The following is a 144,179-nucleotide window of genomic DNA, read 5'->3' on the forward strand; positions in this document are numbered from 1 at the left end:
CATTAGCACTGTAAAGGGTTATGCAAACCATGCTGCCTACAATAGGCCCTTCTAAGACTTGGATGGCTCAGGGACAGGAATGGTTACTTCAAGTGCCGGGTTTTAGATGTTTCAGAAAGGACAGGGAGGGAGGCAAAAGAGGTGGGGGCATGGCACTGTTGATCAGAGATAGTGTCACGGCTGCAGAAATGGAGGGATTGTCTACGGAGTCTCTGTGGGTGGAGGTTAGGAACAGGAAGGGGTCAATAACTTTTCTGCGTGTTTTTTATAGGCTGCCTAATAGTAACAGGGATATCGAGGAGCAGATAGGGAAACATATCCTGTAAAGGTGTAATAATAGCAGAGTTGTCGTGATGGGAGATTTTAATTTCCCAAATATTGATTGGCATCTCCCTAGAGTGAGGGGTTTAAATGGGGTGGAGTTTGTTAGGTGTGTTCAGGAAGGTTTCTTGACACAGTATGTAGACAAGCCGACAAGAGGAGAGGCGGTACTTGATTTGGTTTTGGGAAATGAACCTGGTCAGGTGTCAGATCTCTCAGTGGGAGAGCATTTTGGAGATAGTGATCACAATTCTATCTCCTTTACAATAGCATTGGAGAGAGATAGGAACAGACAAGTTAGAAAAGCGTTTAATTGGAGTAAGGGGAATTATGAGGCTATCAGGCAGGAAATCGGAGGCTTAAATTGGAAACAGATGTTCTCAGGGAAAAGTAAGGAAGAAATGTGGCAAATATTCAGGGGATATTTGTGTAGAGCTCTGTACAGGTACGTTCTGATGAGACAGGGAAGTTATGATAGGGTACAGGAACCGTGATGTACAAAGGCTGTAATAAATCTAGTCAAGAAGTAAAGAAAAGCTTACAAAAGGTTCAGAGAGCTAGGTAATGTTAGTTATCTAGAAGATTATAAGGCTACCAGGAAGGAGCTTAAGAAGGAAATTAGGAGAGCCAGAAGGGGCCATGAGAAGGCCTGGCAGGCAGAATTAAGGAAAACCCAAGGCATTCTACAAGTATGTGAAGAGCAAGAGGATAAGACGTGAAAGAATAGCACCTATCAAATGTGACAGTGGGCAAGTGTGTATGGAATTGGAGGAAATAGCAGAGGTACTTAATGAATAGTTTACTTCGGTATTCACTATGGAAAAGGATCTCGGTGATTGTAGTGATGTCTTGCAGCAGACTGAAAAGATTGAGCATGTAGATAATAAGAAAGAGGATGTGCTGGAGCTTTTGGAAAGCATCAAGTTGTGTAAGTCACGCGGATCGGACGAAATGTACCCCAGGCTACTGTGGGAGGCGAGGGAGTAGATTGCTGAGCCTCTGGCAATGATCTTTGCATCATCAATGGGGATGGGAGAGGCTCTCAAAGATTGGAGGGTTGCGGATGTTGTTCCTTTATTCAAGAAAGGGAGTAGAGATAGACCAGGAAATTATAGACCTGTGAGTCTTACCTCAGTGGTTGGTAAGATGATGGAGAAGATCCTGAGAGGCAGGATTTATGAACATTTGGAGAGGCATAATATGATTTACAAGGATGTTGCCTGGATTGGGGAGCATGCCTTATGAGAATAGGTTGAGTGAACTCAGCCATTTCTCCTTGGAGCGAAGGAGGATGAGAGGTGACCTGATAGAGGTGTACAAGATTATGAGAGGCATTGATTGTGTGGATAGTCAGAGGCTTTTTCCCAGGGCTGAAATGGTTGCCACAAGAGGACACAGGTTTAAGGGGCTGGGGAGTAGGTACAAAGCAGATATCAGGGGTAAGTTTTTTACTCAGAGAATGGTGAGTGTGTGGAATGGGCTGCCAGCAACGGTGGTGGAGGTGGATACAATAGGGTCTATTAAGAGACTTTCAGATAGGTACATGGAGCTTAGTAAAATAGAGAGCTATAGGTAAGCCTAGTAATTTCTAAGGTAGGGACGTGTTCGGCATGACTTTGTGGACCAAAGGGCCTGTATTGTGCTGTAGGTTTTCTATGTCGATGTTTCTATGTCCCATTGAGACTGCTCTGGTCAAATTGTGACCAACATTACTCAGAGTTTTTACACTCTCCATATTCAGATCTTACTGCTCATCAGTACACCTGAGACATGACACCATCACTACCTCAGTCTAGAAACCCTGACACATGGCCCTAACTGCTAACTCAGTATGGAAACCCTGAGACATGACACAATCACTACCCCAACATAGGAACCCTGACACACGGCCCTAATCACTACCTCAGGATAGAAAAGAAGACACAATCCCCATCACTACCACAGGAAACCCTCCAGTGACAGGGAAGGCACTCTGTCTCTGTACCGACAACACCGAAGTCAGGACTGAACCCAGCTCCCTGGCGCTGTAAGACAATGACTCTACTCACTACACCACAGCGCCATCTGTGACACTATGTGTTGCAAAGATGGCTGAAAAGTTTGAAGGTGAGAGAATAATAAGGATTCAAAATGGATGCTCTATGCTGAAATTTAGTTTCTAGTTGATAACAATCAATATGCCAAATTTGTGGGACGTCATCCCATATCGACAACAGCTTACAATATACACTCAGCGGCCTCTTCATCAGGAACAGGATACCTTAATAGGTACATTCATGGTCCTCTGCGGCTGTAGCCCGTCCACTTCAAGGTCGACATGTTGTGCACTTACAGACGCTCTTCTGCACACTGTTTAAACATGTGGTTATTGGAGTTACTGTCACCTTCCTGTCAGCTTGAACCAGTCTGGCCATTCTCCTCTGACCTCTCCCATTAACAAGTCATTTCTGCCCACAGAACTGCCACTCACTGGATTGTTTTTTTGTTTTTTGCACCATTTTCTGTAAATTCTATAGACTGGTGTGCGTGAAAACCCCAAGAGGTCGGCAATTTCTGAGATACTCAAACCACTCCGTCTGGCACCAACAATCATTCCACGGTCAAAGTCACTTGGAACACATTTCTTCCCCGGGCTGATGTTCGGTCTGCACAACTACAGAACCTTTTGACCTTGTCTGTGTGCTTTTACTCATTGAGTTGTTGCCACATGATTGGCTGATTAGATATCTGCTTTAATGAATAAGGTACTGGTGTACCTAATAAAGTGGCCACTGAGTGCATGGGAACTTGGGACTCTGAATGTTAGATTCTGTTTACTAGACAAGTGATCATGGAATGTTCTGTTGGAAACAAGATCAGGAAAATTCCCATTCCTCAAAATCGACCATTCACCATCTCTGTGCGCAATCAAATTTCCAAAACTGAAAATGGATTTAAAATAACAGCTTTATTAAATCTTTAATTCACCCTGATTAAGATGCATTCAATTATACCAGTTCTCACTATACAAAAACAATTTGAAAAGACTTCTTAAAAAAAACCCAGTTGAAAAAATAGATTTTTGCAGATTAGTGCAATTTAATGACAAGAAACATTCGCTGAAAAAAATGCCCATTTTGATTTTTAGTCACCATTTAAAGAACATAGTAGGACAGACAATAAAAAGCAAAATTCATCCTCTCAATACAAATGGAGAGTGTGTAGAGAGTCATTTCATATCTCTAAAAGTGTACAGTGTTGTCAAAAACAGTTAAGAGTATTATCTTGATGGGCTGGCATTTTGTTCTCCGCTTTGGCACTTTTGACACTGTCCCCCTTCACCTCATCAAGACGCCCCTCCTTCAACCTGTGTGCTCTCCACCTCCACAGCAGCCGCCAGGGCTGTCTGAGGCTGTATTGTCACCTCCCCTCAATGTATGGGCATCATCTAACTCTATCAGCACGGTAGCAGAGTGGTTACCATGATGTTTTACTGCGCCAGAAACCCTGGCTACAATTCCTGCCACGAAGGAGTTTTATGTTCCCTCCGTGACAAGGTGCACTGGTTTCCTCTCACAGTCCAATGACGTTCGCTTTAAATTGGTGACATGGGTGTAATCGGGTCGGAAGGGCCTGTTATTGTACTGTAACAGAGCAGCCCTTTGACAGGGCAGTTCAGAGTCGACCCCATTGTTATGGGTATGGAATCCTAGGAGGTTGTTCACTCAAGACAACTTGAGTAATCCAAGCCAGTTTTAAAATCAATCCAGTGGTTTTGAATGTATTTTTTCCTTTATATCAAATTTACGTATCGAACCCAATTTACATTTCCCCACAAGTCCTTATCATTTAATTTAATTTTTACTTCGAGATACAGCACAGTAACAGGCCTTTTGGCCCTTGTGGCGCCCAGTTACACCCCTGTGACCCATTAACATACTAACCTGTGCAGCTTTGGACTGTGGGAGAAACCGGAGCGCCCGGAGGAAACCCACGCGTTCGCGGGAAGAACGTACAAACTCCTTACAGGCAGTGGCGGGAACTGAACCCGGGTCACTGGCGCTGTAAAGCAATGTGCCAGCTTCTACGCTACTGTGCCGCCCCACATCAAGTTAATCACAAAAGGCTCTGAAGTTCACATTTTCATGATGACATCTGAAAAATCACAGGAAACAGCAACTTTGCAATCAAAATGTACCAGGTGTACCAGATTAAGGACCAGGTGAATCAATATCATTCAGAACCCAAATTTACAGCTTCCCACTGCATCAGTTAATATTCGTGAAAATGCTTCAACCTTTGGATAAAGGTGGGGTTCAAGCTCACGGTGGTGAGGTTACTGGTCCAGGTCGCTGAATTACAACTCCAGTAAATGAACAATCATGTTGAAGGCAAGATCAGGAACGGGTCAAACTGCAAAGAAGGCACATTGGTGTCTGAAACTAGCATTCATCACTTCAGGCAGAGCTATGTTTGGTCTCGAGTCAGACTGAAGCTTTGAATGGGTAAGAAAGCCATTAGAACCCGTGACTCCATAATCTTCATAAACACAAGAGATTCTGCAGTCTGTGAAAATCCTGTGTAACACAAAATGCTGGAGGAACTCAGCAGAGGAGGCAGCATCTCTGCAGAAGAATAAGCAGATGAGACCCTTCATCAGGATTGAAATGTTGACTGTGCCACCAGACCAGCTGAGTGACGTGCGCGTCACTTTCCTAGTGAATGAGGTGGTGCCTTAAAAAGGCATTAAGGACCCAGGTCATGCCCTCTTCTCATTGCTACCATCAGGGAGGAGGTACAGGAGCCTGAGGACACACACTCAATGTTTTGGGAACAGCTTCTTCCCCTCCGCCATTCGATTTCTGAATGGCCCATGAACACTACCTTAAAAACAGAATGAGCTTTATTATCTCAGACATACGTCATGAAATTTGTTGTTTTGCAGCAGCAGTACAGTGCAATCCATAAAATATACTATAGATTGTAATAAATATATATATTAAGAAATAAATTAGAGCAAAAAGAGTAAAAACAGCGAAACAGTAATCATGGGCTCAGTAACCTCTCTTCATGCAAAATTTTTATTAGTTACATATTCCCATTGTAATTTATAATATTTCTATATATTGCACTATATGGCTGCTGCTAAACAATGTTGGGCCAGTGTGGTGTCATTAAAGATAATTCTTTAAAATTCAGCCCTGGATCAGGTGGCTGTCGTCTTGCCTCAGAGTAAGAAAGCTGAGGTAAGCGATTTGAACAGGTGACCACAGGGCACAGTAGCGTAATGTTTTCCGGCACCAGCAGTCTGGTTTCAATTCCTGTCACTGCCTGTAAGGAGTTTGTATTTACCCCTCGTGACCACATGAGTTTCCCATGACGTACAGAGATGTACAGGTTAGGCGGCTAATTGGTCACATTTATGTTACAGGGTCAGCAGAGACCCGTTGGGCAGGAAGGGCCTGGTGCCACGTTATATCTCTAAATAAAAATAATTTTTTTTAAAATCAGCCTTGGATCATTTGGCTGCACTCTTGCCTCAAGAGTGAGAAAGCTGTAAGTTTAAATTGCAAGGCTGATCACTCATGATCAAATTAAACGGTAGCCTTGGGGGGGGGGGGGTCAGGAATGGACAGTGGGGTGGAGATACATCTCTGCTAAAGGAGGTGGGAAGTGCTCCTTCACTCTGCTAGCCTACAGGTCGACCTTGGGCAAGGTGTGGTACCTGCTCAGCCCCCCTCAGGGTCACGCGAAGCCATGGTCGTATAAGCAGCTGGTGAATATCACAAGTCCTGGTTATGCGACCACTGATGCCGGGGCGGGGTGGGGGAGGGGGAGGCAATCTCTGAAGTGAATTGAGAATAGCTAGCGTCACCCATCTTGTGAAGACACTGCTCAGAAGGAGACAATGGCAAAAAATCATGGTCATGGACAGAGAAAAGAACAACAGGGTGAAGGGGTCTGGGGGGGGGGTGAGTTTCCTTTCCCACAGGGAATGATCAGATTAAAAGACAGAGGGAAGATCATGATTGTCCACTTCATACAAGACGTCACATAATGATGTCTTTGGGGGGGGGGGAGAATAGCCTCCTGTATAATCTGTAGCCTTCTTTATTTGTCCTCACTTTCTCCTGTGGTTAAGCATGAGGTGGTCAGTACCACTCGTCAGCGCAGAGCAAATCTAAGGGACAGCTTTGTCCAGAATTTGAGCTTGCAACCTCCGGTGTGGAAAGCCGATCCTCCAGTGCCAGTTTCACTCTCTAAAGTCCTTGTGGAGAGAACAGAAGGACGCATTCAGCAGGGCCATCCATTCTCCCAAACAGATACATCATCAGTTCGGCCTGGAGCACAATCCCCAGAGTGAACAGTGTTTCCTGAATTACTCAAACTCATTTATCATTCCCACTTCCCTCTCATCTATCCTGCTCCACTTCACCGTGTTAAGAATCTAGGGCAAATCAAAACCCTTGTAATTGTTGAAGAACTTTATGATCACCTCAGTACATCCGCCTTCCATAGATCTCCTAAAAGTATGCTGGCATAACGCCCTACAGCGCGAGTGGCCCAGGTTCAATTCCCGCCGCTGCCTGTAAGGAGCTTTTGTACCTTCTCCCCGTAACTACGTGAGTTTCTTCCAGGTGCTCCAGTTTCCTCCCACATCCCAATGATTGGAGGGTTGGAGGGTTACTTGGTCATATGTGGGTTAATATGGGTTAGGGTTAATAAATGTGGACATCCTCGGTTGGCACCAGAAGCATGTCGACACTTGTCCTCAGACTGTGTTGGTCATTGACACAAATGACGCATTTCATTATATGCTTTAATGTTTCCACGTGCATGTGACAACTAAAGCTAATCTTTATCTTTTTTATTTTTCCAGGGGCATCAGCAAACGTCTGGTTAAGAATCCTTAATACAATGTGCAGCTTAGATCCCATTCCTACAGTTCCACTGACCTCAGTGAAACTCTGCTGTGGACAGTGCCAAGCCTGGCTGTGAAAGGAGGAGGGTTGGGCCTGGGGCTAGCAACGCACCCCATAAAAACCCAGAAACACCAACAGAAGCTCCAAAGACCTCACCCCTGGGAGAGGCAAAATCTTTGAAGCTGGATACATCAGGGAGCAAATTGAAAGGCCGACCAGGACAGAGGGCTCCAGCGAGCTGCTGTCGGCACGGGTGATGAGACCCCAGCAAAGATTGGCCGGCACAATTTTTCCAGTCCTGCACCCATTCAGGAAAATGAGAACGTTGACAGTTGTCCAGTTTTAGCGGAAGCCAACTTGAAGACTTGCCAAAACCTGACAAAATAACATGGTGACCCAAAGGTCTCTGCTAAAGGGAAAGGTTGCCAGCAGAAACCTCCTGTCAAGAAGTGGGAATCCAGGTACACAGCCAAGAAAGAGGTTCTTCGGCCCATTGAGTATGTGCTGACCATCAATCACCAATTTTCCCCTTTTCATACACCAAACCAAACTTACTTTCCTAGTTCTATTCCTCTCTAATTCTACCATGTCTGTAACTTTGTAACAAGTTTGTAAATTCTTCCCATGAACAGTTTAGGTTTCCTCTGGGTGCTGTGGCTTCTGCCCACAGTCTAACGACTTATGGGTTAGTAGGTTAACTGGTCATTATAAATTGTCCTGAGATTAGGCTAGTGTTAAATAGGCGGGTTACAGGGTGGTGCGGTTTGTTGGGCTGGAAGGGCCTATTCTGCATTGAATCAAATAAATAACTGAGCTTTAGTAGGTGGTGCCTCGTTTTAAGTTTCTCATTCTGGGTTTCGGATCATTCCAATGCCTCACAACTCCCATTCACTGGGAATTCTTCCTTTTGTATTCGTCCTGTTCCCACTCCTGTGTCCGCTGATTCCCCATTTGTAACCCCACCACCGTGGACAGCTGTGTCTCAGAACTGGAATTAGAACCGAGCCATTTATCCCATCAAGTCTGCTCTGCCATTCTATCACGGCGGATGATGTTGGCGCTGGAAGCATACCAAAAGTATGATGCATCCACACAATTCCACTGACCTTTTATCAGCAACTCTCTGCCTGACTCCTCGTCTGCACAAAGGATATGTTGACAAACATTCCAGAAACCCAGTGCATTCACGTGCTGGGTTCTACCTTTAAATACCATAAGACACCATGAAGCATTTTGGCCCACTGAGTCTGCTCCGCCATTCCATCATGGCTGATTTATTATCCCTCTCAACCCCATTCTCCTACCTTCTCCCAATAATCTTTGACACCTTTACTTATCAAGAACCTTTCAGACTCTGCTTTAAGTATACCCAATGACTTGGCCACAGCCACACATGGCAATGAATTCCACAGATTCACCACCCTCTCGCTAAAGGAATTTCTCCTCATCTCTATTCTAAAGGGAGGACTTTCTTTTCTGAGACTGTGCCCTCTGGTCCTAGACTCCCTCACTACTGGAGGCATCCTCTCCACGTCCACTCTATCCAGGCCTTTCAAAATTCTGTAGGCAAAAGTGTCATCCCACTACAGGGAAAATTTGAGATCCTCTTCACCCACAAGCCTGCAGATCTCAGGTCTATGAACTCCTCCAGCTCAGCAGCGTTTGCATCAGGGTCAATGTTAACACGCAAAGAGCCAGCCACCTGAGAACTACTGAAACCTTGTGCTTCAATGGTCACAATCAAGATATAGCTGCCAAAATTATAGTGAAATATCTTCATCAACAAACACAGAATGCTGGAGGGACTCAGATGGTTAGGCAGCATCAGTGGAGGAGGATAAATAATCAGCATTTTGGGCTGAGACTCTTCATCAGGAAAGGAAAGGGACAGAACTCTTTCTTATTCTGGCTTCTTCCCCCTTCCTTTCCAGTCCCGATAAAGGGTCTCAGTGGGTGCAGGTCTATCGAACTTCTTGGCTCTTTAGCTAAGATCAAGTTCAGTGTAGTAGCATACACTGGGCAGATCAGGTCAGCATGGACTAGATGGGCCATAGGGCCTATCTCTGCTCCGTGGTTCTCTATGATAATGGTATGGGGAGAGAGTGGATGAAGATGAAATACATCGCTAAACTATCCAATAATCTAAAATACGGCAAAAAGTTTATTTTTAAATACATGGAGATACAGGTGGCACCACTGGAGGGTCAATGTCATCAAACAAACATTGACAATGTTTCTCTCTGCGCAGATGCTACCTGACCTGACAAGAGTTTCTAACACCCGCACCAGACTACTCTTGTGATAAGGCTGCACAAACATTCCGTTCTCTTGAAGGTGGCGACATTCGAATATTTGAGAAAGGCTGTAGACTCATCCACGCCTGGCAACCAGAGAGGTTTGTGCAGTGGAGTGGACGTCCCAGCCGCAGAGAGCATCAGAACTGTGTTCACCAAGATCAAGTGAACAGTGCCGTGGTGGCACCTTCATGGGTATGCAAGCATGACCAAACCAAGAACGAACCCTCAACCCTCCCAGATCACCACCACTTCACCAATCAGAGGCAATTTCCACTAATTTCACAGCTTTAGAGTCAAGTTGGACAGACAGTTTTGGGACCCCAGAACCCTGGTCAACCGGAGAGAGCATCGGAATCAATGTACCAAACCAGCTCACCATCTGAGAGCCGGACGCTTGTAATGGGCCATTTCTCAGAGCTCTCCTCAGCTTTTTTCATTTTGCTAACTATCGAGTGTTTGCTCTTCCCTGTTATCAAGACGGCCACATTTTTAGATTGGTTTATCACGGGAAGAGAAAGGGTCATTCTCTGGTGGGGCTTCACTGGACTCTCAGCCAACAGAACCAATTTGTCCTTCTGGGCCAGCGCCTGGCTGTTGGGAAACAAAGAGGCAGTGTGTCCGTCTGCGCCAACCCCCAGCACGACAAAATCAAAGCTTGAGCCGTTGACCAACGTGATGACCTCATTGGCATAGAGGTCTGCCCCGTGGTCCTCTTCAACACACAGCCGGCGGTTCATGTGGACGGGCATTGGGTGGATGTTCATGTACGGGATCCTGAAATGGGCCAGGAGATGGTCGTGAAGGCTCCGGAAGTTGGACTTGGCGTCGTGAAGGGGGACACAGCGCTCGTCCACCATCCAGAAGTGGGTCTGTTTCCAGGGGAAAGTGCAGTGATGGGAAGCCAGCCTCTGGAACAAAGCGACAGGGCTTGAGCCACCCGAGACCGCAAGGTGGAACTTGCCGCTCCGACGCGCGGTGGCCTCGGCCGCCCGATGCAGATCTGCAGCCAGCCGGGCAACGAGTTCCTCGGTGCCCGCCGACACCAACCTGTTCCCTCGGTAGCTCGACTCGAGGAGCTTGTAGTCACTCGCAGTCTGGTGGTTGAGGCTTGAGGGGACAATCACCACAGGGTCCGGTGAAGTGAAGGACACCACCGTCCCAGCCACCGTGAAGTCCAGCTTGTTGCCATTCTGTAAGCCGCCCGGGTAAATGCGCGGGCTCTCCCGCGACAAGTCCTTTAGCAGAGGCGTCCAGAACTTCCAGGATGCCAGGAGATCCTCGGTATTGACAAACACGTCGCGCTTCGCCTGCAGGATCTGGGGGATCAGCACCGCGTACGCATCCTTTTGTGGAACTGGGGTGTAGACGTAATAGTCTGACAGAGGAAGGCCAAAGACATGTAGGTGCGAAAACTCGGTCACCTGCTTCCAGTTTGCTGAATTCATCACCGGCTTGAACAGGTTCCTGCTGACCAAAATAGCTGGAAAATTCAAGTCTCCGTGACCCACATAAAAGATGACCTGCTTCGGCTTGCACTGACTGAATTCAGCTTTCCGCGTTGATTCACTCTGCAGGCAGAAGGCCTTATTTTTGAATAAAATTCGAGTGTAGCCCACTCGCTCATCCAGAGCTTTTCCGGCAGACAAAATGAAAGGCACACCATCCCACTGAGGACTGTCCAGGAAAATCCCAATACCTGAAAGACAGAGAGAAAACCTGCATTATCCATCTTATTCTTAATCAAGGACAGACAACATCTTTTTCCCATGCTTGAAAAGTCTAATACCAGAGAGCATGCATTTCAAGGTTCAAAGTTATTTTTATTATCAAAGTACATGTATGTCACCATATACAAACCTGAAATTCATTCTCTCGAGGGCATACTCAATACATCTATAGAAAAATAGCCATAACAGAATCAATGAAAGACTGCCCAACTAGGGTGTTCAACCAAAAAGCATAATACAACAAACTGTGCAAATAAATACAAAAAGAAGAAATAATAACAATAAATATTATATTTCACTTTATATATACTTCAGTTTTCTGTGTTTACTTTCCTGTTGCTGATTGGTAGCTTGGGGTCTCAGGTGTGGGATGTGTTGGTCTTTGGGCGAGGGGATTTGAGGTCAAATGTTCTCGTTGTTTGTTTCTCTGTGGGTGATCTGTTGGTTTTTGTGTGTGGTAGAGGGGTTTGATGATGTTTTTCATTGCAAGGAAGGGGGTTGAGGGTTTGGGGTTTGATGTTCCAGCTTCAGTTTTTCATGTGGACGATGTGTTAGTTTATTTTGTGTGAGGGTGGGTTTGGGGTTTGCGAGATTTGCTTCTTTTTCCTTTTCAGGTGTGGAGGGAGGGGTTGATGTCCGTCCCCCCCCCCCAACGACTCCCATGGTTTTCCTGTATTTCATGGCTACCTGGAGAAGACCAATATTAGAGGTGCATTCTTTGACAACAAAATGAATGAATGAATGAAAATAAATATCAAGAACGTGAGATGAAGAGTCATTGAACGTCAGTCCATTAGTTGTGGGAACATTTCAATGACTGGTCAAGTGAAGTCATCCCCTTTGTTTCAAGGACCTAACGGTTGATGGGTGATAACTGTTCCTGATCCTGGTGGTGTGAGGGGAGATCATTTCAAAGCAGATGTGACAGTGAGTGGTGGGTGCTTGGAATGCACTGCCTGGGATGGTGATAGAGGCAGATACATTAGGGACTTTTAAGAGACATTCAGGCAGCAACATGAATGTGAAGAAAATGGAGGGATATGAACACTGTGTAGGCAGAAGAGATGAATTCAGTTGGCCATTTGATTTCTAATTTATTTGGTTCAGCACAACACTGTGGACTGAAGGGCCTGTTCCAATGCTGTACATAGAAATCGACAGCACATTACAGGCCCTTCGGCCCACAATGCTGTGCCGACCATGTAACCTTCTCTAGAACCTGCCTAGAATTTCCCTAGCACATAGCCCTCTATTTTTCAAAGCTCCATGTACCTATCTAAGATAGGTACAAAAACCTATCAAGATAGATAGGTTCTTGATTAGCCAGGGCATCAAAGGGTATGGGGTGAAAGCAGGGGAGTGGAGATGACTGGAAGAATTGGATCAGCCCATGACTGAATGGCGGAACAGACATGATATTTCTGCTCCTATATTTTATGGTCTTATGGTCTAAGAGGCTCTTAAAAAGACCCTATTGTATTCGCTTCCACCACCACCACCGGCAGGGCATTCCACGCACCCACCACTCTCTGCATGAAAAACTTATCCGACATCCCATCTGTAACTATTTCCAAGCACCTTAAAACTATGCCCTCTCATGTTAGCCATTTCAGCCCTGGGAAAAAGCCTCTGACTATCCACACGATCAATGCCCCTCATCATCTTGTACACCTCTATCAGGTCACCTCTCATCCTCCGTCATCCAAGGAGAAAAGGCCAAGTTCACTCAACCTATTCTCATAAGGTGCACCCTCCAATCCAGATTCTGCTCCAAATTCTGTTTTATTTAATCATCTTTCACACAATCAATGTAGATTTTATTTCCTTTGGGGCAAATCAGCATTACAATGTGCACTCAGTGGCAACATCATTAGCTACAACTGCTCATTAACACAAGTATCTAATCAGCCAATCACGTAGCCGCAACTCAATGCAAAAAAGCATGCAGACATGGTCAAGAGGTTCAGTTGTTGTTCAGACCAAACATCAGAATGGGGAAGAAATGTGATCCAAGTGACCTTAACCATACAATGATTGTTGGTACCAAACAAGGTGGTTTAAGTATCTCAGAAACTGCTGATCTCCTGGGATTTGCATGCACAACAGTCTCCACAGTTTACAGAGAATGGTGCAAAAAAAAACCAAATTAAAAAAACACCCAGTGAGTGGCAGTTCTCTGGACAAAAGTACCTAGTTAATGAGAAAGATCAGAGGAGAATGGCCAGTGGTTCAAGCTGACAAGAAGGCAACTGTAACTCAAATAACCACACGTGGTGGGCAGAAGAGCACATCAAATCTTGAAGCAGATGGGCTACAGCAGCAGACGACCATGAACATACCCCCTTTATTAAGTACAGGAGGTATCTGAGTATATTAGTACTGGTTTGAGCACAGCCAATAACAAGTAATAAACGAATATTCATATCAACAGAACACAAAATTGGCAGGGATTTCTGAATTCTACAGAAGCCAGTAAAGTGTTTCCTAGAAGCTAGGTTTCCAGGAACATTAAGATTTTGTGCAAAGTCTAATCCTCAATTCAGACTGAAATCTGTGAAAAGACTAAATAACTTTACACTGACATTGGGAATGTTAATTATAGACTCAAGAGATTCTGCAGATGCAGGAAAACTTAAGCCACACACACAAAATGCTGGAGGAACTCAGCAGCTCAGGCAGCATCTATTAAGGGGAATAAACAGTCGATGTTCTGGGCTGAGACCCTTAATGAGAATTACTGCTGCAATATATATTATTACGAGTGAGAGAAGAGCGAGGGGGGGGTGTGCCTAAGACTTTTTCACAATACTGTATTTATCAACATGGAGCGGAGAGCGAGTTTGTAAATCTGGTGGGAGTGAAGCAGCATGGAAGGGATGTGGGACAGGTGGCAGAGGAGTGCCAGTGGCAGGGGGTGGCATGGGTGCAGATGCACCCAGCCCTGAGACACCAGGCAGGGTCATTTGATTCCAAACAATTGGTTTATTGATCATTGCAGAATGTCTCTCTGATGCTTCCCGCTCCCTCCCCTCTCTCCTCCCCCTTTCCCGACCTTGATTTCCTCTCCCTGCCCACTTCCCACTCTCAGTCCACAGTAGAGACTCATATCAGAATCAGGCTTATCATCACTCACATATGTCATGATTTTTTTTTGTGGCAGCAGTACAGTGCAATATGTAAAATTACTACAGTACTGTGCAAAAGTCTTAGGCCCCCTAGATCCACGTGTGTGCCTAAGGCTTTTGCATAGTATTGAATATAGAATGCCCCAAGAATCTTACAGGAAATTTACCAAACAAAATTCTGACTGAGCTATGGAGGGCAGATGAACAATACTTGGCTAACAAGGTAGGTTTGAGGAAATATTTAAGAGGAAGAAACGGGGTCAAATTCCGTCATTCACGGTTCCAAGCCCAGCTGTGAAAGGAGGAGGGTTGGGCCCTGAGGCTAGCAAACCCTCTCATAAAAACCCAGATCTGCAGAAATGTCAACAGAAGCTCCGAGGACCTCTTCCCTGCGAGAGGAAGGATCTTCAGGAATGTGCTTCAGCTGGCCAGGCTGGTGAGCTGCTGCCAGAGGTGGCCTACTCCCCAGTAGTGGTATGCGCTTTAGAAGAAGAAGAATGGGGTCTGCTGTGGGAAAGAGTGACAGGAGCTGATGGGAATGTTCAAAGTAAATTTATTATCAAAGTACGTATATGTCACCATATATAACCCTCAGATTCATCGTCTTGTGGGCACACTCGATAAATCTATAGAATAACAGCATAACAGAATCAATAAACATCCCACCGACTTGGGCATTCAACCAATGTACAAAACATAACAAACTGTGTAAATATAAAAAGAACGAAATAATAAATAGATAGATAGATAGATAGATAAATAAATAAGCAAGCAAGAAATAAATATTGAGAACATGAGATGAAAAGTCCTTGAAGGTGAGTACATTGGTTGTAGGAAGTTGAGTGATGTTATCTCACTAGTTCAAGAGCCTGACAGTTGAGGTGTAATGTGGAGGTTACAGGAAATTTAATCACTGTGAGCGAGCATTGATTCAGACGGCCCAGTATCTGCCATCTATATCCTAAGGAAGTGGAAATTGGGAAAGCAGTAAGTAGTTGCCAACCTAACCTACATCATATGAAGTTATAAGGAAGGGTCTACTTTGTGCTGAGGGCTATGTGGTCAGTGAGGGTCCACTTAAGGCAAGAGTGTAAACCCACCGGCAAAGGTTGGAACGTTGCTCCTGTAGTTCACCGGCTTCTGCAACTCCTGCATGACTTCAGCATTGTAAGCCTGATACTGGCCAATCACAGTGCTCCTCTTGCTGAGCTTCTGCAAGCTGCCATACACCCTCATCTTGTTCCTGTGGATCTCCTCAGAGTCGCTGATGTTGGCTGGGGTCTCCATGGCGACGAAGGTCAGGATTTCCGTCAGGTGGTTCTGAATGACATCACACACGACGCCATACTGTTCGTAAAAGCTCGTGCGACCTGAGGGCAGAAATGTTTCACACGTTAATGACCCTGACTTTGACAGCTGTGGGTTTAAAAATAAAGTTTTTATTGCTTTGGAATGTGTTTCTGGACAGTGAAATATAAATTGACTCAGACGTTGTCTCAGGTTGAAATCAGAGGATCCTGTGACTGACATGTGGTTCTTGGTCTGTGTACTAACTTTTTAAATAGCGCTCATTCAACAGCGCTCATCCTATTAGTTGTCCTTTAAACAAAGCCACTGGAGAGGAGTACTGGTAGATGAGACACAACAGTCAAATTGAGACCCTTTAAGCAGAGGTCTGTTCGATCCAATATGACATAACATTTTATATGCCAACTACCAAAGCACAATGCTATATTTACAACGTATTTATGTACAAGGCCTTCTTTGAACCACACAGAACTCTCACCCCTGCCCCCACACCCACACATTGTCTGGTCCTTCAGCCAGCTGCTGTTTTCACAGCTCTTGGGTCCATTGTCCAGAGATGCATGTTAAATTTAATCTACAGGCTATATTCAGATTAGAGGTGAAAGTTAGTTGTTAAAGTTACTTGCTATATGTCCTCACCCAAAATGCACCCCATCACCATTGACCGGCACACTCTCATCCTACTGACCTGCAGGGCAGCTTGGTAACTTTATGGTTAGCGCAACGCTTTACAACACCAGCGATCGGAGTTCAATTTCTGCTATTGTCTGTAAGGAGTTACTGTGTTCAACCCAAGACAGTATAGGTTTCCTCTGGGTGCCCTGGTTTGCTCCCACATTCGAAAGATGTACGGGTTAGGGTTAGTAAAGTTGTGAGCAAAATACTTTTTCATGGCGCGCAGGCTGCCCCCACCCCCACCCCCGCACAACCCTTGGACTGTGATGTTCGTAGACACTTCGCTGGATGTTTCACCATACATGTGACAAATAAAGCTAATCTAATCTCAATGGGAAATATTTCCAATTCCCTTTTGAAATTTACCGTCAAATCTGTTATCTTTCCAAGCCAAATAACATTAGATGACACAATTGCACAGCAGATAGAGTCACTGCCTCATAGTCCCAGAGACCCGGGTTCGATGCTGACTGTGACCAGCAGGATTCACCCCACTGGGAGTTCCCACATCCCAAATACGTGCCGAATGATAGGCTAATAGGTCCCTAGTGCTAGCAAATTGTTAGAATCTGCTGTGGCGGGGGTGGGAATATGGGGCAAATATAGATTAGTGTGAGCGGATGCTTAATAGTCAGTACAGACTCGATGGGCTGAAGGGCTGCTTCCATTAGATCACAAATCACAGGAGCTGAATGAGTCCATTCAGCCCTTCAAATCAGCTCCGCCATTCGACCATGACTGATTTTTTTCCCTCTCAATCTCATTCTTATGCCTTCTCTCCCATTTCCTTTGATGTCCTTACTAATTAAGAACCTATCAACCTTTGCTTTCAATATACTCAGTGAATTGGCCTCCACAGCCGTCTGAGGCAATGAATTCCACAGAATCACCACCATCTGGCTAAAGAAATTCATCCTCATCTCTGTTCTAAATGGACATCCCCCTATTCTGAGGTTGTGCCCTTGATTCTGAACTGATGGAAACATTCTCCTCACATTCACTCTGTCCAGGGCTTTCAGTATACGGTTGGTTTCAATGAGATCACCCCTCATCCTTCTGGACTCCAATGAGCACAGGCCCGGAGACGTCAAGCACTCCTCATACACCTTGTTAGGTACAGGAGTGGAACCCAGTCTGGTCTTCCGCTGCTGAAGCCCATCCACTTCAAGGTCCAATGTGTTGTGAACTCAGAAACGCTCTTATGCACACCTCTGTTGTAACGTGTGTGGTTACTTGATTTACTGTCACCTTGAACCGGTCTAGACAATCTCCTCTGACGTCTGGTGCTGCGATTGGATTCATACTGGAGCATCCGCAATGCTGAGAAAGTCGTGAATAGCACGTTCAGTGAGTTGGCCACACCACAGGTAAAGGCTACACAGGCAGAAAGGGAAGGGGTGGCCACTAGACAGGGTAGCAGTAGGCAGGTAGTGCAGGAGTCCCCTGAGGTCATCTCCCTCCTAAACAGATATACTGTTATGGATACTGTTGGGGGAGATGTCTCATCAGGGGAAGGCAGCAGCAGCCGAGTTCATGGCACCATGGGTGGCTCTGCGGCACAGGAGGGAAGGAAAAGGAGTGAGAAAGCCATAGTGATAAGGGATTCAATTGTAAGGGGAATAGATAGGTGTTTCAGCAGCCGCAAACGAGACTCCAGGATGGTAGTATGTTGCCTCTCTGGTGCAAGGGTCAAGGATGGCTCTGAGCAGCTGCAGGACATTCTGGAATGGGAGGGTGAACAGCCAGTGGTTGTGGTGCACATAGGTACAAATGGTGCAAGGGGGAGGGATTCAAATTTCTGGGGCATTGGAACCAGTTCTGGGGGAGGTGGGACCAGTATAAACAGGACGATCTGCACCTGGTCTGGACTGGAACCGATGTCCTAGGGGCAGCGTTTGCTACTGCTGTTCAGGTGGCTTTAAACTAATGTGGCAGGGGGATGGGAACAAGTGCAGAGAGACAGAGGGGTGTAAAATGAGGGTAGAAGCAAAAAAATAGTAAGGTGAAAAGTAAAAGTGGCAGGCAGGCAAATCCAGGGCAAAAAGCAAAAAGGGCCACTTTTCAACATAATTGTATAAGGGCCAAGAGTATTGTAAAAACAAGCCTGAAGGCTTTGTGTGTCAATGCGAGGAGCATTCGTAACAAGGTGGATGAATTGAATGTGCAGATAGTTATTAATGAATATGATATAGTTGGGATCACAGAGACATGGCTCCAGGGTGACCAAGGATGGGAGCTCAACATCCAGGGATATTCAATATTCAGGAGGGATAGACAGGAAAGAAAAGGAGGTGGGGTAGCATTGCTGGTTAGAGAGGAGATTAACGCAATAGAAAGGAAGGACATTAGCCTGGAGGATGTGGAATCGATACGGGTAGAGCTGCATAACACAAAGGGACAGAAAACGCTGGTGGGAATTGTGTACAGGGCACCCAACAGTAGTAGTGAGGTTGGGAATGGCATTAAACAGGAAATTAGAAATGCATGCAATAAAGGAACAGTAGTTATAATGGGTGACTTCAATCTACATATAGATAGGGTGAACCAAATTGGTAAGGGTGCTGAGGAAGAGGATTTCTTGGAATGTATGCGGGATGGTTTTCTGAACCAACATGTCGAGGAACCAACTAGAGAGCAGGCCATTCTAGATTGGGTATTGAGCAATGAGGAAGGGTGAGTTAGCAATCTTGTCGTGCGAGGCCCCTTGGGTAAGAGTGACCATAATATGGTGGAATTCTTCATTAAGATGGAGAGTGACATAGTTAATTCAGAAACAAAAGTTCTGAATTTAAAGAAGGGAAACTTTGAAGGTACGAGACGTGAGTTAGCTAAGATAGACTGGCAAATGATACTTAAAGGGTTGATGGTGGATATGCGATGGCAAGCATTTAAAGATTGCATGGATGAACTACAATTGTTCATCCCAGTTTGGCAAAAGAATAAACCAGGGAAGGTAGTGCACCCATGGCTGACAAGGGAATTAGGGATTGTATCAAGTCCAAAGAAGAAACATATAAATTAGCAAAAGAAAAGCAGCACACCTGAGGACTGGGAGAAATTCAGAGACCAGCAGAGGAGGACAAAGGGCTTCATTAGGAAAGGGAAAAAAGATTATGAGAGAAAGCTGGCAGGGAACATAAAAACTGACTGTAAAAGCTTTTATAGATATGTGAAAAGAAAAAGATTGGTCAAGACAAATGTAGGTCCTTTACAGTCAGAAACAGGTGAATTGATCATAGGGAACAAAGACATGGCAGACCAATTGAACAACTACTTTGGTTCTGTCTTCACTAAGGAGGACATAAATAACCTTCGGGAAATAGTAAGGGACTGAGGGTCTAGTGAGATGGAGGAACTGAGGGAAATACATGTTAGTAGGGAAGTGGCATTAGGTAAATTGAAGGGATTAAAAGCAGATAAATCCTCAGGGCCAGATGGTCTGCATCCCAGAATGCTTAAGGAAGTAGCCCAAGAAATAGTGGATGCATTAGTGATAATTTTTCAAAACTTTAGATTCTGGATTAGTTCCTGAGGATTGGAGGGTGGCTAATGTAACCCCACTTTTTAAAAAAGGAGGGTGAGAGAAACCGGGGAATTATAGACCGGTTAGTCTGACATCGGTGGTGGGGAAAATGCTAGTCGGTTATCAAAGATGTGATAACAGCACATTTGAAAAGAGGTGAAATCATCGGACAAAGTCAGCATGGATTTGTGAAAAGAAAATCATGTCTGATGAATCTTATAGAATTTTTTGAAGATGTAACTAGTAGAGTGGGTAGGGGAGAGCCAGTGGATGTGGTATATTTAGATTTTCAAAAGGCTTTTGACAAGGTCCCACACAGAAGATTAGTGTACAAACTTAAAGCACATGGTATTGGGTGTATGGTATTGATGTGGATAGAGAATTGGTTGGCAGACAGGAAGCAAAGAGTGGGCGTAAACGGGACCTTTTCAGAATGGCAGGCAGTGACTAGTGGGGTACCACAAGGCTGGGACCCCAGTTGTTTACAATATATATTAATGATTTAGACGAGGGAATTAAATGCAGCATCTCCAAGTTTGCGGATGACATGAAGCTGGGCGGCAGTGTTAGCTGTGAGGAGGTTGCTAAGAGGATGCAGGGTGACTTGGATAGGTTAGGTGAGTGGGCAAATTCATGGCAGATGCAATTTAATGTGGATAAATGTGAGGTTATCCACTTTGGTTGCAAGAACAGGAAAACAGGGGACGTCGCGTGATGACATAGGATCGAGACGTTGGAAATCCAGCTCCCTCATAAAAAGTAATGAAATAGGGTTTAAATGAAGAAGAATTAACAAATACCTACTAGAAACTATCAGAATTATCTTTTGATATGGCTCCTAAACTGAAACAGAAGAAAGCTACTACTTCGAAGACTGCGCAAATTGGCGGGGAAAAAGGCCTAACCGTCTTGGCGAAGCCTCGGACTCAAGTTGGATCTCCTCCCGGCGAAGTGCATGGCACTTCTGATGATGCGGGACAGGAAGTTGCAGCAATGTCGACGGTCTCTAATAAGAAACGGCAAGAACAACGCATGCGCGAAAGTATGCATGAACAGATATTAACAAAACTACAAATCCCAACTACGGCTGGAAGTGAAATTGGAAGTGGATCGGAAGGTAGAAACAGACTCTTTGGGAAATTCAGAGGAAGAAGAAGAGGAAAAGGAAGAGATTAATGGAGACATAAAAGATATCCTGATATATATGACGAATGAATTAAAAGCTATAAGAACAGATCTAAGAAGGATGCAGAATAAACTCGATAATGTGGTGGAAAAACAAAAGAAGATGGATAACAAAGTTAAAGAGATGGAAGTAAAAGTGGAAGAAAACACTGAAAGAATAGAAAAGATAGAAGACAATAATCTTGGCTGGACAATAGAAAGAAAACGGATGTTGGAAAAAAGGATGCGCTTGAGAACTCTAGTAGACAAAATAATATTAAAATTGTTGGTCTTATGGAAGGTACAGAGGAAGAAAATCCAATAAAATTCTTTCAAGAATGGATTCCGAAAATTTTGGAAACGAAAGAAGGAAGTCAAGTAATTGAAATTGAAAGAGCACACAGAGCTTTAAGACCAAGACCTCAACAAGATCAAAATCCAAGATCAATTTTGATAAAATGCTTAAGGTACCAAGATAAAGAAATGATCTTGAAGGCAGCTACTAAAGGTGCTAAAAAGAGAAATGGGCCATTGATAATAGAAGGGAAAAAAGTTTTTTTTTGATCCAGACATAAGTTACGATCTTCTGAAGAAGCGGAAGGAATTTAATCCAGTGAAAAAATCTTTATGGGGAAAGGGCTATAAATTTTTATTGAGCTACCCAGCAAAATTGATAATTTTCCTGGATAATGAAGAAAGAAATTTTTTTGTTGATTACCGGAAAGTGGAGAAATTTGTACAAGAATTATCTGATGTCCATGAAGAGGAGTAAAGAATTATAGAAATGAAATGGACTAATGATGAAGACTGAAACAAGGTTGGACTTGATGGACATTTATAAGGAAGAAAAAATAGTCGAGGAGTATTAATTGGGAGTAGAGACATTAATTATTTTCTTTTTTTTCTTCATTAATATATTTTCTTTTTTTTTTGCGGGGGAGCTGGAGGAGCTCCTGATCGATGGCTGCGAGTTTCACATGTACAATCATGGCGATTGCCATGACCCGTAAAATGGGGGGGGGGGTAATGTTGTGTTCTTTTTATTCGCAACATTAGTGGGGGGGTATTTTGTTTTTTTTCTTATATATTAGTTATCTTTCTTCTATTTTCCTTCTTTTTTGCCTGGATGGTTGGGGAGAGACTCATAGCAACATGGAGAATTTTAAAGAGTTCCCAAGGTATTATGAATGATTAATTTACTTAATTTTTTAAGTTTTATTGTTAATGGAATTAATGGACCTGTGAAAAGAAAAAGAGTTTTAACATATATTAAGGAAATGAAAGGGGATATAGCTTTTTTACAAGAAACACATTTAACAGAAACAGAACATAAGAAATTAAAGAGAGATTGGGTTGGAAATGTCATTGCAGCTTCATTTAATTCAAAATCGAGAGGAGTTGCAATTTTGGTTAATAAATCTTTACCAATTAAAATACAAAATGTAATAATTGATTCTGGGGGGAGATACGTGATTATACATTGTCAATTTTTTTCAGAATTATGGACTTTTATGAACATTTATGCACCAAATGAAAATGATGCAAAATTCATACAGGAAGTTTTTTTTGAACCTGGCTGATGCACATGATAAAATATTAATAGGTGGAGATTTTAATTTTTGTTTGGATCTAGTTTTGGATAGGTCAACTAAAGTTGCTACAAAATCAAAAGTAACAAAACTAACTTTATCATTAATGAAAGATTTAAACCTGATTGATATATGGAGAAAAATTAATCCAAGAGAAAGAGATTATTCATTTTATTCAAATAGACATAAAACTTACTCAAGGATTGATTTTTTTTATTATCAGAAAATATTCAAGATAGAGTGAAAAGTGTGGAATATAAAGCAAGAATACTGTCAGATCATTCCCCCTTGATAATGACAATGATAATGATGGATAAGGAGGAATCGATCTATAGTTGGAGATTTAATTCAATTTTATTAAAACGTCAAGATTTTTGTGATTTTATGAAAAAAACGAATTCAATTTTTTTTGGATACAAATCTACATTCAGTTGAGGATAAAATTGTATTATGGGAAGCGATGAAAGCATATTTAAGGGGTCAGATTATAAGTTATACATCTAAAATTAAGAAGGAATATGCAGCAGAAATAGATCAATTGGGAAAAGATATCATAAAGTTGGAAAAAGAATCTCAAAAATATATGACAGAAGAAAAACGAAGACAACTTGTTAATAAAAAAAACTACAATATAATACACTCCAGACATATTGTACAGAAAAAGTAATTATGAGAACTAAACAGAAATATTATGAATTAGGTGAAAGATCACATAAAATTCTTGCTTGGCAGTTGAAAACAGAACAGGCTTCTAAAACAATAAATGCAATTAGAACAAGTGTAAATAAGGTTACTTATAAGCCTTTAGAAATTAATGAAACTTTAAAAAAAAAATTATACTGAACTATATCAATCAGAATCACAAAATAAGAATGCTGAGATAGATAAATTTTTATCACAAATAACCCTTACAAAATAAAATTTGGAAGAACAGAAAGGATTAGATATGCCCTTTACATTAAAAGAGGTTGAAGAAGCTTTAGGATCACTTCAGAGTAATAAATCCCCAGGAGAAGATGGTTTTCCTCCTGAATTTTATAAAAAATTTAAAGATTTATTAATTCCTCGAATTAATATACCGTGGAAAGAATGCATAAACTCCCACATTCTTTTTTAACAGTAATCATAACTGTATTGTCAAAAAAAGATAGAGATCCTTTAAAACCAACATCTTATAAGCCTATTTCTTTGTTGAATACAGATTATAAAATACTAGCAAAAATTTTATCTAATAGAATATCTAAATATTTACCAAAATTGATACATATGGATCAAACAGGTTTTATTAAAAACAATCAATATAACCCGGCTACTTAGTATAATTCATTTGGCACAAAAAAGAGAGGAAATGAGTGTGGCAGTTGCTTTGGATGCAGAAAAAGCATTTGATAGATTGGAATGGGATTTTTTGTTTAAGGTATTGGAAAAATATGAGTTAGGAAAATCTTTTATACAATGGATTAAAACTTTAAATACTAATCCTCAAGCTGAAGTAGTTACAAATGGTCAGATTTCAATACCATTTTGCTGAACGAGGTCAACTAGACAAGGCTGCCCACTATCACCTGCTTTATTTGTATTGGCAACAGAACCATTAGCTGAATTAATTACAACAGATTCAGATATTGGGGGCTTTAGAGTTAATCAAGAAGAATTTAAGATTAACTTATTTGCTGATGATGTTTTGATTTATTTAACAAACCCATTGCAATCTTTGCAAAGATTATCTTTTAGATTGGAAGAATATGGGAAAGCATCAGGGTATAATTGGGATAAAAGTGAAATTTTACCTCTTACCAAAGGAAATTATAATCAATGTCGATTAGCAACTCAATTTCGATGGTCAATAAATGGAATAAAATATTTAGGTATTAGAGTTGATAACGATGTAAAAAATTTATATAAACAAAATTATTTGCCATTATTAAAAAAAATAAAAGAGGATCTTGATAAATGGATGATGTTACCAATAACATTAATAGGTAGAGTTAATGCTGTAAAATGAATATATTTCCTAGATTGCAATATTTATTTCAAACTTTACCAATACAATTACCTCAGAAGTTTTTTCAAGAACTGAATAAATATGTAAGGAAATTTCTTTGGAAAGGAAAGATGTCAAGAATATCATTGGAAAAATTGACATGTAAATTTGATCTAGGAGGGTTACAACTTCCAAATTTTAAGAATTATTATAAAGCAAATCAACTTAGATTTATTGTGTCTTTTTTTGATGAAGAAAAACCGGCATGGATTAGAATAGAATTAGATAAGATAGGAGAAAACATACCAGAAGATTTTATATATACATGGGAATCCAAATGGATACGGGAAAAAAAAGAATCTCCAATATTAAGACACTTGATTGATTTATGGAATAAGGTAAATATGGACGATGAGATAAAGAAATCTTTATTAGCAAAAAGAACTTTAATTCAAAATAGGCTTATTCCTTTTACAATGGATAATAAACTTTTACATAATTGGTTCCAAAAGGGGATTAAATATATAGGTGATTGTCTTGAAGGAGGTACATTGATGTCATTTGATCAATTAAAAAAATAAATATAAAATATCAAATAACACTCTTTTCTGTTATTTTCAATTAAAAGCCTATTTACGAGAAAAGCTGGGTCAAACAATATTGATACCAAAACCTAGTGAAATAGAAATATTAATTCAGAAAGGAAAAATTAAAAAAATTACATCTTGTATGTATAATTTGATTCAAAAACAGACAATTAAATTAGGAATTCATAAATCAAGACAAAAATGGGAATCTGATTTGAATGTTAAAATTGATGGAAAAAACTGGTCAAGATTATGTTCTGATAGTATGAGAAATACAATAAATGTTTGACTTAGATTAATACAATATAACTTTTACATCAATTATATATAACACCGCAGAAAATAAATAATTAAATTCAAATATGTCTGACCAATGTTTTCGATGTAATCAAGAAATTGGTACTTTTTTACATTCTACTTGGTCTTGTTTTTCTTACTATTTTATCATCACATTTATTCTTTGTCATTTCTAAAATTTAATAAATAATTTTAAAAAAAAAGAGAACAGGAAAAAAGATTATTATCTGAACGGTGGCCGATTAGGAAAAGGGGAGATGCAACGAGACCTGGGTGTCATTGTACACCAGTCATTGAAGGTGGGCATGCAGGTACAGCAGACGGTGAAAAAGGCAAATGGTGTGTTGGCATTCATAGCAAAAGGATTTGAGTACAAGAGCAGGGAGCTTCTACTGCAGTTGTACAAGGCCTTGGTGAGACCGCCACCTAGAATATTGTGTGCAGTTTTGGTCCCCTAATCTGAGGAAAGACATTCTTGCCATCAAGGGAGTACAGAGAAGGTTCACCAAATTGATTCCTGGGATGGCAGGACTTTTATATGAAGAAAGAGTAGATCGACTAGGCTTATACTCACTAGAATTTAGAAGATTGAGGGTGGGATCTTATAGAAACGTATAAAATTCTAAAGGGATTGGACAGGCTAGATGCAGGAAGATTGTTTCCGATGTTGGGGAAGTCCAGAACAAGGGGTCACAGTTTAAGGATAAAGGGGAAGCCTTTTAGGACCGAGATGAGGAAAAACTTCTTCACACAGAGAGTGGTGAATCTGTGGAATTCTCTGCCAGAGAACACAGTTGAGGTCGGTTCATTGGCTATATTTAAGAGGAAGTTAGATATGGCCCTTGTGGCTAAAGGGATCAGGGGGTATGGAGAGAAGGCAGGTACAGGGTTCTGAGTTGGATGATCATACTGAATGGCGGTGAAGGCTCGAAGGGCCGAATGGCCTACTCCTGCACCTATTTTCTATGTTTCTATGACATCTCTCATTAACAAGGTATTTTTGCCCACAGAACTGCGGCTCACTGTATGTTTTTTTTTGTTTTTCACACCTTTCTCTGCAAACTGTAGAGACTATTATGTGTGAAAATTCCAGGGGATCAAGTTACTGAGATACTCAAACCATCCTGTCTTACACCGACAATCATTCCACGGTCAAAGTCACTTAGATCACATTTCTTCACCATTTTGATGTTTGGTCAGAACAAATGAACCTGATAACCATGCCTGCATGCTTTTATGCAGCCACATAATTGGCTGATTAGATATCTGTATTGATGAGCAGGTATACCTAATAGAGCGGCTACTGAGTGCATACTTCTGTAGTAATGCAGGAACATTGATAACTGTCTCCCATGGTCCTGTGTTGGCTGAATCATCTGCTGACTTGGACTACTGCTCTTCAGAGCAGGGTATCACATTGCAGTCAGCTGCCTTGCGCCTGATTACTCGATGGATTTCAGTGCCACATCCTGCCCTCTCACGTGTTAAAAGCTCCTCATCCTTCGACACACACACACAGTTCAAGGGGCTGACAGAGAACACATCAATAGGACAAGGGGAAAAATAGATTCTTTCTAAAAGCAGAGAACAGAGTTACAGTGAAGGCTGATAGTTTTGGACTTTATTCCCTGGAGCGCAGGAGAATGAGGGAAGATCTTGTAAAAGTATACAAAATTATAAATTGTATATATTGGGTGCTGAGGTGGAGATACGTCTCTAGCAAGGGAGGTGTGAGGCACTCCTTCCCTCCACTAGACTGCAGATCACCCTTGGGCAAGACGTAGCACCTGCTTAACCCACTGATCAAAGTCACGTGAAATCATGGGAGCAGGTGGTGGACAGTCGTATGAGCAGCCGGTGCACATCACAAATCCCAGTTATGTGACCATTGACACCAGGCAGACAATCTCTGAAGGGTATTGATAATGTCTGGGGTCACTGGGGTCACCTGTCTTGCAAAGGCACTGCCCAGAGGATAATGGCAAACCACTTCTGTAGAAAAATTTACCAAGAACGATCATGGTCATGAGACCATGATCACCCATATCGTACAACACGGCACATGATGATGATGACGATCATATCGGGTAAAATGCAAGCAGGATTTCCCCCCTCAAACTGGGTGAGACTAGAACTACTCGTAGTCTCCCCTCATTGTATTTATGGTTATTTATTTTATTTACAGATACAGCACGGTAACAGGTCCTTCTGTCCCAGCGAGCCCATGCCTTCCAATTACACCCACATGATCAATTAACCTAATAATTATAAACACAAGAGATTCTGCAGATGCTGGAAATCCGGAGCAACACACACAAAATGCAGGAGGATCTCAGTAAGTCCTGGTTACGTGACCACTGACAGCAGGATGACAATCTCTGAAGAGTATTGATAATGGTTGGGGTCACCCATCTTGTAAAGATACTGTCCAGAAGGCAGCAATGGGAAACCAGTTCTGTAGAAAAATTTGCCAAGAACAATCATGGTCATGAGACGATGATTGCCCACGTCATACGACAGGACACATAGTGATGATGACTCGACGGTATAGACGTAGCTTCTTTCCCTTTGAATGGACCATAAACACTACCTCACTTCTTGCTCTCCTTTTGCACTACTTGCTTTTCATTTATACTGTTTTTTCTTGCATTACACTGTACTGCTGCTGCAAAGCAACACACTTCACAATGTATGTCAGTGATAGTACACCTGACCCTGATTCTGAAGTACGAAATACTGTTGTCTATTCCAACAGGCTCCGGGTACAGATGCCAGACACCCCTTTTGCTATAGCATTGAAGGATAGCTTCTTGAACATAGAGTCAACCAGAAGGTTCAATGAGAAAACAGATCTGTCCTGATCTGTATCTCAAGTGGAATTTATCAACGTGCTAATGTGTTATAGCCGGGGGTGGCAGTAGGAAAGAACTCCCACTACCTATTAAAAGCTCCCAATGGTGTGTGTCTCAAATAGATTCTGACAACCAAGTCCAGCTTCATGTGTGGCTTAGCTGCTAAACCCGGCAGAACCATTTCTACTGACAGGAGAAGGGGCAAAGCCAGGCTATTGGTGCCTTAAAACCAATCACTCTGGGCAGATGGGGCTCGACAGCCTTGATTGACAGCTCTTCTAGGAAAAGGAAAACTCTGATCTCAAACCTCCGCTGCCTTGCAGCTATGCCCACTCATGGGGAAGGCTTCGGGAGTAAACCCCGAGGGGAAAATCTGGAGCTGGAGTCCCTAAGGTAGTCCTACATTGAGTTCAATGCTGACCGACAACTCCTGTGATGCTGCTGGTACCAAACAGTATCAGACTCTGCCGTTCCTTTGGGTTCACCAGGTGGGTGGAGAGGGGGAGCTTGCTATCTGGGCAACAGCTTGCTCTTCATATCACACTGCCCAGGCTTGCGTACCTAGACAGCTAGAACGCAATATTCATGGTCAACTCTGACCAATGGAGGCATCACTCACTTAATTGAGGCCTCCCAGTCTGAACATGATGGTTGCTCCCTATGTCCCCATCATAAGGCTGGCCAAGAGGGCTCTGGTTAAGGTGTACAGTGGATGCAATGGATCGATAAACTCCAACCATACCAATGACTTTAGGAGACGATGGAGACGGGAGGTCATCGATGGCCCACGCTCACCTGGGAGCTCAGGGCCCAATTAAGTAAGCGAGCACAATAATTGAGAGGCCCTCTCCCCACTGAGACCTCCCCTCTCTCCAGTAGGAGAACAGCCCTACACCTTTGTCCTGCCTCACCGAGCCTTTACAGTGGCTGCCCCAAGCTTCAGTGCATCCCTCGGCACATATTCCAGCAGCCTGAAATGTGCCAGTCAGCAGCATTCTTCCTCTGCTGGAATTATAAAGATACCAGAGCAAGATTTCCAACCTTATTTATGCCATGGACCTCTACCATTACCTGAAAGGTCCATGGACCCCAGGTTGGGAACCCCTGCTCTGGAGGAACTCAGCACGACAAACAGCATCTATGGAGGGAAATGGTCAGTGCAAATGGCTCAGGGTACAGTCTCTAAGTTGGAATAAAACAGTCTGTGATAGAGAAAGGCAAAGAAAAAACACACTAAATTCCACTTTTTGGATTTTAGAGTCAAACCCAAAAGCTGCCATTTGAGATTCATTTCCTTGAGGGGAGTCTGAAATAGTCTCAGCTAATCCTCACCGATTTGATACCTCGAGGATTATGGTAATTTATGAGAGAAAATGTTAATTTGTTGTAGAGATTCGGGTGGAATAATTCAGGATAATTAATTAGATTTTGTTAATGGTCTGAAGCTATGACAAAGTAATTTCCTGTGGCTCTGTGATTCAATTATTGATGAAATGATGAGTTAGTAGCAGATCACCCAGATGGGAATATTTATTGAACAGAGATCAAAGCCATTAACCTTTAGAGATCTCATTGAACATGCTCAGTTTTTGGAAAAGAACAACCAAGTTATTTACTGGGTGGAGTAAAGTTATTTCACTTGTAGATAAGAGAGAATTCGAGGTCCGTAGTTCAGGTCCTCATCCCTTGTCATCAGCAAGTCCTGGGACACCCCCAGAGATCAAAGCCCGAGGTCAAACGGAAGTCCAGAAGCTCGAGTCCGTGGGTCTGCTTGGAAAGTCGAATCAGCAATGACCGTGAATCCACTGGAGGCCAAAGACTGGGCCCTGGGGTTAGAGAATTGTGTATGTGCATGGTTGGGTGGGTGGGTGGGAGGGAGGAACGCAGATTTGCTTATTGTCGTTGCTTTACCACGTGGTATGTTCTGTTTTGTTGTGTTCCATGTTGTTGTGCCAAGTACGGTAGGGTTTATACATTGACACAAGAGTATATGGCAACACTACCTGGCTGTCCCCAGCACATCTTTGGGTGCGTTGCTGTGAAAGCAAACAACAATAATAAATTTGCTTCATCTCTTCTCGATGCACCATAGAAATCATCTGTCTAGATGAGTTATGGCTTGGTTTGGCAATTGCTCTGCCTGTGACCATAAGAGAATATAACCATATAACAATCACAGCACGGAAACAGGCCATCTCGGCCCTCCTAGTCCGTGCCGAACTCTTTATCTCACCTAGTCCCACCTACCCGCACTCAGCCCATAACCCTCCACTCCTTTCCTGTCCATATACCTATCCAATTTTACCTTAAATGACACAACTACTGGCCTCTACTACTTCTACAGGAAGCTCATTCCACACAGCTATCACTCTCTGAGTAAAGAAATACCCCCTCGTGTTTCCCTTAAACTTCTGCCCCCTAACTCTCAAATCATGTCCTCTCATTTGAATCTCCCCTACTCTCAGTGGAAACAGCCTATTCACGACAACTCTGTCTATCCCTCTCAAAATTTTAAATACCTCGATCAAATCCCCCCTCAACCTTCTACGCTGCAATGAATAGAGACCTAACTTGTTCAACCTTTCTCTGTAACTTAAGTGCTGAAACCCAGGTAACATCCTAGTAAATCGTCTCTGCACTCTCTAATTTATTGATATCTTTCCTATAATTCAGTGACCAGAACTGCACACAATATTCTAAATTTGGCCTTACCAATGCCTTGTACAATTTTAACATTACATCCCAACTTCTGTACTCATTGCTCTGATTTATAAAAGCCAGCGTTCCAAAAGCCTTCTTCACCACCCTATCTACATGAGACTCCACCTTCAGGGAACGATGCACTGTTATTCCTACATCTCTCTGTTCCTCTCCATTCCTCAATGCCCTACCATTTACCCTGTATATTCTATTTGGATTATTCCTGCCAAAATGTAGAACCTCACACTTCTCAGCATTAAACTCCATCTGCCAACGTTCAGCCCATTCTTCTAACTGGCATAAATCTCCCTGCAAGCTTTGAAAACCCACCTCATTATCCTCAACACCTCCTACCTTAGTATCATCGGCATACTTACTAATCCAATTTACCACCCCATCATCCAGATCATTTATGTATATTACAAACAACATTGGGCCCAAAACAGATCCCTGAGGCACCGTGCTAGTCACTGGCCTCCATCCCGCTAAACAATTATCCACCACTACTCTCTGGCATCTCCCATCTAGCCACTGTTGAATCCATTTTATTACTCCAGCATTAATACCTAATGACTGAACCTTCTTAACTAACCTCCCATGTGGAACTTTGTCAAAGGCCTTGCTGAAGTCCATATAGACTACATCCACTGCCTTACCCTCGTCAACATTCCTCGTAACTTCTTCAAAAAATTCAATAAGGTTTGTCAAACATGACCTTCCACGCACAAATCCATGCTGGCTACTTCTAATCAGATCCTGTCTATCCAGATAATAATAAATACTATCTCTAAGAATACTTTCCATTAATCTACCCACCACTGATGTCAAACTGACAGGTCTATAATTGCTAGGCTTACTTCTAGAACCTTTTTTAAACAATGGAACCACATGAGCAATACGCCAATCCTCCGGCACAATCCCCATTTCTAATGACATCTTAAAGATCTCCGTCAGAGCTCCTGCTATCTCTACACAAACTTCCCTCAAGGTCCTGGGGAATATCCTGTCAGGACCCGGAGATTTATCCACTTTTAAATTTCTTAAAAGCGCCAGTACTTCCACCTCCTTAATTGTCATAGGTTCCATAACTTCCTTACTTGTTTTCCACACCTTACACAATTTAATATCCTTCTCCTTAGTGAATACCGAAGAGAAGAAATCATTCAAAATCTCTCCCATCTCCCTCGGCTCCACACGTAGCTGACCACCCTGATTCTCTAAGGGACCAATTTTATCCCTCACTATCCTCTTGCTTTAAATATAACTGTAGAAACCTTTCGGATTTACTTTCACCTTATTTGCCAAACCAACCTCATATCTTCTTTTAGCTTTTCTAATCTCTTTCTTAAGATTCCTTTTACATTCTTTATACTCCTCGAGCAATTCCTTTACTCCATGCTGCCTATATCTATTGTAGACATCCCTCTTTTTCCGAACCAAGTTTCTAATATCCCTTGAAAACCATGGTGCTTTCAAACCTTTAACCTTTCCTTTCAACCTAACAGGAACATAAAGATTCTGTACCCTCATAATTTCACCCTTAAATGACCTCCATTTCTCTATTACATCCTTCCCATAAAACAACTTGACCCAATCCACTCTCTCTAAATCCCTTCGCATCTCCTCAAAGTTAGTCTTTCTAAAGCAGACAGTTCACTGATGAACTCAGAGTTTGGTCTCATTGGCAACAATGAGTCAGCATACAGAGGGGAAGTAGAGAGCAGGGGTTCCCAACCATTTTTTTTTAATGTCATAGAGCCTTACGATTAAGGGGTCTGTGGATCCTTAGGTTGGGAACCCCTAGTAGACAGGCTTGTCAAGTGGTGCAAGAACAACAACCCGAGTCTCAACGTTGACAAGACAAAAGAGATGACTGTGGACTTCAGAAGGCACAGGTCAACCATTCTCTATTGCACATCAATGGCTCTGTCGTGGAGACAGCAAAAAGCATAAAGTTCCTTGGTGTGCACATAATGTACGATCCCACGTCGATCCACAACACGCTTCACTTGTCAAGACGGCACAGCAGCGTCTACACTTTCTGAGGAGATTGAGGTGTGTAAGGCTCCCCATCCCCATTCTAACAACTTTCTAGAGGAGCAACATTGAGACTGTCTTGTCTGACAGGGTTGTGCATGGTCACTGCTACTCTTCGCATTATATCTGGAACCATTAGCTCAATACATCAGACCAAATAAAGATATCAGGGGAATTACTATCAAAGGTACAGAGCATAAATTGGCTTGTTACGCGGATGACATTTTGATCTATCTAGGGCAACCAAAATACTCTTTACCTAAATTGATGCAATCCTTTGAACAATATGGTCAATTATCAGGATACAAGATCAACATAGATAAAACCCAATTACTTTCATATTACTATAGCCCACCAAGAGAAATTGAAAGTCGATACCCCTGGGCATGGCACACAGAGTCTTTCAAATATTTGGGCATCATTATGCCAAAAGATTTGGCAAAATGATCAGAACGTAATTGTCAGCCTTTATATAAAAAAATTAAGGAAGATATGGCAAGATGGAACCTGACTCCTTTTTTTAATCTCAGTTCAAGGATTGAGTCTATTAAAATGAATATACTGCCCAGACTGTTATATCTCTTTCAGACCCTACCAACAGAGATTAATCAAAATCAATTCAATGAATGGAACAAGATGCTATCAAGGTATATCTGGCAAGGTAAAAGGCCCAGAGTTCGTCTCAAAATTTTGCAATTAGCAAAGGAAAAGGGAGGATTGGGCCTACCTTGCCTTAGAGATTATTATTCTGCAGTGCAGTTGAGAGCTGTGATATATTGGTGCAACCCATTACATGACGCTCAATGGAAAAACATTGAGGAGCGGGACTTCCCATCCCCATACAAGCAATTTTGGCTGATAACAACCTACTAAGGTAGACAAATATTATTGATAACCCATGGGTGAAATTGACCCTTAAAATATGGAAAACTACTATAAAAGAATATAATCTAGAGGGAGATATCACAATTCTTAAATTCTTAAATATGACTCTGATTTTACACCAAATAAACTGGATGCTAGATTTAAGGACTGGACAGCTAAAGGAATAACAGTTCTTTGCAACATAATGAAAGAAGGAACACTTCAGTTTTGAAATACTTAAAGAGAAACACTTATTAGAAAAACAAGATTTTTATCAGTATTTACAGATGCGACAGTATGTTAATAGGACACTTAAAAATGTAACCAAGACAAGTACATGCTTGATAGAGCTATTTAGAAATGCATATCATTCAGATAACGGTAGTAGAATCATTTCAAGCATGTATAAGGGTTTGTCAAATCTTAAAACACATTCGACTTCATACATTAAAACAAAATGGGAGAAGGAAGGAGGGATAATTATATCTGAGGAAAAATGGACAATAATATGGAGGTATCAATGGAAGTGTACCAGTTCACAGAAATGGAGGGAGTTTGGATGGAAAAACTTGATAAGATATTTTATTACACACTCTCAGAAATCCCATTATGATAGTAACCTCCCTGTTTGCTGGAGAAACTGTGGAAATCAAAATGCAAATCATTATCATATTTTTTGGGACTGCCCTGTTATCAGACTATTAGAGGGGGATACACAATGCCCTACAAGACATCTTTAAATGTGAAATACCCTTGGAGAGGAAGACCATATATTTTGGATATATACCTCAAGAATGGTTGAAAAGAGATAAATATTTAATGAAAATACTGTTGGTGGCTGGTAAAAAGACTCTTACTAGGGAGTGGTTATCACAGGAGAGCCCAACTTTAAATGCATGGATAGAAATTACAATGGACATTTACAAAATAGAGAACAGCATCTGTTAATCATAAGCTGGAACAATTTGATTCATAATGGGGGAAAATGGTTTAACTATATAATGCCTCATAGGCCTGATTTTATTCTCACAAATCAATGAATATGTTGTTAAAAAAAAATCACTCCCTACTTATACATAGTTTTTACCTTTTGCTTGTTTTTTCTTTCCACTCTTTTCTATAAGTGTATACCTCAGATAAATACTATGTGGAGATTTGGGACATATATAATTATATGTTATATATGTACAATGTCTGAAATACATCTTATGGAAATGTTTGTTTGATGATGAACTTCAATTAAAAAAATTACAAACAATAAAAAGAGACTGTCCTGTCTGGATGCATCACTGTATGGAAGCAACAATGCAGCAGACTACAAGACCCTACAGAGGATAATAAAAACTGCCAAGAAGATCACTAAGGTCTCCCTCCCCCTTCTCTGTAACATTTACCGGGAGCATTCCAGATGAAGGGCCTGAAGCTTTGTACCACTATCCCACAATCTCTTTGACCCACTACCATCAGGAAGGAGGTGGAGGAGCATGGACTCAGACTGCCAGACTGGGTACCAGCTTCTCCCCTCAGACTATGAGACTATTGAATATCCTGCCACCACCGAGGCTCATCACTGAGACAGCGAGCTGTTCACCATTTCCCTGTACTGCGCACTATATGCATTTTGAATTATTTTAGTAACTTACTTATATTGTAATAACTTGGTTTATATGCTATGTGTGATACACTGCATGTTGTGTGGGTGCGCTGTGGTCCAGAGGAATATTGTTTCATTTGATTGTATACACGTAGAGTCAGATGACAATAAACTTCAACATGAGATTTGTGGACTCAGTTCGGCACCTCACAGAAACGAGATTTCCCTCGATTCTGTCTGTACTTCTTGCTGCCTCAGTAAAGCAGTCAGCGTAATCAAAGAGCCAACAGACCCCAGGCATTCTCTCTTCTCCCTCCCGTCACTGGGCAGAAGATACAAAAGCCTGTAAGCCTGCACCAACAAGGGAAGCTTCTGTCCCATTGTTATCTGACATCTGAACAGACCTCGCACAATAACATGGACTCCTGGCCTCACAATATACTTTGCTATTGTTTTTCTCTTTACCGTTTGCCTGCACTGCACTTTCTCAGTAGCTTTTATACTTTATTCTGAATTACACCATAAAACATGAGTAGAATTAGGTAATTTAGCCCATCGACTCTATTATCCCTCTCAACCCCATTCTCCTGCCTATTCCCCATAACCTTTGACGTCCTGATTAATCAAGAACCAGTCAACCTCTGCTTTCATATACGCAATGACTTGCCCCTTAGCAGCTGTGTGTGGCAATGAATTCCACAGATTCATCAGCCTCTGGCTAAATAAATTTTTCCTTATCTCCATTCCAAATGGACATTCCTCAATTCTGAGGCTGTGTCCTCTGGTCCTAGACTCACCCACGAAAGAAAACATACACTGCACATCCACTCTATCTAGGCCTTTCAGGATTTGATAGGTTTAACTGAGATTCTTTCCCCCCCTCCCCCCATTCTTCTAAACTCCAGCAAGCACAGGCCCAGAACTATCAAAAACTCCTCCTTTATTAACCCTTTAATCTCTGGGATCATTCTTGTAAACCTCCTCTGGACCCTCTCCAATGCTGGCACATCTTTTCTTAGGTAAGGGGCCCAAAACTGCTCACAATACTTTAAGTGCAGACTGACCAGTGCCTTATAAAGCTTCAGCATTACATCCTTGCTTTTGTATTCTGGTCCTCTTGGAATGAATCCCAACATTGCATTTGTCTTCCTTACCATCAGCTCAACCTGCAAGTTAGCCTTTAGGAAATCCTGTACAAGGACTCCCAAGCCCATTTGCACCTCAGATTTTTGGATTTTCTCCCCATTTAGAAAAGTCTTTCTCCAACTACCCAATCTGAACCCAACCTCTGTCTGCTCTCCTCTTACCGATCCAAGAGGGAACACTCACAGGGATTTCAAGTCAACTGTGGGAATTTTAAAATCAAGGCTTTTATTAACTGGGTGTTCAGGACCAACCAGCAGGCAAAGCTATTTCCCGTAGGCCAGTAGTTCCTTATCATGGCTGCAGAGTCGAGTACTTTCTGCCCATCATGCCGCTGACGTTTGGGGCAGCAAAGAAGGTTCTCCATCTCTGACTGCTCTTGGCCACTCAGATGTAGAAGCATTCTTCATTGCTGTTTCCATCAAAGCTTTGTTTGACTAGTCAGGGTTGTTAACCTCCGAGCTGAACCCCTAAACCTGAAGGACTGGTGGACCACTCGTAGTCTGGCCTCTACCCTTTGACCTATTTGGCATGGGCGACCCCATCAAGGGCAAAAGCACAAAGCCCCGACTCCAGCATATCTCTCTGGGTCACTGAGGCATGCAAGCCTCCAAACCACAGCAAGCATGTGGTCCTCTTGGAGGTCAGTGTTGAATGCTGTCAGCAAATTTGTTAATTGTCTTGTATGTATGTATGTATGTATGGCATCTGTTAGTCTCGCGAGACCATGGATCTGCACCTGGAAAGTCTTCTCCAGGTTGTATGGAAGACCGGCTGTTTCCCACGCAGCAAGTCTCCCCTCTCCACACCACCAATGTTGTCCAAGGGAAGGGCAAGGGCCGATACAGCTCGGCACCAGTGTCGTCGCAGGAGTTGCCAGAGCGAGGTTGAAGACAACGTCGGACTGCCTCAGGGACTCCAGCTCCGGATTTGTCCTCAGGGTTTACTCCCGAAGCCTTCCCCATGAGTGGGTATGGCCGCAAGGTAGCGGAGGTTTGAAATCAGAGTTTTCCCTCTCTTAGATGGACTGCCTTCCCAAGCTGACGAGCTCCATCTACCCAAAAGATTGTCTTGTAATGGGAATATTTACTGCAAAGTTAAAACATTTTGGTGCTGTAAGCATGAGAGCTCACTCTGGGAAATAACGAAGGTATCTCAGAAGCTGGCAGACAGCTCTTGGCTATAAACATGCCAATAGATGTAATCAAGTCAAAGAGGTCTACTTCAACACCATTACAGCCTGGGGCATTGGAGTTCAGTTCTGGCATCCCCTGTAAGAAAGACTGTATGTTCTTCCCACGTGCATGTGGGTTTTCTCCATCTGCTCCGGTTTCCTCCCACAGTCCAAAGCGATACCGCTTAGTAGTTAATTGGTCATCATAAACTGTCCTGTGATTAGGCCAGGGTTAAATCAGTGGGTTGCTCGGTAGCACGGTTTCTTTTTCAGTATTGAAGATGGGGTCTCGGCCCGAAAAGTCAACTGAAAAGTCGACATCTGGAGGAATTTAAGGTGGAGGGTTATATGGGAGGCAGGGTTTAAGGGTCGGCACAGCATTGTGGGCCGAAGGGCCTGGACTGTGCAGTATTGCTCTTTGTTTTTGTTCTTTATTTCCATAGATACTGCCTGACCTGCCGAGTTCCTCCTTCATTTTGTGAGTAATGCATTTGGTGTGTGTACGCATTTCACTTTATGATTTGATAACTATTCTTGAATCGCAAGTAACATGTATCCCAGAAACTCCAGCAACCAACATTTCTTTGTTAGTCCTGGGAAGATGCTAGATCAAAAGGAGAAGTGGTTCTCATCGGGAGCATCCATTGCCTCAATCTCCATTGTTGCCTGACCTGCAATGTGAGAACAAGAGAGGCCCTTGGACGAGTCCCTACTATTAATTAGTTCATAGCTGCTCTGTACCTTACCTTCGTTATATAGCTTCAAAGTTCACAGTTCAAAGATCAAAGTACATTTATGTCACCATATACAACCCTGAGATTCATTTTTGTTGGCGTTCACAGTAGATACAAAGAAACACAATGGAATCAATGAAAAGACACACACAACAAAGACAATCAAACAACCAGTGTGCAAAAGACAACAAGATGCGCAAATACAAAAAGAAAAATAATAATAAACAATAAATATCAAGAGCACGAGATGAAAAGTCTTTGAAAGTGAGTCAATAGGTTCTATAGTCTATTTACAGTACTGTGTAGAACTCTTAAGCACGGACAAGTTGAATAAGTCAATGTTTAGTATGTAAATATATACTTAATATGTAAAAACCACATCCATACACACACTTTTGCACAGGACTGTATTTGTCAACGTGGAGCAGAGAGTGAGTTTGTAAATCTGGAGCAAAGGTTGTTGGGAATGGTGAGGGTAAAGCACCGTGGGAGGGGTGTGGGACAGGTGGCAGAGAAGGAGTGCCAGGGGTGGGAGCGGGGGTGGTATGGGTGCAGACACACCCAGCCCTGAGACACTAGGTAAGGACATTTGATTCCAAACAATTGGTTTATTGATCATTACAGAATGTCTCACTGGAGCTTCCCGCTCCCTCCTCCCTCCTCTCTTCTTACCCATGATTCCCCTCTCCCTGCCCCCCTTCCCATTCTCACTCCACAATAGAGATCCATAAAACATTATAAAGCACGGCTGAGGCCTCATGTCGAGTACTGTGAGCAGGTTTGGGCCTCTTATCTTAGAAAGGATGCGCTGAAACTGGTGAGGCTTCACGAAAATGATTCCGGGATCAAATCACTTATCACACGAAGAGCGTTAGATGACTCTGGGCTTGTATTCACTAGAATTCAGAAGAATGTGGGATGACCTATTGAAACCTATCGGATGGTGATAGGCCTTGTTAGAGAGGATGCAGAGAGGATGTTTCCAATGGTGGGAGTGTCTTAAACAATAGGACACAGCCTCAGAATAGAGGGGCGTCCTTTTAGAACAGAGATGAGGTGGAATTTCTTTAGCCAGAGAGTGGTAAATCTGTGGAATTCTTTGCCACAGGCAACCATGGAGGTCAAGTCTTTGTATATTAAGGCAGAGGTTGATAATTAGTCAGGGCATGAAGGGATAGAGTGAGAACGCAGGAGATTGGGGCTGAGAGGAAAATAGGATCTGCCATGAGGAAATGGCGGAGCAGACTCGATGGGCCAAATGGCCTAAATCTGCTCCTATATCTTATGGTCTTAAGATCCTGTCTGAGAAAAAAGGATTATCATCACTCACATATGTCATGAAATTTGTTTTTTTTTGCAGTAGTACAGTGCAATACATAAAACTACTACAGTTCTGTGCAAATGTCTTAGGCACCTTAGGTATATAAATGTGCCTAAGATTTTTGCACAGGACTGTACGTCATGAAAATCTGTTGTTAGAGTGGCAGCAGCACAGCTTAGATTAGCTTTATTTATCTGTTAAAAAGTGCATCAAAACGTAGAAACAATACAGTGAAATGCATCATTTGCGTCAACGACCAACATAGTTCGAGGATGTGCTGGGGGCAGCCCACAAGTGTCAACACTCTTCCAGTACCAACTTAGCATGCCTACAACTTACTAACCCTAACGGTCCGGGTGCAGGTTAATGGGACTAGGCAGATTAATAGTTTGGCATGGACTAGATGGGCCGAAAGTCCTGTTTCCATGCCCTGTGACTCTACAACACCAGTTCCAGTGTTTGGGAGAGAACTGACCCTGCCGATGCCATACACCCCTTCACTAGGGCTGTGCCAATTCAAATCAGCAGTCTGTTCTCTCTCCATGTCACCGCAGTCAAAGTATGAAAGATTAATTAAATTAATCAATACACCAGCCCTCAGTGATTAACACTAGAAAGCAGAGCTCAGCACCAGGAAGCAGTCAAGCTGAACAATATTGAGGTGTGCCCTGTAACAAGAAGCCACAGCTCACAGTGGCTCGAGCCAGGGCCTTCAAAAGGAAACACATCCGTCCTGGGTTTCAAGGGCACGCCTGGAAATAATTTTCATTCCGCTCTGAAAACCCATAACACAAGGTTCCTCAATGACAACCCACTAAAAAATATAGTGGATACAACTCAGTGCATCACAGGAAAAGCACTCCCCACCATCGAGGACATTTACGTGGAGGCAGCATCCATCATCAAGGACCCCCCACCATCTTGGCCAAGCTCTCATCTCGCTGCTGCCATTGGGAAGGAGGTACAGGAGCCTTGGGTCCCACACCCCCAGGTACAGGAACAGTTATTGCCCTACAACCCTCAGGCTCCTGAACCAGAGTGGGTAACTTCACTCACCCAAACTCTGAACTGATTCCACAACCTATGGACTCACTTTCACAGACGTTATCAGTATTAGCTATTTACTTACTTATTTTTATTATTTTTTTAATTGTACGATTTATCTTCTTTTGCACATTGGCTTTTTTTGTCAGCCTTTGTTAATGTGTAGTATTTTGTAAATTCCACTGTATTTCTTTATTTTTTCCAAATGCTGGCAAAACAATTAATCTCCAGATAGTAGTTGGTAACATATTGAGGGGTGACCTAATTGAAACCTGTCAAATGTGAAAGGGCTTCAATAGAGTGGATGTGGAGAGGATGATTCCTACGGTGGTGGATTCTAGGACCACAAGACACAGCCTCAGAAAAGACAGGTATCCTTTTTGAATAATGAGGAAGAGGAAGAGGTGAATCTGTGGAATTCTTTGCCACAGGCAGCTGTGAAGACCAAGTCTTTACATATATTTAAGGAAGAGATTGATAGATTCTTGATTAGTCCAGGGTATGAAGAGATACAGAGAAAAGGCAGGAGATTGGAGTGGAGAGGAAAATTGGATCAGCCATGATGAAATAGCAGAGTAGACTTGATGGGCCAAATGGCCTAATTCTGTTCCTATATCTTATGGTCTTAAATATGTACTTTGATAATAATTTTTTTCTTTAACCCACTGAACCTATAAGTGTCACACAGTTAGTGTTAATAAAGAATGATGCGTCGCTAAAATTCCATTCTTACGAGCCATCAGCAATAGTTTTTTTTACAGATTTGTATTGGTATACCACAGTAGTGTAGTGGTTAGCACAATGGTATTACAGCTCGGGACATTCTGGAGTTCAGAGTTCATTTCCGGCATCACTCTGGAAGGAATCTCTGTACATCCTTCCCCCGTGGAATGCATGGATTTTCTCCGGGTGCTCAGGTTTCCTCCCACAGCTCAAAGACATTCCAGTTTGGTTAAATGATCATTGCAAATTGGCCCATGATTAGGTTGGGGATAATTGGGATGTGGGGTTGCTGGGGCAGATGGGCCAACTTCATGCTGTATTGTTAAATAAATATTATTGTCAACTCAAAATGCTGGCAGAACTCAGCTGAGTTCTGCCAGCATTTTGTGTTTTTTATTTATTTCCAGCATCTGCAGATTCACTCGTGTTGCCTTTGAAAACATTATTGTCACAATGCTTGACTAAATCAGTGAGTACATCAGTGAGTTGATACTACAGCCTTGATGAAGGGTCTCGGCCCGAAACATCCACTATTTACTCAATTCCATAGATGCTGCCTGGCCTGCTGAGTTCCTCCAGCATTTTGTGTGTGTTGCTTTGGATTTCCAGCATCTGCAAATTTTATCTCATTTGTTGATATGCTCTTGACTAGTCAGGGCATCAAAACTCACAGGGAGACAGCAGGAGAATGGGGTTGAGAGGGATAATAAATCAGCAATGATGAAATGGCAGAGCAGACTCAATGGGCTGAATGGCCTAATTCTGTTCCTATGTCTTATTGTCAGGTGTACCAAATTAAAGCTTTTCGTGCATACTGATCATACGGAACAAATCATTACACAGCGCATTGAGTTAGAATAAGGTAAGATAATAACAATGCACAATAAAGTGTAAATTCTACCGAGAAAATGCCACACAAATAAATGATAAAGTACAAGATTGTGAAGTCAAGATTCTATCTTATTGTACAATAGGTTTCTTCAAGAAGCTGATAACAGTGGGAGAGAAGCTGGCCTTCAGCCTGATGGTATGCGCTTTCAGGCTTTTGTATCTTCTCCCGATGGGAGGGGGGATGTCTCGGGTGGGTACAGTTTTAATGAAGCTTGCTGCTTTACTGAGCCAATGAGAAACATAGTCAAAGTCCACAGCGGAGCGGATGGTTCCTGTGTTGTGCTAAACTGTGTCCATGAGCTTCCACAGTTTCTTGTGGTCACATACAGAGCAGCTGCCATACCGATTTGATATGGCATCCTGATGAAGCGCTTTTGATGGCGCATCAATAAAATTTGGTAAGAGTTGAGGAAGTAGAGATATTGGTGAGAAAGTAGAGATTTTGGCCATGACATCAACCTGTTTGGGCTAGGACCGCCTATTGGTGAGGTTCACTCCTAGGAACTTAAATCCCTCAACCCTTGCAACCTCATCTCCTCCACAATCTCAATCAGCATAGGCGCACCACAAGGCTGTGTGCTCAGCCCCTGTTCTACTCACTTTATACTTATGACGGAGACTAAGCACAGCTCCAATGCCATAGTTAAGTTTGTTTTGATGACACCACTGTCATAGGTTGAATCAAAGGTGATGACAGATCTCAACTTATAGGCAGGAGGTTCAAAATCTGGCTGAGTGGTGCCACAACAACAACCTCTCACTCAGTGTCAGCAAGACCAAGGCCCGATTATTGACTTCAGGAGAAGGAAATCAGAGGTTCATGAGTCAGTCCTCATTGGGGGATCACAGGTGGAGAGGGTCAGCAAGCTTAAATCCCTCAGCGTTATCAATTCACAAGGTCTGTCCCGGGCAAGTACAATTACAAGGAGTGCCTCTTCTTAGAAGTGAACAAAGATTCCGCATGACATCTGAAACTTTGACAAACCTCTTTAGATGTGTGGTGGAGAGTATATTGATCGGTTGCATCACAGCCTGTTATAGAAGTACCAATATCCTTGAATGGAAAATCCTACAAAAAGTAGTGGGTATGGCCCAGTCCATTATGGATAAAGCCCCCTCCACGACTGAGGACACCTACACGAAGTGCTGTCACAGGAAAACAGCATCCATCACTGGGGACCCCCACCATCCAGGACATGCTCTCTTCTCTCTGCTGCTATCAGGAAGGTGGTGCAAGAGCCTCAGGACTCACACGACCAGGATCAGGAACAAACATCAAGCTCTTGAATCAGTGGGGATAACTTTACTCAACTTCACTTGCGCCATCACTGAACTGTTCTCACAACCTATTGACTCACTTCCAATGACTCTTCATCTCATGTCCTCAATATTGATTTATTTATTATTTCTTTATTTTCTTCTTTTGTATCTGCAGTTTGTTGACTTTTGTACATTGGTTGTTTGTCCTTCCTGTTGGGCGTGGTCTTTTCATTTATTCTATTGTGTTTCTTAAACAATATACCCACAAGAAAATGAATCTCAGGGTTGTATATGGTGACATATATGTACTTAGATAATAAATTTGCCTTGAACTTTGAAGTCTCAGCCATTGTTTCAAGACTCCAATTTCAGCTTCACAGACTGGTTATTGGTAATCATGGTAACAATAGCCCCTTGCAGGCTCCTGATAGGACGATCTGAGAGAGTGTGCAAACTCCACAGACAGGGTCAGAGATCAGGATTGAGCCCAGATCACAGGAACTGTGGGGCAGCAGCTATCTCAACTACACTGATGTGCTGCCCATCTCCTCAGGTGGTCCTTCAGGACCAGGAAGGAGTCGTCTCCCGTCTTACCCTTTCTCTTCTCACCGATTTATCACCTCTTCTCAGTGCCCCACCTCCTTCCCTTTCCCCCATGGTCCACTGTCCCCTCCTATCAGATTCCTTCTTCTTCAGCCCTTTACCTCTTCCACTTATCACCTCCCAGCTTCATCCCTCCTCCCTTGCCCACCTACATTTCCCCTCACCTGGTCACATGGTCTCACCTCACCTGTGAGCTTGTACTACTTCCGCCCCTTCCCAGTGCAGAATATTCCAGATTCCCAACACGATCTTGAAATTCGCCTTCTCCACTTCAAGCACTCATGGTCCGGGGATTCTCAGGAATTGCCAGGGATGTTGCATCTACCCTGCCCAAGGGCTTTTTGAAAACATCCATGAATATTTTCTTCTATGGAAACCTATCAAACGTTGACAGGTCCAAATAGAGTGGATGTGGCAATGATGCTTCCTACAGCGAGGAAATCTAAGACCAGAGTACAGCTCTTTAGAACGGAGATGAGGAAGAACTTCTTTGGCCAGAGGGTGGTGAATCTGTAGAATTCACTGTCACCGACACCTGAGGAGGCCAAGTCATTGGGTCTACTTAAAGTGTAGGGTGGTAGGTTCTTGATCTGTAAGGGTATCAAAGGTTACAGGGAGAGGACAAGAGAATGGGGTTGTGGGGGATAATAAATCTGCCGTGATAGAATAGATGGGCCAAATAGCCTAAGCTCCTCCTATGTCTTATGGTCTTATCCCCTTTCCCATTAGAGTGAGATTCATTTGCAGGACAACGTGAAGCTATTCAAGCTACGTCACCTTCAGTCTATACCAAGGTCACTCTGTGCTCAGTTGACAATTCCCTGTGCAACATTCAAAGCCAAGGCCCCTGGTCACTATATGGTTATTCACTGAAGTATAAAAGATGGGTACTCCCCACCACCACTGAACATCCCCAAAACAAAGTTAGTTGGTAGATTCCCAATCAATACATCATTTCTCAGTGATACAGCAGATAAAATTAGTGTTTAATTTAATCGACTTTGCACCTCCTGTGATTATTCCCATGACCTACTCTGGTATTTTGTATGACCCACACTTTCCAAACACAGAACCCGTGCAACTGAAAATTCTGAGTAAGTATTTCAGATGCCTTGCGTGTCCGGTTACTGTTCATTGCTGTCAATCACAGGATTTATCAAGCTGTGGATTCACATGGAGGATTAACTCTCTCCGGGTCCTTTTTTCCCAGTGACATACTTTGTAATAAAACTTGGAAGAGGATGATTAGAAGATTAGCTTTATTTGTCACATGGGCATCAAAGCAGTGAAATGCATTGTTCTGCATAAACAATCAACACAGACCGAGGACTCTGTTGGGTGAGCCAAGTGTCACCAAGCTTCTGGTGCCAACGCAGTTTCCCACAACTTACTAACCCGCCATGGAGGGAAGTGGATAGCCAACGTTTCAGGTCAAGGCCCTTCATCAACTTTTTTAATTGGCAAGGTGAAGAAGGCAAATGAATGTGGTTGAGAGAGATAATAAATCAGCCATCATCGAATGAAGGAACAGACTCAATGGGCTGAATGGCCTAATTCTGCTCCTATGTCTTATGGTCTTAAACACCAACAGAGAATACAGGAAGCCTCAGGGGTCCTACTCCTGTAGAAAGGACCCCACATCTAAAGAGATTTCAACTGCAAAAAAGGAGGTGTGGAGAGGACAAGGTGTGGATCAAAGTTGTTGTGGGAATAATTATTTTACAAATGGTCAGCTGGAGACTGCGAATCTAGTTGAAACTAAATATGAAACATTTTTGAAAATTTGGCGCCCTTATTTACAAAAGACAGGATTAAATATATAGGTGCTCCGAAGATGAAATAATTGGTTATTTGGGGAAAGAAATAAATATATATACTAAAGTTATTACAAACTCCATGGAGCATGTGGGGATCTTCCAATATCCAGGCACTCTTTCTTTCATTTTTTTCTTTCTTTCTTTCTCTTTTTTTCTATAGGGATGCTAGGGGGGAGGGGTTAAGGGGAGGGGGGATGGGTAATATACTTTTTTTTCCATTCTTTTATTTTGTAACTACTTGAAATACAATTAAAAAAAGTTAAAAAAAAAGTTGAAACTAAATGTACAACCTCACCCAAATTACATCACGCTCAAGGTCTTTTCATTCTTTGAAGAATCTCATAAGAGCCAGGGGTGATATTGGAAATTCTACATTCATAGTTTCATGTTCATTTGTAGCAATATTCTCCCTACCTTTTGCATCCACTGTCTCTTTCATAACTATCTCCACCCTTTCGATGTGATGCTGGTTCCAGATGGGCTCCAAGGCCTGGCGGTTGTCATGACGGAAGGGTAAGATATAGGCGATCGCCTGAGAAAATGAGGCAATGAATGAGAACGCCCTTGCGTTAAGTTTTGAAACATTTCGCGGGGCGCTACGGTAATGCAGTGGTTAGCGCAATACTATTACAGCCCGGGGCATCCGAGTTCAATTCCAACACCGTCCGTAAGGAGTCTACTGCATCTCCTTTGGTAGAGGAAGGAGATGCAGTAGACGTGGTGCACTTGGATTTTCAGGAGGCCTTTGACAAGGTGCCGTACATGAGGCTGCTTAGCAAGATAAGAGCCCATGGAATTACAGGGATGTTACTAGCATGGGTGAGCATTGGCTGGTCAGCAGAAAACAGAGAGTGGGAATAAAGGGATCCTATTCTGGCTGGCTGCTGGTTACCAGTGGAGTTCCATGGGGATTGGTGTTGGGACTGCTGCTTTATGATCTATGTCAATGATTTGGACTATGGGATTCATGGATCTGTGGGCCAATTTGCCTATGATACAAAGATAGGTGGAGGAGCAGGTAGTGTCAAGGAAACAGATAGCCTGCAGAGAGACTTTGATAGTTTAGGGGTATGGGCAAAGAAGTAGCAAATGAAATACAATGTTGGAAAGTGTATAGTCATGCACTTTGGTGGAAGAAATAAATGGGCAGAGTATTATTTAGATGGGGAGAGAATTCAAAATGCAGAGATGCAAAGGGACTTGGGAGTCCTTGTGTAGGATACCCTAAAGGTTAACCTCCAGGTTGAGTCGGTGGTGAAGAAGGCAACGCAATATTAATATTCATTTATAGAGATGTAGAATATAAGAGCAGGGAGGTGATGTTGAGGCTCTATAAGACATTTGTGAGATCACATTTGGAGTATTGTATGCAACTTTGGGCTCCTAATTTTAGAAAGGATATACTGACAGTGGAGAGGATTCAGAGAAGATTCATGACAATGATTCCAGGAATGAAAGATTTACCATATGAGGAACATCTGGCAGCTCTTGGGCTGTATTCCCTGGGGTTCAGGAGAATGAGGTGGGAATCTCATAGGAACATTCCAAATGTTAAAAAGCCTGAACAGATGAGATATGGCAAAGTTATTCACCATGGTAGAGGAGTATAGGACACAATTTCAGGATTGAAGAACATCCACTTAGAACAGAGATGCAGGGAAATTACTTCAGTCATAGGGTGGTAAATCTGTGGAATTTGTTGCCATGAGCAGCTTTAGAGGCCAAGTCATTGGGGGTATTTAAGGCAGAGATAGACAGGTTTTTGATTAGCTAGGGCATCAAAGGGTATGGGGTGAAGGCAGGGGAGTGGGGAGAACTGGAAGAATTGGAGCAGCCTATGAGCTGGATGGCCTACTTCTGCTCCTATGTTTTATGGTCTTATGGTCTTAGTCTGAATGTCCTCCCCGTAGAATGCGTGGATTTCCTTCAGGTGCTCCGATGTCCTCTCACAGTCCAAAGATGTACTGGATAGCAGGTTAATTGGTCATTGTAAATTGTCCTATGTTCAGGCTGGGGTTAAAATCAGAAGCAGCTGGGCGGCGAGGCTCAAAGAGTCAGAAGGGCCTGTTCTGTGCTGTATCTCAACAAATAAACAAACATGTAGCTCATGCGGTTCGATCTGGTGAATAGGCTACCGTTCCCCATTCACCAGATCAATGGGGGATCGAAGATCTGGCTGAGTGGTGCCATAAAAACAGCCTCTCACTCAGCGTCAACAAGACCAAGGAGCTGATTATAGACTTTAGGAAAAGGAAATCAGAGGTCCGTGCACCAGTCCTCATCGGAGGATCAAAGGTGGAGAGGGTTGGCAACTTTTAAATTCCTTGGTGTGTTATCATTTCAGAGGATCTGTCCTGGGCCCAGCACACAAGCGCAATTATGAACAAAGCATGGCATTGCCTCTACTTCCTTAGCAGTTTGCCAAGATTTGACACGACATCTACAACTTTAACAAACTTCCATAGATGTGTAGTGGAGAGTATATTGACCAGCTGCATCATAGTCTGTTATAGAAGCACCAATATCCTTGAAGGAAAGATCCTACAAAATGTGATGGGTATGGCCCAGTCCCTAACAGATAAGGACACCTACATGAAGTGTTGTCACAGGAAAGCAGCATCCATCACCAGAGACTCCCCATCACCCAGGTCATGCTCCCAACTCACTGCTGCCATCGGGGAGAAGGAACAAGAGCTTTAGACTAGGTTCAGGAACAGTTATTACCTCTCAGTCATCAGGCTCTTGGAACCAATGGGGATAACGTCACTCAACTTCACTTGCCCAGTCACTAAAATGTTTCCACAACTAATGGACTCACTTTCAAGGACTCATCTCATGTTTGCAACATTTATTGCTTGCTTGCTTGCTTGCTTGCTTGCTTGCTTGCTTATTTATTTATTTATCTATCTATCTATCTATCTATTTATTTATTTATTTATTTATTTATTTGTAAAAGCAAGGATGTAATGCTGAGACTTTATAAAGCACCGGTGAGACCTCACTTGGAATATCGTGAGCAGGTTTGGACCCCTTACCTTAGAAAGGATGTGCTGAAACTGAAGAGGGTCACAAAAATGACTCCAGGATTGAGTGGCTTGTCATATGAAGAGCGTCTGATGGCTCTGGGCCTGTATTCACTAGAATTCAGAAGAATTCTAATGAGGGGTGACCTCATTGAAACCTATCAAATGAAGAGCCTTGTTAGAACGAATGAGGAGAAGACATTTCCAATGGTGCGAGAATCTAAGACCAGCCTTGGAATAGAGGGGTGTCCTTTTAGAACGAAGATGAGAAGGAATTTCTTTAGCCAGAGAGTGATGAATCTGTGGAATTCTTTGCCACAGTTAGCTGTAAAGGCAAGTATTTACATATATTTAAGGCAGAGGTTGATAGATTCCTGATTGGTTGAGGACATGAAGGGATACCGGGGTGGGGGGGGAGAAGGCAGGAGATCAGGGCTGAGAGGAAAATTGGATCAGCCATGATGAAATGGTGGAGCAGACTCAAGGGGCCAAATGTCCCAATTCAGCTCCAATATCTCTTGGTCTTATGGTCTTCTTCTTCTTATTATTCGCTTTGTATTTGCACAGTTTGTTGTCTTCTGCACTCTGGCTGAAACCCTAGCTGGGCGGTCCTTCGTAGATTCTGTCACGGTTATTATTCTATAGATTTATTGAGTATTCCCACAAGAAATTGAATCTCCAAGTTGTATATCGTGACATATATATGCACTTTTGATAATAAGTTTACTTTGAACTGTAACTTGCTCTTAATCACAAATTTCTCTGATTGATTTCGCCTGATCCACTGCGCTAAAGTTGCATGCCATTACAACCCAGGATCAAACCAACTCGCGACACCCCTCCGTCCTACAGAAATATTACACTTACACTCAGTGGCCACCTTATTAGGTACTGCTTGTTAATACAAATATCTAATCAGCCAATCATGTGGCAGCTCACTGCGTAAAAGCATGCAGACATGGTCAAGAGGTTCAATTATTGTTTAGACCCAACATCAGAATGGTGAGGAAATGTGATCCAAGTGACTCCAACCAAGGAAGGATTGTTGGTGCCATATGGGGTGCTTGAGTATCTCAGAAATGGCTGATGTCCTGGAATTTTCACGCATAACAGTTTCTAGAGTTTACAGAGAATGGTGCGACATTTTTGGAGCTCAGAGACTCAAATGGAATCATGGGAAATTGGGATGGAAAGTGGGGTCAAGGCAAAGATTGTGAGATGAAGGGCATGTTCCTGTGCTGCACTGTTCTAAGTCGTCTTGTATCTGCCATGATCCAATTGAATTGCAGTGAAAAAATAAAACGAGGTGCTGAAGGAACTCAGCAGGTCAGGCAGCATCCGTGGAGGGTGATGGACAGTTGACGTTTCGGGCCAAGACTCTTCATCATGACTGGGAAGAGGGGAGATCACAGCTATGGAAAGGTGAAAGGATGGGTTGGAACAAGAGTGGGGAAGTTGTAACTCCACTTCCAGCATCTGTAGTTACAGAACACTGCAGCAGAAAAAGAGACCCTTTAGTCCATCTAGTCCATGTTGAACTGTTATTCTGCCTGGCTCCATCGACCTGCTCCTGGACCACAGCCCTTCATACCCCCCTTCCACGTACTTATTCAAACTTCTCTTTAATGTTGCAGTCAAACCTGCATCCACCATTCTGCTGGTAGCTCACTCCACACAGGTTCGCCTTAATTACTTCACCTTTCACCCTTAATCTATGACTTCTAGTCTAGTCTCACCCAATCTCAGTGGAAAAAGTCTGTTTGCATTTTGCCTATCTATACCCCTCATAATTCTGTATGCCTTTATCCAATCTCCCCTCATTCTCCTACACTCCAGGGGGAAAAAATCCTAACCTATTCAACCTTTGCCCTATATTCAGGTCCTCAAGTCCCAGCAACATTCTTGTAAATTTCTTCTGCAGCACACACACAATGCTGGAGGAACTCAGCAGGCCAAGCAGCAATCTGTGGAAAAAAAGTACAGTCAACATATTGGGCCAAAACCCCTTGGCAGGACTGGAGAAAAAATAGCTGAGGGGTAGATTTGAAAGGTAGGGGTGGGGGAAGGAGAAACGACAGGAGAAACTTGGATGGGGAGGAATGAAGCAAAGAGCTCGGAAGCTGATTGGTGAAAGAGACAGATGACATAGAAGAAAGAAAAAAGGGCGGGGGAGAGGAGCACCAGAGGGAGGCAATGGTCGGGCAAGGTGATAACATGAGCGAGGGACAAGGGGATTGGAAACAGTGAAGGGGGATGGGGGGGTGGAGGCATTACTGGAAGTTTGAGAAATCGATGTTCATGCCTTCGGGTTGGAGGCTACAGAATATAAGGTGTTGTTCCTCCAAATTAAGTGTGGCCTTATTCCAACAGTGAGAAGGCCATGGACAGATATATTGGAATCGGAATGGGAAGTGTAATTAAAATGGGTGGTCACTGGGAAATCCCACTTATTCTGGCGGATGGACCGCAGATGCTCGGTGAAGTGGTCTCCCAATCTACGTCGGGTCTCACCGATATACAAGAGGCTACACCGGGAGCACCAAACATAGTATATGACCCCAACAGACTCACAGGTGAAGTGTTGCCTCACCTGGAAGGACTGTTTGGGGCCCTGAATGGTAGTGAGGGAGGAGGTGTAGGGACAGGTGTAGCACTTGTTCTGCTTGCAAGGAGAGAGATCAGAGGGAAGGGACGAATGGACAAGGAAGTCGATCCCTGCGGAAAGCAGAAAGTGGGATGGGGGGGGGGGAGGGAAAGATGTATTTGGTGGTGGGATCCATTTGGAGGTGGTGGAAGTTTTGGAGAATTGTGTGCTGGATGTGGAGGCTGTTGGCGTGGTAAGTGAGGACAAGAGGAACCCCATCTCTGGTAGGGTGGTGGGAGGATGGGTGAGAGCAGACATGCGTGAAATGGAAGAGATGTGGTTGAGGACAGTGTTGATGGTGGAGGAAGGGAAGCAGCTTTCATTGAAAAAGGAGAACATCTCCTTCGTTCTGGAAGGAAAAGCCTCATCCTGAGAGCAAATGCAGTGGAGATGGAGAAATTGAGAGAAAGGGATGGTATTTTTACAAGTAGCGGGGTGGGGCAAGGTATAGTCTAGGTAGTTGTGAGAATCCATTGGTTTATAATAGACATCGGTGGATAAGCTATCCCTGGAGATAGTGAGATCGAGAAAGGGAAGGGAAATGTTGGAAATGAGCGAGGTGAACTTGAGGGCAGGGTGGAAGTTGGAGGCAAAGTGGATGAAATCGACGAGTTCAGCACAGGTGCAGGAAGCAGCAGCAATGCAGTTGCTGATATAGCACATGACAAGTGTGAGACAGTCACCAGCTTAGGCTTGGAACATAGACTGATCCAAGGAGCTGACAAACAGGCAGGCACTTGCATATGGCCACACCTTTTGGTTGAAGGAATTGGGAGGAGACAGTGGAGAAATTACTTAGAGTGAGGACAAGTTCCATTAGGTGGAGGAGAATGGTGATGGAGGAGAACTGGTTGGGTCTAGTGTCCAGAAGGAAATGGAGAGCTTTGAGGCCTTCCTGGTGGGGGATGGAGCTGTATAGGGACTGGACATCCATAGTGAAAATAAGATGATGGGAGCCAGGAACTTGAAATCCTTGAAAAGATCAAGAGCGAGTGAGGTGTCATGGATGAAGTTGGAGGACTGAACTGGGGGGGGGGGGGGGAATAAAACAAAGTTGAGGTATGCAGATATGAGTTCAGTGGGGCAGGAACAAGCTGAAACAATGGGTCTATCTGGACAAGCAGGTTTGTGGATTTTGGGTAAGAGGTAGAAATGGGAGGTGCGAGGTGGGGGAACTATGACGTTCGTGGCAGAGGATGGAAGATCCCCAGAGTCAATAAGGTTGGTGATGATGTGGGAGGCAATGGCCTGGTGTTTCTTTGTGGGAGCACGTTTGAGGGGTAAGGAAGAGATGTCTGAGAGTTGGCACTGGGCCTCAGCTAAGTAGAGGTCAGCTCGCAGACTACTACAGCGTCTCCTTATCTATGGGTTTGATGGTGGGATTGGGATTGGTGCGGAGGGAGTGGAGAGCAGAACGTTTGAAAGGAGTGAGGTTGGAATAGGAGAGAGGAGTGTTAAAGTCTAGACAGTTAATGTCCCGTCGGCAACTGTCAATGAAAATAAATTTTCCCTGAACTCTTTCAATCTCCTGTGACCAGAATTGCACACAAGTACTCCAAATTTTGCCTCCCCAACATCTTCAATATAACATCACAATTCCTGTACTCAATACTCAAATTTATCAAGGCTAATGTGCCAAAAGCCCTCCTAATTCCTGCTTCTGTCTCAAACACATGTGCTGCCCTGGTTAAGATTTCTACTGCTACACTGTGAGGTATTTTATTTTAGCAGTTTTCTGAAAAAGAAGAATATCCTGCTGGTGGAGTGTTTTGGTTTCGGCCGAAGGTAAGGAGCATGTTGTTCGACCCGTGACTGTTGTGTCAGCCGATCAGGTTGGTGGGATGGAGAGAAGGTTCTAGAGAGAGCTGGGCGGAGAGAGATTTCTGACGGGTTTGCTGTCTCTTTGCAGGAGATATGGTGGGGAGAGGATCAGGGAAGACACCTGGAGGATCCAACCCAAACGGCAGACCCTCATGCAAGGGGTAATTCATGAGACAAAGGATCCAAGTAGGGCAGTTCTACCTGTGATTGGTGATGAGGATTCAGCACCGTGAGTAAAGCGATACATCCAACCACTACAGACAGGACACGAGTTCCAATGCTTCCGTGCACATTTAGACTGGTTTAATTATAATAGGCCCATTTACTGTTTCCTTCTTTTCTTTTTCCTATTAATTGCTTGAAGCTGAAACTGGTAAATATGCTTTCTTTATAATGTTATGCGGCGTACAATCTTTTATTTCCTGCCGACCGCTAATTGCGTAAGGGCAGCATTTACACAGCATATGCTCAAGGTTCCTTTAGTCAGAATTCCCAATGTTCCTGTTTGGTTGAATCCCAAATCATACCATCCCTAGATGTATATTGTTTATGAAAGATGGCCTTCCCCCTGAGTCACGTGGCTGTTGGCAGAGTTAGCTAACAAGCCAAGTTAGTGTAAGAGTCCCGGTGAGACGGTTACATCCCTAAGAGCACTCACTGGATATCAATTAAGGGAATCTTATGAACTGGAGCATCTATGCAAATGGGTCACTCACACTGGTAGAAGAAGAATTTCCCCATTCTGGTTTTTAGGACACTTGTAACAAACATCATAGGATTACTGAACATAGAAACAGTCCCCAGAGCCTCTGTGTGCATGCAAGTATGCATTCATACCACTCCCATCCACCATTATTAGGCCGCAGCCTGTTATGCCGTGGTGATTTAAGTGCTCGGCCAGATGCTTCTTAGATATTGTGAGAGTCTCCATCTCCATCACTCCCTCAGGCTGCATGTTCCAGATTCCATCATCCCTTGGGTGGAAAAATACTTCCTCAGATCCCCACTAAATCTTCCACTTCTAAGCTTAAATGCATACCCTCTGGTCTTAAACACCCCAGCCATGGGGAAAAGCTCCTCACCAGCTACCCGATCTATATCGCTCTTTGTTTTGGACATCTCTGCTAAAACCCCACTCAGCCTCTGCCTCCAAGAAACCAAACACTGACGATCCAGCTTCTCCTCATTACTAAAACAATACAGCAGAGTACAGAGCAACACAAAATACTGGAGGAACTCAGCAGGTCAGGCAGCATCTACAGAGGAGATGTTTCAGGCTGAGACTATCCAGGACATGCTCTCTTCTCGCTGCTGCCATCAGGAAGGAGGTGCAGGAGCCTCAGGTCCCACACAACCACTTTCAGGAAGTTGTTACCCTTCAACCAACAGGCTTTTGAACCAGTGGGATAACTTCACTCAACTTCACTTGGCCCAACACAGAGCTGTTCAAAGTAAGCTCGTTGTAAAAGAATAGATATGTCACCATGTACAACCCCAAGATCCATTTTCTTGCAGGCATACTCAAATCCAATAACCATCATAGAACCGATGACAGACCACACCCAACAGGGTAGGACAACCTGTGTGCAAAAAACAACAATCTGTGCGAGTACAAAAGAAAATAAAATAAATAAGCCATAAATATCGAGAACATGAGATGAAGAGTCCTTGAAAGAGAGTCCATAGGCTACGGGAACAGTTCAGTGATTCCCCTCTCCCTGCTCCTTCCCCACTCTCAGTCCACAAAAGAAACCTATGTTAGGATCAGGTTTATCATCACTCACATATGGCATGAAAGTTGTTTTTTTTTGCGGCGATAGTACAGTGCAATACATAAAATTAATACAGTACAGTCGGCCCTCCTTATCTGCGAGGGATTGGTTCCGGGACCCCTCGCGGATACCAAAATTTGCAGATGCTCAAGTCTCTTATGCAACCTGTCTCAATGCGGTGGATCTTAGGACCCAGCAGAACCCCAGACCTTATTTCACCTGTCTCAGTGCGGTGGACATTAGTACCCGGCAGCAGAACTCTGAATCCGCAGTGTTTCTGTTCATGAAAATAATCACGATCACGATCGAAAATAAAGTGGAAATAATAAAGCGATTGGAAAGAGGTGAAACGCCATCAGTCATTGGAAAAGCGTTAGGTTATATCGGTCAGCTATCAGAACAATTTTAAAGGATAAAGTGAGAAAGGCTCTGCCCCGATGAAAGCTACAATTATTACTAAGCAATGCAGTGGTTTAAATATTGGGTTTTGGGTATTTGATCCTCCACATCAACCTGGCACAGTGGAGAGTGCAGTCGGGAGTGGTCTGTCACTGGACTGAACAACGCTGAAACATGTTCTTAAGTGTTTTATATGCACAGAAAGGTAAAATATATACTATATACTAAGACAAATGTGTGACTAACTGACACTAAATAATACCGGATGTACCTGTTCCGACTTACCTAGTAAGAGAACTTTCGATTTTTTTCGATCCCGATGCACGATAACCCACGCACATCCTCCCGCAATCTTTAAATCATCTCTAGATTACTTATAATGCCTAATACAATGTAAATGCTATGTTAAATTGTTGTTCTACTGCATGGCTTGGGGAATAATGACAAGAAAAAACAGTTTGTACATGCTTGAACAACAAGTGCTGGAACACCACTTCCGGGTTTTCGCGATTGGTTGAATTCGCGCATGCGGAATTCATGGATAAGGAGGGCCGACTGTATTGTGCAGAAGTCTTAGGCATATCTCTCTCAGACTTTTGTACAGTATTGCATATGTCGTATACACCTCTATCAAGTCGTCTCCTATCATCCTTCACTCGAAGAGCAAATCCCTAGCTCACTCATCCTTTCAACACAACCCATTCCAGGCAGCATCCTTGTCAAATGTCAAAGTTCAAAATAAAACTTATTATCAAGAGTACATACATGTCACCATATACTACCCTGAGATTCATTTTCTTGTGGGCATTCACAGTAAATACAAAGGCACACAATAGAATCAATAAAGACACAAAAAGCAAACAATGTGCCAAAGACAACAAATTGAGTAAATACAAAAAGAGGAGAAAAAAATAATAATAAATAAATACTGAGAACATGACTTGTAGAATCCAAAGGTGTGAAATCAGTTCAGTGTTGGGGTGAGTGAAGTGGAGTATATTTAGTTACTTCACGAAAACACAATTAAATCAGCCAATCAGAATCTTACACCAACAAATCATCTCTAATCAATCCCTGCCCCTCATAATTTGCTTATTCCAAAAATCACTCTATAACTGACTCAAAGATGCTCCTATTTGTTACCCAAGCTGCTGATAAACTTCCAAGCCTGCACTGTCTCAAAAGCTTAGATATGGTCTTATTTGCACAAATGTGACATACCTTCTTCCATCGTCTGGAAGAATAATCAGTCAATGATATTCTCAATCAAAACTCAGGCCAAACAGCAAAGCTCAAAACAGACTTCACCAGAAACACATGAAACACCAAAACCAGGAAAGGAGGGTCAGAGGATGACAGATGGCTTGACAGGGATGTACAAAATAATAAGATGGGGCGGCACAGTGATGTACTGGTTAGCACAACGCTTTACAGTACCAGGAACCCAGGTTCAATTCCTGCCGCTGTCTGTAAGGAATTTGTACATTCTCCCTGTGACCACATGGGTTTCCTCCAGGTGCCCTGGTTTCCTCCCACAGTCTAAAGACTACCAGTTACTAGGTTAATTGGTCATTGTGAATTATCCGGTGATTAGACGAGGGTTAAATTAGGGGATTACTGGGTGGTGTGGCTCAAAGGGCCTGTTCTGCACCATACTTCAACAAACAAAAAAGACATAGATTGGGGGGGGGGGGGGGGAATAGCTCGAGACTTTTTCCCAGGATGGAAATGGCTAATACAAGGTTGAATAATTCTTAAGTACTTGTCAGAAAGTATGGGGGGTGGGGGGGGGGAGAAATGACAGAGGTAAGTTTTTAATTAAACACAGAGTGTCGGGTGCATGGAACATGCTACTGAGTTAAGAAACTCCTAGATAGACGGATAAAAGAAAAATGTAGGAGGGAATAGTTGGATTGATCTGAACATAGGTTAAAAGGCCAGCATAACATTGTGGGCCAAAGGGCCTTTCCTGCACTATAATAGTCTATCTTCTGTGTTTGATGAAAGACGACAAAGCCATGTCAAGCACACAATGACTCATCCTCACACTCAACCGCCACGTTTTAATTAAGCCTTGTTATGAAATTCATGTCCTGCTCCTTAAGTCAATCAAGCAATCATCCAGAAGGACACATGAACAGGAAAATGATCCTGTTTGACTGGAAATCGTCTCCTGGCACTAACAGACTGGTCTTTACCTGCACACAGAGGAAGCCAAGGCCCCGAGGGCCTCCGCTCTCTCTAAAGTAGAGGTTCCCAACCTTTTTTATGCCACGGACCCCTACCATTAACCAAAGGGTCCATGGATCCCAGGTTGGGAACCCCTGCTCCAGAGTATTTTGTGATCCAAGACTTCAGATGGTGTCATTTCAATCCAATCGTCAATGTCAATCTACTCTCTAAATCCCAAGTCACATCCCTCTCCATGTGCTGTAAGAAATTCTTGTCATTTCGATGAAAGAGCAGTTACCTTGAGGACGATGAATCATCTCAGACAGCCTCCTTCCTTTCCCAGGACTCAGTTACCAAGCCTTATTTGCAAGAGGTTTAAATATTCCACAGTTTATGCACTCAGTGGCCACTTTATTAGGTACAAGAATGGAACCCAGTGAGGTCCTCGGCACTGTAACCCGTCCACTTTGAGGTTCGACATGTTGTGCATTCAGAGATGCTCTTTTGCACACCACTGTTGTAACGTGTGGTTATTTGAGTTACTGTCACCTTCCTGTCAGCTTGAACCAGTCTGGCCATTCTCTGTAACCTCTACAGCATGCTGTGTGTGAAAATTCCAGGAGATCAGCACTTTCTGAGATGCTCAAACCTCCCCATCTGGCACCAACAATCATTCCACAGTCAAAATCACTTGGAACACACTTTTTCCCCATTCTGATGTTTTGTCTGAACCTCTTGATCATGTCTGCATGCTTTTTTTCCCTTGAGTTGCTACCAAGTGATTGGGTGATTAGATACTATATTTGCATCAATGAGCAGGTATATAGGTGTACCTAATAAAATGGCCACTGAGTGTATATTGTTCCCCTGACGGCATGGACTTCCTCCAGGAGCTCTGCCATGACCCAGCGATGGAGCAGGCTCGATGGGCCCAAAGGCCTAATTCTGCTCCTATGCCTTATTGTCATCAACAGCACACTCACAATACATTGGGGGGGGCGGAGGGAAGAGATCACCTTACTCACCTGCTTGCCAAGGTAATGGTCAATTCTATACATCTCCTCCTCGCGGAGAAACTTCTGCAGCTCCTCAGCTAACCGCTGGGCTGAATCCAGGTTATGGCCGAAGGGCTTTTCTAGGACGACTCGCAGCCACGGTCCGTTCTGTGGTCGACAGGTGGCGTTGACCTTCGTTGCTATGTCAACGTAGGCAAACGCAGGGACGCTGAAGTAAAAGAGGCGGCCTTCTTCCTTAAGGCCCTCCTGAGTGAGCAGCTCGTCGATCTTCCTGTCCAGATTGGAGTAGTCTTCCATGGTGTCCAGCTGATGGTACTGAGACAACTTTATAAACTGGTCCTTCAGCATCACACACCTGACAGAAGGCACACTGGGCAAACACGTTAGGCCCTTGATAATCTCATACATCACTGGCGTGCCCTCTGTGGGATGGAGCCGGGTGCCACCATAGAAACTGAAACTGTGTATATCGAGCTGCTCTGTATACATCTGAAATAACCCTTGCCAGAGGTACTTCCTCGCCAGGTCTCCAGTTGCCCCGACCAAGACGACAGAGATGTGTGTCTTGCATTCCGTGGTGAATATCTGCAATACTCCCCCGACGAACAGGCCATAAAGAACTTGCCTTGGGATCATAACTGCACTGAGACAGAACCCTCCCAATACCTTCAAGGAAAGAAGATGCACAAATTAGAGAGTCCACATCGAATCATACACTCGGTGGCTGCTTTATTAGGTACATCTCTGCATCAATGCAAATATCTAATCAGCCACTCATGTTGCAGCAACTTAATTAATAAAAGCATGCAGACATGGTCAAGAGGTTCAGTTGTTGCTCAGACCTCACCTAACTGGGGAAGAAATGTGACCTAAGTGTCTTTGATCATGGAATGATCGTTGGTGCCAGCCAGGGTAACTTGAGTATGGATGGGATTTTCACAGAGAGCATGATCTGAGTGATGGGGGCCCCTGATAATAGATGCTCCTTTCCTGTGACAACACATCGTGTAAATGTGCTTAATGGTGGAGTGGGGCTTTACCCGTGTTGGACTGAACATTAGCCACTACTTTCTGTAGGATATTCCATTCAAAGGCATTGGGGTTTCCATACCAGGCTGTGATGCAGCCAGTCAATACACTTTCTACCACACATCCATAGAAGTTTGTCAAAGTTTTAGGTGTCATGCCAAATCTTTGAAAATTCCTTAGAAAGCAGAGGCACTGCTGTACTCTCTTCATAATAGCACTTATGTCCTGGGCCCAGGACAGGTCCTCTGAATGTGGAGACTGGAGGCCCAGAGGCCTGGGATTGGAGGACTGTGGGTGTGAATGGGTGGTGGGGGTTGCGGAGGAAAGGGGCTTGTTTTACATCGTTGTTGTCCTTTTGCTCCATTGCTGTTGTTTGTGTTGTTCTGCTGCGTGTTGTGGGCATGCGACGTTGGCGCCAGAATGTCTGGCGATATTTGCAGGCTGTCCCCAGCACATCCTTGGGTGTGGTGATTGTTCACTGTATGTGTGATAAATGAATCAGAACTTATCAATACTGGTTACTTAGCATTGAATTGGAACCCCTAGCAATTTACTAGTACAAACCATGTTCTTACATTGCATTTGATCAACTGTATATTAGAGATCACGTGTCCTACTTAAGGAAAAATCTATGGAAATCTATCCCATTCATATGCTGTTCGAAGCAGATTTGAGGTTTTCATACACAGTGGGAAGTCACACTGTACATCCAAATTTTGCTGACAAAGTGCAACTGGAGATGATAATTGCTAACCCTGCCCCGGCGGGTAAATTATGAAGGTAAAATTCTAATCAGAAGTTAAAAAGAAATTAATCAAAATGAATGAATCAAAAATTTTCCCAGAGTAGAAATGTCAAATACTGGAAGATATGTATTTAAGGTAAGAGGGAAACAATTCTAAAATGCGCCGGGCTTATTTTTATTTACAGAGTGGTGGGTGTCTGGAACAGGCTGCCAGGGGTGGTGGTGGAGGCAGAAACGATAGAGACATTTCAGAGGCTGTTAAACAGAGATATATATATATATATATATAGCGGGTAGGGCCAGGTGACTATGGATCACGTGTAGGTAGAAAAAAAGTCAGCTAAATTTGGTCTCATATTCGGCACAGACATCGTGTGCAGAGAGCCTGTTCCTGTAACACACACACACACACTACTGGGAAAAACTCAGCAGGTCGGGCAGCATTTATGGAGGGGAATAAGCAGTTTACCTTACAAGCCGAGACCCTTCATCAGGGCTGGAAAGAAAGGGGGCAGAAACCAGAATAGGAAGGTAGGGGAAGGTGATGAGTACAAGTTGGCAGGTGATAGGTGAAGCCAGGTGATGGGTAAAGGCTGTCCCTTCCTTTCCTGTGCTGATAAAAGGTCTCAGCCTGAAACCTCAACTGTTTGTTCCCCTCCATAGATGCTGCCTGACTTGCTGAGTTCCTCCAGCATTTTGTGGGTGCTGCTCAAGATTTCCAGCATCTGCAGAATCTCTTCTGTTCCCAGACTGTACTGTTCTATGCTTCCAGAATGACGGGTGGGAATCAAGTAGCCAGTGGGGACGTAGCTCAGTCACGAAAAAGCTCTCAGTACAACACACCCAGTGAAAAGACAGCTCACAGCACCACCTGCAGGGGGTGTGGGGTGTGGTTCCTCATTCCCCCCAGAGCTCAACTCACCTGGGTCAGGGAACCCTTTACCTGTCTTTGTCATCGTTCTACCCATCCTGCCTCTCCCTGTCCCCCTCAGAATCAGAATCACCGGCAAATGTTGGTTTGCAGCAGCAGTACACGGCAATACATGATAATGAAAACTATAAACTGCAGTAAGTACTGGGTGGAAGGTGGCCAAAATCCAGGTGAATTTGTTTGACATTTTTTTTTAATGGGTTATTTTGGGTTTCTTTGTTTTGTGGCTGCCTGGAAGATGGATCTCAAGCTGGTATAGAGTACACAAACTTGATAAAAAAAAATGCACGTTGAACTTTGAACTTACATATCATATATACTACCTTGTAGGCATTTACAGAAAACAAGTACACTAGAATTTATGAAAAAAAACTATAAGTAAACAGACTGACAAAGAACTAATTGCAAAAGACAAAAAAAAGCAAAATAACCCTAATAAAAATAAATAAATAATACCGAGCACACGAGATGTAGAGACCTTGAAAGTGAGTCGATAAGTTGTGGAATCTGTAATGTATGGATCTATTTCTTTTACAGCAATGATTTCCACTCCCCTTAGAACTACATATTGATCAGTTGCCTATGCATCTGCATTGTTGTCTCTCTCTCTCTCAATGCAATGTGAACGCACCAGTTAAAGCCATCTCCCATGTGCGTGCTTTCATTTAATTGAAACGTAATTGTGCACAGACACAGCAACCTGGCGATGAGGATGAACCCGAATGTCAGAAAATATCACAAAATGTACCCACAGTTATGGCGGCACAATTACAGGACAGAAGAGCAGTACAGAGAAGGCCATCACAGACACTGACAAAGGCACGAGTACAGTGCATAGTAACAGTGAAAGATGCACTGAATTTGAAGTGAAAATGATGTGGCGATGGCTTCAGTCGGGAAAGTTTACAAATTTGACAGTGCTAATGAAAGCTGAGAGTTGTATATCAAGAGGGTTGAACTGTATGTAACGCAAACAACATGGAGGAGCAAAAGAAAGCCCTGTGCTTCTTAGCTTAACGTACAATCTCTTACGTACCCTAGTAACCCCTGTAAAGCCAGCGAGCTAGATGTTCGATTAAACAGTTACAATTTTACAAAATTACTTGAGCCCTAAACTGCATGCAATAGCTGAGGGATTTAGACTTTACAAGAGGGATCAGTGAAAGGATGAAAGCATTTCTGAATACATTGCAGAACTGTGCAAACTTCCCCAGTATTGTGACTTTAGAGATGGACTTTCTGATGCATTAAGGGACAGGCTTATATGTGGAATTCATAGTCAAAGCACTAAAAAAAAAGGCTACTGAAAGAGACATAACCTTTGAATGGGCATGCAGCAGAACTATAGAAAAGGAGATTAGAGTGTGAAATGCACAAAATATCCCTGAATAGTGCAAAGATGATATTAACGTGGCAAACCCTCCCATGATGTAAATGTCTGTAGGCTCAAAGAAGGAGTCTGCAGGAAGTCGCAGAGAGAGAATGTGCAAGGCAGACAAAACGTACAACCAGATGTAAAGTCTCAAACACAAAACTGAGCAAATGCATAAAGTTACCGAACGTAAAACTGAATCAGACAACAGAGTCTGACAAAGATGAGCTGTCATGCTTAGAATTGCATCGTTTTATTGAAGCAGGTCACAAAATCATCTGGATCACAATAGATGTGTCTGGTGTAAAACTGAAAATGGAACTGGACACAGTGTCAGCTTTGTCTATAATTTCAGAGGCTGACTACAACAGACTGTTTTCTAAGATACTACTTTTCTAAGAAACTGGGAGGCACTTTTTGGATGTGAATAGTTGACAAAAATCTAACTATACTGGCACTCCATCAAAGTGCAGCCCAAATGGTAGCACGAACCAGAGGCTGTCACAGCTGCTTAATGCTAAGTACAAGGTGATTGAAAAGGGAATAGACAAACAGATTGAAGACTTGGCCAAAAGCTGTTCAGGATGCCAGAAAGTTCAAAATGCACCCCCACAGCCAGCGTTACACCCATGGGAGTGGTCGTCATCACCATGGCAAAGAGTAACTATTGACTTTGCTGGGCCATTCATGGACTCCATATTTCTGATTGCTCTGGATGTTCATTTGAAGTGGCCAGATTTGCGATGGAAGTTAGAAAGAAAACTAGTTTCACACCCAACAGCTGAAATCCAAGTAGATTAGATCATTTCAAACCCTTCCCTCGGTTTTCTCTGTCACTCCAAGACTTTTGAGATCCAGAGGCCATTTTGTTCTTCCACTAAAAACGTTAGGCCTCAAAGGTCCAGGTGCCCCTCCGTTACCTTCATCTCCAACAGAGCGCTGCGCAACAGCATAGCGGTTAGCACATTGCTTTACAGCCCCAGCATTCACCAATTCGGGTTTAATGCCCACTGCTGTCTGTAAGGAGTTTGTACATTCTCCTAAAGACCGCACGGGTTTCCTCCAGGTGCTCTGGTTTCCTCCCACTTTCCAACGACATACAGTTAGGGTTACTGAATTGTGAGCATGCTGTGTTGAAAGTGTGGTAACACTTGTGGGCTGTCCTCTGCATAATCCTCACTGATTTTTGATGTAAACAATGTATTTCTCTGGGATGAGGGAGCTGTCCGACAAGGAAAATTATAGGAGTTGGCTCAGGAAGTACTGAAATGAGAAAGGTCTGAGGGCATTTGGGGGAAGATATTTGAGGGATATTTCCCCTAGGGTATGGGGGTAGGAGGGGTGTCTACAACGATGGGAGCCTTGGATAATGTGGTGGTGCCCATTTATATAAGAAACAACACTATAGCATGGTACAGGCCCTTCAGCCCACAATGTTGTGCTGACCTTTTTACCTAGTCCGAGATCAGTTTAATCCTTCCCTCCCACATCGCCCTCCATTTTTCTATCACCCATGTGCCTCAGAATCTCTCAAGCGTCCCTAACACATCTGCCTCGACCACCACCCCAGCAGCAAGTCCTTGTACTCCCCAATCTCTGTGTAAAAAAAAATCTTACTTCTGACAACCCCTTACACTTTCTCCAAATACCTTAAAATTATGCTCACATGTACACATCATTTTCGCCCTGGGAATAGGTCTCTGGCCGTCCACTCAATCTATGCCTCATATCATCTTGTACACCTCTATCGAGTCACCGCTCACCTTCCTTCACTCCAAAGAGATAAAACTAGCTCGCTCAACCTACCTTCATAAGACATGCTCTGTAATGGAGGCAGCACCCTGGAAAATCTCCTCTGCACCCTCTCTAAAGCTTCTACATCCTTCCTCTAATGAGGCGACCAGAAGTGAAGCCAGTACTTCAAGTGTGGTCTAACCTGCAATATTACCTCAAGATTATTGAGCTCAATCCCCCAACTAATGAAGGCCAACACACCATACACCTTTTATCAATCCTATCATGTTATATGGACAATGAGGAGGAAGTTCTCTCAATGGCTTGTAAATTATTGGAACTTCTCACCCCCTCCCCAGAGTCGTGATTCCCTGCGAGATCAAAGTCAGCATCTTTTGGACAAATAGCAGGAAAAACTTTGAAACCCAAAATCCAGGTCTTCCAGGATAGAGCAGGGTCAATAAGCTAACTCCCTCTTCTTCTGAACATCTAGAAACCTACTGCCATCATCTGAGGAAGAGCCATACAGTCTCGTTCCACGTCAAGTGATAATAAATAACTGTAACAATGCTGCCAAATTACAAGCTACAATGTGTACTGAAAAATTATACAAATTAAGTAGATTGTTAAAAATGTCTAATTTGTCCACTATCCCATGAGAAGGATTCCTTCATAAACTTGCTTAAGTATTCACTGGTATTATTGTCATGAACATTAAGTAAGACTAGTAAGAGTTCAGGCCCTTCGGTCCATGACATTGCGTGACCTTGTAACCTACCCTGCAAACATGAGGAAATCTGCAGATGCTGGAAATTCAAACAACACACACAAAATGCTGGTGAAACGCAGCAGGCCAGGCAGCATCTATAGGGAGAAGCGCTGTCGACGTTTCTGGCCGAGATCCTTCATCAGGACTATAATTCCTTCGGCCTCTTACTACCTTTCCTTTTGGTTAGTCCTGTGTTCCACCAGCATTTTGTGTGTTTTGCTGTTTGAACCTACCCTGCAATCAATCTAACCCTTCCCTCACACACAGCTCTCCATTTTCCTTTCACTCATGTGCCAATATGGGTGTATTAAGTGCCCTGATTGTATCTGCCTCTGCCATCGCAACCCCCATCTCCAGCAGGGAGTTCCATGCACCCCTCACTCTCTGTGTAAGGAACTTGCCCCAGACATTGCCCCTATACTTTCCTCCAATCACCTTAAAATTATGTGCCCTGGTATTAGTCATTTCTGCCCTCAGTTGAAGTCTCCGCCTGTCTATGCCTAAATTCCGGTGTGCTTCAAAGACTGCACTTGGATGGGGCAGATACCATGAGAAATTTGTCTTCAAGCTGTTATTTCCAATTTCATTGTGACCCATCCAAACAAAATACACATTTTTGCAAACATTGGCAGACTGAGAAGACCTCTCTAAAAGGACTCTGTGACATTACAGGTTTATAAACTGGAGATGACAGGAATTCAATAACGTTAATCTCCACCAAACAGAAGAAAAGGTTTTAAGGTAAAACCTACAGGTTTGATATCTGAAATTTCCCAAACTACGTCAGCATATTTATTTGTCACTTGACTCTTCCGGTCAAGATGGTGCCAGCAAATGATTCCTTGGGCAACATCTTCCAGATAGCAAATCTATTAAATTATTTCATTTTGTTCTAAGCTTTCTGCTTGTTCTTTTTGTATTGCTTATGTTACAGAAACTGTTGGTGCCTGTGATTGGATCTCGATCGAGCAGTTCAGTGCTCTGCCATGTCCAGAGAGCTGCCTGCCCACTGGGGATCAGAGACGGGGACCTGAAAAGGACTGAGAACTCGAGCTGGCTCATGGCAAAAAAAAACCAAAGACGGGATGCAGGGTCCTGAGCAAACCCATATTGAAGTGGCAAGGAAGATTGAAGCATCAAGGTGAGGGCGTTCGGACCCAGTCAGTGATCACTCCCAACAGAGGCCAGAGGGTCAACAGCGTTCACCCCAGTCAGTGCTCACTCCCAACAGGGCCACCATTCGGACCAGGCACAAGTTCTGCATCACAGAAGGGTTGGTCGATGTTCTGACATTAATGTGATTGGACTGTACTTTACTGTGGTCTCCTTCCATTTTTCAGCATTTTCTTTCTTGTGGCCGATTGACAGCTGGGTGATCTGTAAGGTGTGTGTCTGTGTGTATGTCTGTGTGGTTTCTGATGCTACTGTCACTGTTCTTTTTTACAGGGCAACACCACTAATCATAGAGCACAACAGCACAGAAACAGACCCGTCAGCCCATCCAGTCCAGTCAGTGCCAAACTATTATTCTGCCTCGTCCCATCAACCTGCACCTGAAGCATAACTCTCCATACCCCTCCCATCCAAGCATTTATGCAAATTGTTCTTAAGTATTGAGATCAAACCCACGTCCACCACTTTTGCTGGCAGCTCCTTCCACACTCATGCCATCCTCTGAATGAAGAAGTTCCCCTTAAATATTTCACCTTTCACCCTTGACCTCTAGACTAGTCTCACCCAACCTCAGTGGAAAAAGCCAGCTTGCATCTACCCTACCAATACACCTCATAATTTTGAATATCTCTATCAAATCTCCCCTCATTGTCCTCTGCTCCAGGAGTCCTAACCTATTCAAACGTTCCCTCGTCATAAATGCAGACAAGACTGTTCTCTGTGACAACCACAAGTTCACTCTGAAGGGAGCACTGAGTGATGAGCGTGTCCATTCAGCAAACCACCACACAAAATGCTGGAGGAACTCAGCGGGACAGGGAGCACGTATACTGGGAGATGGACAGACGATGTCATAGGCCAAAAACCTTCAGCAGGGCTGGAAACAGAAGTCAGAAACAAAAGGATGACGGATAGGGGGAGGAGCATGAGTGACAGATGAATCGAGGTTGGGGGGTGAAGTAGGGACGTGGTAGAGGGGGGAGGGAATGGTGTGAGAAGCTGGGAGGCAATAGGTGGAAGAGGCAAAGAGCTGAAGAAGGAATCTCAGCTTCCAACTTGACTAGGACAGTCAGAGTGGAGGACGTATTTCATCTGCCCAGCTGAGGAAATACTGATTACAGGCAATGAATAACTTTACCCCTGGGGATAAGATCTCCCTGGTCACGCCTGCGGTGCTACAGGCGTTCACTCGTTCACTCTGGATTCAAGACCATATATTGATTGCCCCAGGTATTACTGACTGAGCGCAAAGGTTTTCCAGGGTCTGCCTAGGTGTGGTGCCAAGTTAGGAAGGAACAAGGGCGAGGCAGCAGTGTGGCTTAGGGGTTAGTGCAATGCTTTATACTGCCGGCTGCAAGACCAGGGTTCAATTCACATCACCGTCTGCAAGGAGCTTGTGCGCTCCCCCTGTGACCGCGTGTGTTTCCTCCCACGTTCCATAGACGTATCAATTAGGAGTAGCCGGTTGTGGGCATGCTGTGTTAGCACTGGAAACATGGTGACATTTGCGGTCTGCCCCCCAGTACATCCTCGAGCTGTGTTGCTCATTGACACAAACAAAGCATATCACCATGTGTTTCAAGGTACATGGGACAAATAAAGATAATCATGTTTGAGAAGATCTTTAATCTTTTTTCCCGTGCTTTGGCCAGGAAGGGGATGAGGCTAGAATACATCACAACACTCGGGTGTTTCTCTCCCACATTACAAGATGAAGCTGGGCTCCTGGCAGGCCTTACATTTGGGGGTTGGGTTAACCCTTTTGCTCAACCTAAACCCTCTATCTGTGTCAGAGGAAAGATGAATCCTGGCACTGGGATCCACGGAAACAGAGCATACATGATCTATGATTCTACAATGACCATGCATTTTAATTCTCTGCTTGAATGCCCTAGTTAGGAGGTCTTTCCTTGATTCTGTATTGGTTATTATTCTGTAGAGTTAATGAGTATGCCCACAAGAAAATGAATCTCGGGGTTGTATATAAGTACTTCGATAATAAAATTTACTTTGAACTTTAATTCCATCTCCCGGTGGCCACCCAGTTAACTTTGAGAGCAAGGACCTGTTCCACTATCACTTAGCACATCTTTCCTTTACCCTTTCTCCCCACTTCCCTCTATTTTCCATAGGGATCACTCTCTACATGACTCCTTGTTCCACTTTTCCCGCACCAGTGATCTCCCTCCTGGCACTTATCCCTGTCCCTACACATCCTCCCTCACCAACATTCAGGGCCCCAACCCAGCAGTCATCTACTATATCTGGTACACCCAGTGTGGCTTCCTCTACTTTAGTCAGATTGTATGACAGCTTCATCAAGCACTTTTATTCTATCTGCTGCAAGTGGCAAGAACTCCCAGTGGCCACCCATTTCAACCAAATTCCCATTTGTCATTTTGATATGTCAATCCATGGCCTTCTCTACTGCCATGATGAGACCAAACTCAGGTTGGAGAAGCAACACCTCATATTCCATCTGGCTAGCCTCCAACGTGATGGCATGAATGTCAATCCCTCCAGCTTCCTGCAATTACTCCTCCCTCCCCCTCTCTGGTTCGCTTCTTACCTGCCCATCACCTCCTCTCATCCCCCTCCTTCCCTTTCTTCCAATGTCCACTCTCCTCTCCTATCAGATTCATAGAGGATAATCAAGAACTACAACTCTACTATAGATTGTCCAGAGTCCAGCTGCGAGTGGAGGATGTTTGGGTATGGGCCTAGCAACCCCATCTCATAAAAACCCAGATCTACAGGAAAGCCGACATAGGCTCCACAAAGACCTCATCCCTGGGTGAGGAAGGTTCTTCGATGGCCTACATCTTGAAAGCCTGGCCCAGAACAGAGGACTCTGGCGAGCTGCTATCAGCAGCCTATACCCCAGTTAGGGAGAAATAGGATGACAGCACAGAAATAGGCCATTGGGCCCAGCTAAACTGTGCCAAACTATTATTCTGCCTAGTCCCATCGACCTGTACCTGGGCAATAGCTCTCCATACCCCTCCCCATCCAGGTACAGGAGCCTGAGGACACACACTAAACACTTCAGGAACAGCTTCTTCCCTTCCACCTTCAGATTTCTGAATGGACAACTACCTCATTAATTTTTGCTGGGGGTTTTTTTGCACTACTTGTTTAAAAATATAGATAGTAAATTATAATTTTATCTTATTATGTAATGCAATGTACTGCTACCACAAAACAACTAAGTTCATATCCAAAGATATTAAACCTGATTCGGATAGAACGAGAGGCAATTTACGGCGGCCGACTGTCCCGCTAACCGGTCTTTGGGGTGTGAGGGAAAGCGGGAACCCCCTGGGAGAGAGTAACAATCCCCAAAACACAGACTGCACCCGAGCGCAGGGCCGAAACAAAAAAGAGGGGGAATTCTGCAAAAACTGAATATGTGGAGTAAAGGAGATAACAGGAGGCGTGTTTCAGAGGGATTCTGGTAGGGAAGGACACGTCGAAAGGTCAGCGCTGTACGCAGCCGCCTTTTTAATATCAAAGTGTGTGTTCGCCTCTCGCACCGTTCAAGTCGCCGCCTTTATGAGGTGCAGTGCTGACTGGAAGCCAGCAAGGGGCCGGGAAATGACTGCCATTTCCCTCCGGGCTCGGGGAAGGTGGCTGCAGGCGGCTGCTCCACGTCGCGGAAACTCCCCGCCGGCACAGAGGCGCTTTCTTTCGCCCCGCTTGCGTCGCCTCCCCGGCAGCAAACCCCCCGCTCCCGGCGCGACAAAACCCGCGTCGAACCAACCTGCTCGAGGAGCACACTTCCGTGAGCGAGCGGGCGGGCGGGCGGCGGCTGTCATCTGACCCCGCTTCCGCAGGTTCGAGCCCGCCTCTCGGAGTTCCCCGCTTCGCCGTCGCAGACAGAGGGTGCAGGCGAGTTCAAAGCCAATTTATTGTAGAGGTACACATATCACCACATATAACCTCCAGATTAATTTTCTTGTGGGCATACTCAATAAATCCATAATAGTACCAATGAAAGACTGGAGCGTTCGGCCAGTGTGTAAAATAAAACAGTGCAAATGCTAAAAGAAATAAATAATAATAATAATAATAATAATAATAATAATAAATGAATAAGCAATAGATATAGAGTACATGAGATGAAGAGTCCTTGAAAGTGAGTCCATAGGTTGTGGGATCTTTTCAAAGAAGGGGCAAGTGAAGTTATCCCCTTTGGTTTAAGAGGCTGATGGTTGAGGGGCAGTAACTGTTCCTGATCCTGATGATGTGACTCCTGAGGCTCTTGTACCTTCTTCCTGATGGCAGCAGTGAGAGGAGAGGAGAGCCGGACCTGGGTGTTTGGGGATCCCTGATGATGGATGCTGCTTTCCTGTGCCAGCACTCTATGTAGATGTGCCCAGTGGTGGAGAGGGCTTTACCCATGAAAGACTATACCATATCCACTATTTTTTGTAGGATTATTTATTCAGGGGCATTAGTGTTTCCATGCCAGGCTGTGATGGAGCCAGTCAATATACTCTCCATTACACATCCATAGGAGTTTGTCACCTGGTTTGTACACACCAGCTGTGTGGTGAAAAAGGCACAACAGCACCTCTTTCACCTCAGACGGTTGAGGAAGTTTGTATGGGCCCCCAAATCCTAAGAACTTTCTATACGAAGTACGTATAATAAATAAAGGAATCTGAATCTGAACGCCAAACAAGAGAAAATCTACAGATGCTGGAAATCTGCTGAGTTCCTCCAGCATTTTGTGCGTGTTGAATCTGAACCCCATTCTGCTGCCTTCTCCCTGTATCCTTTGATGCCCTTATAAGGGGAACCATAGAACACTACAGCACAGAAACAGACCCTTTGGCCCATCGAATCTGTGCCGTCCCGTCAAACCGCACCTGGACAATACCCCTCCCATTATTGCACTTACCGAAACTTCTCTTCAATGCTGCAATCAAGCCCACATGCACCACTTCCACTAGGAGCTCATTCCATACTTGTACCACTCTCTGAGTGAAAAACTGCCCCCCCATGTCCCCCTTAAATATTTCACCTTTCACCTTTAAACTGTGACCTCTAGTTCTACTCTCAACCAAACTCAGTGCAAAAAGCCTGCTTGCAACTGCTCTATCTCTACCCCTCATAATTTGGTGTAGCATCAGCACATCTTCCCTCATTCTCCCGTTTTCTAGGGAATAAAATCCTAACCTATTCAACCTTTCCATGTAACTCAAGTCATCAAATCCAGAAACATACTTTATATTTATATTTTATCTTTTCTCAATCCTCTTTCAATCTTACTGATATCTCTTCAGTAGGCAGGTGACCAGAACTGCACACAATACCCCGAATTAGGCCTCACCAATGACCTATACTACTTCAACATAACATCCCAATTCGTGTACTCAGTATTTTGATTTCTGAAGGTCAAAGCTCTCTTTGTGACGCTATCAATCTGTAACGTCACTTTCAAAGAATAATGGATATGTATTCCAGGATTCCTCTGTTTTACAGAACTCCTCAGTGCCCGACTGTGCACTGTGTAAGTCCCACCCTGTTCTGTCCTCCCGAAATGCAATACCTCATGCTTCTCTGCAATAAATTGTATTTGCTATTTTCAGCCCTTTTTTTCCCACCTGGTCCAGATCCCACTGCAAGTTTTGATAGCCTTCCCCGCTTTCTACTACACACTCAATTTCGGCGTAATCTGCAAATTTGCTGATCTATTTTCAATAATAATGTTCCAAATTCCAATAATAAGACAATTCCAATTCAGGGGGGAAAAAATCCTTTTAATTATTGGAAAAGCCTTCTCCCAATAAAGACAGAATAATTTCTCCAGAAAGCATTAGCGTAGCAGTTAGCACAATGCTACTATAGCGCCCATGAACAGGGGCTGTCTGTAAACAGTTTATATGTTCTCCTTGTCTCTGTGTGGGTTTCTTCCCATATTCTAAAGGCAAACGGGCCAGTAGGTTACTTCGTCACATGGGTGTAACTGGGTGGAGCAGGCTCATTGGGCCAGAAGGACCAGTTTCCATGCTGTGTCTCTAAATAAAATATAAAATAAATAGTAGCTGATGGAGGATATTTATATAGATGATGTGACTCAATCACAATTGATTGCAGCTTCATTGATTAGCACAGAAGCCACCTGAAACATAAAATTGCTCGCTGCAATTTTATCACTTTATGTAATTCATGACAATGTCTAATGCTATCTATCAAAAATAATATTATCAAGATAAGTAAGATGTCTGCAGTTATATCTAGAGAAAATATCTGACAATTGCATTCAATTGCTGAGAAATACACCCAATGGCCACATTATTAGGTACAGGAGTTTGCAGTCTTTTGCTGCTTTAGCCCATCCACTTCAATGTTCGATGTGTTGTGTGTTTATTAGGTACCTCCTTACTTAGTAAACTGGTCACTGAATGTGTGTTCATGGTTTTCTGCCACTGTAGGCCACCCACTTCAAGGTTCAACATGTCGTGCATTCAGAGATGCTCTTCTGCACATAAACTGTTGCAATGCATAACCTGTGGTTATTTAGGTGATTGTCACCTTCCTGTCAGCTTGAACCAATCTCACCATTCTCCTCTGATATCTATCAATATCGAAGCCTTTCACCTGCAGAACTGTTTTTTTCACACCATTCTCTGTAAACTCTTGCGACTGTTGTGCGTGAAAATCCCAGGAAACTGGCAGTTTCTGAATTACTCAAACCATCCCACCTGGCACTAAAAATCATTCCACAGTCAAAGTAACTTAGATCACATTTCTTCCCCATTCTGATGTTTGGTCTGAACAACAGCAGATCCTTTTGACCATGTCTGCATGTTTTTATGCATTGAGTTGTTGCCACATGATTGTCTGATTAGGTATTTGCATTAATAAGCAGGTGTAGAAGTGTAACTAATGAAGAGGCCACTGATTGAATATCAGCGTGATGTTGGAGTCATTTTATCGAGGTATATTTTATAGTTTGTGCTGCTTCAAATGATTTGTACCTTTTATGAGGTTACTGATCCAAATGAAAGCACACAATAATACGTTATTGCACACTTGGGTATTGAGTTGTCAAACACAGACTACTGTGATATTCATGAAATCCATAGGCCTAGATATCAGTCTGAATGTTCTGGGTAAATTCAACAATGTAAGCAGGTCTCATTAAAATCTATAAAATTAAACACTCGTCAAGGATCAAAATCAATTTTATTCTCCAGATACATTTACATAGATTAGGGATTTCCTGCAGTGTGTTGGCACAACATGCAACAAAGAACATTCAACAATTATAAAGAATTATAAAAAAGATCAAATTCAAGATTAAAGTACGGATATGGAATAAAATATGCGTAAGTAGATAAATGCCAGTATGTATTTACAATGTAAACAGAATTATTAAAGAGTGGTTTAAAGTGCAAATATAAAGAGAAATTATGGTTCAAAGAGTAATTAATAGATACAGGGGGGGTGAGGGGGATCAACTAGAATCTAGCTTACAGAATCAGAAACTATCAGGTTCAGTATCAATGGCATATTCTGTGAAATTTGTTGTTATGTGGCAGCAGTGCATTGCAATACATAAGAAAAAAATGAAATTACAATAGAAATATGCATATGCGCGTGCGCGCGCACACACACACACAAATTGGGACATGTTGGGACCGGTACATTTTGGCCAAATTAAGTGGCTGCACCAATGTTTTGAGGAAATAGTTAAAAAGTTATATAACACTACTATCTAACTGAGTAACAGGTTATGTATTTAAATGAAATACTGAACAAATTAGAACATTGCCAATACTACTGGCGGTTGTCTATTATACCCAACAATGACATGACGCCTGTGCGGGAGAGTTTTTAAAATGGAAAAACTGTTGTACAGGGGCATTCCCACTCTCTCAGCCTTGGATGTCAGGGTCCAGTGGGATGAGTAGCCGTCGCAACTGGAGTCTTCTTTGGTTGCTGTGGATAATCCTGACCTTTCCTAAGCCTTGTCGTGCCCTTCATTCTCCACGTAGCATTGCAGAACCGCTTTCCTGGCCGTCGGATCTCATTGTGGATCTCATTTGCTCAATCAGCTGCATTCAATCACGTATCTCATTTATCACTGTCTCATTGGGGTGTCAGACATGCTGGCAATCCTCCCCTGGTTTAGCCCACCTGTCGAAGTGGTGTACTGGGGTGTGGTCACTGTCGCATGCAAACAGCTATTTGGAGCCACAATTGAGAGATGAGTATCCAGTGGGGACCAAAGGAAACATTCAAGATGATTGTCGATGCTGTCCAATTCTTTGTAGTTCTTAATTTTTTTGAAATAATAAAATAATTTCATTTTCACTCCTGTCTGTTTCTGGCATCTCCAAGCCTGAATGCTTGAAACTGCAGTGAACAAAACGGTTCTGAATTGTCTTACTATCAATGGCAAAAATCACGTTTTTCTCAACACAAACGCATGCAATTGACGGTTTAAAAACAGTGTTTTTAAACTGTGTTTAAAAACAGTTTGCCCATAGTTTTAGTGTCTAACAGGTATGCAAGTGCAAGGAGGTTACAGCTGACTGGTAAGAAAGCGCGATATCTTTGCCCCATATCACTTAATACTGTAGACCAGGAAAACCCTTTCAATCATGCCTTTATTAGTCCACACATTGAGTTGTAGAGTCAGGAAGTGATGTGGCAGGTTACTCATGCTTGGGTTGGGCTGCATCTGCAGTATTCATTCCATTCCATTATAGGATGGATGTGGACACTTTGGGGAGGGTGCAGAAGAAGTTTACCAGGATGCTGCCTGGAGTAGAAAGTCGATTTCAGATTTCAGATTTAGATTTGTTTATCACTCATACATTGAAACATATAGTGAAATGTGTTACTTGCATTAGAAACTGACACAGCCAAGGATATAACAATGTTCCCTGTGAGGTGTGCACTCATCTTTTGCTACTAGCGCACAAAAGAATTTAAACTGTGCACAGAAGGTTGTCATGCTCTGCCTCATTGGCATGTTAAGTATATTTTATGATCTTGCACAGTCATATTTCCTTTTCTGGTTTCTGATGCAGATGCTGTTGATAACATGGAGTTTGCAATAATTTGCAGATTTTAGAACTGGCTTATTGATACCTTTTCATTGAAGAAATTATTCGGTGTGCACAGGTTGTCACTGGGCAAGACTTTTGCACACACTGGTCATTACAAAGTAGAGGGAATGTTGGCCCACAGGTGTCACCACATATTCCAGTGTCAACATAGCATGCCTTCAAGTCTCAGCAGAACAACACAGAAGACAACAAAGCAGAGCCAACAACAGCGAAACACCCACCCACGCACAGACACAGTCCTCTAACCCTATGACTCATGGATTTGCTGGCTCTGACTTCCCAGCGGACTTGCAGAAATTTGCAGACTTAGCCTCCGGCCTTCTCGCCTGGACAGGACTTCCAACCCATTTCGATCGGGACCTCTGAGATCTACTTTCAGGCTTTGTTGCATGTACGTTCAATCAGGTATGAGAGGCAGGACAGTTAGGTTGTTTTCGCTGGAGCGCCGGAGACTGAGGGGAGAAATGATAGAAGTTATAAAGTTATTAGAGGCCTGGATGGAATAGGTAGGCAGTATTTTTACCAGGGTGGAAATGGCTAAGATTAGAACATATCCATTTAAGCTGAGAGATGATAAGTTCAAAGGAGATGTGAGAGGCAAGTTTTTTTTTTACACAAAGGCTGATGGGTGCCTGGAATATGCTGCCGGGAATGGTGGTGCAGGCAACTACAATAGAAGTGTTTAAGAGGCTCTTAGATTGGCACATCAATGTGCTGAGAATGGGGGGAATGGACATTGTGCAGGTAGAAGGGATCAGTTTAGCTAGGCCTTTAACAACCAGTTTAATTAGCTTGGCCCAACATTATGGGCCGAAGGGCCTGTTCTTGTGCTGTTTTGTTCAATGTTCTAATATCAGATTAAACTTATAACTGACCCTATATCTGTAGATGTGCACTATAGACTATGGTATGTAAAAGTGTTTAGAAAGGAGAATAGTATTCTGCCCTTTCTGATCAGTTACTGTATAGAGTGTGAACAAAACTCGTTGATTCGTTGTATGGATCACAGAGCCTGAACGTTGGTTCTACATCCCTCTGTGTGCCTGATGCTGCTGACCGATACATTACCATAGCTTTCAGTGTAACGCTTTACAGAACCAGCAGTCTGAGTTTGATACCCACTGCCCTCTGTAAGGAATTTGTACGTTCTCCCCATGACTGTACAGGCTTCCTTCGGTTTTCTCCCACATTCCAAAGACTTAGTCGTGGACATGCTAAGTTGACGATTGAAGTGTGGAGCTACACTAGTGGGCTGCGTCCAGCACATCCCCAGGCTGTGTTAGTTTTTTATGCAAAACAATGGTCGCTGCATTTCCAGAGCCACCTCTGGGACCTTGGTTTGACACCCATTGATCACCAATACATATCCCTCCATTCTATGTACCTGTGAACTCTACTACACTGACATCAGCATCCAGGTGATACTGAGAACCAAACACAGGTAAGTCCATAGAGTCACAGAAAGACGTGGGACTTTATGTGTTTTAGTATACTGTATTGGAGGGCTTGTGCCAAAAGGAGAGTTTGGACAAAATCGGGTTGTTTTCTCTGGAGCCTTGGAGATTGAGGGGTGACCCGATTAAGGTTGATAAAATTATGAGAGGCATAGACAGTCGGTATCTTTTACCCAGGATCGAAATGTCTAATGCGTTCAAGGTGAGAGGGGGAAAGTTCAAAGGAGATGTGCAGGGCACATTGTTTTTGTACACACAGCGGTGGGTACCTGTAATGTGGTGCTTGAGGTGATTTGATAGAGACCTTTGAGGCTCTTAGGTAGACACCTGAATATGCAGAAAATCGATGCATATGGGCCACATGCAAGCAAAAGGGATCGGTTTAATCAGATATCATTTGCTTAATTACCAAAGTTCAATATAAATTCATTATCAAGGTATGTATATGTCACCATCTACTACCCTGAAATATATGTTCTAGCAGGCATTCACAGTGGAGCAGAGATGTACAACAGAGTAGAGTACAATACAATATTATTGGGGTGGCCAAGTACTCTAGTGGTTAGCATAACACTTTACAGCTTCAGCAACCAGGCTTCAATTCCTGCTGCTATCCATATATAAGGACTTCCAGTCAAAATGGCGCCAGTGAACAATGATTCCTTGGGCAACATCTTCCAGACAGTCCATGGAACTATTTACTTCACTTTTTCAATGTCCTCTACGTCTTCTTTTTACTTTAAGTGTATTTCTGGAACTGCTGGAGCTTATGACTGAGTGATCTAGCACTCTGCTGTCCCAAAGAGAATTCCAGGAGGGGAGCACGGGCACGAGCTGCCTGGGGGCGGAGAAGCTCAGAGATACGACACGGGGCATGAGCGATTCCATTTATCGCCGATTAAAGCAAAGATTAAAGGAAGATTGAAACCTCAGGATGAATGCGGACAAAAGCGTGTGTTCAACGCCAATTTCATGCCTCTTGGTCACCGCTGTGTTCAATTGGATGCTATCCTCAATGCTTTTGGAGGATGTTATCGAAATTCTGCAATTTATCTTGTTCCTGTCTTTCCGTGTGGAGTGATCGGTTAGTTTTTTGTGCGAGGGAGGAGGATCGGAGTTTGGGCTTTGATGTCTTTGGTGCTGTTTCTGTGTGGTGTAACCTGAGTTTCTTTTTGTGAGGGAGGGGCTGGGGGGGGTTAGGGTTTGGGAGGTTTTGGTTTTTTTGTGCAGGTGGGGGTTGATATTTTCATTTTAAACAACCTCCAAGGTTTTCTTTGTTTCGTGGCTATTTAGAGAAGACGAATCTCAAAGTTGTATGCTGCATACATTGACAGTAACTGTACCTTTTGAACTTTTGAAGTAATTGTACGTTCTCCCTGTGACCAGCTGGGTTTCCTCCGAGTGCTTTAGTTTCCTCCAACAGTCCGAAGAAGTACAGGTCAGTGGGTAAATTGGTCACATGGGTGTAATTGGGTGGCATGGGCTCATTGGGCCAGAAGGACCTGTTACCGTGCTGTATCTATAATAAAATAATAAAACCAATGAAAAACTACACATATTTAAGACTGACCAATCATGGGCCAAAAGGCCTGTTCCTATGCTGTACTGTTCCACATTCTATGGTAAGAAAACAGGATGAGGGAACATGGTTTCTCAAGCACAACGTCACCAAGGTTGAAAGAAGGGAAACAAGGAGACAAGATAAATCAGGAAGCAATGATTACATGATCCTTTATGGATTATATGCCGATGATGCAATGACATTTTTGACCTGGATTGAATTACTCAGCTTGGCCGTATCCACAACCAGAATTCAGTGTAGTCAGCAACCAGAACCTCTCTCTAAATGACATTTTTCCAAATGAGACTATTAGCGATTTCAGATCAGCAATGGGCAACTACGCAAACTCCAAATTTCAAAATAAATTTATTATCAAAGTACAGATATGTCATCATGTACAACCCTGAGATTCATTTTCTTGCAGGCATTCATAGTAAATACAAAGAAACACAATAGAACAGAAGAACTTAAGAAATAGGGGCAGGAATCGGCCATGTGGCCCATTGAGCCTGCCCCGCCATTCAATAAGATCATGGCTGATCTGTCTGTAAACTCAGCTCCATCTACCTGCCTTTTCCCCATAACCCTTAATTCCCTTACTATGTAAAATCTATCTAACTGTATCTTAACTATATTTGTGAGGAAGCCTCAACTGCTTCCCTGGGCAGAGAATTCCACAGATTCACCACTCTCTGGGAGAAACAGTTTTTCCTCTTTTCCATCCTAAATCTTCTCCCCTGAATCTTGAGGCAATGTCCCCTAGTTCTAGTCTCACCTACCAATGGAAATAATTTTTCTACTTCAATCTTATCTATCCCTTTCAAAATTTTGTATGTTTGTATAAGATCCCCTCTCATTCTTCTGAATTCCAGAGAGTATAGTCGCAGGCGACACAATCTCTCCTCATAGGTTAACCCCTTCATCTTTGGAATCAACCTGGTGAACCTCCTCTGCATTGTCTCCAAAGCCAGTATATCCTTCCTCAAGTAAGGAGACCAGAACTGCACACGGTACTCCAGGTGTGGCCTCACCTGTATCCTGTATAGTTGCAGCATAACCTCCTTGCTCTTGAATTCACTCCCTCTAGCAATAAAGGCCAACATTCTGTTTGCCTTATTGATAACCTATTGTACCTGCAAGCCAACTTTTTCATGATTCATGAACAAGCACTGCCCAAGTCCCTCTGCACAACAGCATGCTGCAATCTTTCACCATTTAAATAATAATTTGCTCTTCTATTATTCTTTCCAAAGTGGATGATCTCGCATTTATCAACGTTGTATTCCATCTGCCAGACCTTGACCCACTCACTTAACCTAGCTATATCCCTCTGCAGACTCTCCACATTCTCTCTACAATTTGCTTTTCCACCCAGTATAGTGTCAACAGAAAATTTTGCTATGCTACACTCAGTCCCCTCTTCCAAATTATCAATGTAAATGGTAAACAGCTGCAGGCCCAGCACCGACCCCTGTGGCGCCCCACTCACCACTGACTGCCAACCGGAGAAACACCCACTTATACCAACTCTGCCTTTTATTGGTTAACCAATCCACTATCCATGCCAATACACTTCCTCTGACTCCATGCATCCGTATCTTATTTATGCAGCACCTTATCGAACACCTTCTGGAAATCCAAGTATACGACATCCACCTGTTCCCCATGGATGCTGTGTACTTGGATTTTCAGAAGGCCTTTGATAAGGTGCCACACATTAGGCTGCTTAACAATTTAAGCGCTCGTGCTATCACAGGAAAGATTCTAGCATGGATAAAGCAGTGGCTGATTGACAGGAGGCAAAGAGTGGGAATGAAGAGGGCCTCTTCTGGCTGGCTGCCGGTGACCAGTGGTGTTCCATAACGGTTTGTGTTGGGACCGATTCTTTTTACGTTATATGTCAATGACTTGGATGACAGAATTGGTGGCATTGTTATAAAGTTTGTGGACGATACAAAGATAGGTGGAGGGGCTGGTAGTTTTGAGGAAATAGAGAGGCTACAAAATGACTTAAACAGATAAGGGAAATGGGGAAAGAAGATGGATTACAGTGTGGGGAAGTGTATGAGCATGCACTTCGGCAGAAGAAATAAAAGGGTGGACTATTTCTAAATAGAGAGAAAATTCAAAAACCTGAAGCACAAAGGAACTTGAGCATCCTTGTGCAGGATTCCCTAAAGGTTAATCTGCAGGTGAGTCAATGATGAGGAAGGCAAATGTGATGTTAGCATTCATTTCAAGAGGACTAGAATATAAAAGCAAGGATGTAACGTTGAGGCTTTACAAATTATAATAAAGCCTCATTTAGAGTATTGTGAGAAAGAATGTGCTGACACTGGAGAGAGTTCAAAGGATCTTCACAAAAATGATTCCGGGATTGAAAGGCTTGTCGTATGAAGAGTGTTTGTTTACTCTGGTTTCTGTACTTTCTGGAATTCGGAAGAATGAGGAGTGACTTAATCAAAACCTATCAAATGGTGAAAGGCCTTGGTAGAGTGGATGCGGAGGGGATGTTTGCTATGGTGAGAGAGTCCAAGAGCAGAGGACACAGACGGGCATCCTTTTAGAATGGAGATGAGGAGGAATTTCTTTAGCTTGAGAGTGGTGAGTCCATGGAATTCTTTGCCACAGGTAACTGTGGAGGCCAAGCCTTTATGTATATTTAAGGCAGAAGTTGATAGATTCTTGACTGGTCAGGGAATGAAGAGATATGGGGAGAAGGTAGGAAATTGGGGCTGAGAGGGTAAGTGGGATCAGCTATTTATGGTTTTATGGTCTAAATTATCCCCTCTAGTTCAAAAGCCTGATGGTTGAGAGCATAAGACCATGACATAGGAGCTGAATTAGGCCATTTGGCCCATCGAGTCTGCTCCACAATTCAAATCATGGCTGATTCTTTTTCCTCCTCCTCAGACCTACCCCTGGCCTTCTTCCCATAACCTTTGATGCTGTATCCAATCGAGAACCTATCAAACTCTGTCTTAAAATCACCAAAATGCCCTAGCCTCCACAGCTGCCTGTGAATGTAATGCTGAGACTTCAGAATTGGTCAGACTCCTAAAGGGATTAGTGCTGGGATCCTTACAGTTGGTTATACACATTAATAAGTTTTCAAAGTTCAAAGTAAATTTATTATCAAAGTACATATATGTCACCATACACAACCCTGGGATTCATTTTCCTGTGGACATACTCAGCAAATCTATGAAATAGTAACTATAACAGGATCGATGAAAGATCAACTAGAATGCAGAAGACTGCAAATGCAAGTATAAGTAAAAAGCAATAAATAATGAGAACATGAGAAAATGAGATAAAGAATCCTTAAAGTGCGATGATGGGGCAAGAGAAGTTGAGTGTAGTTATCCCCTTTTGTTCAAAAGCCTGATGGTTGAGGGGTGGTAACTGTTCTTGAACGTTGTGGTGCAAGTCCTGAGGCTCCTGTACTTTCTACCCGATGGCAGCATTAACATTTCATGTAAATGTCTACAATGGTGCTCAAGGATCTGAATGTGAACAGAGGAGGAATGATTAGTAGGTTTGCAGTTGACATGAAAATTGGTGGTGGTGTTGATAGTGAAGAGACTGCAGGACAGTATTGGACAGAGAAATGGCAGATGGAATTTAAACCCAGTATGTTTGAGGTGATGTACTTTGGGAGGATTAACAAAGGGGAAACATACACACACAGTGAATGGTGCATGCATGGTAGTGCAGCATAACACTTCATAGTGCTGAGTGTGAGGTTGAAGATGAATTCCCATTGCTGTTTCTCTGTAACCGTATGGATTTCCTCCAGGAGCTCCATTTTCCTTTGACGTTCCAAAGAAATGAGGGCATGCTATGTTGGCACAGGAAGCACAATCCTCGGACAGTGTTTTTCCTTGATCCAAGCCACGCATTTCACTGTATGTTTTGATGTTTCAATGTCCATGTGACAATAAGGCCAATCTTTCTTGGTAGGACTGAGGTGTTACTGAGGAAAAGGGGAGCATTGGTGTATAAATCCAAAAATTCCTGAAGATGGCAGCACAGGCAGATAAAGTAGTAGAACATGGAACATGGAACACAGAACTATACAGCACAGTACGGGCCCTTTGACCCACAATGTTATGTCGACCTTTTAATCTACTCTAAGATCAATATAATCCTTCACTATGACATAGCATTCCATTTTAGTTTCACCCATGTGCAAGAAAAGAAGGCACACAAGATACTCAACTTGAATTGCTAGGAGGTTGTGGTACTCTGTTATTGGCCATTGCCAGGAAAAAGTCTATGGGTGAGCTTTATTTATCACAAGAACATCAAAATATATAGTGAAATGCATTGTTTCATGTCATGGCCAACACAGTTCAAGACTGCATCGCTTGTCCACAACTCACTAAGGAGTTTGTGGAGATTCAGCGTGACATCTAAAACTTCGAGAGATGTGTCATGGAGAGTATATTGACTGGCTGCATCACAGGCTGGTATGGAAACACCAATGCCCGGGAATGGAAACTCCTACCAAAAGTAGTGCATATGGCCCCATCCATCATGGGTAAAGCCCTCCCCACCATTGACTGCATCTACATGAAGCACCATCAGCATCCATCAACTGAGAACCCCCCCCCCCCCCAACCAAACCACCCAGGACACGCTCTCTTCTCGCTGCTGCCATCAGGAAAAACGTACATGAGCTTCAGGACTTCACCACCAAGTTCAGTAAGTTATTATCCTTCAGCCATCAGGCTCTTGAACCAAGAGGATAATTTCACTCAACTTTACTTGCTCCATCACTGAACTGTTCCCACAACCAATGGACTCACTTTCAAGGACTCTTCATCTTATGTTCTCACGTCACTATTTATTTTCTTTCTTTTTGTATTTGCAAAATTTCTTGTCATTGCACACTGGATGCCCTGTTTGGTGCAGTTGTTCATTGATTCTATTATAGTTATTGGATTTATTGAGTATGCCCGCAAGAAAATGAATCTCAGTGTTGTGAATAGTGACATGAATGTATTTTAATAATCAACTGACTTTGAATTTGAACTTAAATTCACTTTGAATTCTGGGACTATTGTTGTAAATCTCCACTGGACCCTCTCCAGGGCCAATACATCCTTCCTGAGATTAAGGGCCTGAAAATTCCCACAATTCACCACAAACATGACTTCTAAATGGTCAACTTGTCTGATAGTTGAAGGCAACAAAGGTTTCAGTCCATCAAAGCCAGCTGACGGAGAAATACGTATGGGTCGTGGAACAAATGGGTGATCAGGCAAGTTCATACTTTCCCTATCCACTTGTACAGCACACCCCCATGAAAATATTGTTCAGTCACTTTTCACATGCTGCAGGAACCCAGCAGGTCAGGCAGCATCTATGGAAAGAAATAAACAGTTGACATTTCAGACCAAGACCATGCAACCGACTGGAAAGATACCAGTAAGATTGTAATAGTACAGGGAAAATTTACAAAGATGATGCCAAGAATTAAGGTTACAGGGAAAGGCTGAATGGGTTATGACTTTATTCCCTGGAGCGCAGGAGCATGACAGGAGACTTGGTAGAGGTTATACAAAATTATGAGGGGTATAGATAGGGTAAATGTAAGCAGGCTTTTTCCACTGAGGTCAGGAGTTAAGGGTGAAAGGTGAAATATTTAAGGGGAACATGAGGGGGAGCTTCTTCACTTAGAGGATGGTAAGAGGGTGGAACGAGTTGCCAGCAGAAGTGGTGGATGCAACATTTAAGAGAAGCTTGGATAAGTACATCTAGATCAGCAGGGACTAGATGACCCAAAGGGCCTGTTTCTGTGCTGTGGTGTTCCATGACTCTCTCAGGGCTTGATGAAGGGTCTCGGTCCAAAACATCAACTGTTTATTCCGGTCCATAGATGCTGCCTGGCCTGCTGAGGTCCTCCACCATTTTGTGTGTGTTTCTCTGGATTTCCAGCATCTGCAGAATCTCTTGTGCTTACTGTTTACTGTAAAATGCTTCAGGTTAGCCTTAAATACGTGGGTGGGAACAGCCATTGCTGGGTCTTGGGAGGGTGGGAGTTCACATTGCATACTTGGGACAAAGGGCAATGGCATCTGTCATGCCAGAGCCCAAGAACTGTGTGTTGAAGCCCCTTCCTGAGATTGGAGCTGGCAATTTTTCAGCATTTCCTCTGCATTGCTGGTGTGGTTAGTGAAGTACTGGGAGAATGCTGCATTGTTGGTGTTGGTCATTTCATTACTTGCATGGCTGCATTGTTGCTGTTGGTCAGTACAGTCCTGGGGGTGTTGCATTACTGGTGTGTTCAATGCAGTACTGGGGGAGTTTTGCATGTTGGTGCAGTCAACGCAGAGCATGGAAATGCTGTATTGTTGGTGTTGGATAGTGCAGTAATGGGAGAATGCTGCATTGTTGGTGTAGTCAATGCAGAACTGGGAAATGTTGCATTATCGGTGAAGGACTGCACCGTTGTTGGTGTGGTCACTGCAGTACTGTTGGCACGTCTTTCAGATGAAATATTATACCCCACTTACACTCTCAGGTAGAGCAGACTGGGGTAGAGTTATTCTTGTGAAATCACGATAAAAGTGTGCAGGCACGGGAAATCAGGTTTATTATCACTGATGAGCTGTGTTCTCGGGGTCATGGGCAGTTAAGAAATCTGATGCCAAAAGGGAAGAAGCCGTTCAATTCGAAACTCAGCAAGCCAGGCATCATCTGTGGCCGGGAGTGGGGTGGGAGAGGCAGGCAGGCAGACAGACAGATGGGGGGGGGGGGGGGGGAAGAGGAGGGGAGATGGGGAGGGGAAGAGTTAATATTTATTTCTCTTCTCACGTATGCTGCCCGACCTGCTGTGATTTTAATTTAGCTCTGTGACCTGGGCCAACCGGGATCTCTCCTTCGGTGACACAATGTTTGAAAAACGCTGCCCCACCTCCTACAGCTGCTCCTCGCGGTTATATTAAAGGCGCTACATAAATACAAAGTCCTCCGGTTCACTGAACGAAGTATAACCCCTCCCCCAATTGTTGACAAGTCCTAACTTGCCCCGTGAGTTTGCAAGGACACGCAAATTCAAGATATAGCATCCCACTCCCAGCTAACGGGTCATCGGTCAATAGTCAGAGAGGGAGAATATCTGCTGGAACGGCGGTGTCCGCAATCTATGCGTTACGCATCGATATACAAAGACTGCGCACTGCGTTCGAGGGCAAAATTTTGCTTTAAGGCTTATTTAATGCTGACAAGTAACGTTCCGCGGCTGGGATTGCATCAGGACCCATTAGATTGGCCTCTTTCTTTGGTTGTTAACGTGTTCCGGTTTCACTCAGTGATTCAGACGGCGAGAGCTTAGCGAATTAAAGCATCCCGGAGTCGGGAGCTGCTGGATGGAGAGTCGCTGCGTTAGATTTGTCTAAGCAACGAGGTAACTTACTTTCCGGGTAGTATCAGGGCAGATTCTCAATTCGTCTGGCAAGCAATAATCTACAATTTTGTGTTTTAAAATTTATTTTTAAAATCTTCCATTTAATGTTTTATTACAAAATGTATTTGGGTAAAAGTTAAGAATCACAGATTTATTTCAGCAAAAGTTGACGATAATTTTGCAGCCGGTTATGGCCTTTCTTGAAAATTATATCTCGATATAAAATATGCATTGCATATAGAGTGCAGTGCACTTTTGATTTAGTTTTACTTTAAAGCTTTGCCAGTCTGCGTTAGGGGGAAAGGCGAAGGGGGACAAGATAGCTATAATATGAATGGGTGCTGGTGTTAACAGGAATGCTGTTTGTTGGAGGCCAGTACGGGCTCTTTGGGCCGAATGACATCTTTCTGTGCCGTCGCTCTGTGTCGTACTGCGAAATACTTCTCCTTGACATGTCCGCACAGCCGCACTGAGGGAATAATGAACACCTTCGCTCGTGACCTACCCTAGTAACTTATGCGTCTCCCGTCCCTTCAAATAGTAACTCCCAAATCCAAGGGGGGGAAACCTTTCTCTCAACTATCGCCCTGCTTTTAAGGCAGTATGTAATTTAATGCACTTACTGTCTAACACTTGACAATATCTGGCGAACCCTCTTCAAATGGAGCTAATGGAAAGTTGATATCTACTGCGTGCAACCCTAGTTCTAAGGTAAGAGGAATTTTACAGATTAAGTTCGTGTCCCCTTGCGGAGCGATGGGAAGATGACGCCCCATTATAAAGCGGAGGTGCAGTATCGTCCCGCTTGTTTTAAATTGCAAAGCCTTGCTGAGCAAATCTGCCCTCCAGCGGCGGTTGCATTTAATCTGCCAACGGGGAAAAATACGGGAAAGTCTATCCTGCCTGCTCGGGCGGCCCGCCCCTTTAAGAGAGGTTAGCTGTTTCGGCTCTAGCAGGCGAGAGACCTGCTTCCAATGGTGTGGGACCGGGGGAAAAAAGTTAGCAGAACATTGTAGTCGCAGCTGGTGCTTATGCAGACGTGCTAAAAGTCAGCCTGGCGATTCACAATCCCTCTCGGGATAGAGATTGAGAGTTAAATGCAAATCCGCTTCCTCTGCAAGACATCTCTAAATCGCTTCAACAGAATGACCTTCAGCAAGACCTCGCCGGCGTTCAGCGAATTCCTGCATCCTATCTCCCAGCGATGCAGAGACGCCATCCCTTTTTTTAAATTTTAAAAGTAAATTTGTTTTAAACGTCACCCGTTTTGCGCTATCTGTGAATGAACTTGTACTTGTCGATCCACCGCGTTCTGCAGTGACCGGTTTAATATTTTGCGGCATGCTGTTTGTTTTAAAACCTCCTCTACCGGTTTCTACGCGTTACTGCACGTTACTGCAGCTTCTCAGACCTCAAGCGTATAAAGTTTGTTTCCGTTTTACCCCCCCCCCCCTTTTTTTGGAGCTGAGTTCAGCTTTAACGTTTATTCCCATCTAATTTATATATATATCCATCTAATTAAAAAAAATATATATAAAGTTAGTGCATAACCTGTTTACACTTTGAGATTCGGGGGGGGGGGGCGCATGTTGTATTGAGCAACGGACATAGAGGTCAGATGCGAATCCCAGCCTGATTATTTGCACAAGAACTCGCGAAGAACAAATTCCTTTAAAATTGTTTTTCTATTTATATTTATTATGCTATTAACCTTTAAAACGGCCTTTTTATTTTTATATTAATATTTACAACGGGTTTTTAATTTTGATTTTTGCCTACAGTATGCTTTAATTAGTATTCTTAAAAGAATCTTGTGTCGTATAGGTGAGCTATTTTTATAATTATTTTATGACTTCGTACTGCTGCCGCAAAGTCCATCTCACGTCACATAGGACGTTGATAATGGTTCTGATTCAGGTGCTCGGAAAACTTTATTGTGTGCACCTTGCGGCTCCTGCAAGGGCACATGGGTGAATACGATGCAGTTCATCCAGGTTTCTCTCGCTCGTGTGTGTGAGAGTCTTGTCCTGTTAAGGAGAGCGAGCTGTCGGTACCTCCCGGGGTACCGGATGCATGAGTTAGTCGCATCTCTGTGCGGTGCTTTGCTGCAGCCCACTGCCGGGCTGAGGTTTGATATTGCAATCCCAGTCTATGCACCTGCAGCTGGATAAGGGGAAATGTCACTTCGCTGCACCATGAATTCCTGCAATTTTCTTACGGGGAAATTCGTTCGCATGTTTTAAAGCAGCAACAATAGTTAGTGACGCTGAATTCCTTTTACAGTCTAGCTGGGAAATCCATCAACAGCTTCCTGGGAACTAATATAGGTGTTTTTAAAAACTACCCAGGGAGATGTTCGCTTGCACCATGAGACATAGGAACAGAATTAGGCCATTCAGTCCATCGAGTCTGCTCTGCCATTTCATGACTGATTTATTCCCCCCAACCCTATTCAAAGTAAACTTATCAAGCTACATCTATATTGCCATGTACAACCCTGAGATTAATTTTCTTGCAGGCATACTCAAATTCAATAACTGTAATAGAATCAATGAAAGACCACACCAACAGGGTGTACAACCAGCGTGCAAAGGACAGACTCTGCAAATACAGAAAAGATAATAAATAAGCAATACATATCAAGAACATGATGTGAAGAGTCCTTGAAAGTGAATCCTTAGGTTGTGTGAGTATTTCAATGATGGTACAAGTGAAGTTAGTCTGATGGCTGAGGTGTAGTAACTGTTCCTGAGCCTCGTGGTGTGGGTCCTGAGGAACCTACACTACCTGCCTGCTGGCACAGCAAGAAGAGAGCATGACCTGGGTGGTGGGGCCCCGAACGATGGATGCCTCTTTCCTGCGACAGCCCTCTGTACGTGCGCTCAGTGGTGGAGAGGGCTTTACCTGTGATGGACTGGGCCCTATCCACTATTTTTTGTGGGATTTTCTGTTCAAGGGCTTTGGAGTTTCCATACCAGGCTCTGATGCAGTCAGTCAATATACTCTCCGTGAATCCTGCCTGCTCCTCATAACTTACTAATTAAATACCTATCAACCTCCACTATAAATATACCTAATGACTTGGCCTCCACAGCAGTCTGTGAAAATGAATTCCACAGATTCACCTCTCCCTAGCTAAAGAACTTCCTCATCTTTGTCCTAAAGAGACAAATTTGTATTCTGAGACTGTGCCTCTGGTCCAAGATTCCCTCACTGTAGGAAACATCTTCTCCATATCCACTCTATCTAGGTCTTTCAACATTAGATAGATTTCAGTGAAATTCCCTCCCCCCACTTTGTTCTGAACTCCAGTGAGTACAAGCCCAGAGCCACCAAGAATACCTCAAGGGTTAACTCTTTCATTCCCGGGATCATTCTCTTGCCAAGAATGTCTTCACTCAAAACTTCTTATTCAATTTTGCTTAACAGTGCAGAGAGGAATCTTTCACCTTGGGGGAAACAATAGGCTTGCGGAATGCACCAATCGAGCATTCCCCGGTTGAACCATAGTGCACGTTGCAGTGCGGAAGGCAGTCACTGGCATCTAGGACCTTGCAGATGGAGGCAAGCTGTAAATTCAAGTGCTGCAGCAAATGCGCTAATGGCTCAAGTCCCTGCCACTCCCTTGCGTTGCACGCGGTGTGAGTGAGGGGTGTCACTGAGCCTGAGTTGTAGAGTAGACTGCCCATGCCAATCCTGTGCGAGCCTACTCTCCTCTCTCATTCCCTGCGTCTCCTCAATTAGACACCGGTCTTTTATCACTGACGTGGGTGCAGGGTAATCCTAACCCCACACCTCGTATACCTCAAGCAGCTCAGCCCTCAGTTTGAGTCTGTGACCCCGGCTCTGGAACTGAATCAGACTCAGGTGCATTATCACTGACAAATGTGGTAAAATGTGCTGTTTTGTAGCAGCAACACACTGCAATATATAAAAATTACTACAAGTTACAATAAGAAAAATATTTTAAAAATAATTTCACGGTTTCACGGACTGTTCGGAATTCTGATGATGGAGGGGAAGAAACTTTCCGAAAACGTTGAATGTGCGTCTGATGGTAGTAATGAGAAGAGGGTCCACTCTGGATGGTGAGGTCCTTCATGACAGATGCCACCTTCTTGAGTCACTGCCTGTTGAAGATGTCCTGGGTAGTGGGGAGGCTAGCGCCCATGGTGGGACTGGCCTACAACCTTCTTCAGAGTTTTCCTTTACTCAAGGAGTGAATGAAAGTAAAATGTTCTCCAGTGACTCCAATTTCAGCTTGTAATTCAGGGGGATAAGATGATTGGGGGGAGAATGTGCATTGGTGTTATCAGTGTGAATCCAGGATAAGGATTCCTGCACGGGGTGCTGGCAGTAACTTGATCGGCTGAATGACACGCACGAAACGCTGGTGGAACACAGCAGGCCAGGCAGCATCTATAGGGAGAAGCACTGTCGACGAACAACAGCACACACAAAATGCTGGTGGAACACAGCAGAACAGGCAGCATCTACAGGGAGAAGTACAGTCGATGTTTCGGACCGAGACCCTTCGTCAGGACTCGGCCCAAAACATCGGCAATGCTTCTCCCTATAGATGCTGCTTGGCCTGCAGTGTTCCACCAGCATTTCGTGTGTGTTGTTTGAATTCCCAGCATCTGCAGATTTCCTCGTGTGGGCTGAATGATCTCTGTTGATTCTGTTCCCTCCCACCCCCTACAAAAAGTAAGTTGCCAATGATAGGAATGATCTACCTGGGTGAAGGACCATTTCAGTCAAGTCCATCACCTATAACCATATAACAATCACAGCACGGAAACAGGCCATCTTGGCCCTCCTAGTCCGTGCCGAACCCTTAATCTCACCTAGTCCCACCTACCCGCACTCAGCCCATAACCCTCCACTCCTTTCCTGTCCATATACCTATCTGTCTTGTAGTTGTATACCTGTCATATACCTGTCTTGTAGTCATATACCTGTCTTGTAGTTGGTCCTGGATTAGCAATGAATGTGAAGGAGTCCTTAACTCTGATCTGGTGAGGGAGCAGTGCAAGGTTAGAGAATGTCCCCTACATATTTTCTATTCCAAGTCCCACAAGCTGACAAATACTGATGAGTCCCCGTGCAAAGGGGGCAAAATCCAGCCGAAAGATTATCTCCCACTAAACCTTTTTCAGATTCTACTACTTGAAATTCTAAGGCTAGCAGGAAGAATAATACTTTTTAAATAGGATAAATCTTAGAGAGTTAACCCTAATATCCTTACGGATTGTCTGAATGTCACAGTCAAGACTCTAGTCCATATCTTTAAGAATTCTTTTTCTTACATATTTTGTTTCATAATTTCAGAGCTAGTTAAATAAAAACAATTGTGCTGTGCTTAGAAGGTCAGTTCTGCTGTGGAAAGATAATGCTTTTGAGCTTTCAATCTCCATAGACACATGACCTTGCTTAAGAAATTTTTAAGAAAGATACCATTTACATTGTAATGGTTGGAAGTGGTCCCAATAACGCTATCTGAGCTGGACTCGCCACCTGAAATCAAAAGTAGATTTTATTTTCCATTTTGACATATTTTTTACTTTTTAGATTTCTTCTATTTTATTTTGTATATTATTATAATATAAGATTATTATCCACTTCCTGATCTCAAAGCAACATTGAACAATGAGCAAAGTTCCACTCCCTTATTTTAAAAAAGATGTTAATCTACCCCCTACAAAAATTTAACAAAGCCCTTGAATCTAGCTTTGAGATTGATTTTTAAAATCGATGCAAGTATTCCACTTTGTGCCTTGATTTACATTAATGCACTGGTAAATCATTTAATGCGGCTCAAAGAGTCGAGGTGCTCCCTGTGTGTGGCAGTTTTCATTAGCAGAAGTAGGTCACAAACGCTTGCTGCAGCCAAGAGTCACCTTTTAGTCTGTAGCAGGTTAACTTCCACTGATACTGCCTTTTGCCTCCTGCAAGATTTGCAGGGAAATTGCGGGAGCACGACGCTGCATCAGGCAGGAGCATCGATGCCTCTGACCCTTTAGTCTTGTGATCAGAACAGCCAGAAATGCTGGAAAACTTTACTGTGGCATTGTCTTTTTAAGGTAAGGTGGATTAGAGATGCAGTGAACTTTACAAAGGTGACATTCTGAGTGAAATTCCTTTAACTTCAGATGAGAGTAGTGCAGAGGAAGCCTTTCTAAAGACCTACATTTGAACGCAAGAGTTAACGTTCAATGAATGCATTATTTTGTTATTTGATTTCCATTACAAACTCAACGTATGATTTGATGTATGGACCTATGAAATTCTGGCAAAGGTGGCCAACTCATTCCAATTCTTTTTTGTGCAGTTTTGTGACAAGTAGGGGTGGTGGAGGTGGGGGGGGGGGGAGTGAAGGTTTGAGTCTGCAGCTTGCTTGAGATGTTACAGGGATGCCTAGTGAGCAAAAAGTGCTGCAGTCCGAAAGGGGGTTGGTGGTGGGGGGGGGATGCATAACTCTATGAAACAGCACTGCATGCTGCATTGACAGTCTGTTGGGTGAAATGCTGCAAAGTCAGAGGTGAGTTGGAGGTGGAGAGAGAGAACGTGGTGGGTGAGGGAGGGTTGGGATGAGGTGCGAGTGACTGCAGACAATGTTGACTTCTGTGGCAAAGGACACAGTGCACAGCTTACGTTCCTAAATGTGGAGGAATGTAGGGAAGGAAAGGCAGCATTAATGATGAATATTTAAAAATTTGCCTGCACCATTTCACTGATGTAAGTTGGTTGCAGCGTTGCAGATGCTGTGATAAAAAATGTGATGCCTCCTGTGAAGAGTGCTGAGTTACGGGAGTTGTTTTGAATTAGATTACTTCAGATGTCATTTATTGCCACTTACTGTGCGATGTGTATAAATAAAAAGACAATTATTCTTTGCCTTGTGGGAGAATCGTGAGAAAGACTGCAAATCTTATGAGAGATCCTTGAATCTGCAGAAGGATTAGTTACGTCACTTTAGATCTGGGGATTTATACACAAGGTATAGGACCAGGATTAGGTCAATCAGCCCATCAAGTCTGCTCTGCTATTCCATCATGGCTGATTTATTTTCCTTCTCAACCTTATCCTGCCTTCTCCCCATAATCTTTAGCTTCCTTACTAATTAAGAACCTATCAATTTCCGCTTTAAATATATCCAATATATTTGACCTCCGCAGCCGTCTGTGATGATGAATTCCACAAATTCACCATGCTCTTGCTAAGGAAATTCCTCCTCATCTCTGTTCTAAAGGGATACTTTTCAAATCCGAGGCTGGGCCCTCTAGTCCTAGACTCCCCACTGTAGGAAACGTCCCTTCCACATCCTTCAATATTTGATAGGTTTCAATGAGATCTCTCCACCTCCCCCCATTTCTGAACAGAAACAAGTATGGGCAAGTACTTGGGCAAGTTCAGGCCCAAAGCCACCAAACTCTCCTCATTATTCAACCCTTTTGTTCCCAGCATCATTCTTGTGAACTTCCTCTGGACCTTCTCCAATGCCAGCACATCCTTTTTTGGACAAGGGGCCCAAAACTGTTTACGGTACACAAAAAAGCAGTCCGACCAATGCCTTGTAAAGCCTCAGCATTACACCTTGCTTTTAACTTCTCTCGAAATGGGGAAGAGGTGGGAAGGGTTGGGTGGCAGCTGATGTTTTCCTGGTTTGTATCTGGTGGTCAGAGTTACGATTCCCTATATGTGGGCTTTGCAGACCAAGGTCTTTCTGTAGAGATGCATCGGGCCGGAAGACCTGACCAAAAAATATGTTTATCCTAATCAGTTGTAATACTTCCATGTCAAAGAATATTTATTATCAAGGTACATATATGTCACCATTTACAACCCTGAGATTCAACTTCCTGCAGGCATTCACAGGAAAATAAGCAAATGCAATAAGAGTTTATTTTAAAAATACCAAGTAAACAAACAACCAACATGCAAAAATAGTCAATTTGTGCAAATAGAAGAAATAATTCTACGAGCATAAGTTGTAGTAGAGTCATTGAAAGTGAGTCTGTAGGTTGTGGAATCAGTTCAGAGTCGAGGTGGATGAAGCTATCCACCCTGGTTCAGGAGCCTGATGGTTGAAGGGTAATAACTGTTTCTGAACCTGGTGCTGTGAGACCCAAGACTCCTGTACCTCCTGCCCAATGGTTTTAGTGAGAAGAAAACACGGGCTGGATAATGATCGATGCTGCTTTCTTGTGGTAGCGTTCCTTGTAAACGTGCTCAGTGGTAGGGAGGACGTTTCCTGTGATGGGCTGGGTTCTATCCAGCATCTTCGGTTGTCAGACCTTGGTGAAAGTGACTTCATTTAATGTCAGGGTGCACAAGAGGGTCAACTTAACCACATGGAGGGGCCCTGCCTGCTCTGATGTAGGTTTGCATGGAATTCTGCATTCTGACTTGCAGCACAAGTGCCTGGCGTTGAACAACGCTGGTGCTGCCTTTGACCCTCGGTGGCCCCTCGTTGGGGATTGTTAGCACTGAGCACAGAAACAGGTCCTTCTGCCCACTTTGTCCATGCTGGCCAAAGCGCCTATCTAAATCGGTCTAATTTCCCTGCGTTTCCCCCAAATCCCTCTAAACCAGAGGTGTCTAGCCCTTTTTATGCCACGGACCCCCTTGCAGTCTGGTGAAGCCTGTGGGCACCTTTTCAGAATAATATATTTAAATATTAAAAAATGAAAAACATAGGATTACAAAAGAAACCAATTATATTAAATACAGTTATCAAAATATTAAATTTGTAGTAATTACATGTTTTATTAATGCATTAAATAACAGGACTCTACATTTAAATATAGGCAAGTTCAAAATTAAATATAATTTTTTAAAGGCGTATCAGTGTGAGGGCAGTTGCTTTGTTGAATAAGAACATTATGCCTTAGTAGGTAAGGCTAATACTGCTGTGGCTCGCTGCCTACATTCATCATTTAAGGAAATGCTGCATTTCAGCCAGAGGTTAGTGAAAATAAAGATGCAAATATTTTTCTCCATTCAAATTCACGGACCCCAGGTTAAGGACCCATGCTTTACATCTGTCCGATCCATGCACCTGTCCAGACACCCTTTAAATGGTGGTATTATATTTGCCGCTCATTCCAAATATGCGCCACCCTCTGTGCAAAGAAGTTGCCATTTGGATGTGAAATTTCTAGCTTTGCAACAACAGAATGTTTTTTTTAAAAGATCATAAAATTTTAAAAATAAATAGTGTGCTAAAAATAGTGGGGTAGTGTTCATGGACTGTTCAGAAGTCTAATGGCGCAGGGGAAGCAGCTGTTCCTGAATCATTGCGTTCGGGCCTTCAGGCTCCTGTACCACTTCCCAGCAGGTAGTAATGAGAGGAGGATCTCCCTGGGTAGTGAGGGTCCTTACTGATGGATGCTGCTTTGTTGAGGTACCATGTCTAGAAGATGTTCTCAATGGTGGAGTGGGCACCTTCTTCTTGAGCCATTCGCTCTCGGTGAAGGTCAGCAGTGATAGCGCTGGCCTTGCCCATGTCCGCCTCTCACAACAGTGACATAGGATTGGAGGTTAAGAGGTGGAGAGGACGTCAGGTATCAGGTCTCTTTTAAGTCTTTCTTCACTCATTCTGAAGATGCCATTAAGCAAGGATGTTGCCAGGATTTGAGGGACTGTGTTCCTGAGAGAGGTTGAGCAGGCTCAAACTTTATTCATTAGATGAGGGACGAAATAATTATAGATATCTCTAAAAATCTCGAAATCACCTTCAACCTGTGCCCCCTGCTTTATGATTGCCATTCCTGGGATAGGGAGATGTGGCTGTGGGCTGGTGGCTTGGATTCATGAGGTACCGTTTGGTTCTGTGGGCAGCAGCTGTTCATGAGTTACAGGATTTCAAGTCTCAGTGATCGTTGGATCGCATAGTGGTGACCAGGCCTCTGGGTTACTTCAATGAAGATCTGGCTGAGGAGAAGAATGGTGGCAAGGAGCTGTGCTGTTTGCTGTTAGTTTGCCTTTCCTGATGTGTAAGGTCATCCACTTCAGTTGGTAGAAAACAAAATCAAAATGTTTTGCTTTAGCAGAGAGTTACTACACGATACTGTGGTCCAGGATAACCTGCATGTCTTTCCCGAAAACGCATAGGTAGAGTGCAGTTCTTAAGACTAATAGAATGGTTTTTATTGGAAAGGGGATCGACATAAAAGCAGGGAAGATGTACCATTACAAAGGGGCGGCATGTTAGTGTAGTATAAAGTGCCTGCACCCCAGGTTCAATTCCCACCACCTGTATGGAGTTTGCTCAAGTTTAATTGTCATTCAGCCATCCATGAATGCAGCAAACAAAACAGCATTACTTTGGGGCCAAGGTGCAAAACACAACACCAACAGTCACACACAGTGCAAGGCACGTATAGCACACGTAAGGCAACATTAAAATACAGCCACACACACAAAAAAATAGTTCAAGTCCGTGAGTGTTGCAGCAGTCTGCAGTCGAAGACATTTCACCTTCAGCCTAGTGAACACGAGAGGACAGCACTGACTCCAGCATGTACATTGCGCTCCACTGCCTCCTGTACTGTGGTGGAGTGCAAAGACTCCGCCTCTCTTACGGGCAGCTGCAGGCAGGCAACAGTACAGTTTGAGGCCTGGTCTTCGCTAACACCACCATGAGGCTCCCCTGCCATTCAACAATAAACCAGTGAATTTGACGTAGCATTCCACATTAACAATGGCCAATAGGTTTGTGCAATCACAAGAAACTATGTTCTCCCTGTGATCACGTGGGTTTCCTCTGGGGGCTCCAGTTTCCTCCCGCATTCCAAAGACGCACAGGTTGGTAGGTTAACTGGACACATGGATGTAATTGAGTGGAATGGGTCTGAAAGGGCTTATTAATGTGTTGTAACTCTAAATAAATAAAAACTAAATAAACAACAAGACTTTGGTCAGACTGCAGTTGGAGGACTGGTTTTGGTCCTTATTTGTGGAGATTCGCCTGATTTGGTTTTCGGTGTGAAGTGGTTGTCTTGTGTCGAAAGGTTGACACCAAGTTTAGAAAATTGAGAGGTGATATTATAAGATTCTGAGGGGACTTGCCAATACTGGAGGTTATTATCCTTCTCAAAGGAAACGAATTAGTTTCAGAACAAAATGTTGCCCATGAGAAGTTTCTCTGAGGGTTCTGGATTCTCTACCCCAGAGAGGTGCAGGTCCTGCATCACTGAAAGTTCTCAAGGATGCAGTAGGCAAATGTTTGAACCCTAGAGAGGCTGAGATATGTGGCAAATGAAGAACAGTGGGCAAAAGCTGAGGTCAAGACTGTGAAGCAGAGTGGAGGATCATTGTACCTAGCTCCTTTGCTGGGGAGGTTAGAAGCTCAGAACAGAAAGTCATGACTGCCCCGTCTTGGAGGGGGATTGTGTACTTGCCACTGAGAGAAGATGCATCAGCTGTAGCTCAGTGGGAACCATTCTCTTGCCCCAGAGCAAAATAGTTCTGACTTCATGCCCCACTCAACAAACCAGCCCTGAGGGGGAGGACTTCCTCAGACTGGAATGGTGGCTTGGATTTTTGAGTGAGACTTGAATTTAGTTCCCTTTCTGAAATGGCTCAGCCATTGATACTGAGGGAGAGGTATTGACCTTCTGAGGTTAGCTCAACACCGATGGAGAAATATGGCCGTATGGAGCAACATTTATTCCTCAATGAATGTCACTCTTAACAGATTATCTTAATGTTATCAAAAGAAGGAGAAATGGCAAGTGTAGGCAATTCAGCCCCTCTAGAGCTGCCTTGCCAGGGAACAATATGGCTGATCTTCTAAGTTGGCTCCATTTCTTTCACCATTCCTTCAGCGTCCAGCAATCTATCAATCTGTTTGAAGTACAGCTGAAGGCCTTGTGTGGCAGTTCATAAATCCGTGATGACATTTCATGGAACTGTTGTACATTAAGAACAAGACGAGGCACTTTGCCCCATTGTCTCCATACAGGCTATTTGTCCAGTCAGTCTCTCCTCCCCGAATCTTCCCTGTTCAAGTTTGTCCTTATGAAATGTGCTGTTAAATCCCCTTAAACCAGCACGTACCAGAGACTATATTAACATAGTCCAAGGGCACCATAGCATAGAAAAAGGCCTCTCAGGCCATTTAGTCCTACTGAACTATTATTCTACCTAGTCCCATCAACCTGCATCATAACCCTCCCATCTGTATATTTACCCAAATTAACCAGCATCTCATTCTATACTCTCACCACACTCTGAGTGAAGAAGTTCCCCTTAAGTATTTCACCTTTCACCCTTAACACACGACCTCTAATTCTGGTCACACCCAGCCTCAACGTGCATTTACCCTAACTATATCCCTCATAATTTTGTAAACCTCTATTTAATCTCCCCTCATTCTCCTACACTCCAGAGAATAAATTCCTAACCTATTTAACCTTTCCCTATAACTCGGGTCCTGAAGTTTTGGCAAAAACATTGTAAATGTTCTCTGTACTCTTTTTTTTCAATTGTTTAATATCTTTACTGTACATAAGTAAACACACACAAACTTGGTCTCACCAACCTCTTATAGACACAATGGAATAATTAATTACTTTTATTTATTATAAGAATGTTGTCAGGACTTGAGGATGAGAGTTCTAGGGAAAGGTTGAACAGGTTAGGAGAATGAGGGGAGATTTGCTAGAGGTATACAAATCTATGAGGGGTAAATGCAAGCAGTTTTCTCCCCATTGAGGTTGGGTGAGACTAGAGCCAAAGATCATGGGTTAAGGGTGAAAGGTGAAATGTTTAGGGGGAACCTGAGGGGAAACTTCTTCACTCAGAGGGTGGAATGAGGTGTTAGAGAAATTGGTGGATCTGGGTTCCATTGCAATGTGAAGAGAATTCTGAATGGGGGTATGGAGGGCTATGGTCTGGTGCAGGACAATGGGACAAGGCAGAAGTAACAGTTTGGCATGATTTAAATGGGCCAAAAGGCCTGCTGCCATTTGCAATTTGTAATATCTTTTCTTGCAGACCCTTGGCCGTCAGCTTCCTTCGGAGCGAAAGCTGCAGGAGGGGCAGTGTGTTTCCGGCGCAAGCATTGTCACGCGCGCTGTCCGAGAGACCTCTGCAGAATATGAAACTGCAGGAAAATGCTTGCATTGTTGTACTTGAATTAACATCTCATTTGACAGCGCAGCACCCTCGCAGTGCTGCATTGCAGTGCCAACCTAGATTTTTTTTTCCCGTGCTTCATTTTCCGGGAATTATGTCCACAACCTTCTGAACCAGAGGCAGGCGCGTTTCCCACTGGTCCTTGTTAAGAATGGTTAGAGCTGAAGAATATTTTGGACACCAGCCTTGGCAAATTAGCTTTGATTTTTTTTTTCACTCTCTCTCATTTCTGAACATTAATTTCAATTTTGAGAACACTCCATTTACTCTGTGCACTGGCTTGCATGTTAATCAAAAGTAATTAGGTTATGCAGGGATAAAAATATCAGAATTAAAATGGCAGATGATCTGAAAGCAGACTTTGAGGTGGTCACAGAACATCGAGTTCAGATGGCTGTGGAGGCAGTCATTGGGTATATTTGGTTGATAGGTTCTTGGTTAGTAAAGGTGGCAAAGGTTGCAGGGAGAAGGTGGGAGGGATAATAAATCGACATGATGGAATGGCGGAGCAGACTTGACGGGCTGAATCTGTGGCACGTAGCGTAGAAGTTAGCGCAGCGTTTCATTGTGCCTGATGTAAAATCGATCAGGGTACTATTCCTGCCACTGTCTATAAGATGTTTCTATGTTCTCCCTGTGCCACTGTTCATTTCCTCTGAATGGTCCACTTTCCTCCCACTTTCCAAAGACATACGGGTCAGAGTTACCGAGTTGTGGGCGTGCCGTGTTGCAGCCGGAAATATTGTGACACTTGCAGGCTGTCCCCAGCACATCCTCGGACCGTGTTGGTTGCTGATGCAAAGACACATTTCTCTGTACGCTTTGATGTTTCGATGTACTTGTGACAAATAAAAAGCTAGTCTTTAAACTTTATGTCCTGTTTAGTCCTTTTGCCAGCACTTTCAAATGCACACCCAGTATCAGCCTGTCGAAAGTTGGAGTCTTCTCCAGTTTCGCTTCCCTCTTTTGTACGCTGAACGTCTGGATTGGACCTTCCCTTAACCATGTCCGCTCCGAGAAAGATGCTGTCAGTCTTATGGTGGACTTTAGGTGATTCTGTTTCTTTGAGCTCTCTGCCCTTTTCGGTGTCAAAAGATCCTTTAATCTTGTCCTCAAACATTCTTGGGGATCATTCGTGTCCCACTGGGGTTGAGAATTCTAAAGATTTACAGCATTACTGTGGGAGGAAAAAGTCTCCACCTCTCTCCGAAATGGCTGACTTTCTTGCTGCCCAGCTCTGAGACTATTATTGATACAGTGGACGCTCATGGTTTGGTTATTTAGAGACACAGCATGGTAACAAGTCCAATAAGCCTGCACTGCCCATTTCCACTTATGTCACCAACTATCCCACTAACCCATATGTCTTCAGAACGTGGGAGGACACCAAAGCATCGGGAGGAAACCCAAACGAGGAAATCTGCAGATGCTGGAAATTCAAACAACAACACACACAAAATGCTGGTGGAACGCAGCAGACCAGGCAGCATCTATAGGAGAAGCACTGTCGACGTTTCAGGCCGAGACCCTTCATCAGGGGGAAACCCACTTGGTCACAGGGAGAACAAACAGTATAAGCTCCTCACAGTCAGTACCGATATTGAATCCAGGTCACTGTTGCTGTGATAACATTACCTTAACCACTAATACTGTGCTCATATTGGCGTGTGGCCAAGTGGTTAAGGAGTTTGTCTAGTGATCTGAAGGTTGCTAGTTTGAGCCTTGGCTAAGGCTGTGTGTCTGCTCTTGAACAAGGCACTTAACCTCACATTGCTCTGCGACGACACCGGTGCCAAGCTGTATGGGTCCTAATGCCCTTCCCTTGGACAAGATCGGTGGCGTGGAGAGGGGAGACTTGCAGCGTGGGCAACTGCCGGTCTCCCATAAAAAAAATCCTTGCCCAGGCTTGTGCCCTGGAAACTTTCCAAGGTGCAAATGCATGATCTATCGAGACTACCGGAAGCCTACACACATACTATTGTGCCACCACAGTCTTCCCCAGGTAGGGGAGGCAAAGACCACGGGGTACGGAGGGGAAAAGTTTTTAAAGGGGACCTGAGGGGCAATTTTGCACAGAAGATGGTGGGTATATGAACTGCCAGAAGAAATATAGAGGTGGGTATAATCTCGTGATGACCTTTGGACAGGTATATTTATAGGAAAAGTTTAGAGCAGGGGTTCCGAATCTGGGGTCCATGGTTAATGTATTGGTCCATGGCATAAAGGTTGGGAGCCCCTGGTTTAGGGGGGCATGGGCCCAATTCGGGCAAATGAGGTTAGCTCAGGCAAGCACTTTGTTCAGGATGGGCTGAAGAGCCTCTTTTCCCACTGTATAACTCTAATTCTAATTTCTAGTTGCCTGACTTCATGCCTGGGGAAGCAGCCTTGCCTCATCCCTCCCAAGATCTGCCAATCCTCAGTGTGACCTTGTTGTTCTACACTCCAGAGTGTAATATCCAATCTTAATTTTTCTTCATAGGCGAAGCTGTTAGTGCAGGAATCACCTGCCTCACAAGTATCTGTGGCAATGACTCCAAGGTGAATGTACCCTTCTGGGTGCAGGGAGGAACCCCACAAAGGGTGATGGGATTGAGATCATCCCAAGGCACATCATCTCCGCGCCTTTGTTCCATCCAGTTTTGGAAAACATGCCTCCCCGTTTGGATGCCGGCTATTTATTCATTTTCTTCTTTAAGCAGCTCACGTGGATCCCAGTCACTGCATTTGTCTGTGAGTTGAGATTCTGCAGGCACTGGAAATCCAGAGCAACACGCACACAAAGGGAACTCAGCAGGTCGGGCAGCACCCGTGGAGTGGAATAAACAGTCAACATTTCAGGCCGAGACCATCAGGATCCTTCATGTTGTCTTATAATCTCAAGTGCAAAACCTCACATTTTCTCAATCTACTACCTCCTTAATTGGTCTCTGATCAGATGCTTGGTGAATACCACAAATCTTGCTGCCCCATCTTGCTTGTTACGTAGCAGTTTGTCATTTTTGTCCTGAGTCCAAAGTAGAATTTGTGAGCTAATGACCAAGCTCAAGGCTCGACTTTTGCCCATTTTTTTTTTAGTCAACAGCTACATTAGCCTTTCTTGCAAAGGGGCTGGAATTAAGAAGTGTATTAAAGATGAAGATTAGCTTTATTTGTCACATGTATGTGGACACATAAAGTGAACTATGGTCGTCTTGTCAACGACCAACACGTACCGAGGATGTGCTGGGCCTTGCTAGTGTTGCCTTGCTTCCTACACTGACATAGCATGCCCACAGCTCACTAACCCTAACCGGTATGACTTTGGAATGTAAAGGAAACCGGGAGCACCCAGAGGAAACTCACGCAGGGAGAATGTGCAGTCTCTTTACAGATGTTGGCAGGAATTGAACCTGGATCGCTGACGCTGTGAAGCATTACGCTAACTGCTACGCAGTCATGTGGGAGGTATGGTTTGCACAGGGTGTTTGGTGAGGCCGAAGCTGGAACATTGTGCACAGTTTTATCCCCTTAAGTCAAAACCAAATATATAGTCCAAAGAGAAGTGATAGTATAGGGTAATTAATTGGTGGAAATCTGCATAATTCCCAGCCCCTGACATTGAGTTGGGGTTCACGTCAAGAGGCTGGTCTGACATAATTGCATAAAGTACTTTTACCACGCTTTGTGTTCAGTGCGTGGAGTACAATAAATCAGTTGTTACCATTTTTCTTAACCATAAAGCATCTCCTCCATTTTATTTGTGTAAACCTACAATAGAGATACCACCATCTTGTTAGGGGTGGCACTGTAGCAATTGGCATAATGCTGTTTACAGTGCTAGCGACCCAGGTTCAATTCCCACCACCGTCCGTAGGGTCTCCCTGTGACAGTGTGGGTGTCCTCTCACATTCCAAAGGCATGTGGGTTAGTAGGTTAATTGGTCACGTCGGTGTGATTGGGTGGCACAGGCTCATTGGGCCAGAACGGCCTGCTACCTAGCTGTATCTCATAATATTGAATGGTGGGGGGGAGTGTTGAGGGGCTGAATGGTCTTCTACTTGCCCGTATATTTTCAGGCACATAGCTGGTGCACTGATCCACAGGAAGGACCAATCGAATGCTTGGTATTCCACCCAGAGTTGCATAGCAACAAGACGTGTGTCTAAGTTGCTCTACACAAGGCATGAGAAGCAAGATTGAGACTGCTCAACGTAACAAGTGTTTTACAATTAAATATTGCCATCAGTATGGACCAGCCTGACCCCAGAGATAAGTCCAGGATAACATGGAAAGTTACTGAATAAGAGTTCTATTGCAGGCACAATTTGCAAAGTCAGCCATTGTTGCATTTTGCTGGCCTTGGTACTTTTACAAGAACAGTTTGTTGCGATTTACAGATCTTTTGTCCATCAGTAAATGGTTGCAAAGATGTATCTAAAGTGAGGCGCTGGGTCTGTTCAGGAGCTGAGGGAATGTGAAGAATGTAACATTCGTAGGGAACATACGACTGCCCACAGTGTTGAAGGCAGAGAGATAATCAGCAAGTCAGGAAGGACGACAAATGGAGGTGGGGTGAAAGGACCACACAAGAGAAAGACCACAAGGGAAATTAAGAACTTCTGACACCTTGGGACCTCCCAAGATGCATTCTGGGCAAAATTACCCTCTTAAAGTTCAAAGTAAATTTATTATCAAAGTATGTATATGTCACCAAATACCACCCTGAGATGTATTTTCTTCCAGGCATTCACAGTAGAACAAAGTACAATAGAATCAATGAAAAACTACACACAAAGATTGACAATCAATGTGCAAGAAAAGACAAAATTAGCAAATATTGTTACAAATGTGCCACAACTCTGAGGGGCCGAAGGGTACAAAGTCGCCCCCTCCTTTTTGAGAATCGCAAGATCGCTATTAATTCGGGTCTGGGACCCAGGAAATGAGAGAGAATCCACAAGGTTTTGGAATGTGTCCTGGCCTCAGCAAGACAAAGCCATGGATAATGGCCATTGTCTCTTGGAGACGGAATTGTGTATTGAGTACTGTCCTATTCATTGAAGCCCTCGGGATGACCAGAGTGGGCTGGTTGAGGGATTGCATCATCCCAACCTGATTGACATCTGAGACCCTGTGGGTAAGGATAAAAGAGGGTCTGGGGAACAACCCCTTTAGATGCACCAAGAGAAACGCTGGAAATCCAGTGACAGCGTTTTATAGCAAACGCCAGTGAAGGCTTGTGTGCATCCTCCCTTGCCAGGGTAGCGGTCTCATCAGAGAAGAACGGCTTAGCTAAAGGAGAGGCCATAAGTGAACGGCTACACCAACGGGACTTCTGACGGATCGAAATCATAAAAAAAGGAAAGCCAGAAAGTTTCTAAAAATCTCTCTCTCTCCAACAAAAGGCTGCAGCCTGAATGAACTGAGTGACTATTAAATTTCCTTCGGACAATACATTATCCCCGAGACAATGATAGAGCTTAATTCTTATTGATTATTATTATACCCGCACTTTTAGAGTTGGTATTGACGACGTATATTATCTGTATATTTGCATTCATATTATTTTTGTGTATTTTTACCAATAAATACTGTTAAAAATAGTACCATCAGACTTCAACGGACCTCTCTATCCTTGCTGGTAAGTGACCCAGTTACGGGGTTCGTAACAATATAATAATAATAAATAATACTGAAAACATGACTTGTAGAGTCCTTGAAAGTGAGTTTAGGTTGTGAAATCAGTTTGGTGTTGAAGTGAGTGGAGTTCTCCACACTAGTTCAGGAGCCTGATGGTTGAAGGGTAATAACTATCCCTGAACCTGGTGGTGTGAGGCCAAGGCTCCTGTTTCTCCTGCCCAACGGCAGCAGCGAGAAAGAGAGCGTGGCCTGGATGATGTTGGCGTCCTTGATGATGGATGCTGCTTTCCTGTGACAGCGCTCCTTGCAGATTTGCTCAGTGGTGGGGAGGGTCTGTCAGGGTAAGCTTGTTTTCTTTGGGGCACTGGAGACCTTGTAGAAATGTTTAAAAGTACGAGAGGCATAAATAAGGTAGATGGTGACAGTCTTTTCCCTTGAGTAGGGGAGTCCAAAGTTAGGGGGAGGGGGAAAGATTTATCTGAGAGGGCAAAAAATTTAAGGAGATCTGAGGGAAAGTATTTCACACAAAGGGTGGTGAAATATATGGAATTATCTGCCAGAGGAAGCGGTTGAACCAGGTAAGTAATATAACTTAATAAACATTTGAATAGGTAGAGGTAGGGAAGGGGTTCAAAAGGATACAAGCTGAACGTAGGTAATTGGCCTGTGCCAACGAGTCTCTGCAAAAGGCCTATATTTGTGTTGCATTGCTCTGACTCTAACCTATAATGAAAAGAGCATCATGAGAAGAAATGTTTTGTGTCTGTGTGTACCTGCTGTAATTGGGTTACATGCCAATCTAAATTGTAGATTTGTATTTGATCTTGTAGCTAGACTCGCACACCGTGAGAGAAGAAATTGTATAAATAGTTTATTGCATAGATCCTATAACTTTTTTTCTAGAATTCACCTTGCCAGACCTTCTGACTCATTGAAGTTAAGAAAATATTAATGAAGAATTCCTCGTGATGGTATTAATTAGGGTTACTGTTTTCAAGTCAATTCACATCGGTGGGTTAAAGCTAAATATTGCAGAGAAGTGTCTTGTACTTTTAATTAACTTCTGCTCCATGACTTTTGTGACAGATCTGGTACAACCTGGAGTTTCTGAGGGTTTCAGAAGATGGAGGCTGCTTGTCTGGAGTCTCCAATGGCTTCTTGTGACTGATTCATGACTTTGAGAGTTCCCAGATGTGGATTGTTAAGGTTAGTGGTACAACAGAACATCACAGTGCAGATCCTCATACCTCATCCTCTGCTGTGTCATCTACCCTGAACCAGGGCAAACATTTCCCAGCTGCCTGTCTCTGTGTGATTACTAGTATATGGTCGGTTTAGTTGTTGTCTATGGTCCAGTGATGATGTGGGATCTCTTTAGGAAATGGTTGTAAAATACTGGTTCGAAGTAAAACTTATTATCAAAGTATTTATCTGTAAACCACATTCTACTTTGAGATTCATGTTCTTGCAGGTATTTAAATAAAAATACAATAGAGTTTGCAGGAAACTCCACTTAAAGACTGACTGAACACTAACGTGCAAAAGAGGATAAATCATGCAAAAAAGAAAGACTGAGAACATAAGTTGTAAAGAATCCTTGGAAGTGAGTCTGTAGGTTGTGGAATTGGTTCAGAGTAGTGGTAGTTGAAGCTGTCCACGCTGGTTCAGGAGCCTGATGGTTGAGGGGTAATAACTGTTCCTGAACCTGGTGGTGTGGGACCTAAGGCTCCTGTACCTCTTGCCTGGTGCTAATAGTAGGAAGGGAGCATGGCCTGGATGGTGACAGTGATCCAGCAATCTTCAAGAACCTTTGCTCCTTCCATAGCCGGTTGAGTAAATATTTTAGGTGCCCCAGCATGACTTCTTCCGAGACGCTGCTGCCTTCCTAAGCATGGGAGGTGCCAGACTTACCTACTACACTGAAGCAGTTGGGAAAGCTGAACTTGTTCAAGCTGGTGGGTGTGAAGACACCTAAAGTTGCCTCTTCCCAAAGGCTGGGAAGATTGGGACAGCAGGACCTTGCAAGGCTGTGACCACTGGATTTCCACTGATAAGAGTATTGTGGTGTTAGACAAATGGGAGTGAGGTAAAGATGGCCATAATGTGATGTAGTGGGATTGAAAGGGCATATGTTAGGGAGCATTCTGTAAACACACATGCACATACACACACACGTACACACACGGCCTTGTCATTCTGCTGTCGTCGCTGTGATTGTGTACACTTCAACATCTTCCCCAATATACTCTCATAATGGGTCCCAGGCTGAGCTGATGGTCATCAGTTGCCTTTATGGTGCCTTTCCCACCACAAGTGGCAGAATATTCCAGTTCTTTAGTAATGGAGATGTGTAAATGTGTATATATTGTTTGTATACTGTATTTCAGGTAGATACTTCTGTTTATTTTGTGATATGATTGTAACTACATTGTTGGGTGCATTGTATTCTAATTCATGTGTAGTCTTAAATTAATTTTGGTAATTAAAGATGGTATGTTCTAGTGTTTTAAATAAAGTGGATTGCCCTCGATGGTAGAGAAAGATCGGGGCTACCGGGAGTTCACACTGGACGAAATAGTACGAAGCTGTTGCTGTGTTTTCTGGTAGATACATTTTGTAAATATTAGCAGTTTTCTTTTCGCTATTTTCATTAATTTTGTAAGTTTGATTTTTGGCGCACCTAATGAGCCCCCTTGTGCTGAAGTGCAAAATGAATCTGGCCATTTTTTTTTCTCTTTGGTCATAACCCACGGGCAGAAGGAAGTTTGTACGTTTTCCCGCAGCAGTATGGGGTTCCCATGGGTGCTCTGGCTTCCTCCCACATATATTCTGAGGAGATATGGGTAGTAGTATAAGGGGCAGCAGTTAGCGTAACACTTTACAGTGTCAGTGATAGCGGTTCAATTCCGTCGCTGTCTGTAAGGGGTTTCTACATTCTCCCCGTGACCACGTGAGTTCCCTGCCACATTCCAAACATTATAATTAGGGCTAGTGAGTGGTGGGCAAGCTATGTAATGGCATGAAGCTAACCACTATTATACCGTCCCCCTCTTCCTAGTCTTTCCTCATAACTAACATTTTTCCAAATGTGAAGCATCTCTTAAATCTCGTCTGTACCCTCTCCAATGCAGTCACATTTTTTCTGTGACATATTGACCAAAATTATACACAGACCTCGAGCCATACCCCGCTTACTTGTCGTAAGCAAGTAACTCTCGCAATCTAAACCTTGACCAATAAAAGAAAGCACCCTGTCATTTTAACTATATGATGAATGTGTGCTGCTGTCTTTCGTGATCAAATACTCCACCTCACTCAGTATCCTGCCTTTTCCTGCATGTCCCTTTGCCTGCTCGAACTTTCAAGTGTGCCATCTGATGGTTTCCTCAATTTTTCTGCTTGCCATTTATTTTACAGTAAACCAGACCAACTACACCACCCCATATTCTAAAGTCTTCCTTTTCCCTATCAGATATGCAACCAATTTTTGTGTCAATTTCACACACAAGATCTTGTGTCATTTTTATTTAGTGATACAGCACAGTAACAGACCTTTCTGGCCCAATGAGCCAGCGCCATCCGATTACGTCCATGTGTCCAATTAATCCGTATGTCGTTGGAATGTGAGATGAAACTGAGGAGCCCAAAAGGAACCCACGTGGTCACAGGCAGAATATACAAACTCCTTTTGGACAGTGACAGAATTAAACTAGGCTTGCTGTTGCTGTAATGGTGTTACATTAACTGCTATGCTAAGTGCTGTCCTTAATATGTATTATATGAATATGCATGAGTAGCCACTTGATTAGGTACACCTCATTAATGCAAGTATTCAATCAGGCATTCATGTGGCAGCAACTCAATGCATAAAAGCATGCAGACATGGTCAAGAGGTTCAGTTGTTGTTCAGGCCAAACATCAGAATGGGGAAGAAGTGCGATCTAAGTGCTATAACTGTGGGATGATTGTGGTGCCAGATGGGGTGGTTTGTGTATCTCAGAAGCTGCTGAAATTTTCACGCAGAGCAGTCTTTAGAGTTTAGAGAGGATGTAGTTTAAAAAAAAACACCCAGTGAGTGGCAGTTCTGTGGGTAAAAACGTCTTGTTAAGAGAATGGGCAGACTGGTTCAAGCTGACAAGAAGGAGACAGTAACTCAAATAACCACAGATTACAACAGTGGTGTGCAGAAGAACCTCTCAATGTACAGCATGTCAAACCTTGAAGTGGATGGGCTACAGTAACAGGAGACCACTCCCGTACCAGTGTGCCCACTGAGTGTACATTACAGAAAGCAAGGGACTGAGGACAGTAGTTTGTGGCACTCGACTGCAAACAGCCATCCAGTCAGTACAGTGCATTTCTGTTCCCTGAGCCAGTGTTGGATCCAATCTCCCATTGTCCCTCGGATGGCTTTGACCAGCCTGACTTGCGGGACCTCGGTTGCTTCTCCGTACCTGCTCAAATTCAGTCAAGCTAGTCAGACCTGAGGCTTCCGTAACAAATCAGAGTGGCGATCGCTGAAAATTGTGTCTTTCCAAATGAAATTTTATTTTACTTAGTTTAGCGTAGAACAGACCCAATGAGCTGCAGTGCTCAGCAACCCACCTGTTTAATCCTAGCCTAATCACAGGACAATTTACAATGATCAGTTAATGTACTAACCAGGACGTCTTTGGATTGTGGGAGGAAACCCACGCCGTCACAGGGAGAACGTATAAGCTCCTTACCAACGGTGCTGGAATTGAATCCCAGATTCCATTGCCCTGAGCTGCAGTAGCATCATGCTAACCTCTATGGTAGCCCTTTGTAGTGAAGTCCAATAATCTGCCCATCTCTGAACTGGCTTCCAAGTCATTTGATTTCTTCTACTGTCCCCTTTTAAAGAGCAGTAACAATATTAGCAGAACTCTGTAGGAAACCTCTGCAGTTTGGCAAATTATCCATGTTCAAGAATGCCTTAATGCTTCCCGTTGTACATGTTTATTTCCAGTTAGCATTCAATACACAACAACAGAATCCAGCCTCCCCTCTGTAACCCGAGTATGATAAATGTACTCCTAGCCTCACCATCTAGTTTGTGATGATTTTGCACATCATTGTGTGTCTGGATTGCACTTTTGCTATAGCTGTTACACTTTATTCTGCATTCTCTTATTGCTTAACCCTTGTACCACCACACTGCATTGATCTGTGCGAACAGTATGCAAGACTGGGCGCCACGGTAGCATAGCAGTTAGCACCACGCAACTACAGATTGGGTTGTTCTGGAGTTCAATTCCAACATCGTCTGTACGTCTTCCCTGTGAAATGCATGGGTTTACTCCAGATGCTCCAGTTTTCTCCCACAGTCCAAAGACGTACCAGTTAGTAGGTTAATTGGTCATTGTAAATTGCCCCGTGATTAGGCTAGGGTTAAGTTGAGGGTTGCTAAAGGCCTGTTCCGTGCTGTTTCTCAAAAATTAAATAAAGACAAGTTTTTAACTGTACCTTGGCATGTGTAGCCTGTTTATTTGTTAAGTAAACAGGCTACACAGGTTCTGGACCAGAATAAGAGGGTTCACATCCAAAGCTTGCAAGAATGGAGCAAACTTGGATAGGAAACTAAACCCCAACAAAGTGGATGGTTGGAAAACCATAAGCATCATTTAATGAGACATTAAAACAGTATCCAACATTAAGGACCCTCATTTCTCATTACCACTAATAGGGAGGAGGTACACACTCAGTATTATACATTATACCAGCCGCAAATTGTGCCCTAGAGGCATAGATTACTACAGCACAGAAACAGGCCCTTTGGCCCATCTAGTCCCTGTCAAGTTATTAATCTGACTAGTCCCATTGACATGCACCCAGACCATTGCCCTCCATACCCCTTTTCCTATCCATGTACCTGTCCAAACTTTTGTTAATTGCAAAAATTCAACCACTTCCTCTGACGGCTTGTTCCACACTTCACCATCCTCCAAGTGAAGAAGTTCTCCCCTATGTTTCCCATAAACATTTCACCTTTCATCGTTAACCCATGACCTTTTGTTCTAGTCTCCACCCATCTTCAGTGGAAAAAGCCTACTTGCATTTACCCTATTTATACCCCCCCCCATAAGATTGTACACCTCCATCAAATCTCCCCTCATTCTCCTACTGTCCAGGGAAAAAAGTCTGAACCTATTCTCTGTAATTTAGGTCCTCAAGTCCTGGCGCTCTTTCATTTTTTTCCTGGTGTACCAGATCTGCACACAATACTCCAAATTAGGCCTCGCCAACTTTTATACAACTTCTACTTCAGAATTAGTTTGCTCCCTAAGGTGTGTTGGGGAGACAGTTTCTGAAAGCTGCAGGTGGAATCCATGACAGTCTGGCAGAAATTTAAGAGATCAAGATTATTTTTTTGCATCATGGGAAATAATTTTTGTTTACCCGACTCCTAACAACTTCAAGGGGCTATTGTTTGAGAGAGTTAGTGAGACCAACATTGTGTGAATGCTGAATTGGTCTCAGGAGCTGTTAAGCCATTATCTGTGTGCTTGAAGTGATTAGCCTTTTTATTGCACCTGTTAATTCAGGCACCCCGCAGCAGTCCAGTTCAGTAACTCCTCCAGGTTAATCAGTTCAACATTATTTGAACAAAACAATGCACTGAGAAAATTCAGCAAGTTCCAAGGATATAAAAGATAATTAGAAAAGTTTGCACATTATTGAGAGGGATTTGTTCTGACTGTTGTACGGTGGTGAGCATTCTGACTGGTTGCAAACTCCTTGGAGAGGCCACTGCATTGGATCAGAAAAGGCTGCAGAGGGTTGCAAACTCAGCCATCTCCATCATGGGCATTAGCCTCCCCAGCAAAGAGGATACCTTCAAAACCTGATGCCTCAAAAAGGCAGCATCCACTATTAAGGACCCCCGTCACCCAGGACATGGCCTCTTCTCATTGCTACCATCAAGGAGGTGGTACAGGAGCCTGTTTTAATAACAGCTTCTTCCACTCCACTGTCAGATTTCTGAACAGACAATGAGTCCATGTACACTACCTCACTTTGCTTTTGTGTTGCTCTCGTTCTGCTGAGACCTCTAGGTCAGAGTTGACCATGGATATTGTGTCCTAGCTGTGTAGATAGGGCAAGCCTGGACAGTGTGATATGGACAACATGCCATAGGCTGTGTAGCAAGCTTTCCCTCTCCACCCACCTGATGACCCCAAAGGAACGGCAGAGACTGATACAGTTTGGTACCAGCAGCGTCACAGGAGTTGCCGGTCAGCGTCGAACCCAACGTAGAACTGCCTTAGGGCCGCCAGCTCCCAGTTTTTCCCTCTGGGTCTACTCCCAAAGCCTTCCCCGTGATTGGGGACAGCCGCAAGGCAGCAGAGGTTTGAGATCAGAGTTTTCTTTCTCCTAGATGAACTGTGAACCTCGGCTGACATTCCCCATCTGCCAGAAGCAACAGGTCTCAAGGTGCCAGTAACCCACCTTTGCCCCTTCTCCCGTCAGTAGAAACGGTTCTGCTGGGCTTAGTAGCTAAGCCACAGGTGAAGTCCAAGAGCTGAACTTGGCTGTCAGAGGCTATTTGAGGCGCACACCATAGGGAGCATTTATTAAGTAGTGGGAGCTTGTCCCCGTTACCACCCCCTGGCAGTAACAAATTTCATGTTGATTTCTTTGCTGTTCTCAATCCATCCAAACTCCTTTTGCTAATCTTGCAAGACCTGGATTGCATAGTGTTTGTTTTATGGGGCTAAGCACTTGCTGTAATAAGCTTCTCTTCTGTCTTGGGCTGATCTTTAGTGCCCCACAGTGAGCTCATTACTTGCAGAGTGTTGCGGCTATAATAGTTTATCACTTGTCACTGTGTAACTGCTGCATCACTTTAATTCACGAGTTAAGTAAAATTGGAATAGGCTCAATAATGTTTTGTAACTCCAAAACAGAAAACTAGTTGAAAGAGAATCATGGAGACAGGAGATGTGTGTCTACTTTGGTCTTTACTTTTAGTGTACTGAGCACTTACAACGTGCTGGAGTAACAATATATGCCATTCACATTCTTGTACATATAACCTGTAATGAATTATGTAAGCAACAATGAATGCTTAATCAAGCAATATTTACAATATTACACAAATATCAGTAGTGGTAGTCCTTTGGATTTGAAGAAGACACTGTTGTGCAGTTCATCTAGGAACACGACGAATCGACAACAGAAACCTGTGCGTGAAGGAGTTTTCAGTGGAACAGCTGTTGCACAGGAACAATCCCACTCTCTCAGCAGAAGAGACCTTGATCCAGTGGCACGGACAACTGTTACGGTTGGAGGCCTCTCCTGCTGCAGCGGATGACCAGGACGTCTAAGTGTCTTGTCGTGCTCTTAGTGCTCCACAACGCCTGCTGGCCTGCCACCTTGACCGTTGGACTGTTAATCGGTCTCCTCCGCTCCATCTGCCAAGGCCAGACTTCAAGTGCTAGGATAGACAGGTCTCCTACCTCACAGAGGGTCGAAGACCCGTCGGCTACCCTCACCTGGTTTGGCCCGTCTCCTGAGACGATTTACCGGGGTGTAGCCGCTGCACGTGTTACAGCTACTTGGAGCTACAGGTGAGAGCTGAACGCCAGGTGGGGACCAAAGGTGGATGAGCTGCCCCCCACCAAATATTACTGAAATATTAAATACACAACACTCCTCCCTGCTAAGCTATAAACTCCAACTCAATTTAGAATGCATCTTAACTTGTATACATATGCACAGTATGCTATATAATACAACTACGATATAGGCATAGCTTAGTAAATATTAAGTTGATGCATTCAGTCCTAAGTATTTAATCACTGGAGAATTTCCTACTGGTGTGGGATGTTGTCTTTCCTGGTAAGGTTGGGGGGTGGGGTGGTCACTCTATGCTTGGCAGCTGAGACATATAGCTGTGAAACAATCTGATTTTCTGGGACCTCCTCTGTGTTGTTTGTAGGAGTTGACTCTGGGCCTGCAGGAAGTGGTTCTGACAGCTCTGGACAAACTTCTTTGTTGACAGTTGACTCCGCTCTCCTCAACTAATCAAACTGTTGTCTCCAGGTGACATCAGACGCAAGCACCACTGTGTCGGAGAGTGATCCAGTTCTGACTTTAATCTTTCCAAGTATCCACTTTGATCACTTCTGTAGTCCCTCGCCGGGATGCTTGGCCAGGAGTGGGGAAAGTCAAACCTCTTTGTTTGAAGATCCTTCAGTTTGTCTCAGCTGTTTGTCTTGGAAACTTCTGAGATTGGGTCTGAGGAGATCCAAGCGTGAGGGACACCCTGGAAGAACATAGCTGGTGAGTTGTTAATTGTGGAGTGTGCTGCATTGTGATATGCGAGAAGGAAATTGGTGAGTTTCTGATTGTGTAGTGAGTACTGCTGTCATTGCTGGCAGTGCATTCTTCAGACTCTGGGCAAATCTTTCCGTTAAGCCATTAGTAGCTGGGTGGTATGGTGCAGTTGGGATGTCTTATTCCATTCATTTTCAGGAATGACTGAAACTGCTCTGTGAAAAATTTGTGGTCCATTGTCACTGACTAAGTTCTGTGTCATCAGTCCTTGAGAAGAGGCTTCTCTACGAAGAAATTTGTGCCCATGAATGGTCTGGCAAAATCCACATGAATCCTTTGCCAAGGCAATGCAAGCCATTCCCAGGGATGGGAGATACTGCTCTTTGCATCTTCTGGAGGTGTTGACATCCTGAAGAGTGCATGGCAAGCTGCTCAATTTACTGGTCTACCTCAGGCCACCAGACAAAGCTTTGAGCCAATGCTTTCATTTTGACCACACTTAGATTACCAGCGTATAGTTCCTCCAACACTTTAGCTCTCAGTTAGATGGTACAACAACTGTCAATCCTTGCAACCCTCGTCAAGGACAAGTTCATCCTGGCACTGGTAAAAATGGGGGATCTGGAATTCGTGCTACACATTTCAACCATTTTGTGTTGCCATGTAGACCTGAGACTGTGTGGAGCCTTTTCCTTTGAATCATCTCTGCGATAATAGGGAGATATCTCTGCTCTTTCCATTGATACAGCCATTTCAACGTTTCTTTTAAATGTGAGATTTTTCTTCAGTTAGGACCGGTTTTTGAATGCTTTCTTGTAAGATTCTACAAACTAAATGATCTCTCAGTGTGTCATTAAACCCGTCAATCAACTGACAAAGCTCAGATAGTTTCTTTAGTTCATCCATGTATGCTGAAACAGGCTCCCTTTCCTTTTGATTCCACTTATAAAATCTAGTGTTCTGCAGACAACAATGCCTTCGGTTCTAAATGTTCCTGCACTACTTTCATGATATCAGCAAAGATAATTTCAGCTGGTTTGGTTGGAGCAGTTAAACTTCTAGGCAAACTATATGCCTTTTCACCTAATACACTCTGCAAAACCTGCACTGGCTTTTCATTGGCTCTTTCATTTGCTTCAAAATGCTGCTCAAATTGCTTAGTATACATCAACCAGTTATTTTATCTCTTGTGCAATCAAACACATCTATCTTTCCGAAGTAGCCAACCATTTCTGTTTTTTTAAATTTATAATTATTATCACCCAGTACTCGCTGTTCATGAACCCGTTATTTTGTTTTAAAAACAATAATGTGCTGTACCTCACAGGTAGCTAGTCACCTTGGGTTTGTTTAAAACTTCCTCATCGCCACTGTTACATTTTGTAGCTTCAAAACATAAAGATAATTGAAAGAAAAACATGGAGCCACGAGATGCATGTTTGCTTCGTTCTTTACTTTTAGCAAGGTGCACACTCATGACGTCGTGGCATTATGACGTATGCCATTCACATACTTTTACATATAACCCGTAAACAACAAAGAATGCTTAATCAAACAATATATTTGTAATGTTACTCATGTATTACAGGAGTATTAAACTCAACCTTATTGTCGTATTTACAGCAATACAGTGAAAAGATTGTCTTGCACTTGCTCATCCAGATCAAATCATTACACAGTGCATTTTGCTTGAATAAGGTAAAATAATAACAATGCAGAATAAAGTGTAAAAACTATATAGTGTACAGGCTACAAGAGTGCAGTCCATGTAAACAATGAAGTACAAGATCATAAGGGTAGTTTGTGAGGTCAAGAGTCATTTTATTGTGTGAGGGAGCCATTTAATAGTCTTATAACAATGAGGAAGAACCTGTCCTTCCTCCAAGAGGACCACAACATTGTCGTTTGGGTTTGGAGGTTTGCACGCCTCAATGAAGAGCTATGTTGGCTGGAGTCAGGGCTTTATGCTTTGTCTCTTGGCAGGGTCAACCATGCCAAACAGGTCAAAGGGTAGAGGTCAAACTGGAAGTGGTCCACCGGCCCTTCAGGTTCGGAGGTTCAACCAAGGACTAACAACCCTGAATGGTAAAACAAAATTGTTACAGAAACAGCAACGAAGAACCCTTCCTCATCTGAGTGTGGCGGTATTCCTGAGTCTCCACCCGGGACTTGCATGACCGACAGTAGTGAATACTGAGAGGAAGCTACTGACACGATGATGGAAGCCCTGGACACTGGCAAATGTGGAGGTGCCCTTCATTGCTGCTCCAAATGCCAGTGGCATAACGGGCAACAGGTAAGTAAGAAGCTGTCCTTGAGCCTACTGGCATGTGCTTTCAGGCTTTCGTATCTTCTGCCCAGTGGCAGGGGGGAGAAGATAGCATCTCTCAGGTGGGTGACTTTGCTAGCTGCTTTACTGAGGCAGTGCAGTGTAGGCAGAGTCAAAAAATGGTGTCTATAGTATTCTTGTTGCCTCGGGTAGAGCAGTTGCCGTGCTAGACTGTGATGCATCCAGGTATACAGTTACTACCTTTGGATAACTTCACTCACCTCCACTCTGAACTGATTCAGCAACCTGCAGACTCACTTTCAAGGACTGAACTCCTGTTCTCAGTACTTATTAATTTGCACAGTTTGTCGTCTTTTTCACATTGGTTATTTGTCAGTATTGTTTATGTATAGTTTATGTATAGGTAGTGTATTGTAGCACATACATACTTTGATAACAAATTTTACTTTGAATTTTGAGATAGGATGCTTTCTGTAGTGCCTTATTAAAAACTGGTAAGGGTCAACGAGGTCATGCCAGGTCCTCTGAAAGTCGCTATGATTGAGGCATGGGACAGTTCTTCTGTAGCTTCCGGAAGAATCTGAGGTGTTGGTAAAGGAGCTTTCTTTGCTGTGACATCATTGGTCATGGATTGACCAGTTTGAGATGCTAAGGCAGGAGAGGCCTCTGGCTAAATGTGCCACTGTAACACAACTGTCTATTAGTACGTGGACAGAATAATGGAATCATGGCATGTGGGCTTAGTCCAGTCTTGTGGCCTTGAGGTTGAAATAAAATTCCTGCACTCTTTTCACTCGAGCTGCTGATTTGGTATGTAGCAGCCTCGGTACCCAGTGAGAGATATTCCGCAGTAATGATTTGAGCGTCAGAGCTGGAATCCTAGGACTGGTGATGAATTAGTCTCTGGTGGGAGGCCTACAACCTAGTCTGAATCTTCAGTCATGATGGTTGGGAACGGTGTGGAGGATGCTTGTTTTGCTGAGCAAATATGATAATGTCACGTACTTGTGGTTGCCTGGTTAGAGTCACACAGCATAGAAACAAGATGTGTTCACCTACTCAGTCCACATGACCCATGAAGCATTTCCTCCCCACATTCCCATCATTTCTAGACATAGAGCATTACAGTACAGTACAGGCCCTCCAGACTATGATTGTCGCAGCTTGTATCACCCACCCACCAGTGGCACTTCACAGCTTCTAAACAGTTAACCTACCAGCCTCTGCATCTTCAGGATGTGGGAGGAAACCCACACGGTCACAGATGTATACATTTTGTAACTTCAGAACATTAAAAACTAATTGAAAGGAAAAACATGGAACCCAGAGATAATGTGTACACTTAGTTTCATTTTTACTTTAAGCAAGGCACACACATATGACATGATGGTGTGATATCATATGCCATTCACATACTTTTACATATAACCCATAATGAATTATGTAAACAGCAAAGGTTGCTTAATCAAATAATATATTTACAATTTACTGAAATATTACATTCACAACAATGGGGAACATGGAAACTCCACACAGGCAGCACCAGAGGTTGGGTTCGAGCACGGGGCAGCACCTCCACAAGCTGATCTACTGTGTCTCTCAACTGTTAATGAGATCATAATTGAGGAGAGACTGTTGACATAGTTTATGTTTCCCTGACTTGCAGGCCCATACAAACACCTGTGTGTACAGACACCTCTGTGTCTGCGTGCTTATGGTTGTGGAAGGTCGAAGGCAGTAGCAGGACTGTGTTTGTGATTGGTAAAGGGTTCAAGGGTCACTGAGAGAATGGGGTTGGAGATACAGCACTGCACAAAAGTCTTAAACACGCATATAGTTAGGGTGCCTAAGACTTTTTCACAGTGCTGTATTTGTTAGCGTGGAGCAGAGAGTGAGTTTGTAAATCTGGTGGGAGCAAAGGATTTTGGGAATGGCAAGGGTGGAGCTCTGTGGGAGGGGTGTGGGATAGCTGACCAAGAAGGAGTGCCAGGGTGGGGCAGAGGCAGGGCGGGTGCAGACACACCCAGCCCTGAGATACCAGGCAAGGTCACTTGATTCCAAACAATTGGTTTACTGATCATTACAGAATGTCTCTCTGGTGCTTGCTGCTCCCTCCTCTCTCCCTTCCCCTTTTCCCAACCGTGATTCCCCTCTCCCTGCTCCCTTCCCACTCTCAGTCCGCAATAGAGACCCGTATCAGAGTCAGGTTTATCGTGAAGTTTTTTTGTGGCAGCAGTACGGTGCAAAGCATAAAATTGCTACAGTACTGTGCAAAAGTCTTGGGCACCCTAGAGACAGACTGATATAGATAGGGAGATGAGAGGTAAGAGATAAATACATACACGCGTGTACACTTAAGACTTTTGCACAGTTCTGTATCATCCACAATTAAATGGTGGAAATGTCTTGATGGGCTAAATGTCATAATTCCACTCCTGTCATTATGGACATCAAAGCAAGTGATTTTTTAAAAATTTGTAACTGCCTTTATTTCTGCTTAAAGTCTCGGCTTGGATTCATTCGTTCTCCCTGAGACTGAATATAGAATTTGGTTATATTATGATCATTGTTATGTTGAGTTGCTTTCACCTTGGGGTTAATTAATCCCACTTCATCAAATGATACCAGCTCTGGTTGAGCCTGTAAAACCAGTTGCCTTTTGATAATTGTTATAAGAAAACATCGTGTAATGATTAGCAAGGGTGTCAAAGGTTATGGCCAGTGAGAGCGAGAGCCTGCCTGAGATGTTGAAGCGTTGGGGTGGACTGTAGCTTTTGATGGATTCTAGATCATGGTCCCTTTGGGGATTTGCTGTAGCTTGCATGGTTGTGGGGTTGATGCACTTGCTGGAACAAGTGGGGGAGTGAGGGGCCTTTGGGGTTCTAACTTATTCTGTATTTCATTCTTGGGTTGTTCTGCTTTGGGAATGTCTGTGAAGAGTCAGAATTTTAGGTTCCGTACTGTGTACGTTCTCCGATATTAAATTGATCCATCGAGAAGGCAGGAGAATGGGATTGAATCAGCCAAGTTGAAATGGTGAAGCAGACTTGATGGGCCAAATGGCCTAATTCTGCTCCTATATCTTGTGGTCTTAGTGCCTGTTACTACAAAGAATTGCACAGAATGGTGGGCATAGCTCGGAATTCAACACTCGTTCTCTTCTGGTAATCTGCTTTCACTTCACTTGGATGACATAAAAACTGTTGTTTCGTGCCAGCAGTGCAGTGCTAAGGCATCTCTGCAAATTACAAAATTAAATTGTATGACAAATGGAATAACAGAGTAGTGTTCATGGGCTCGTGGAGTGCTCGGAAATCTGTTGGAAGAGGGTAAGACGCTGCTTTTAAAATGTTGAGTGTGTGCCATCGGGCTCCTGTACCACCTCCACGATGGCAGCAATGAGAAGAGGTCATGTCCTGGATGCTGAATCAGGAAGTTGTGTTCAGAATCAGGTTTATTATCACTGACAAGTCATGATTTTTTTTGTTTTGTGGCAGCAGCACAGTGCAAGATGTAAAATTACTACAAATTCCAAAAAAAACAAATACAGTAAGTAGACCAGAAGACTAATAATGAGGTAGTGTTCATAAGTTCACGGACCGTTCTAAAACCTGGTGGCAGAGGGGAAGAAGCTGTTCCTGAAAATGTTAAGTATGGGCCTTCAGACTCCTGTATCTCCTCCCTGGTGTTAAAAATAAGAGATACAATGCAGAACAGGCTGCTCAGCAACCCCCAATATAACCCTAACCTAATCACAGGATCAATTAACCTACCAACAAGTACACCCTTAGACTGTGGGAGGAAACCCACGAGGTCACAGTGAAAACATACAGACTTCTTATAGACAGCAGTGGCACTGAGGGTTCTTTGTGATAGATGGCACCTTCTTGAAGCACTGCCTATTAAGATGTCCTCAATTGTAGGAGAAGCTAGTCTTAGTGATGTTAATGACAAATTCATCAGTCATTGTCTTCACACGAGCAGCATCATCCTCTTCTGGCTGCTGTAACACGTTTAAACAAAATTGGGTCAGAAAATTGGGACAGTAAAGTGTGGGCCACAGGAGGAGTCTTGTGCATCCTGCTAACCTCCATTAGAAACCTTCCTAACGTCCTGCTGATTAGCCTACTTCTCAGGGCTGGATTTATAGTTCTGTACTGGTTTTCTTTCACCCAGTCCTGATGTTCCAGAGTAAGGATTTGGAAAAACAGTGCCATGAGGAAGAGCACCATCCAGGACATTTTCTCTTCTCCTCACTGCCATCAGGAATGAGGTACGTGAGCCTGAAGAGAGACACTCAATGTTTTAACAACGTCTTCCCCTCCACCATCAGATTTCTGAGCAGTTCGTGAACACCACCTCTTTTACATTATTTTTATATTGTGCCTTGAACTGGAGCTAGAACTAGAGGTCGTGGGTTAAGGGGAACCTGAGGGGAAACTTCTTCACTGAGAAGGTGGTGGGAGCGTGGAACGAGCTGTCATCGGAAGTGATGGATGCAGGTTGGATTTCAACACTTAAGAGAGGTTTGGATAAGTACTTGGATGGGAGGGGTAAGGGAGGCTATGGTCCAGTTGTGGATCAATGGGATTAAGGAGAATAACAGTTTGGCACAGACTAGATGGGCTGAAGGGTCTGTTTCTTACTGCAGGGCTGTACACTACATGCACACTTTGATCTGACACTTAATTTTGTATATATTGTACTGTACTGCTGCTGCAGAGTAGCAGACCTCACGACACAGGTCAGTGATAATAAACCGGATTCTGTGACGAGCTGGTCTGATGCAGGAACTGTGCAGGGAGGTTTCCTCCGGCTTTGTCCTGATTGTCCCCTCTTCCTGCTCTGTCATCCTTATTTCCTCACATTAAGGTCCAATAAGCCTCAATCCTGCACTAATTTTCCCTCTGGCCTCTTTTCCCAACATTCTCATCATCTCTGTCCAGATTTTACCACTTGTTTACCCACTAGGGCAATTTATAGCCCCCAATTAACCCACCAACCTGCATGTCCTCCTTGATCTTGTGGACCCTGAGTAGATTAGATTTATTTAGTTTATTTACTATATTTTTTGTGCGTGTGGGGGGAGGGGGTTTTTGATGTTTTTTTTCTTTGAACGGGTTCCATGGTTCTTCGTTTCATGGTTGTCTGTGAGGACAGACAGCATACATACTTCTGATAATAAATGTGCTTTGAATCTACACCAGTTTGCAATGATAATCTTTACTCACATGAAGATGGTAGTAATAGCAATAAGACAATAAGACACAGGAGCAGAATTAGGCCATTCAGCCCATCGAGTCTGCAACACCAGTCATTTGTGGCCGAGTTATTATCCCTCTCAATCCCATTCTCCTGCCTTCTCCCTGTAACCTGTGACACCCTGACTAATCAAGAACCCATCAACCTACACTTTAAATATACCTGATGACTTGGCCTCCACAGCCCAGCAATAAATTCCACAGATTCACCACCCTCTGGCTAAATTTCTCCACATTTCTCATCTAAATAGACATCCTTTTATTCTGAAACCGTGCCCTCTGCACTTGGCTTTCTGTAAGGAAACAGATCTCAAGGTTGTATAAAGTTTACGTACTTTGATAATAATGTACTTTGAACTTTAGTCCTGGACTCTCCCACCACTAGAAGGATCCTGTCCACTTCAACTCTGTTCAGATCTTTCAATATTCAATAAGTTTTAATGAGATCTCCCCCTGTCCTGCTAAACATCAGCAAGTTCAGGGCCAGAGCCATCAAATATGACACACATGTTAACCCTTTCATACCCATGATCATTCTTGTGAACTTCCTCTGGACTCTCCCCAACCTTCTTAAAGATGGGGCCCAAAGCTGCCCACAGTACGCCAGATGTGGTCCAAGTGACGCCTTATCAAGCCCCAGCAATGCATCTTCCCTTTTATATTCTAGTCCCCTTGAAATGAATTCTAACATGGCATTTGCCTTCCTTACCAACTCAACCTGCAAGCTAATCTTAATGTTAACCTTTAAAGAATCCTGCAGTAGAACTCTCAAGTCCCTTTGCACTTCTAATTTCTGAATTTTCTCCAGATTTATGTAGAAAATAGTCTACATCAGTGGTTCGCAACTGTTTTTTTTTAATGCCAAGGGCCCCTACCATTAATCAATGGGTCCATGGACACCAGGTTCGGAACCCCTGGACCTTTACATCTTTATTCCTTCTGCTGAAGTACGTAACCACACACCTCCCTACACTATATTCCATTTGTTACTTCTTGACTATTCTTCCAACCTTTCAGAGTCCTTCCACAGACTCCCTGCTTCCTTAACATGACCTATCTTTGTATCATCTGCAAGCTTGGCCACAAAGTCATCAGTTCCATCTTCCATATCATTATCATTTAGAGTGAAAAGTAGTGGACCCAGCAACAATCCCAGCAGAACACCACTAGTCAACAGCAGCCAACCAGAATAGGCCCCCATTGCTCTGCCTTCTGCCGGTCAGCCATTCTTCAATCCATGCTGGTATCTCTCATGTAATACGGTGGACTCTTAACTTGTTAAGCAACCTCGTGTGGCACTTTTGTCAAAGGCTTTCTGAAAATGCAAGTAGTAAACTCTCCTTTGTCTATCCTGAAAATTTCCTCAAAGAATTTCAACTGATTTATCAGGCAAGATTTCAACTTGAGGAAACCATGCTGACTTCATCATGTGCTTCATGTGCTTCATGTGCTTCCAAACACCCTGAAACCTCATCGTTAATAATAGACACCTACATTCCAACCACTGAAGTCAGGCTAAGAGGCCCATAGTTTCTTGTCTTTTGCCTCCCTCCTTAGAGTGGAGTGACATCATTGATTTTCCAGTTCTCTGAGGCAAATCAGAGATTGGAGGGACATGGATATTGTGAGGCAGGAGGGACCAGATTGTTTGGCTTTTAATTACTATTTCAATTAGTTCGACATAACAGAGCATGACCTCACATTGCAGGTCCTTCACCCTACAATGCGATGCTGGCCTTTTAACCTACTCCATAATCTATCCAACCCTTTCCTCCTACATATCCCATAACCCTCCATTCTTCTTACATCCACGAGCTTATCCGAGTCTCTTAAATATCCTTATTGCAAGTTTCCAGCACTACCCCTGGCTGTATTCCAAGCACCCATTGCTCATTGTGTGTACATATTAAAGTAAAAACTTAAATAAGTTACCTCTCACATTGTCCCCCCCCAACCAGACTTTCCTCCTCTGGTATTGGTCATTGCTCCCCCGGGAAAAAGATTCGGAGATGCTAGCTGTCCAATCTATGTATGCCTCCCATAATCTTATCTTAGCCCTCCATTGGTCGGGGTCCATTAGCTGTTGATGTGATACACAAGCCTGGGCAGTACAATGTGGAGAGCAACATGTTTCCCATGCAGCAGCTTCTCCTCTCCACAGTCTGATGAACTCAAAGGAACAGCAGAAACTGATACAGTTTGGCACCATCAGCATTATAGGAGTTGCTAGTCAGCATTGAACTCGATGTAGGACTGCCTTATGGACTCCAGCTCCATATATTTCCATCAGGGTTTACTCCCGAAGCTTTCCCCATGAGTGGGTATCGCCTCCAGGCAGTGGAGGTTCGAGATCAGAGTTCTCTCCTTCCCCTTTAGGAGCTGCCAACCATAGTTGACAAACCCCATCTGACCAAAGGGTCTGGTTTTAAGGAGCAGGTAATGCACTTTTGCCCCAGTAGAAATGGTTTGGCTGGGCTTAGTAGCTGAGGCCACACCTGAAGACCAGGAGCAGAGCTTGGTTGTCAGAAGCTACTTGAGGTGCATGCCTCTACAAAGTGGGCCGAAAGGCCTCTTCCTGTGCTGTACTCGTGTGTTTCCTCAGAGGATTGTATTATATCACCATCCCTCTCTTTCTTGACCGATTACTGAAAGCATATCAGCCTTTGCATTAAGAAATTAATCAGATCCTGCATTTATTTGCCTACAATGAGAAGAATGAGGGTGGATCTCATTGAATTCTACCAAATATTGAAAGGCTTAGATAGAGTGGATGTGGAGATGATGGTTCCTATAGTGGGGGAGCTGAGGACTAGAAAGCACAGCCTCAGAATAGAGGGGCATCCCATCAGAACAGAATTAAGGAGGAATTCCTTTAGCCAGAGGGTAGTAAATCTGTGGAATTCATTAGTTCAGTTGGTTGTGGAGACCAAGGCATCAGGCAGATTTAAAATGGAGATTGATAGGTTCTTGATTAGAAAGAGTGTCGAAGGTTATGGGGAGAAGACAGGAGAATGGGGTTGAGAGGGATAATAAATCAGCCATGATGGAATGGCAGAGTAGACTAGATGGGCTGAATGGCCCTTCTGTACATACTGTACATCTTGTGGAGACTTTAAAGTCCTGTGTTTACATGGACTTGGTGCTTAGTTTGCTGAGGCTAATCATTTTTTTTGGCTTCTGTGTGAGTGTTGACAGAGTTGCCATGGAAGTTCTATGGCAACACCTGTAATCCTGGACTGTGATTCTTTAGGTGCTAAGGCTCTGCTCAGACAACCAAGGATAACACCATGACTGGCTTGCTGCTGAAGGTAGGAAATAAATAGCCTGTGAGGAGCTTTCAAGTTACTGTATTGATTCCCCAGCTCTGTGGTTTTTCATTTGACTCCAAGAATCTTTGACCCTCTCGTGGCTACTCCCAAAGCTGGTCATCAGCTGATCACCTTTGGACCATAAAATATAGGACCAGAATTAGACGATTTGGTGCATTGACTCTGCTCCGCCATTCCATCATGGCGCCATTCTCCAAACTTCTCCCCGTAACCTTTCACACCCTGACTGATCAGGATCTTATCCATCTCCATTTTAAATACACTCGATGACCCGTCCTCCACAGCCGTCTGTGCCAATGAATTCCACAGATTCACCACCCTCTGGCAAAAGAAGTTCCTCCTCATTTCTGTTCTAAATGGTTTCCTCTTTCTGTGAGAGACTCTGTGAAACAAAGCAGATGTAGAAAGTAGAACAGGGCAGGCCCTTTGGCCCACAATGTTGTGCTGACCTTTTAACCCCCTCCAAGATCAACCTAACCCATTCCTAGCCCTCCATTTTCCTATCTTCTGTGTGCATAATACATCTGCCTTTACCCCTGCCCGTGGCTGTGGTAAAATGGATATTCAGAAAGGATTAAGTGACCTTCAGGGGAGCATCTTTATCCTAGCCAGTCCCTGCTGGTGGACTGTCTTTATTGTCAGTTTTTGGTAACGAGTGTAAAGGAGAACAAAATAATTGTTCATCCGGCTCTGATGCGGCATTAATAAAAAAACACAATAAGAATATAAAGCACGATAAATATAAGTAGAAAGCAAGTAATTGTTGAGTGTGGCTGTATAAACACACGTTCAGCTTGACGTTGCGACGTTTGCCGAGCTTGGCGATTAGCTTGCAGGCATCTCACCAGTCACGGTGATGACCTCAGTGCGTCAGATGTTGGTGTTTCTCTCTGGGTGTGCTCACGTTGATATGCCCCCATCCTCTTGCCTCAGTCCTGGTTGGCTACTCTTTCAGTTGACCTTTGAATATGTGAGCCAGTAGAATTCAAAGGTCAGCTGAAGGGGGTAGCCAATCAGGACGGAGGCAAGTGAATGGTGGGTGCGGGAGGGGCATATCCCCCATTCCCAGCACTCCCAGAGAGAAAAACCAACAATTGCACACTGGGATGTCACCTCAACTGATGGAATGTCTGCAGGCTAACAGCCAAGCTGGGCAAACACTACAACATCAAACCCTCAACCTGAGCTACCAATATTCATCACTGCCCTAAGCGTGAGATTATATTTTATGCATTGACTATATGTACGTAAAGTGATGGTGGTGGATGGGTTAATGGGGGAGGTGTTGATAAGCCTGCTAACTTGGGGGGGGTGGGGGGGTAACTATTTTTTGAGTCTAGTGGTCCTGGCGTGGACCGTCTGGTGTGCAGACTACGTTTCTCAAGCAGGGTAAGGTGTCCTGTACCGGACCGGTTCTCGGAAATGATGTTCGGAATACTGTAAATAACTGGGGGCGGCGGTGTCAGTGTAACGCCGTTGCAGTGCCGGTGACTCGGGTTCAATTCCCACCACTGTCAGAAGGAGTTTGCACATTCTGCCCGTGACCGTTTGGGCTTCCGCCGGGCACTCCGGTTCCAAAGACGTACAGGTTGCAGGGTTAATCAGTAATGTGTAATTGGGCGGCACCGGCTGGTTGGGCCAGTGTTGTATTACTAAATAAAATAAATCAAGTTCGAGCTCACGTTCACTGTCATTCAACCGTACACATGCAGACAGCTAAACAAAACATCATCCCTCTGGGGCCGAGGTGTAAGACACTGTATGTAGAGTCACACACAGTACATGGTGCTGCTGGTGCTGACATACATTCCACAATACGATATGTCACCGGAACACACCGTCGATGTAACCTGGGGTCAATGGGTGTTTCGGGTGACCCAGCCAGGGGAGATCAGGCCTCGGCTTGTGTCCCAGCATAGTTATAATCCAGCACAGAATAATATTAGCACAATCCCTTGCACGCTTTCCATTCGAGCTGGGTTGAGTGTTGAGCTAGCAACTCGACCTCGTAAAAACAAGAAAGCTTGCTAAAAAAAACTCCGTTACGACGGCGTCCGGGTGACTCCACTCGGAGTTGAGGGCTTTCTTCTCCTCCTCCTTCTGAGTGGCCTGGCCTGAAGATTGACAGGTTGACAAAGTGTCAGGTTCAAGTTTATGTAAGAAAGTATAATGTTACTGACTATTATTATAAAACAAGCAGTTGCATAAATTCGTGAAACAGCTGCAATAAAAGATGAAAAGTGACCAATGCAGGGTGAGAGCGTGTTTGTGAGCTGGGGGGTGTGGGGGGTGGGCTGCGGCAGGGTATTCAAATAGGGTGGCAGCTTAACTGAGCTGTTGCTTGGGGCTCAAGAGTTTGCAGTTGCCCATTTAAACGGCTTGCAGTTAGTTGCCCCTCCGGGAGGACTACAGCCTTGTAGGGTATGGAGGCTTGCGTGCCTTAATGACCCGGGGAGCTATGCTGGCTGGAGTCAGGACCCTGTGCTTTGGCTGTTGGTAGGGTCACCCATCCCAAACAGGTCGAAGTGTGGAGGCCAGACTAGGAGTGGGCCGCCGGTCCTCCAGGTTCGGGGGTTCAGCTCAGGGCTGGTCAAACAAAACTGTTATGGAAACGGCAACGAAGAATCCTGTTACATCTGAGAACAATGGTATGGACAGGCAGAGGTGGAAGACCTTCATTAATGCCCAAAATGCCAGCAGCGTAATGGGCACTTAAAAAAAGTTAGATGCCAGACTTTGCACTCTGGGGTAAAACCACAAGCACTCAGGTGCAGTGTACATGATTACATTCTTAGTCCAGATCTGAATGAGTCCTTGACTGCACACACCCACAGCACACACAAACTGCAGGTGTGGCCCGTTATGTGGAGAGGAAACTCCCCTGGGTGGGGACCAACACTTGCTGTCATTTGAGAATCAAATCTTTCTGGTATGTGGATGTGTTGCCCCACATCCCTGTTTAATGCACTGCGACAGAGAATTGGATTTGCTCTATGCAGGATAGTGATGGGCTGAATGGCCACTGTGTCATGTGACCCTACGATCAACACCAAAACATGGAGGTATTCCTGGTTGCTGAGACTAGACATGTGCTTGAGGATCAAGGGTCAACTTTATTCACCATGTACATTTACTTTTGTTAGGAATTTGCTGTGGTGTGTTAGGGTGTGACATGCAACAAAAAACAACATTCAGCAATTCTAAAGAATTATATAAGAATAACTTGGGAGGTTAAAGTACAGATAAGGAATAAATACATAATCAAGAATCTACTATGCAAACAACATTATAAAAAGTGGTTTAAAGTGTTTATGGTGCAGTGACTGGGGTAAAGGATAGAGGGGGACATGGGGAGGGGGGTCTAACTAGAATGGCTAATCAGATTAACTGCCTGGGGGTACGAAGCTTTTAAGGTGGAGTGAAGTTTTTGTTCTGATAGCCTTATCGTGCATTTCCAGAAGGGAATTTAAGGCAAAGGCATTGTGCATGGTTGGTAGTGTCCACAATGATTTCCTCACATTTCTTTGTCCTGAAACTAAAGATGAGACAACCGTGGCTAACAAGAAGTCAAAGCCAACATAGAAGCCAAATAGAGGGCTTATAACAGAGCAAAAATTAGTGGGAAGTTGGAGGATTGGGAAGCTTCTCAGAACCAACAGAAGGCAACTTTTAAAAAAAAAAGTTTTTTAAAGATGAAGATGGGATATGAAAGTAAGCTAGCCAATAATATTAAAGAGGAAACAAGAAGTTTTTTCAGATACATAGTGTTAAAGAGAGGTGAGAGTGAATGTCAGACAGCTGAAGAGGTAGTAATGGCAGACAACGAAATAGTATGATGGGATTTCCAGGTGTCAGAGGTCATGTGTATGATGTTACCATAACTACACAGAAGGTTCTTGGGAAACTGAAAGGTCTGAAGGTAGATCAATCACCTGGAACAGATGGTATCCACCCCAGGGTTATGAAAGAGGTGGCTGAAGAGATCATGGAGGCATTAATAATGATCTTTCAAGTACCACTGGGTTCTGGTATGGTTCTGGAAGACTGGAAAATTGAAAATGCCATTCCACTCTTCAAGAAGGGAGAGAGGCAGAAGAAAGGAAAATACAGGCCAGTTAGTCGGACCGTGGCTGGGAAGATGTTGGATTGTTAAGAATGAAGTGTCAGGGTACTTGGAGGCACATGAAAAAATATTAAACTGCATAATCTTCCTAGCTCTGACCTTACTATCACGTGGCACGGGTAGCAATCCTGAGATCACAACCCTGGAGGTCCTGCCCTTAAACTTAGCACCTAACTCGCTGACCTTCCTATGCAGAACCTCGTCATTCATCCTGCCCGTGTCATTGGTACCTACATGAACCATGACTTCTGGCTGTTCACCCTCCCACTTAAGAATGCTGAGGGCTCATTCTGAGATGTCCCGGACCCTGGCACCCGGGAGGAAACCCACATGGTCATGGGGGAAATGTACAAGCACCTTACAGACAGTGATGGGAATTAAAGTTGGTTCTCTGACACTGTAAAGTGTTATGCTAACTGCAACAGTACCGTGCTACCCAAACCACTTTTTAGGGTCCCATTCAACTTGCATGCTTTGGGACATGAGTATTGAGGAGTCGTCTCTGTGAGGTTAGATCCTTTGAATCTGTAACTCACTAGGTTTTTGTGCTAATACACTTTGGGAGCTAAAAGATGGAAAGGAGGCTACTCTGATCCTGTCCTGACACTCGGATGTTACTATCTTTTTCTGCCCCCGGGATAGAACCAAAAAGGGAACCATAATCAGAGCTTCCTTGTGTCCAACTTCTGGGCACGTTGAAGGCTTCAGTGTTCAGACTCCCTGAAGGAGGATGTATGATGGGGTGCAGGCCGCAGTCTGTTGAAAATGCAAGAGCTGTCCCTTGTCTTTGGTGTTCTAATTCTGCTCTCTGATTCCTCCTCAATCCATCCAGAAAAAAAACTTCAATTTTCGCAATGCAAAATTAAAATGGCTGCTCCCGCCTGCTCCCCCAGCCCACCTGGAGGCTTTCTGGGCGGCTGTAATTGTCTGGCTTGGACGTGTGTCAGCAACTTAAATTGTTGGCTGTGATAGCACTTGTGATTTTCAGGAAGCACACTGGTGCTTTCCCCCCTCCCTCCCTCCTTTCCTCTCTCTGTCTATCCCACTCTCCTCTCTCTTGCTTGCTCGTGCTCTCTCTCTCAACTCCCTCACAAAGGTTGTACTTCATGGTCGTGCACAGCGTTTGCTGGGGTGTGACTTTTATAAGTCAGAGCAGTTGAACTGAAGGTGTTCCGGATTCCAGCAACCTGCACCGTGGATGTGCTAAACAACCTCTGCAATATTCCTTTATCATTCTGTGCCTTCCGGACAGTTGTGCATTTTATGGAGCTGGAGTTTCTCCCTTTCAAACAAAAAATTCCATCCATCATTGTGGTGAGCCTTCAAAAGGTCACTTGGCTTCACTGGAGTCCCAGGGAACAGGCTGAAAAATGGGGAAAGTAATTAATTTCACCAGGCAGTTCAAAATCCCCATTGGAATCCATCCATTTGACTTGGTAACCTGTACCTGACAGATCCATTGTAATTGGTTTGAGATCCATGAGCAGAAATTAATTAAAAACTGAGCCCAACTTTCAGCTGGGGCGAACTAAATTAATCTGCATCTTTAGTTGACTAGTAATAGAGTGATTTTTAACTTGGGTTCATACCTTCAACTCCGAGGGTTGGGGCCGCATCAGTAGAGTTGCTGCCCATCAACACCGACGTCCCGGTTCAGTTCTGTCCTCAGGTGCTTGCTGTGTGGAATTTGCATGCTCTCCCTGTGACTGGTGGCTCCAGTTTCCACACATATCACAAGGATGTGTCATTTGATAAAACAAGTCCTGATGAAGGGTCTTAGCCCAAAATGGCGACTCTATATTCCTTTCCCTTGATGCTGTCTGACCTGCTGAGTTCCTCCAGCATTGTGTTTGTGTTGCTCTGGATTTCCAACATCATGTGTTTATACTTTGTTAAAACCCTTGCCTGAGGAGTTTTCCTCGATCCACTCCCAATTTGCTTACCATTACAACAAGTTAACTGCAGATGCTATTTCATTGGCCCTTCACTCAGGACTAGAACATCTGGGTAGTGAAGATATATCCATCGGGATTCTCTTCATCGACTACAGCCCCTCGAAACTCATCACTAAGCTCCAAGTCCTGGGCCTTGATACCTCCCTGTGCAAATGGATCCTCAATTTCCTCACTTGCAAACTCCAGTCAGTACGGACTGGCAACAGCATCTCTTCCACAAGCTCTATCAGCCCAGGTTCATCACAAGGCGGAATGCTTAGCCCCCTGCCCTACTCTCTTTATACCTTTGATTATGTGGCTAAGCTCAGATCCAATGCCATATGTAAGTTTGTCGATGACACCACTGTCATTGTACCAATCAAAGGTGGTAACGTATCAGTGTCTGAAAATCTGGCTGAGTGGTGCCAGAAAAACAACCTCTCACACAGTGTCAGCAAGACCAAGGAGTTGATTTTTGACTACAGGAGGAGGAATCCAGAGGTGCAGGAGCTATTCCTCATTAGGGGATCTGAGGTGGAGAATGAGAATCAGATTTAATATCACTGGCATATGTCATGAAATTTGTTGACTTGGCAGCAGCAGCATAATGCAATACATAATAGAAAAAATGAACTTACAGTAAGTATATATAGTAAATAGATTAATGCAAAACTGGAAATGATGTAGTGAGGTAGTGTTCATGGATTTAATGGCCATTTAGAAATTGGATGGCAGAGGAGAAGAAGCTGTTCCTGAATTGTTGAGTGTGTGCCTTCAGACATCTGTATCTCCTTCCTAATGGTAGCAATGAGAACAAGGCATGACTTGGGTGATGGGGGTCCTTAATGAAGGAAGCTGCCTTTTTGAGGCATCATTCCTTGAAGATACACTAGATACTATGGAGGCCAATGCCCATGATGGACTGATGAAGTTTACAACTCCCTGCAGCTTACTTTGATCCTGTGCATTATTCCACCCCCCCCATTACCCCATACCAGACGCTCTCCATGGTACAACTGTAGAAATTTATGAGTGCTTTGGGTGACATACCAGATTGCCTCAAACTCCTAATGAAATAGCCACTGTTGTGCCTTTGTAGGTGTATTCATATGTTGGGACCAGGTTAGATCCTCAGAGATATTGACATCCAGGAACTTGAAATTGCTCACTCTTTCCACTTCTGATCAAAGGTTCATTTTATTATTAAAGTATGTATGCAGAATACAGCTCTGAAATTTGTCTTCTCCAGATGCCATGAAATACAGAGAAATCATGGAAGCCATTGAAAGAAAAGACAGCCGCGCACGCATGCGCGCGCGCACACACACACACACACAAAACAAAAACTGGCAAACCCAGACCCCTCAACCCCTCCCATGCACAAAATCTAATATCTCACCCACATGGAAAACGGCAGGTAGAATATCAAACCCCAAACCCCCGCCTCGCAAAAGGCGAACATATCATCCACCAGTACATCAAACCCACAAAACCCCAACCCACCGATCGGCAACAAGCAAGAAAACTGAAGGAGACCAATATAAACTATAGTCCACACCAATAATCACATAAATCTTGGTATTTTCAGAGTATTCTCCATCAGCATAGAGACAAGAGGCTGTTCGAACTTGGTCCTTCAGTGGAGAGTGACCGCCAACTTGTCATCCTTTGCACTCGTCTCAATGTTTCAATCTTTCTCGAAATTTGGATCAGTGAGAAATGAAGACCATGTCTGGTCTTCTGCTTGAGGCAGCTGGTGCTCGTAGTCATCTCCTAGAATTTTCTTTGACATAGCAGTGTACCCGATCACTCGATCGAACTCCAAACTGTAAGTCACAGGCTCCAGCAGTTTCTGAAACACAATTAAGATTTTTTTTTTAAAAAGTAGAATGTGTAGAAAAAGTGAAATAATCTTGAGTATGCGAACTGGTGTGTGTTCCCTCTGATGCACCATCAATAACTCACACTGAGACGTAGGCGAGATATCGGCTTTTATTGACTGGAAGAAGGAACCAGGAGTGAGTGTCTATCATACAAGGTCCTGGAGACTGAGGCCGATCTTCAGGCCGCAGGTCTCCTTTATACAGGGGCCTGTGGGAGGAGCCACAGGAGCAGTCAGCAGGGGCGTGTCCCGACAGGCACATAGTTCACCACACCCTCGTCACATCCTTTCTGAAGTCCACAATCAGCTCTTTGGTCTCACTGACAATGAGTGCAGGGTTGCTGCTGTGACACCAGTCAGCCAGCTGAAATATCTCGCACCTGTTCACCCTCTCATCACCCTCTGAGATTCTGCCAGTAATAGTTGTTCAGTCGGCAATTTTTAAATGGCTTGCCGCACAGTCAGGATGTGGGGAGAGTTGAGCAGTGGGTTAATCACGCGTCACTGAGGCATGCCAGTGTCGATTGCCAGCAAGGTTGAGATGCTATTGACAGTCCGCACAGCTTGTGGTCGTCCAGTTCGGAAGTCGAGGATCCAGTTGCAGGAGGAGGTACAGAGGCCCAGATTCTGGAGCTTTCTGATCAGAACATTTTTTATCACAGTGGGCCAAAGTTTTATGACTATAAGCTTTGCATTTATCATTTGTGGAAGTGAGTTTTCTTTGAAAAATATTTGAGAGAATGAGAAACACACTTCTGTTCCTGAGAAAGGGCAATGCAGGCAGAAAATAAGATGCAAGACTACATCAGGGTAGATTTTGATGTCCAGAGTCCATCTTGTTTGTTTATTTATTTATTTTATTATTCATGATTTGGCGATTATAATGTGAAGTAGGCCCTTCCAGCCCTTCGAGTTGTGCTGCCCTAGTAACGCCACAACCACAATGAACCCTAACCCAATCACTGGACAATTTACAATGACCAATTAACCTCCCTGGTATGTTTTTGATTCGAGAGAGGAAACCCACGCACTCCATGGAGAGGATGTACAGACACTCCTTATAGAACGGTGACAGAACTGCACACGCTGACAATAGCATCACACTAACTGCTGGTTGGTTATGTGGGCTGTATTATTGGGGTAGCAGGTAGTATAGACAAAGTCCATGGAAAGGAGGCAGGTTTATGTGATGTGCCGAGCTGTTACCATACCAATCTAGGACACACCCAGGTATACAGTTATTACCCTACCATCATCGGTCCACTTAACCAGTGTGGATAACACAGAGACTGTCCTGTATTTCAATCAGCCAAAATATCACTGATCTCTTGTCCTTGTTAAATATTTATGGTTAACTTTGGACAGTGGTGCAAGCTGAGTGCAGTGGTACAGGAGATATTACCACGTAAATTTCAGTTTACGGGGAAGAGGCAGGAGAATGGGGTTGAAAGGTCGAATAAATCCACCATCATGGCTGAATTACCTAGCGTCACTTTAAGTACATGCAATCAGTCCCAATTTTATGTATTTAGATTTATTATTATTTTTTGTGCTCTTTATGCTTATTGTGTTATTTTATGCTGCATCAGGTCTGGAGTAACAATCATCTTGTTCTCCTTTACACCAGAGTGCTGAAGACTGACAATAAGCAATCCTGAATCTTGAATTGGCATCTTAAGCTTGACCCTCTCCCTCAGGCTCAGCAAATGGCCGTGTGTTCTCCTTGTATTTACAGTACTGAGCAGTAGCTGGTGGTTGGATGGGTTCCTTCTCCTTCCCGCAGTCTGTGGTAACTTCTGAGACTTAATGTACCGTGAGCTGCAGGTGTACGATTTCCATACCAGGAGAGTGCACGGTGTTGATTATACGTCTCTGTTCTTAAGCCACAGAAACCAAAAAAACATTTTAATGACCATCAGCCACAGGAGCAGAATTAGACCATTTGGCCCATGGTGTGTGCTTCACCATTCAATCAAGACTGTTACATTATTCTTCTCAGCCCCATTCTCCTGATTTCTCCCCAGAACCTTTGACTCATCAAGAACCTCTCAACCCCAGTGACCTGGCCTCCACAGCCATCTCTGGCAATGATTTCCACAGATTCACCAGCCTCTGGTTAAAGAAATTCCTTTTCAACTGCTCTGAATCAAGGTTGACTGTATAATGGTCAAGTTGAAATGTTTGCTTGGCAGTCGTGGAGTCACATTAACGTGGGAACAGGAATCAATCCTGTTCATTGTGTATCTCTCTACAGCAGTTATATCCTCCAGTACTCTGCTTACAGCTAGCCACACTACTGTTGTCTCTGAGAGTCGTCGCCTTGTCTTGGTGTAATGGATTGCAGGTTCCTGAGATCCCGAGAGCGATGCTGTCTGGAGCTTAGCTCCTGATAGGGTCACCCATGGTGGTAAGGTCAAGGAGGAAGATCCAGACACAGAGCAAATCCAACCAAGACCTCATCGATGGAGCTGGTGGAAGGTGACACATCACAACAGCAGTGAAGATGGAGGAAGGCTGCAGCAGTGAAGGGTCCCCAGTCATCTGGCACTCCTGACCTCGATCTGTCAAGGTCCACCTGGTGGCTGCCCATGATAAATAAAGTCAAACACAGGCATTCATCATTAAGGAATCCACCCTAACATCCCGGATTAAGAACTGATGCAAAGGGGGCAGAAATATACCCAGATCGGCCATCTGAGGAGCCACCAAAAGACAACCGGTTTGGAGAACATCATACTTGATTTGGGTGATGGCAAAAATTACTACAACGCCGTAAACTCTGAGCGCATCTCTGTCTACCTCAGGTAGAGTGTTCCTGGTTCCAGCCACCCTCAAGCTGAAAAAATCCTAGTAGGTTAAAAGGTCGGCAAAACGTTGTGAGCCGAGGGGACTCTACTGTGCTGTGGTGTTCTATGTTCTCTGACCTCCGAGGCAGATTATTGACTTGAGTAGCGAGTTCAGAATGTTTTCCTTTGAAGCAGCAAAGGGGTCGGATTATCACCCTGGCATCAAACTGTCTGATCGATCTTACGGAGTAGTTCAGTTCTGGAATAATCCAAGTCCTGAATTGGAGAAAGGCAATCAGGGACTTAACACTCAGTACAAATCACTGAGAATGTTTGCGTTTTGCCATTCAGTTGAACGAGCATCAAAAGTTGCTGTTAAATCCCATCTGTTGCCATGTGGTGTTTCAATATATTGGAGTAAATTATTCATTGCCAAACCTGTAAATAGCAGCAAATATCAGTATATTATTGCCAGGCCAGTTGGGTATTGTAAACTCAGGACAAAAGATTAATTGTAGGTTTCTCCTTATGCCCTGGCCAAATCTTTATTTCCAGTGTGAGGTTGGTGGCGAAATGGGAGGGATGCATGAAGCAGTGACTAAATTGATCAGCTGCTTGGTTCCCACCCACCCCCCCCCCCCACCAGCATCTATAGCCAAAAACTACACGTTTGGGCAAAGGAGTTAATTTGGGGTACTGCGGCAGTGTAGCGGTTGGTCTGACACCGTTACAGCTCAGGGCTCAGAAGCTTAGAGTTCAATTCCAGTGTCCTCTGTGAGAAAGCTTTTACATTCTTCCCATGGGTATGTGGGTTTGCTCCAGTCTCCTCCAAAGAGCCATTTAGTAGGTTAATTGGTCATTGTAAATAGTTCTGTGATTAGGATCAGGTTAAATAGGTGAGTTCATTGGACCAGGAGGGCCTGTTCCACAGTGTAACTCTAAATAAATTAAATATCACCTTTGAGTCTTAGCAGGCAGCTGGGACTGTGAGGCAGATGTGGACAACCTCCCTGAAGCCTTCATGGACCCAGAGTGTGTTGCAGATGGAGTGAATCTGTACACAGCTCCTGCGCAACCAGGGATGTCCCAGGAATGCCAACGTCCCTCTCTGTCCCCTCCGCACTCCCCTCTCTGCCTCACGTGGAGTGGGCTGAAGTCAGCACAGAAGCAATCTCCCTGAAGAGAAAACCTCTGAAGTGGAGACTATCGGGGGCCCAGCTTAGCGCTGCTACAGATCGGATTAGGTTGGAGGTTCATAGTTCAGGGTTTAAGATTTAAGATTGTTTCATGTCATCGTCAGAACACAAGTCTAAAGGAGAAAGAAATGATTGTTACTCTGGATCCACTGCAGCATAAAAATACACAATAAGCATAAAATTGTAATAAATATAAATACATATGTGGTGATTCTCTGTTGTATCGATGATGCTGAAACGTGTGTGGGAGGGGGAGTTTAAAGTGGAAAAGCTGTTGCCCCGGGGCAGTTGCACTCTCTTGACCACTCTAGGCAGTCTGGGTCCAGTGTTACAAGTCGTCGACACAAGCTGAGGACTTCCTGGGTTGCTGTGGATGACCATGACTACTTCTGAGCCTTGTCGCGCCCTTTGCTCTCTGTGAAGCTTTGCAGTGCCACCTTCCTGGCCGTTGAACCTCACTGTAGATCTCATCCGCCCTGTCCGCTGGAGCTGACTTTGCATGCTAAGACAGACATGTTCCTATCTCACCAGGGTATGGGGCCAGCCAATACCCTCAGTGGGTTTAGCCTGCCTGTTGAAGCGGGGTACTGCAGTGTGGCTACTTTGAGTCACAATTGAGAGCTGATTGTCCAGTGGGGACCCAAGGTGAGTGAGCTGCCCCAGAACAAGCCCCTTCGCCAGAAGTGCTACCCTACCCTGGACACCCAATAATATGTTAAGATGAGCTTGTAGACATAGATTTATGGTATCTACCGAAAGTGACAAGAGGGACAAGAGTAATTGTACATAAGGTGGCATCTGTATGTAAGATTAAATGGGGAAGGAATGTAATAATTGGTTGTGCTGATGTACCTGGATATCCAGTCCACTCTGTAGCTCGTTACCACACAACCTGGCCCCCACCTCACCCACAACCTCTCACCTCTCGTTAGAATGACCTCCCCTCCCCCTAAGGGCCTGCTGGCCGTCTGCCTTCAGTGATCCTCAGCAGTTGATGCTCTTTATGTCCCTTCACGAGCCTACTGACGTCTACGTTCATCGAGCAGCCTGCTCTCAGTCACAGAGCTGCACTGCGCATAAGCAGGATCTTCGGCCCCTCTAATCCATGCTGACCAAACTGACCAAGCATTCCATCTGCCTGCCTTCCTTCCTGCCCTGTTCGCATGGGGGCTCGCTTGCCCTTTATCCAGTACCTTCCCCCAGGTAAGCATTCGGTCTTAATGGTGCGGAATTAGGCCACTCGGCCCATCAAACCTGCTCTGCCATTCCATTATATCTGATTTACTACCCCTCAACTCCAATCTCTTGCCTTCTCCCTGTAACATTTGAGACCATGACTGATCTATTACCTAGCAACCTCCGCTTTCTAAATATACCCAATGACTTGGTCTCCACAATGAATTCATGCTAGCCAAGATGTCTGTCAAAGCTAGTCCCATTTCCCTCTGTTTGGCCCAGTTTCCTCTCATCCTTTCCTATCCATGTTCCTGTGAAAGTCCCTTTTTAAATGTTGTTGATATATCTGGCTCAGCCAGTTCCTCTGGCAGCGCATTCTATACACGGATCACCCTCTGTCTGAAAAGTTCCTACTAAATCTCTCCCCTTTCACCTTCAACCTATACCCTCTAGTTCTTGATTGCCACCCCTGGGGAGGGGGCGGTGGGAAATGAGTCCAAGAAGGAGTTAATGGGAATGTGGGGGAAGAATAAAATTGGCCAGGGTCAAATCAATATTTGAAAGCTAAGACTTCAGGGGCTGAGGGCCCTTATTTTCATGGCACCACTCAGCTTCAGAGTCCTGTTGAAGAGTCTTGGCACGAGACGTTGCCTGTTCACTTATTTCCATAGGTGCTGCCTATGCTTTACAATAACTTTTTAAGTATCAGTATAGATAAGCAAATTCCTGGTCTGCTTTGACTTTTTCCTGTATCATATCTATTATTTCATTAATTTGTACGTGTTGGAAAAAAATATGGACTAAGTAACCATTACCAGCTTCTTAATCTAATTGTATTTAATTTGTTTAGAGGGTTTTGCATTTTGAGTTGGCAAATTTTATATTAAGATCTCTTTCAATTAATTTGTTTATTTGATATCCAAGTTCGTACCCTGGTGGATGAACATTCTTTGCTATTAAGAGCTGACTGAGTTTGGAATTGCCCGTTTCTTATCCCCTCTGAGCTGGAATTTGACCTTTGCTCGGTTGCTTGGTGCTTGCGGGGAATCCGCAGTGCACTGAGTTTCTGAATGCAGTTCCGCTGAGTTCAGCAGTGTGGTGCATGGCCCGGCACGCAGTCACTACATTACTGCCAATTTCTGTTTTACAAAAATATCTTCATTAGAAATTACCTTCTGCAGTTTAAGGTGCTCCTTCCCTCCGCTGGCCTGCAGGTCATCCTTGGGCAAGGTATAGCACCTGCTCAGCTCCCGATCAGGGTCACGTGAAGCCATGGGAGCAGGTGGTGGATGGTCATATGAGCAGCTGGTGCGTATCACAAGTCCTGGTAATGTGACCACTGATGCCTGGCAGACAATCTCCGAAGAGTATTAATCGTGGCTGGGGTCACCCGTCTTGTAATGACGCTGTCCAGAAGAAGGCAATGGAAAATCAATTCTGCAGAAAAAATTTGTCAAGGGCAATCATGGTCATGTAAAGTTCATAATCGCCCACATCATATGACATGATACATAACAAACAAGGGAACCTTCTACAATACCACAACACACACATCGACAATAATAGTGGCTAACGCAATTACTAAATTAAACTAACGTGTTCCTACCTCCACCAAAGATGCCAATTATCCTCTGTGATCTTGGCACGTCTCCATGGTACCCATGAGCACCGTATGTTCCCTTGTCACGGTAACCGGCCATGGACATACCCCCTCAGAACATCGGCAGGCCTCTGCTGCCCACTTCTAGGACCCATGGATAGCTAGCGTTTCCAGCCCGAGAAGCAAGTTTGCTAGGGCATAATCATCCCTCCTTGCCCCATTCCTTTACTGGATGACTGCATATAGATAGAGTGGGGTTAAAATGCAGCCAAGAGGCAGATAACATTTACAAGGATGTTGTTTGGACTTGAGGAACTGAGTTATAGGGAAAGGTTGAATAGCTTTGGATTTATTCCCTGGAGTGTAGAAGAACGAGGAGAGATTCGATAGAGGTGTACAAAATTATGAGGGGTATAGATAGGGTGGCTGCAAGCTGGCTTTTTCCACTGAGGTTGATAAACTAGAACTAGAGGTCATAGGTTAAGGGTGAAAGGTGAAATGTTTAAGGGGAACATGAGGGGGGATATTTTTCACTCGGAGGGTGGGATGAGCTGCCAGTGTAAGTGGTGGATGCAGGTTTGATTGCAACACTAAGAGGAAACTTGGTTAGGTACACAAATGGAAGAGGTGTAGAGAGCAGTAGTCTGAGTGTGGGTCCATGGGATCTACTGAAGGTAGATACGTAGTTTGGCGTGGACTAGATAGGCCAAAGAGCCTGTTTATGTTCTATGACTCTAAGGGAAGGAGCAACCCCTGACATTACTGCCTACTTAGCACCAATGACTGAGCACAAATTTCCAGCGCAGAGTCTATAATGTTAGGTGTATTCCTGAGTGTTTATAACCACAGAGTTTGTCTCCCGTTGACTTCAGCAGCTGAAATGCTCCAGACTTGTGACTCCAGACGCTCTTGTGGCACCTGAGTATAGTGACACCTACAGGCTGCGTCTGGCACATACCAGGAGTACATTGGTCATTGATGTAAATGACGCATTTCACTGAATGTTTCAATATATGTGTAACATATAAAGCTGATCTTTGTTATATTTTCTCTTTTCTGATTCGCTTTCATTGAAATTGGTATCAACAAACCATCCAATAATTATTTTCTGTGTAAGTTGTATTCCTCTTGGATGCTACAGTGGGCTGCTCCAGTGATTTCTTTGTCCTGAGAAGGAACTCGGCCTGAAACGTCGACTGTTCACTCTTTTCCACAAATGCTGTCTGACCTGCTGAAATCCTCCAGCATTTTGTATGTGTTACTTTGGATTTCCAGCATCTATAGATTTTCTCACGTTTGTTATTTCTTTGGCCATTGTTTTCAAGTTTTCTCATGATTTTAGGCCCGTTTCTCTCCCCACCTTGCCCAGTGGTGTGACCCTATTCAGCTCACTGTGGGCAGGCCACTAGCTGTCTTATCGGTCCTGCACAAATTTCCCTGCCAGCTCCATACCCCCCCCCCCCCGCCCATCTGCATTGGTAATGGTCTGTATTCAGTACCTTAAGTTGTCTCTGCTGTTGGAGGCATGCGTCTAAAATTAAAATAAAGTGAATTAAATAAGGCTGTAAAAGCTGCTGTAATAATGGAGACATTTTTTACTCTCCTTTCCAGCCTTCCAAGGTGGCACAATACCATAGCGATTAGCTCAGTCGCTTAACAGTCCCAGCGAAAACTAATTGGGGCTTGATACCCGCCACTGCCTGTGAGGGGTTTGTACTTGTTTCCCCATGACTGTGTGGTTTCCTCCAGGTGATCCAGTTTCCTCCCAAATGCCAAAGACGTGTGTGTTAGGGTTCAGGAGTTGTGGGCATGCTATGCTGGAAGCATGGTGACACTTAACACTTACCCCACATTGCAAACAATGCACTTCACTTTGTTTTGAAATACGCGTGACAGATAAGGTTTTTTTCTGTAAGTTCTCTCTCTTCCTCTTTCCTTCCGTTCTGTCTCTTTGCTCTGCATCTGTGCTAATTACAGGGACAAAAACTGTAGCCCCCGGTCACTACATTAGAATGGGCAGTCCCCTATCTGACTCGGCGGACTTCTCCTTACCCAGTGTGAATTGGCCTCCGAACATCCAAGTGCTGTGTTAAAGGCCTGGTACTGTGCTCTGTCCCTCTCCTTCTCTCTCTGTTTTAGGTAGAATGTTCCATATCTTGTGTCATGCTGATAAATATAGAAAGTAGGAACAAGGGACCTTTTCTGCTGTTGAAGGCGGGCTGACAGCGGTGCCCTGTTTACTGAGGTCATTTGCTGCAGATAGAGTGACACATATATAACCATATAACCATATAACAATCACAGCATGGAAACAGGCCATCTCGGCCCTCCTAGTCCATGCCGAACTCTTAATCTCACCTAGTCCCACCTACCCGCACTCAGCCCATAACCCTCCACTCCTTTCCTGTCCATATACCTATCCAATTTTACCTTAAATGACACAACTGAACTGGCCTCTACTACTTCTACAGGAAGCTCATTCCACACAGCTATCACTCTCTGAGTAAAGAAATACCCCCTCGTGTTTCCCTTAAACTTCTGCTCCCTAACTCTCAAATCATGTCCTCTCGTTTGACATCTCAGCCTGCTCCTCAAGCTGCTCCCCCATTGGCTCATCTGACAACCTGACAACCTGAGCCCTTTCTTAATAGGCTGCTGACCCTTTTGCGTCCTTTTTCCCTGGCAACGCTGAGGTGCGTACGCTGACTGACCTCTGACCTCTGGCAGGATGCTAAACCCTCACGGACAGGATGGCACAGCAAATCTCACATGGGCACGCTATACTGCAATGTAGCATGTGAAGAGTTCAGACACACCATTTTGAACACGAGATGATTGAATAAACCTTCCATTCAAGGTCACATCCATTACATTTAACCGTCAGGGGTATAATTAGCAGAGTTTATAAAGATTTATTTTCTCTGCGGCATGTGCATGGAAACATAAAGTATGGTGATTTGCGTCAGTGATCAACATAGTCTGGGATGCGCAGGGGCAGCCCGCAAGAGTCTCTATGCTTTCAGGGCCAACGTAGCACTCCCAGAACTACTAACCTGTACGCTTTAGAATGTGGGAGGAAACCAGAGCACCTGGAGGAAACCCACGCGGTCAAGGGGAAAACGTACAATCCCTTTTACAGACAGTGGCGGGAGTTGAACCGTGATTGAGGTCACTGGTGCTGTAAAGCGTTATGTTACCCACTGTGCTACTGTGCTGCCCCACATCTCGTGCCCATAGGCTGGTACTGCTAAGCTGTATTGTAATCTGGTTCCATCAGTCCAATGATGCTTTGTACAATCCATTGATAACTGCTTCCAGTTGTTCTGGGGAGGGGGGGGGTGACAAGGGTTAATTAGCACACACTGGATTTAAATTTCATTTGCTAACTCTCACACCAAAGTCCTTGACCTGTCTTTCTATGTTTAAATTTATAAAAGTGGACGCCTCATCGGAGAACACACACAAAATGGTGACAGAGCTCAGCAACTCAGACAGCATCTGTAGGGGTGGGGGAAAAGAATAGTTATGTTGAAATTGGACAAGACATTGCTAGGCCAAATTTGGAGCACTCTGAGCATTTCTGGTCACCTGCCAAAAGGAAGGATGTCAATAAGATTGAAGGAGTGCAGAGAAATTTTACAAGGATGTTGCCAAGACCTGAGGACCTGAGGGATAGGTCGAATAAGTTAGGACTTTATTGCCTGGAGCATAGGAAAATGAAGGGAGATTTGATAGAGGTATACAAAATTATTGGTTCCTTAAGGTGATTACTGCTGGAGATAATGGGGATAAGCTCCCACTACCTATTGAATGATCCCAATTGGTGTGCCTCACATAGCCTCTGACAACCAAGTCAAGTGTGGCTTAGCTACTAAGCCCAGTGGAACAGTTTCTACTGACAGGAGAAGGGCCAAAGTCAGGTCATTGGCACCTTAAAACCAGTTCTTTCAGGCAGATGGAGCTCATCAGCTGTGGTTGGCAGCTCATCTAGGAGAAGGACAATTCTGATCTCAAACCTCCACTACCTTGTGGCTCTACCCACTCATGGGGAAGGCTTCAGGAGTAAACCCTGGGGTTGAAATCTGGAGCTGGAGTCCCGAAGGCAGTCCTACATTGAGTTCAACACTGACTGGTTACTACCGTGACGCTGCTGGTGGTAAACTGTATCA

The 144,179-nt window shown here is 43.8% G+C and overlaps 1 protein-coding gene across 1 annotated transcript; it reads right to left on the bottom strand.

Moving 5' to 3' along the window:
• Positions 1-3,255: 3,255 nt before the first annotated feature.
• On the bottom strand, positions 3,256-70,658 carry h6pd (hexose-6-phosphate dehydrogenase (glucose 1-dehydrogenase)). The gene is made up of 5 exons (XM_059952289.1): positions 70,617-70,658; positions 59,113-59,769; positions 46,671-46,788; positions 15,473-15,742; positions 3,256-11,216 (listed from the first exon to the last, which is right to left on the bottom strand). The coding sequence occupies exons 2-5, from the start codon at positions 59,737-59,739 to the stop codon at positions 9,853-9,855; spliced, it is 2,379 nt and encodes a 792-aa protein (XP_059808272.1). The 5' UTR covers positions 59,740-59,769; positions 70,617-70,658; the 3' UTR covers positions 3,256-9,852.
• Positions 70,659-144,179: the final 73,521 nt, after the last annotated feature.

The sequence above is a fragment of the Hypanus sabinus genome, chromosome 27 (assembly GCF_030144855.1).
Source record: "Hypanus sabinus isolate sHypSab1 chromosome 27, sHypSab1.hap1, whole genome shotgun sequence".
In the NCBI taxonomy this organism is placed as follows: domain Eukaryota; kingdom Metazoa; phylum Chordata; class Chondrichthyes; order Myliobatiformes; family Dasyatidae; genus Hypanus; species Hypanus sabinus.

Excerpts from the sequence above, each read along its gene's own strand:
- h6pd (XM_059952289.1), bottom strand. The coding sequence starts at position 59,739 with ATGATCCCAAGGCAAGTTCTTTATGGCCTGTTCGTCGGGGGAGTATTG. Across the intron at positions 46,789-59,112 it reads ACCATTACCTTGGCAAGCAG|GCGATCGCCTATATCTTACC; the intron begins GTGAGTAAGGTG and ends TCATTTTCTCAG. Across the intron at positions 11,217-15,472 it reads CAACGTTCCAACCTTTGCCG|GTATTGGGATTTTCCTGGAC; the intron begins GTGGGTTTACAC and ends TCTGTCTTTCAG.